Source organism: Nomascus leucogenys, chromosome 15, assembly GCF_006542625.1.
Source record: "Nomascus leucogenys isolate Asia chromosome 15, Asia_NLE_v1, whole genome shotgun sequence".
In the NCBI taxonomy this organism is placed as follows: Eukaryota; Metazoa; Chordata; class Mammalia; order Primates; family Hylobatidae; genus Nomascus; species Nomascus leucogenys.
The window spans coordinates 20210301-20342892 of NC_044395.1; the positions used below are offsets into that span (position 1 = coordinate 20210301).

The window sequence follows — 132592 nt, forward strand, 5'->3', positions numbered from 1 at the left end:
CACCATTTTTGCACTCCATAAGCAATGTGCCAAAGTTGACCTTCTAATAGGTGTGTAGTAGTGTCTCACTGTGATTTTATTTTTATTTCCCTAATGACAGATTATGCTGAGCATCTTTCTATATGCTCATTTACCATCTCTATATCTTTTCTGGATGAAATGTTTAAATTTTGGCCATTTTTTACTTGGGTTGTTTATTATTATTGAGTTTGGCAATAGATAGGTAGGTAGATTAGATAGATAGATAGATAGATAGATAGATAGATAGATAGATAGATAGGATAGATAGAGATAGATAGGAGATGGTGAAGGGGCCTGGTGACCTTACAGCTCCCAGTTTACAGCCCTACTGAGGGGTGGGACACTCATGCACTTGGCTTCCATAAGACACCACTATGTCCTTCTAAGGTAACCCCCATTTTATTTTACATAAACCCACACCTGTTTTTTGTTACTTGCAACCATCGAGTCCTAACTCATGAACAGGAAGAGGGCCCACCAATCCAGAGATTGGCAGGCTACAAGAGCAGCCTAGGCAGAACATTGAGGCTACAATGGATATTAATGGTTCTATTGTACTGCAGCTGAGTTGGCACTGAAACCACAAGACACAGTCCTCCCCTCTTTTCTCTTCCCCCTTCCAAAGTGAGAGGCACTTCAACCTGTGGCCACCGTCACAGGCCCACAGGGAGTACTGCCAGACTACCACCAATGTTCCCTTAAGGCCCAAGGGCTCTTCAGTCAGCCTTTGGTGAATGATGCCTGGCCTGATACTAACCCTTCAGGGCAATGGGCTCCTGTCTGGTGCAGAGCAGGTCCAGAAATGCCATATAAGAGACAAGTGCTGGAATCAGGGACCTCAAGAGGCTGCTTGTTGCTCTCCTTCATTGTGGCTGAGCTGGTACTTACAGACAGCAAGTCTCATAGGCTCACCCAAGGCCCTCAATATAGTACCTGGATATTGCTGCTTGTTATTCAAGGCCCAAGCACTCTGCAGATAGCAGGTGATAACTGCTGCCAGGACCGGGTCCTTTCCTTCGAGGCAACAGGTTCCCTTCTGACCCAAGATGCATCTAGAAATGTCATTTGGGAGCTAGGGCCTGGAACGGCAGCCTCACAACTCTGACCCATACCCTATCCTGCTGTGCCTGAGCTGGTATCCTAAATGGAAAACAAAGTCCTCACCACTCTTCCCTCTCCTCCCCTCAAGCAAAGGAAGGGGTTTCTTTTGGAGCTGTGAGCTGTGCAGCCTGGAATTAGGGGAGGGGTGATGCCAACACTCCCTTAGCCACCCCAGCTGGTGTCTCAGAAAGTTGTGTGCTCCCCAGTCCACTGACTCTGGGCCAAGTTCAGCACTAGTAGCAGCTCATTTAAAAGTTGCAGTCCTTGTGGCCTAGACTGTCTTTCAAGTTTAGTTAGAGTCCCAGAGCACTTTAGCCTACAGCGGTGAGCCTTGTGGGAACTCAAGTTCCAACAACCCGGATGGGTAATTCCCCTCTGGCTAGGACTGGTTTAAATGCTCTCTCTGTGGGTGGGCATCAGCTGAGTTTGGTCCAGTTTTGCTTTCTGCTATAACAGGGCAGCACTGAGTTCAATGCCTCACAGTTGCTGTGCACTCTCTCTCCCCAGTGCACAGAAACATTCTCCACACTATGTTACCACTGCCGGCGGTTGAGGGTGGGGTTGTGTTGGCAATTCAAGATTGCTTTTTCCTACCTCTTCAGTGCCTCTTTCAGTGATATGGAGTTAAAATGAGGTACTGATTTGGGTTCTTATAAAAGTGGTTTTTTGTGTGTCGATAGTTGTTAAATTGGTGTCCTTGCCGGGGGTGAGTGGAGAGGGTGGTGATTGGTGGAGCCTTCTATTCTGCCACCTACCCCACCTCCCACAGGTCCTTTTACCAGGATAATTTCTTGAAAAGACAAAATTTCCTCATTGAATTGCCTTTGCACCTTCATCAAAAACCCATTGACCATATACATGTGGGTATATACAGAGAATCTTAATTTTTTTCTGTCAACCTCTGTGTCTATCTTTTCACTGACACCATACTGTCTTAATTACTATAGCTTCCTAGCAAGTCTTGAATTGAACTACTATGTGTTTGTAAGAGGACAAGTCACCAGTGGCCTTGGCCAATGCAGTTCTTCTCCCTATTGCTTGCATTTCTTGGGAAGAAGGTACCGATAATGCAAAATCCTGAGATAAAGAGGAAATGTCTGTAACAATCAAGGTTTTGTCCTTGTTCTACCCAGAATGGGATGTTCTACAATGCTTGTATTCAGCAACCCAAGTGGTACCCAGGATATAAAACTCAGAGGAGAGTACTTTTGAAGTCCATCAGTTGCAATATGATGACAGTGCAGACAAAAGAGGCAGCGTTCCTGAACCTTAGGGGCTGGCTCACCATGGATCCTAGGCTTCTGTTTACCTTAGTTGCCTATCTGAGTAATAAAGTTGCTTTGCCTGACTTGTGGTATAAGTGTTCTGTCTCACTGGACCAGAACCAGGAACCTTTGCAGAGTCCTCCAACAGTGCTCTTCTTTTTCAAAACTGATTGATTATTCTATTTCCCTTACCTTTCAACATAAATGTTAAAATCAAGTTGTTGATTTATATAAAAAGTACCCTACTAGATTTTGATTTGAATTTTATTGAATCTATAGATCAATTTTGGGAGAACTAATATCCTAATCATATTGAACCTGCCCATCCACAAACAGCCCATTTACTTATGTCTTCTTTGATTTCTTTCATCATGGTTTATGGTTTGCAGTATATAGATCTTGTGTATTTCCTTAGATTTACACGTAAGTATTTCATGTTTTCGGTGCCATTCTTAATCATGCTATGTTTTTAATTTCAATTTTAAACTGATGATTGATAGAATAACAATAAAACTTTATATTAGGGGGCAGGCCTAAAAAAAACTTTATATTAACCTTGAACTTTATAATCTTGCTGACACTAAATAGTTCTGGTAGATTTTATGTAGATTCTTTGGAATTTTCTATTTAGATAATCATATTGGCTGTGAAAATACGTAGTTGTATTTCCCTTTATCCAAATGGTATGCCTTTTATTTTATTTCTTTCTAACACCTCCAGTATAATGTTGAATAAGAAGAGCAGGAGTGAACATTATTGATTTTTTTCCTTATCTTGGGGCAAAGCATTCAGTCTTTCACCATTGAACATGATATCAATACAGATTTTCCTAAATGCCTTTATTAAGTTAAGAAAACTCCTTTCCATTTTTAGTTTACCATAACTTTTCATTATGAGGAATGCTGAATTATGTTAAATAATTTTCCTGTTTATACTGAGATTATCATAGGTTTCTCTTCTTTAGCCTAATGATATGGTGATTACTTTGATTGATTGATCTTCAAATGATGAACAAGGCTTTTATTACCAAGATAAGCCTCACTTTGTCAGGATATATTACCCATCTTATAAATTGCTAAATTTAATTTGCTAATACTTTGTTGAGGATGTTTGCCTCTATGTTAATTCTAGTTTTGAAATTAGGGTTTTAGAATCTCTTTTTCTCATAAAATGAATTGCAAAGTGTTCTATTTTCTGAAAAAAATCAGTAGAATTGTTAGTATTGATTCCTTATATTTGGTCAAATTTGCAAATAAAACCATTTAGGCCTGATTTTTCATTAGGAATTATGAAAAATCTTGATGCATATTTTTCATTAGGAATGTAGTTTCTCCCAAAGCTATAGAATTTTCAGGTTATCTATTTTTCTTAAGTGAATGTTGGTAGTTTGTGTCTTTCAAGGAGTTTTCTCATTTCCTTTGAGTTGTCGAATTTATAGATATAAGATTCTTTAGTATTCCCTTATCAGTCTAATATCTGTTATATCTGTAATAATATTCCCTCTGTCATTTCTAACGTTGACACTTTGTGCCTTCTCTCTTTTTAGTCATCCTGAGCATTAACATTGATCTTTACAAAGAATTAGCTTTGTTTCATTGATTTACTTTATTTTGTTTCAGTTTTTAATTTCATTGATTACTTGCTTTTATCTACATTATTGTTTTCCTCTGCTTTGGGTTTAATTCGTTTTTTTTCCAGTTTCTTAAGATGAAAGATGAGTTTATTGATTTTAGACCTTTGTTCTTTTCTAATACATGTATTTAATGTTACAACTTATCCTTCAAACACTGCTTTACCTGCATCCCCATATTTTGATATATTGTTTTCATATTCATTTCATTAAAAATATTTTCTAGTATTCTTGTGACTTCTTATTTGGCCCTTGAGTTATGTAGAAGTATGTTGTTTCATTTAAAAATATTTGGGGGTTTTCCAAACTTTTTTTGTTAGACCATTTGATATTATTTCACATCTCTAGGGTAATCTATACTGTTTTTTTTTCTTCACTCTTTTTTTTTCTCTTTTTTTGTTTAGTAGAATAATTTTCATTGACCTATCTTCACATTCACTGATTCTTTCCTCATGCTTGTCAACTCTACTGATAAGGCCATCAAAAGCATACTTCATCTTGATGACTGTCTCTTTGTCTGATAATACCAACATTTGGTCATCTCTGAGTCTATTGATTGCCTTGCTCTTTACTATGGATTATTTTTCTTCCTTTTCTGTACATCTCATACTTTATTTATTATTGAAACGCATAATGTTTAAAACAATATAGACTAACATAAACAGTATTCATGCAAAGAAATGGGTACACATCTTCTCCTGAGCCATGAGGTAGGGAGGAGCATTGACTCAATCTAGTCAGTCCAGCTGTGTTTGAGGTTTTTGTTGCAAATTTTTCTGGTTACTTGGTGCTTAAGGTGAGTACTGTTTTGACAAAGCGTTTTTCTCAGTGTTCCTATTAACCCTTAGCTTTGTCCTTCCTTGTGTGTCAATGTCCCAGAAAGAGCCTCTCTTCATGCCCTTGTCCCTTCTTCCATGGTAGATTGCTGTTGCTTTCTACCTGGTGCTGCCTAGCCTACTGGGGGAATGAGTGAGATTCTCTTTTGTTGGGGATCAGCCTCAATCCTAGGTAGGTCTTGTGTTCATGTTATTTTGTAGGGTTAGGGAAAGGTCTTCTCAGTGATCCTGTCCTCTTCTCCATAGCATTAGAAAATCTCTAATGGTCTGGGCCCAGGACAGTTTTCTGTCTCTCCCCAGGATGGTTTTCTGCCCTTCCTGAACAAGTTCACAGTTTATTATTTTCCCATTTCCCCAGGGATCTTCACATGTGTCTTGAAGTCACACAGTTTGCTGCCTTTCTGCCAGTAGCATAACACTTTAGTGTTCTTAGGGGAAGGGCATGAGGGAGCTTTATGTCTTTCCCTTTGAGGCAGCTACCCTCCTCCTCCAGGCCTGCATTAGTGAGGTCTGGTCTCCTGCCCTGACCCATCTTTCTCATGAGTGCCCAATGGAGGTCCAAAACAAAGAGGTACTAGGTAGGAACAAATTCTCTTTATGTGCAAAGTCTCTTTACGTCTGTGCTCCCAGAAGTTCTATACTCTCATACTAGCCCACATTCAGCCTTTAGAAATTCATTTTTAAAATTTAGCTAAATTCTTCTTACCTGTTTATATGGCAGTTCATCCTCTTCCCTTGCTCTCTTTTCAAAAGTGACGCAGTATTTGTGTTCTTTCTGCTCTGTCTTTCATTAGATTTTAAGCTAGATGGTTGGCCTGTGACCTCAATTTCTAATAAGTTAAATGAAAGTATTTTGCAGATTATCTGGATTTTTCTTTTTTATGACGGGAGTGATGATGTCTCTTGCAGCTAAGTCCTCCAGGGTTTATTTTAAAGGGAACAAAATTATGTTAGGAAGACAAGGTCCTTAGACCAGGAAATATAATTCTAACTTAAAGAAAGCCATAAGTTAGTTTGTTCAATAAGCTAACTGATTTGGCATTAATAGTCTATGACTAATGCTAAATAACTGTATTCTATTCCTCTTTTGATTGAGAAGATGATGGTGTTAAATGAAACTATGAGAGATTTTGCTCAGTCTGTAAAATTGGGGCTGGAAGCTGATTTGTAAGTGAAAAGAGTATATTTAACTAAATTAATGAAAAATATAATGGTAAGTGCTAAATCAGGGGTTCTTATATCTTTTTTTTCTTTGTACAAGGAAGCCTTTTATGATCTATGGACTATTTCTCAAACCAGTGTTTTTAAATGCATGAATTTAAATATAAAAGATTATAAAGAAAACCAATCATATTAAATTACAGTTTTCTAAGCATTTTTATTATGATATATAAATATACATCCTTCCTATTATAAGACATTAAATAGCAATATCTAGTGCGGGCCTAATTGCTATAATTTCAAAGTAGTGTTAAGAGTAAGTGGCACTTTGTGATACCTGCAACAATTGTAGCATGATATGAAATATTGTGATTTCCATTGGTAAAAATCTTGGATATCACTAATACTGCTGAGCTTTATTGCCTACATTCAAATTAGAGAAAATGCTGAACTTCAGTTAGATGTTACTGAAAAATAAAGATGTAATCTTTTTCCCACCTAAGTTCACAGACTCCTCTAAATTCTATATCGAGATCTCCCAAGGGGACCCTTGGCTAAGAACCTCTGTGCTAAAAACATAAAACCATCAACTGCAATCAGAGATAGAGGTAGGAAAGACAGAGAAGGCATCAGGGAAATTCCAAGTGGAGGCCCCAGCATCTGAAAAATTGTGTAACTGAGGATGAGTATAGTACAATACGGAACTAAAAGTAATTTGGTGTTTGTGTGTTTGTTTGTTTTTGAGACGGAGTCTCACTCTGTCGCCCAGGCTGGAGTGCAGTGGCGCAATCTCGGCTCACTACAAGCTCCGCCTCCCAGGTTCATGCCATTCTCCTGCCTCAGCCTCCCGAGTAGCTGGCACTACAGGTGTCCAGCACCACGCCCGGCTAATGTTTTTTGTATTTTTAGTAGAGACGGGGTTTCACCATGTTAGCAAGGATGGTCTCGATCTCCTGACCTCGTGATCTGCCCATCTCGGCCTCCCAAAGTGCTGGGATTACAGGCAGTAATTTGATATTTTTAAACACTACTACTACTAGTTACTATTTTAAAGGTATTTTATAATAAATATCAAGTACTGTATTAAGTATATTACAAACATTTTTCATATAATTAATTTCATGATTTGGCTCTCTGCTTGCCTATTTTTGGTGTAAAGGAGTGCTTGTGATTTTTGCACATTGATTTTGGGTCTTGAGACTTTGCTGAAGTTGATTATCAGTACTGTATTAAGTATATTATAAATATTTTTCATGCAATTAACTTATCACAACATCTCTTTGAGGCAACATATTTGATCCCCATTTTAGAGATGAAAAACTTGGGATCTAGGGAGCATGATGCCTCCAGCTTTGTTCTTTTTGCTTAGAATTGTCTTGGCTATAGAGGGTCTTCTTTGATTCCATATGAAATTTAAAATAGTTTTTTCTAATTCTGTGAAGAATGTCAATGGTAGTTTGATGGGAATAGCACTGAATCTATAAATTACTTTGGGCAGTATGGTCATTTTGACGATATTGATTCTTCCTATCCATGAGAATTGAATGCTTTTCCATTTGTTTGTATCCTCCCTTATTTCCTTGAGTAGTGGTTTTTAGTTCTCCTTGAAGAGGTCCTTTGCATACCTTGTTAACTGTATTCCTAGGTATTTTATTCTCTTTGTAGTAATTGTGAATGGGAGTTCATTCATGATTTGGCTCTCTGCTTGCCTTTTGTTGGTGAAAAGGAATACTTATGATTTTTTTACATTGATTTTTGTATCCTGAGACTTTGCTGAAGCTGCTTATCAGTTCAAGAAGTTTTGGGGCTGAGATAACGGGGTTTTCTAAATATAAAATTATGTCATCTGCAAAGAGAGACAATTTGACTTCCTCTCTTCCTATGTGAATACGCTTTATTTCTTTCTCTTGCCTGATTGCCCTAGCCAGAACTTCCAAAACTATGTAGAATAGAAGTGGTGAGAGAGGGCATCCTTGTCTTATACTGGTTTTCAAAGGGAATGCTTACAGCTTTTGCCCATTCAGTATTGGCTGTGGGTTTGTCATAAATCACTCTTACGATTTTGAGATGTGTTCCATCAATACCTAGTTTGTTGAGAGGTTTTTCTTAACATGAAGGGATGTTGAATTTTACAAGGCTATAGTAACCAAAACAGCATGGTACTGCTACCAAAACAGATATATAGACCAATGGAGCAGAACAGAGGCCTCAGAAATAATACCACACATCTACAACCGTCTGATCTTCCTCAAACCTGACAAAAACAAGCAATGGGGAAAGGATCTCCTATTCAGTAAATGGTGCTGGGAAAATTGGCTAGCCATATGCAGAAAACTGAAACTGGACCCTTTCCTTACACCTTATACAAAAATTAACTCAAGATGGATTAAAGACTTAAATGTAAAACCTCAAACCATAAATACCCTAGAAGAAAACCTAGGCAATACCCTCCAAGACATAGGCATGGTCCAAGACTTCATGACTAAAACACCAAAAGCAATGGCAAAAAAAGCCAAAATTGACAAATGGGATCTAATTAAACTAAAAAGCTTTTGCACAGCAAAAGAAACTATCATCAGAGTGAACAAGCAACCTACAGAATGGGAAACAATTTTTGCAATCTACCCATCTGACAAAGGTTTAATATCCAGCATTTACAAGGAATTTAACATATTTACAAGAAAAAACAAACAATCCTATCAAAAAGTAGCCAAAGGATATGAACAGACACTTCTCAAAAGAAGATATTTAAGTGTCAAACAAACATATGAAAAAAAAGCTCTAATGCTAAATGACAAGTTAATGGGTGCAGCAAAACAACATGGCACATGGATACATATGTAACAAACCTGCACATTGTGCACATGTACCCTAAAACCTAAAGTATAATAATAATAAAATAAATTAATTAATTAAAAAAAGAAAAAGAAAAGCTCATTATCACTGGTCATTAGAGAAATGCAAATCAAAACCACAATGAGATACCATCTCATACCAGTCAGAATGGTGATTATTAAAAAGTCAGGAAACAATAGGTACTGGCAAGGCTGTGGAGAAATAGGAATGCTTTTACACTGTTGGTGGGAATGTAAATTAGTTCAGTCATTGTGGAAGACAGTATAGCGATTCCTCAAGGATCTAGAACCAGAAATACCATTTGACCCAGCAATCCCATTACTGGGTATATACCCAAAGAAATATAAATCATTCTACTATAAAGACACATGCACACATATGTTTATTGCAGCATTATTTACAATAGCAAAGACACGGAACCAAGTCAAATGTCCATCAATGATAGATTGGATAAAGAAAATGTGGTACATATACACCATGGAATACTATGCAGCCATAAAAAGGAATGAGATCATGTCTTTTTCAGGGACATGGATGAAGCTGGAAGCCATCATCCTCAGCAAACTAACACAGGAACAGAGGGCCAAACACCGCATGTTCTCACTCATAAGTGGGAGTTGAACACTGAGAACACATGGACATGGAGAGGGGAACAACACACACCAGGGCCTGTTGGGGGTTGGGACGGTGAGGGGAGGGCACATAGAAGATGGGTCAATAGGTGCAGCAAACCACCATGGCACACATACACCTATGTAACAAACCTGCACATTCTGCATGTGTATCTCATTTTTTTTTAGAATAAAAAAAAATAGTTGGGATCCAAAGATTTTAAACAACTTTCCTAAGATCCGGTAGCTTGTATGTGGCAGAGCATGCATTTAACACAGCTCTGTTTCATTCAAAGCTCCTGAGGGGCTTTGGATGTGTTTTTCTCTGGGTGGAAGGCAGGCATCTCACTCTGGAAATGCTCAGTGATAAAGAGACTTGAATGCCAGGCTGAGGGTTGTAGATTGGATCCTGAAAGCCAATGTGGGGTCTACTTTCCAACTTCATCTCCTGCATCTTTGTACACACCTTCACCACTTTGTATCATTGTCATTACCAAACATAACTTGATTTTCCTATGTTCATGCTTTGCATGTTTTTCCCTCTGCCAGGTATGCCTTCCTTCCAGGTATGCCTCCTTCTCCTGGCTAACTGGAACTCATGTTTCAAGACATCATGGGACTTCCTCTCTAGTTCACAAATGTAGATTGCTGTTCCTTGCTTAGGAAAGCTGGAATCTTGAGCTTTCTAGAGGTAGGTAGAAAGGAAAGCAGGACAGGCTGGGCGCAGTGGCTCACGCCTGTAATCCCAGCACTTTGTGAGGCCGAGATGGGCAGATCACGAGGTCAGGAGATCGAGACCATCCTGGCTAACACAGTGAAACCCCGTCTCTACTAAAAATATAAAAAAATTAGCCAGGCATAGTGGCGGGCACCTGTAGTCCCAGCTACTCGGGAGGCTGAGGCAGGAGAATGGCATGAACCCAGAAGGTGGAGCTTGCGTGAGCCAAGATCGCGCCACTTCCTTGGCAACAGAGCAAGACTCCGTCTAAAAAAAAAAAAAAAAAAAAATGGAAAGCAGGACAAGGGTAGTCCTAACAAGAAAAGGGAATGAAATACGGAGTACAAGCACCCAAGGGTTAAATATTTTCAAAGCTGCCTTCTGGAGGCAGAAAGAAATGTAGAATCACATGAGCAATGGAGAAGAAAAATAGATGGTTTATTGCCTATACAACAAAACCGTTGAGCTTATAGGGACAATAAAAGGACCAAGAACAGACTGAGATGGCTGCTGCTTTCTTGAACAATATTGTCTGGGGCTCAGCCCTTATAGAACATTTTTATAATGTTTGCTTACATTGCCTTTCGCACCTCCAGTCTTACACTGTTAAATCTAGAATAATAAATGTTTTGTTTTAAAATCCCTTTCTCCAGATACTTTTATAACTTTGAAACTTATAAAACCAGTCAGTTTTGGTATTTATGCTTCTTAGAAAACCCTTGTATTGAGAATTTATACATTCAATGAGTAAAAAGGCGCAAGGCTCTATGGAATATATAATGATGAGTTCTACATCAGCAGAACCCCCCAGATTTTACACAGAGGTTGCAAATTTGCATCTCACAGTCATCTTTTGTTTGCTCCAGATTTTTAAGAATACTAAAACTTCAGATTTTACATAATCATCTGGATTTCTGGCTTCACTTGAAAAAACGATTGGCACCACTGGGCTTGCAGTACCAAATGGAAAATGCTCTAGCTGAATGTGCTGCCTTTTATAAACTAGACACAGGCATTCCAGTGCGCCATAGATGCCACTATTCTGCCAACCCCAGAGTCTCAAAACACAGAGCCGTTCTTGGCTGTGCTCTATCACTCTTCATACTCATTCAGCAAGTCAGGTTCTCTACAATATTCTTTGCTTCAATTTCCTTCTCTTAATTCTAACTTCAAGAATGATTTCAAGACTTTATTACCTCCTGATGACAATTATAACAATAACAGTTAACATATGTTGAGCAACACTCACTGTATTAAGCATTTTACATGGACCATCTCTTTTAATCCTCACAACAGCCCTTAGAGATGAATTCCATCATAATCCTCATTATATAGTAGAGAATTGTGAGACCCTAAAAGCTTAACACATCTGCCCAAGATCTCAAATCCTGAAAGTGCTGGAATCTCACTCTGGACACTGAATTTCTGACCGTACAAATCGCAGTCTAGGGAGTTTCAAGCTTAGGCACAGGGAGCTTTGGCTCTGGTGCTTTGCAGCCTTTCCAAAGGGGTAGAAAGGAACAGGATGCTTTAAGGACATCATTTCTCCTTCCAGATGCTCAACGTCCATAAATACTTTTTCATGCACCCAATTTACCTGCTAACTCAACTGAGGTCTCAGAGCCCCTTTCAGTATGACCCTTCTCTCTCTGCTTATCTCTCACCCGTACTGAATCTTACTAGAATGCATTGGCCAGTGTATGAAACACTGTAGGCAGTACATTAAAAAAATTTTTAAGTACTGGTGTAAGTTTTAGAAAAAGTAAATAGCTTTATCAGTTGGGTAACAAATGCTTTGGAGTTTCAATTGAGTTTCAAGTTCCACTTCAACCTGGGATGCAGCAAGCTGGAGTGCCACTGTGAACCTAACAGCACCCTAATAATTTGGTTTGTTTCTTTGTTTTGTTTATGGTTTTTGTTTTGCTATTATTGAGAGGTGAAGCCAGCTGGGCTTCTGAGTCGGGTGGGGACTTGGAGAACTTTTCTGTCTAGCTAAAGGATTGTAAATACACCAGTCAGCGCTCTGGGTCTAGCTAAAGGTTTGTAAACACACCAATCAGCACTCTGTAAAAATGCACCAATCAGTGCTCTGTGTCTAGCTAAAGGTTTGTAAACACACCAATCAGCACTCTGTAAAAACAGACCAGTCAGCACTCTGCAAAATGGACCAATCAGCAGTCTGTAAAATGGACCAATCAGTGCTCTGTAAAATGGACCAATCAGTAGGATGTGGGCGGGGCAAAATAAGGGAATAAAGACTGGCCAGATGAGCCAGCACTGGCAATCCTTTTGGGTCTCCTTCCACCCTGTGGAAGGTTTGTTCTTTCGCTCTTTGCAGTAAATCTGCTGCTGCTCACTCTTTGGGTCCACACTACCTTTATGAGCTGTAACACCACGAATGCCTGCAGCTTCACTCCCGAAGCTAGCGAGACCCCGAGCCCACCAGGAGGAACAAACAACTCTGGACGTACCACCTTAAAGAGCTATAACACTCACTGTGAAGGTCTGCGGCTTTACTCCTGAAGTCAGCGAGACCACGAACCCACCGGAAGGAATAAACTCCAGACACATCTGAACATCTGAAGGAACAAACTCCGGACACACCATCTTTAAGAACTGTAACACTCACCACGAGGGTCCACAGCTTCATTCTTGAAGTCAGCGAGACCAAGAACCCACTGGAAGGAACCAAATCTGGACACATTATACTATATATATGTAATATTGTATATATATTATTATACATTATGCTAGCTATTATATTATTACCTTCAATGTACCACAGACTTCAAATTCTTAGTTGCCTTGTGCTTAGGGTAGGGGTTGAGTTGCAAGAGGGTTTTTCCTCAGTGTTCCTGCTTCCTGCTGTGCTGTCAGCCATCTCTGTTAGCCAGTATTACCAGGCTCCCCCTCCACCAGCTGTAGCCTGCCGTTTTTACCGTTGTTTCTTGGGGTAGGGCAGGAGAGAGACTCTGTTTTCCTGGTCCAGACTTTGTCCTTGGCAAGTACCTGGAACTTGGAGAGAGGCTTTCCAGAGTTCCTGCTCCTCCTTCCTGTGGCAACCACACTCTGCCTTGTATCCATGGTTGGTCTTGGGTGGGAGTTGCCTGCTCTACTTACGATGGTAGCAGATTTCTGCTTGATATCAGCATATATCCTGGGTTCAAGACAGCTTCCTGCCTGTTCCCTAGGGGTAGAGGTCTTATTCTTCCACCTCCTCCCTTTGCAGCAGTAGATTTTTTCTCACTTCCTGGGGAAGGAGAACAATACCTGCCCTTCCTCCATTGATGTAAGGCTCTTGCTTAAGGCCAGGGCTTTATGCCCATCCCCTAGCTGCTGCCAATTACTTCCTTCATGCCTGCACCAAATAGGAGTACCCTCTCAATCTTCTGGTCTTCTCTGAGTGTTTCTCATAAATACCAGTGGAGGATCATAGGGAAGAGCTCATGGGTGATTGTGACATCCTCTTTTCTGGTGACCCCAGCTATTCCGAATTAGCACACTAGCTCACATTTGGCCTTTAACAATTCATTTTTATTCTTGCAAGATTCTTCTTTCCTTTTTCTATTGCTCTCCTCTTTCTCCTGTGCTCTGCCAGATGAAATCGTTTGTGTATTTCATCTCTCCCTGAAGGGGCTTGTTCCTCTTTAGAATTCCGGCCATTTGGTCTTCTTGCTACTTGAGCTTTATGATGTATTTGGGAAAGTTACACTTTTGTATGTTATCTGGAATTTTTTTCTCATTGTTAGGGTGGAAGCAGTGTTTTTGAAGTTTACTACAGTTTATGTAGAAACAGAAATCTTTATTGACCTTTTAAAATATAACTCTACGGGACGCATATTTTACATATAATTCATCCATTTCAAATGTACAAGTGAAGCTTCTTACAAACTGCACGCATTCGCCAACCAGCCCTAGAGTCCCTGCCTTAGTAAAACATTGTAACTGAAAGGAGTGTCAGAACCCTCAAGTACACATTCGAACATGGGAAATGGTTGGTAAATATTAGCCCAAAAGCAGGAAGTCTATTCTGGAGGCTATTTTGTGAGTCAAAAAAGGCAATTGGATTCATCACCCTACCCAGCCTTGGACTCCTATGATCATTTCCTCCTACTACCTGTTTCCCCCACCTCCAGTCTTCTTCCAGCTCAACCTACTTTATATTTCATAGGGGTGTATTACCATCTTCATAAGTTAGAAAATTTTCATCATCTCAAGATGATTTTTATCTAGTTGCCCAGGCAACCACTGATGGGCTTTCTGTCTCTATAGCTTTGCCTTTTCTGGCAATTTCAATCAAGTAGAATCACAACATGTGGTCTCTTGTGTCTGGTTTCTTTCACTGAGTATAATAGTTGTGAGGTCCTTCCATAAGCTAACATGTACTAGTAGTTCATTCCTTTTCATTGCTGAATATTACCTCATTGTGTTCATATGCCACATTGTGTCTATCCATTCACCAGTTAAAATACATTAGATTTTCTCTAATTTTTTGCTATGAAGAATAATGCTTCTAAGAACATGTATGTGCAAGTCTTTGTGTGGTTCATTAGTATTACCATGCCCTATGATTAAGGTCCATGGAAAACTAAAATGACCCAAACAAGGCAGGATTAACGGTCCAGACTCTTCAAAAGTAAAGGTTTGGGTCACCCCACCAGTTAAAAAAAAAAAAAACATGACAAGCTGAGGTGCTTGCTGAAGGCAAAAGGAATATGGAATGGTAGTGGAGGATAAATATCAGTTATAACCATGTGACCAGTTACATAAACAAGAACTGTAATTGTCATGAGTATTTCCTTCTTGTTTTTGTATAAAAATATATTTGTATTGTGTGTATAAAAAAGCAAATATTTTTGTTTTCTTTCCTCTTATCCCCTTATCATATAACATAAGATGTATTGACTTCATATCATAGTATTTAAGTACTGTTCACTTTATATTATATCATTTTGACTATGGTATACGAGTTATAAGATATCAAGTATTTAAGTTATAGAATATCAAGAAGAGTAAACATCACTCAAGGACTTTATCTCCTTTTCTAGAGAAGAAGTTAGTAAGTTTTCAGTTGTATGCAGGATAGTTTTATCATATATTAGGTGGAATTACGACCTTGTCATTGTCTTCATTTGGAGATTAAGTATGACTTAAGGAGATGCATATGGCTGCTAACTTGACAAGGGTAGACTTATGATGATTAATTTTATGTATCAACTTGACTGGGTCATGAGGTATACATATTTGATAATCATTACTCTGGGTGTTTCTGTGAGAGTGTTTTTTGGTAGATTAACATTTAAATTAGTAGACTGAGTAAAGCAAATTGTCCTCCCCAATGTACGTGAGCCTCATCCAATTTGTGAAAGCCTGAATAGAACAAAAGTCTGACCCTCCGCTGAGTAAGAGAGAATTCTTCCTGCCTGAATGCCTTCACACTGAGATATGGGTTTTTGTCTTGTTTTCAGAGTAGAACCAAAACATTGGCTCTTCCTGGACCTTCAACCTACCAGCTTTTGAACTGAACCTACACCATTGGCTCTCCTGGTTCCTATGCCTTCACATTCAGACTGGTGATTAGCCCCTATCTTAAGGTAATCTCGGGGCCCCTCCCTGAATCACTTCACTAGCACAAACTCAGATGTGCTCAAAAAGGGCTCATTATAAATAGCCAAAGATACTCCTATCATTAGGAAATTCTAAGGTGTCAGGAACCAGGAGCAAAGACCCAATATATGTTTTATATACCACAGGGAATATTAACAAAACTAAAATCTAGTTCTTAAAAAACGTTAAGTCGGCCGGGCACAGTGGCTTATGCCTGTAATCCCAGAACTTTGGGAGGCCAAGGCAGGTGGATCACGAGGTCAGGAGTTTAAGATGAGACTGGGCAAGATGGTGAAACCTCATCTCTACTAAAATTACAAAAATTAGCCATGCACAGTGGCAGGCACCTGTAATCCTAGCTATTCGGAAGGCTGAGGCAGGAGAATCGCTTGAACCCGGGGGGAGACGTTGCAGTGAGCCCAGATCATGCCACTGCACTCCAGCCTGGGTGACAGAGTGAGATTCTGTCTCAAAAAAAAAAAAAATTAAGTCTCCCAAATACTGATTGAGAGAAAGAGACAAAATACAGAATGAGAATAAATAACCATATATAATCCAGAAGCTGAAAGAGAGAATATTAAGAAATTTATTAAACAGCAAATGTAAAACCTAGTAGCGATACATTTCCAAAAAATAGAGAATGCCAAAATTGTCTTAAGAAAAAACAGGAAACTTACATAGTTAGTGAGCATTAAGGAAATAAAACATGGTAAAGACTTTGTCCTCCTTTAAATAAGCACTAGATTTAGATGGTTTTACAAGTGACAGCTATCAAACTTTTATGGAAGAACTCATTCTATCTTATATAAGTTGTTCTAGAAAGTAAAGGGAACACCCAAAATTCATTTTATAAAACTTTATACCAAAGCTGATAAACACAGTACAATAAAAAAAAAAAATTACAGGCACATTTAACTTAGGAACATAAACTCAAAATCTTAAGTGAGACATTACTTACCCAAATCTATGAATGTAGAAGGTGAGTAATATAATAGTGATAAATACCCATTCAGGTAATGAGAATCAGTGTAATTAGTGGTTTTATTTAATATTACCGTTTCAACTTATGAGGCTCATGTTTGTTTACAAGGTTCATTCTGGATTTAGGGCACACTGCAAGCAGGTGTGCTTTAGGAGATGAGACCCAATCATGGGTCACCTTTGAAGGTGTGCCGTCAGTGTCTCTTCTCCTTTCAGGACACTTGTGCTGGTTTACAGCACTGATAATCTCCGACCTCATGCTTCTTATTTGTCAAACTTCTAGTGAGTATAATATCATTTGCCTTGCTTCTATCAAGTTCCTTTGCTCTGTTTTTTGTTTTTTGGATAAACATTGAGAATCACATATGGTCCTGCTTTGTAACCATAGTCTTAAGCCTAAAGTGTATACTAGCTTAAAAAGAAAACTCTTTAATGAGAAAAGACAAAACTTATTATATTGTGTAATTAATAAAGAGAAACTATCTTGGCAGGTTGTGTCCTCAAAATAATTTTTAATTATTGAGGTAACTGGGTCTATTTTAATGGTATTTGGTGGTGTTCTAGTAAAAATACTTGTTATTTTGATGTTGAGAATATGTAACATATTTTCCTATTGAAATGAATAGCAACTATATTTGACTTATGATAACTCACTTTTATAATTCAGGATTTTTTTAAAAATTACATTGCTTTAATAAAGTTAAGTGATCTTAACCTCATGATGAAATGAGATTCAACTCAAGAATACAAGAATGTTTTCATAACAGAAAAATTTATAAATGTAATTCACTGAAATACCACCTAGGGACTTAAGGATAAAAATTAACACTTATTTTAATAGATATAGAAAAGAACTTGTTAAGTTATTTATATTTATTTGTAATATAAATATAAATAATATTTATGAAAAATATTGTTGAAAAACTAGAAGTAGAATAGATCCCTTATATTTTTAAAAAGCTATCTGCTGAAATTCCATAGCAGTGATTGCGCTTAACAGAGAAACTTTAGACATAGTTAGTTTAAGATATAGAAATGACAAAGATACCACTATTACCTCAGATCAGCACTTAAAAATGAGAAAACATATTAAGAAATAAAAGAAGTTGAAGGGAAGTCACAAGTTGTCATTATTTGCAGACCATATCATATCTGCATTTAACCTAGTAAAATCAAGAGATTTTTCTCTGAAGTACTAACCAATAGATATAAATGCTGAGTCAAAGGCTGTATACATATTTAATTTTACTAGATGTTGCCAAAATGTTCTCCCAAAATGACTGTCATAGCAGAAGGATAGAAGAGCCCATTACACCAAGTACTTACCAATAAATTATAATTTTTATACTCTCAAATTTGGCCTATCTAATGAATATGACATCTGTCACTGTGATTTGAATTTTCACTTATTTTATAATTAGTAACATTGAACATTTTCACATATACGTATTAGTCATTCAAATATCACTTTATATGAGTTGTTTATTCATGTCTTTTCTTCATTTTTCTATTGGGTTTTCTTTCCCTTTACTTTGGAGGAGTTCTTTGCTAACTTTGGACACAAATATATTGTTCATTTTATTAATTGGACATAGCTTATGCCTTGCATTTTTACTTGTTTTAGGGTATCTTTTATTGCACTGAAATTCAAAAATTTAATATAGTTAAATTTATCAACATTTTCTTCTATCATTTATGTTTTTGTTTTTGGTTTTTGTCTTTCAGAAATCCTTTTATTCTCCAGAAAATACATCCTTTTTACATTTTCTCCTGAAATTTTAAAGTTCGCCTTTTCACATTCAGATTAATCTACCTGGAATTTGCAGAGGCATGCATGATGTGGTATAGGGAATCTTTTGGGGATTGGGTTTTTTTATTTGTATTTATTTATTTTTGAGATGGAGTCTCACTCTGTCACCCAGGCTGGAGTGCAGTGGCATGATCTCAGCTCATTGCAGCTTCTGCCTCTCGGGTTCAAGTGATTCTCCTGCCTCAGCCTCTGTGTAGCTGAGATTATAAGTGCACGCCATCACACCCAGCTAATTTTTGTATTTTTAGTAAAGATGGGTTTCACCATGTTGGCCAGGCTGGTTTTGAACTCCTGACCTCAAGGAATCTGCCTGCCTCAGCCTCCCAAAGTGCTGGGATGACAGGCATAAAACACTATGCCGACCCTGTGTTTTTTTAATAGTGTGAATAATCATTTATTAAGTGTTTATCCTTTTTCATCAACATGTCATAACAATTTCTGTTATTTATCAAGCTTTTTTAATAGATTGAGTTCGGCGCTTTAATTCTATCTTAGTGATCAATTTGTTTTTAGCTATGCAAATGCTACATTGTCTTAATTACAGTTTTTTTTTTAATTGATATCTGGCAGGGTGGGCTCCATTATTTTCATCCTCTGCAGATTTAGGTATGTATTTTTGGCCCTTTGCTCTTCCATATAACATTTAGAATCAGCTTATAGAGATTTGATAAAATTTGGGGGGGAATTACCATCTTTATGATATTAGAACTTCCAGTTCATAAACATGACATAATATTCCATTTATTCATGCCTTCTTTCATGTCCTTCAATATTGTAATGTCCATAAAAATATTTTATATCTTATTTTAATTTTAGGTGTTTTACATGCAGTAGCAAATAGGATATTTTTCTATTACATTTTTAGTAAGTTATTATTACTGCTTAGAAATGCAATTGATAAAATTCAACACTCTTTTATGCTAAAAATTCTCAATAAACTAGGTATTGATGGAATATATCTCAAAATAATAAGAGCAATTTATGACAAACCCACAGCCAATATCATACTGAATGGGCAAAAGCTGGAAACATTCCCTTTGAAAACCGGCACAAGAAAAGGATGCCCTCTCTTACCACTCCTATTCAACATAGTACTGGAAGTTCTGGCCAGGGGAATCAGGCAAGAGAAAGAAATAAAGGGTATTCGAACAGGAAGAGAGGAAGTCATATTGTCTCTGTTTGCAGATGCCATGATTGTATATTTAGAAAACCCCATCATCTCAGCCCAAAATCTCCTTAAGCTAATAAGCAACTTCAGCAAAGTCTCAGGATACAAAATCAATGTGCAAAAATCACAAGCATTCTTATACACCAATAATAGAGAGCCAAAACATTAGTGAACTCCCATTCACAATTCCCACAAAGAGAATAAAATGCCTAGCAATACAACTTACAAGGGATGTGAAGGACCTCTTCAAGGAGAACTACAAATCACTGCCCAAGGAAATAAGAGAGGACACAAAAAAATGGAAAAACACTCCATGCTCATGAATAGGAAGAATTAATGTCATGAAAACGGCCATTCTGCCCAAAGTAATTTATAGATTCACTGCTATCCCCATCAAGCCACCATAGACTTTCTTCACAGAATTATTTTTAAAAAAACTACTTTAAGTTTCATATGGTACCAAAAAAGAGCCCATATAGCCAAGACAATCCTAAGCAAAAAGAACAAAGCTGGAGGCATCATGCTACCTGACTTTAAACTATACTACAAGGCTACAGTAATGAAAATGGCATGGAACTGGTATCCAAAACAGATATATAGACCAATGGAACAGAACACAGGCTTCAGAAATAACGCCACACATCTACAACCATCTGATCTTTGACAAACCTGACAAAAACAAGCAATGGGGAAAGGATTCCCTATTTAATAAATGGTGTTGGGAAAACTGGCTAGCTATATACAGAAAACTGAAACTGGACCCCTTCCTTACACCTTATACAAAGAGTAACTCAAGATGGATTAAAGACTTAAACACAAGACCTAAAGCTATAAAAACACTAGAAGAAAACCTAGGCAATGCCATTCAGGACATAGGCATGGGCAAAGACTTCATGAATAAAACACCAAAAGCAGTGGCAACAAAAGCCAAAATTGACAAATGGGATCTAATTAAACTAAAGAGCTTCTGCACAGCAAAAGAAACTATCATCAGAGTGAACAGGCAACCTACAGAATGGGAGAAAATTTTTGCAATCTATCCATCTGACAAAGGGCTAATAACCAGAATCTACAAAGAACTTAAATTTACAAGAAAAAAATAAACAACCCCATCAAAAGGCGGGCAAAGGATATGAATGGACACTTCTCAAAAGAAGACATTTATGCAGCCAACAAACATATGAAAAAAATGCTCATCATCACTGGTCATTAGAGAAATGCAAATCAACACCACAATGAGAAACTATCTCATGCCAATTAGAATGGCGATCATTAAAATATCAGGAAACAACTGATGCTGGAGAGCATGTGGAGAAGTAGGAATGATTTTACACTGTTGGTGGGAGTGTAAATTAATTCAACCATTGTGGAAGACAGTGTGGCGATTCCTCAAGGGTCTAGAACTAGAAATGCCATTTGACCCAGCAAGCCCATTACTGGGTATATACCCAAAGGAATATAAATCATTCTACTATAAAGACACATGCACACGTATGTATATTGCAGTACTATTCACAAGAGCAAAGACTTGGAACCAACCCAAATGTCCACCAATAATAGACTGGATAAAGAAAATGTGGCACATATGCACCATGGAATACTATGCAGCCATAAAAAGGATGAGTTCATGTCCTTTGCAGGGACATAGATGAAGCTGGAAACCATAAGTCTCAGCAAGCTAACACAAACCAAATACTGCATGTTCTCACTCGTAAGTGGGAGTTGAACAATGAGAACACACGGACACAGTGAGGGGAACATCACACACCAGGGCCTGTCGGGGGCTGGGGGGAGTGCGGAGGGATAGCATTAAGAGAAATACCTACTGTAGATGACGGGATGATGGGTGCAGCAAACCACCAAGGTACATCTATATCTATGTAACAAACCTGCACGTTCTGCACATGTGGAGAACTACAAACCACTGCTCATGGTCAAGTATTTTATAAACAGTATCCCTCAATTGGGAATTATCTGGTGTTTTTCTCATTGTTAGACTGGGTTTTCTGGATTGGGGGAGAAGCACCACAGAAGTAAAATGCCATTTTCATCACATCATTTCAAGGGTACACATTACAATTTTCACTGCTAGTGTTGATCTTGATCATCTAGCTGAGGTAGTGTTTGCCAGGCTTTTCCACTTTGGAAGTTACTCTTTCTCCTTTTCCATACTGTATTCTTTGGAAAGAAATAACTATGCAGAGAATAATTACTTTTTTATTTGGGTTTTTTAAATTTCTCTTCTCATCAATTGTGTTGTTATATACCACGAAAATGTGTCCTCTGTGTCAAACTTTGCAAATGTGTTGGCATAAATTTATTCTAGTGTTCTTTCATGAGAACACCAATTCAGATGTGTATCCTGTTTTACTCCCCAAAGAATCTTTAAAAAATCTTCCTGGTATCGGATGTGATATTCCCTTTTTCACTTTGAAAATTAATTGTTTCTGTGTTTTCCCCTTGATCAAATTTACTGGAAAGTTGCCCACTTTCAGTGTGCTCTAAGAGTTAGCTTTTTATTCTGTTGATCATCTCTATTGTTTCTTTGTTTTACCTCCTATTAGTATCTTTTCTATTTGTGATTTCCTGACTTCTACTTTTTCCAGGTTTACTGTGCTAGTCTCTTCCTATTCTTGACTTGGACACTCAGCACATTTAGTCTTAATTTTCACTGCTATTTAATAGCTTCATGTACAGTTACATATTTCCCTCTCAATATAATTTGGTGGCATTCCCTAATGTTTGATATAAAGTACTTTCATTGTTATTCATTGTCAAATATTTTGCAATTTCATTGCAATTTACATTTAAATGATGAATTTGAAAGTTGCTGAGATTTCCTTTGTGACTCAGTATGTGGTCTATTTTTGGTTTTCACATGTACTTGAAAATAACGTATTTCTTCTCTACTTTTCATTGGATTTTTTACCCTACCTTTCTGGAATTTTTAAAATATAGATAGTGATATTATTATTTCTTTCCTCCATATTTTTAAACTTGTCTTTCATATTTTCCCAACTCTATATTCCTTCTTGATGATTTCTGGGAGAGTTCTTCAGCCTCACCTTCCAGCTCACTAATCTGATTTTTGTATACATTCTACTCATGCACCAGACTACTATTTATTTCAGTTATTATACTTTTCAGACCAAGAATCTTCAACTGGTTCTTCTTTCTGATGTTTTGTTTCTGTTTTGCATTTTACATATTTGTACCTTATCATTCTCCAGTGATGTTGATTACACTTAATTCTAATTCTTGTTCTATGTGTTCTACTGCCTTTTTCCTTTTGCACAGAAAAACAAATAACAGAGAAAACAGGAAACCTACAAAATGAGAGAAAATATTTGTAACCTACACATTTGACAAAGGACTAATATCCAGAATCTACACAGACCTCAAACAAATTAGGAAGAAAACATAAATAGTTCTATTATAAAGTGGGTAAATTACATGGACAGACATTTTTCAAAAGAAGACATACAAACACCAACAAACATATAAAAAATACTCAGTATCACTAATCATCAGGGAAATGGAAATTAAAAGCATAATGAGATACCACCTTACCCCAGTCAGAATGGCCATTATTAAAAGTAAAAAAACAATAGATGTTGGTGAGGATGTGGTGAAAAGGGAACACTTATACATTCTGGGTGGGAGTGTAAATTAGTACAACCTCTGTGTAAATAGTATGGAGGTTTCTTAAAGAACTAAAAGTAGATCTACCATTGAATCCAGCAATCACACTAATTGGTGTCTACCCAAAGAAAAAGAAGTCACATCAAAAGACATCTGCATATGAAACTGTATTTCAGCACAATTCACAACTGACCAACACATGAGAGGATAAACAAACAGTAGCATATATATGCTATATTTATATATAGATATAATATAAATATATAATATATGAATATATATAAATTTAAAATGGAAAAATAATGTATTATATATTATATGTTTCATATAATATATTACACAATTTATATATAAGTTATATTTTAAAATAAATAATTTAAAAATAAATTATATATAACATATAAATTATTATATAAACACAATATTAATATATAATATATGTTATATAACATACTATATATTATATGTTATATAATTATATATAATAAAATAATATATAATGACATTGTATTTATAATTATACTATGCTATATTATTATATTTTATATATAATATTTTAATTAAATTATAATTATATTTTATATAACAAATTATATTATTATATTATTACATTATAATATTATATAATATAATATCTTATATATAAAATATTTAATATATACTATTATATTATATTATATTTCATATAATATATAATTATATTGTTATATACTATAGAATATATTATAGAATACATATGTTACATATATAATATAAATTATATATAAATGTTATATACTATATTATATAGTACATCATATAAAATATAATATATAAAATAATATATTATATATAATACAATGCAATAATATCCAATAATAATATAATTACATAATATGTTATAATTATACAACATAATATATTACATAATATTATTATATATAATATATATTTTATATATAATATACCATATACTTATATATAATATACTATATATTTATATATAATCATATAAACTATATAAAATATAATATATAATATATAAAATAATATATAAAAACAAAATAACAATTACATAAAATATATAATATATAAAATAGGTAAAATATATATTATAAAAAATATATAAAATATAATAATATCATTATGTATTAAATTATATAACATAATATTCTATATTATATAATACAATAATATAATATATCATACACTATAATATATTATATTTAATAATATATAATTATATATTACATATTATATTTATATTTATATTATATAATTATTATATATTTATATTATATTTTATAAATTATATATTACATTATACATAATAAATATGATATATAATATATAATATATAATATGATAAATAATATATTATATCTCATATAATAAATAATATTTTATTTGTAATAAAATAATAAATTATAATATATATTTTATAATATATAATTTATACACAACATTTCGATATATAAATTATGTATTACAATATAATAATCTTATACATCATTACTATATATTCTATAACTATTATATATTATACATAAAGTATCATTATTATTTATCAAGTAATACTAGTTGTTACCTATGAGGCAATACCTATTATCCACCGGATAACAGTGGTCACCTATGGGGCAATACTTATTATCCACCGGGTAACAGTGGTCACACATGAGGCAATACTTACTATCCACCGAGTAACAGTGGTCACCTAGGAGGCAATACTTATTATCCACCGGGTAAGAGTGATTACCCACGAGACAATACTTATTATCCACTGGGTAAGAGTATTTACCCAAGAGGTAATACTTATTATCCAGCAGGTAACAGTGTTTACCCATGAGGCAATACTTATTATCCAGCGGATAACAGTGGTTACCCATGAGGCAATACTTATTATCCAGTGGGTAACAGTGGTTACCCACGAGACAATACTTATTAGCCAGTGGGTAACACTGGTTACCCATGATGCAATACTTATTATCCAGCGGGTAACAGTGGTTACCCATGAGACAAAACTGATTAAACAGTGCCTACATACGAGGCAATACTTATCATACAGCGGGTAACACTGCTTCCCCATGAGGCAATACTTATTACCCACTGGGAAACAGTGGTTACCCACGAGGCAATACTTATAATCCAGCAGGTAACAGTGGTTACACACGAGGCAATACTTATTTTCCAGTGGGTAACAGTGGTTACCAACGAGGGAACACTTATTATCCATGTGGTAACAGTGGTTACCCACGAGGGAATACTTATTATACAATGGGTAACAGTGGTTACCAATGAGGCAAAACTTATTATCCAGCAGGTAATGGTGGTTACCCACGAGGCAATACTTATTATCCACCGGGTAACAGTGGATACCTATGAGGCAATACTTATTATCCACCGGGTAACAGTTGTTACCCATGAGGCAATATTTATTATCCATCGGGTAGAAGTGGTTACCCATCAGGCAATACTTATTACCCACCAGGTAACAGTGATTACCCACGAGGCAATACTTATTACCCACCAGGTTACAGTGGTTACCCGCCAGGCAAGACTTATTACCCACCGGCTAACAGTGGTTACCCATTAGGAAATATTTATTATCCACCGGGTAACCGTGGTTACCCATGAGGCAATACTTTTTATCCAACGGGTACCAGTGGTTACCCATGAGACAATACTTATTATCCAATGGGTAGCAGTGGTTACCCATGAGGCAATGCTTGTTATCCACCAGGTAACAGTGGTTACCTACAAGACAATACTTATTATCCACCGGGTAACAGTGATTACCCACGAGTCAATATTTATTATCCATCACATAACATTGGTTACCCCCGAGACAATACTTATTATCCACCAGATAACAGTGGTTACCCATTTGGCAATACTTATTACCCACAGGGTAACAGTGGTTACCCACTAGGCTTTACTTATTACCCACTGGGTAACACTGGTTACCCACAGGGCAATACGTATTACTCTCTGCTAACAGTGGTTACCCACGAGACAATACTTATTATGCACTTTGTGACTGTGGTTTCCTTTGAGGCAATACTTATTACCCACCGGGTAACAGTCGTTACCCACAAGGCAATACTTATTACCCACAGGGTAACAGTGTTTACCCATGAGGCAATACTTGTACCCACTAGGCAACAGTGGTTACCCATTAGGCAATACTTATTATCCACCGGGTAACAGTGGTTACCCACTAGGCATTACTTATTACCCACTGGGTAACACTCATTACCCATGAGGCAATACTTATTACCCACCTGGTAACAGTTGTTACCCACGAGGCAACACTTACTATCCTCCGAGTAACAGTGGTTACCCAAGAGGCAATACTTATTACCCAGTGGGTAACAGCGGTTACCCACTAGGCATTTCTTATTACCAACTGGGTAACAGTGGTTACTCATGGGGCAATATGTTTTACCCTCCACTAACAGTGTTTACCCACGATGCAATACTTATTACATACCAGTTTACAGTAGTTTCCTATGAGGCAATACTTATTACCCACTGGCTAACAATTGTTACTCATGAGGCCATACTTATTACTCACCGGGTAACAGTGGTTATCAACGAGGAAATACTTATACCCACCAGGTAACACTGGTTACCCACAAGGCAATACTGATTATCCACTGGGTAATAGTGGTTACCCACAAGGCAATACTTGTTATCCAGGGGGTTACAGTGGTTACCCACGTGGCAATACTTATTATCCAGCCAGTAACTGTGGTTATCCATGAGGCAATACTTATTATCCAGTGGGTAACTGTGGTTACCCATGAGGAAATATTTATTATCCAGTGGGTAACACTGGTTACCCAGGAGGCAATAGTTATTATCCAGCATGTAACAGTGGTTATCCATGAGGCAATACCTATTATTCACCAGGTAACCATGGTTACCCACGAGGCAATACTTATTATCCAATGGGAAACAGTGGTTACACACAAGGCAATACTTATTATCCAGTGGGTAACAGTGGTTACCCACAAGGCAATACTTATTATCCAGTGGGTAACAGTGGTTACCCACGAGACAATACTTATCCAGCAGGTAACACTGGTTGCCCTGGAAGCAATACTTATTATGCAGCAGGTAACAGTGGTTATCCATGAGGCAATACTTATTATCCACTGGGAAGCAGTGGTTACCCACGTGGCAATACTTATTATCCACCGGGTAGTAGTGGTTACCCATGAGACAATTCTTATTATCCACCAGGTAACAGTGGTTTCCCACGAGGCAATACATATTATCCAGTGGGTAACAGTGCTAACCCATGAGGCAATAGTTATTATCCACCGTGTAACTGTGGTTACCCATGAGGCAATAGTTATTATCCACTGAGTAACTGTGGTTACCCATGAGGCAATACTTATTATCCAGTGGGTAGCAGTGGTTACTCATGAGGCAATACTTATTATCCACCAGGTAACAGCAGTTACCCAAGAGACAATACTTATTATCCACTGGGTAACAGTTGTTTCCCAGGAGGCAATACTTGTTACCCACTGGGTAACAGCAGTTACCCACGAGGCATTACTTATTACCCAATGGTTAACAGTGGTTACCAATGGGGCAATACGTGTTACCCTCCGGTAGCAGTGTTTACCCACGAGGCCATATTTATTACCACCTGGTAACAGTGGTTAACAACGAGTCAAAACTTATTACCCACCAGGTAACAGTCGTTACCCATGATGCAATACTTATTACCACCAGGTAACAGTGGTTACCCACGAGGCAATACTTGTACCCACCAGGTAACACTGGTTACTGACAGGGCAATGCTTATTATCCACGGGGTAACATTTTTTCCCAATGAGGCAATACTTATTATCCTCTGGGTAACAGTGGTTACCCATGAGGAAATACTTATTACCCAGTGGGTAACAGTGGTTACCCACGAGGCATTTCTTATTACCCATTAGGTAACCATGGTTACCCACGGGGCAATACGTATTACCCTCCACTAACAGTGGTTTCCCATGATGCAATACTTATTACCTACCGGTTTACAGTAGTTTCCTACGAGGCAATACTTATTACCCACCAGGTAACAGTTGTTACCTACGAGGCAATACTTATTACCCACTGGGTAACAGTGGTTACCCATGAGGCAATACTTATACCTACCGGGTAACACTGGTTACCAACGAGGCAATACTTATTTGCCACTGGGTAACAGTGGTTTCCCACGAGGCAATACTTATTACCCACTGGATAACGGTGGTTACCCACGAGGCAATAGTTATTATCCAGGGGGTTATAGTGGTTACCAATGAGGCAATACTTATTATCCAACAAGTAACTGTGGTTACCCATGAGGCAATACTTATCCAGCAAGTAACACTGGTTACCCAGGAGGCAACAGTTATTATCCTGCTGGTAACTGTGGTTATCCATGAGGCAATACCTATTATTCACCAGGTAACCATGGTTACCCATGAGGCAATACTTATCATCCACTGGGTAATAGTGGTTACCCACGAGGCAATACTCATTACACGCTGGATAACAGTGGTTACCCACAAGGCAATACTTGTACCCACCAGGTAACACTGGTTACCGATGGGGCAATGCTTATTATCCACCGGGTAACAGTTGTTACCCATGAGGCAATACTTATTATCCTCCGGGTAACAGTGGTTACCCATGAGGCAGTACTTATTACCCAGAGGGTAACAGTGATTACCCACTAGGCATTTCTTATTACCCCGTGGGTAACAGTGGTTACCCACGGGGCAATATGTATTAACCTCCGCTAACAGTGGTTACCCACGACGCAATACTTATTACGTACCAGTTTACAGTGGTTTCCTATGAGGCAATACTTATTACCCACCGGGTAACAGTCGTTACCCACGAGGCAATACTTATATCCACCGGGTAACACTGGTTACCAATGAGGCAATACTTATTATTCACCAGGTAACAGTGGTTAACCACGAGGCAATACTTATTATCAACTGGGTAACAGTGGTTACCCACGAGGCAATAGTTATTATCCAGGGGATTACAGTGGTTACCTATGAGTCAATACTTATTATCCAGCAAGTAACTGTGGTTACTTATGAGTCAATACTTATTATCCAGCTGGTAACACTGGTTACCCAGGAGGCAATAGTTATTATCCAGTGGGTAACTGTGGTTATTCATGAGGCAATACCTATTATTCACCAAGTAACCGTGGTTACCCATGAGGCAATACTTATTATCCAATGGGTAACAGTGCTTACCCACAAGGCAATACTTATCCACTGGGTAACAGTGGTTACCCATGAAGCAATACTTATTATCCAGGGGTAACACTGGTTACCCAGGAGGCAATACTTATTATCCAGTGGGTAGCAGTGGTTATCCATGAGGCAATACTGATTGTCCACTGGGTAACAGTGGTCACCCACGAGTCAAAAAAAAAAAAAAAAAAAAAAAAAAAAAAAAAAAAAAAAAAAAAAAAAAAAAAAAAAAAAAAAAAAAAAATAACCAGAGTCAATAACATTATTATCCACCAGGTAATCGTTATACAGCATACTGTTCCACCAGGTAACATTGTTACTATGAGGAATACTATTACAAAAAAAAAAAAAAAAAAAAAAAAAAAAAAAAAAAAAAAAATAACAGTTGTTATGTATGAGGCAATACTGATTATCCACCAGGTAAGAGTAGTTACCTAGGAGATGAGGCAATACTTATTATCCACCAGGTAATAGGAGTTACCTATGAGACGAGGCAATAATTATTATCCACTAGATAATAATAGTTACCTATGAGATCAGACAATAATTATTATCCACTAGGTAACAGTAGTTACCTATGAATCAATAATTATTATATATGATTTTGTATTTTATATGAGAGAATTATTATATATGATTCTGTAATGATATTTGAGATAATTATATATGATTCTGTTATCATATATGAGATAATTATTACATATGATTCTGTAATTATATATAATTATTATATATGATTCTGTAATTACATGAGATAATTATTATATATGATTCTGTAATTATATATCAGATGATTATTATATGATTCTGTAATTATATATGATTCTGTAATTATAGTGAGATAATTATGTTTCTGTAATTATATGATATAATTATTATATATGATTCTGTAATTATATATGAGATATTTATATGATTCTTTAATTATATAAGAGATAATTATTATATATGATCCTGTAATTATGAGATAATTATTATATATGATTCTGTAATTATTATGTATGAGATTATATGATTCTGTAATTATTATATATGAGATTATTATATACATATCTATAATTTATATATGAGATTATTATATATGAATCTATAATTTATATATGAGATAATTATATATGATATAATCTATAATTTGTATATAATTATTATATGTGGTATAATCTATAATTTATATATGGGTTAATATACAATATATAATATATAATTTATATATTATATTATATATAATATATATTATATATTACAATTACAGATATTCATATATGTTTAATAATAAATATATATTATATGTAATATAATATTACATTATATATAATGTATAATATAATATATAATGTAATATATTACATATATTATTGTATGTTATAATAAATTATTTAATATGTCTAATTATATTATATATAATTATAATATATAATTTATAATTTAAATATTATATATAATAAATATTTAATTATTTATATAAATTGTATATTATATATCATATAAATATATATATAAATTTAAAAAGAACAAAATAACATCTTTTGCAGCAATATGGATGGAACTGGAGGGTATTATCCTAAGTGACATAACTCAGGAATGAAAACCAAATACCACATATTCTCACTTATAAGTGGGATTCAAGCTATGAATACACAAAAACATACAGAGTAGTATAATGGACTTTGAAGTCTCAGAAACAGGGAGCGTGGGAAGGGAAATGGGATGAAAAATTACTTATTGGGTAAAATGTATGCTATTTGAGTCACAGGTAGACCAAAACTCCAGACTTCACCATTATACAATTCATCCACCTAACCAAAAATCACTTGTGCCCCTAAAGTTATTTAAATAAAAATAAGTAAATAGCAAAACAAAAAACAACAGTGTGACATTGATAGAATAAAACATGTACAGATGGCAACTTGAAATGTTCAAGTGGCAACATCAATCTTTTCGAAATGATGGACTATTTGGCAAATTATTTGGTATATGATATGTGGAGACTGAATCATTTCATGGAGAACTATACTATATTTTCCCATTTGAGAAGGTTTTTAATTCTTTTTACTTTTAATACATTTTTGAATTATAGAAAAGTTTCAAAATAGTATAGAGGATTCTCATATATCCTTCAGCCAACATCAGTAAATAACATCTTGCATAATAATCATCAAATGTTCAGAATTAAGAAATTAACATTAGTACACTAGTCACTATCAATGAAATTACAGACTTTTTTTGGATTTTACTAGTTTTTCCATTAATGTCCTTCTTCTATTTCAGGACCCAATCCAGGATCTCAAATTCCATTTAGTCATCATGTCTCCTTAGCTGGAGACAGTTGCTTAGTCTTACATGGTTTTTCATGATTGTGACACTTCAGAAAAATATTAGTTATTTTGTAGAATGTCACTCAATTTTTTTCTATCCAAAATTTTCTCATAATTAGATTGAAGTTATACACTGTTGTCAAGAATACCGTAGATGTGATATGCCCTTCTCAGTACAGCATTTGTGTCTTATTATTAGAAATGATTAACTATTTGGCAGATTATTTGGTAAATGAAGGAATGAGGAAACTGGGTCATTTCATATATAACTATTTTTGTTTCAATTTGAGAAGACTTTTAATTGTTTTGACTTTTAAATGAGTTTTTGAATTATAGAAAAGGCTGGCAGATTATTGCCAACCAAGATATGTCTTATTACTGGTTATGTCAACCCTTCATCACTTGGGTAAGCAGATATTCATTGATTTTCTCCACTCTAATGTTACTATTTTTAACTTTGAAATTATAAATATATTGGTAGAAATAAACTCTTGTTTTTCTTCAAACTTTTCCTCACTGATTTTAGTATTCATTAGCAGATATTGAGTACAGCAATTATTACTGAAGAGTTCTAATGCTCACTTTGTATTTCCTTCACTTTTGTCATATTTGTTAGTTGGAATTCTTCTGTGAGGAACAGCTGTTTATTCTACCCCATTTATTTATGCTATTATTTACTTTTATAGATATGAACTCATAGATTTTTTTTAATTCTATGGGTTATATTCTGATATGGTTTGGATCTGTGTCCCTGCCCAAATTTCATGATGAATTGTCATCCCCAGTGTTGGAACTGGGGCCTGGTAGGAGGTAATTGGATCACGGGGGCAGAGTTCTTATAAATGGTTTAGCACCATCCCCCACTGGTACTGTATAGTGAGTGAGTTCTCACAAGACCTTGTTGTTTAAAAGTGTGTAGCCCCCCCCCCGCAAACTCATGCTCCTGCTCTGGCCATGTAAGACACCTACTCCCACTTTGCCTTCTGCCACGAGTAAAAGCTCCCTGAGACCTTCCCAGAAGCAGAAGCTATCATGCTCCCTGTACAGCCTGTGGAACCATAAGCCAATTAAATCTCTTTTCTTTTTAAATTACCCAGTCTCAAATATTTTTATAGCAGTGTGAGAACAGACTAATACAGAAAATTAGTACTGGGGAGTGGAGCACTGCCATAAATATACCTGAAAATGTCAAAGCAACTTTAACTGGGTAACAGGCAGAGGGTGGAGGGCCCAGAAGAAGACAAGAATATAAGAGAAACTTTGGAACTTCCTAGAGACTTGTTAAATTGTTGCCACCAAAATACTGGTAGTGATATGGACAATGAAGTCCAGTCTGAGGAAGTCTCATGGAGATAAGGAACTTATTGGGATTGGAGTAAAGGTCAGTTTTGCTATGCTTTAGTGAAGAACTTGGAGGCACTGTACCCCTGTCCGAGGGATCTGTAGGACTTTGACCTTGAAAGTGATGATTTAGGGTATCTGGGGGAAGAAATTTCTAAGCAGCAAAGTGTTCAAGAAGCAGCCTGGCTGCTTTAACAACCTATGCTCATATGCATGAGCAAAAAAAAAGATGTAAAACTGGAACTTATACTAAAAAGGAAGCAAAGTATAAAGGTTTGGAAAATTTGCAGCCTGGCCATATGGTAGAAAGAAATGGCCATTTTCAGGGGAAGAATTCAGGAAGGCTGCAGAAATTTGCATAAGTAAAAAGGAGCCAAATGCAAAAAGAGTGCAAGCCATAAGCCTTGGTGCTTGCACAGGGTGTTAAGCCTGCAGGTGGAGACAATGGGGAGAAGGCCTCAAAGGCATTTGAGAGAACTTTGTGGAAGCCTCTCCCATCACAGACCTGCAGGCCTAGAAGGGAAGATTGGTTTTGTGAGCCAGGCCCAGGGCCCTGTCACCCTGCACAGCCTCAAGACACTGGTCCCTGCATCCCAGCTGCTCCAGCTCCAGCCATGGCTCACAGAGGCCCAGGTACAGCTCAAGCCATTGCTTTAGAGAGTGCAAGCCATAAGCCTTGGTGGCTTCCACAGGGCGTTAAGCCTGCAGGTGCACAGAGTGCAAGAGTTGAGGCTTGAGAGACTCTACTTAGATTTCAGAGGATGTATGGAAAAGCCTGGATGTCCAGGCAGAAGTCTGCTGCAGGAGTGGAACCCTCTAGATAACCTCTATCAGGGCAGTGTGGAGGGGAAATGTGGGGCTGGAGCCCACACACAGAGTCCCCACTGGGGCACTGCCTAGTGAAGCTGTGAGAAAAGGGCCACCATCCTCCAGACCCCAGAATGGTAGATACACTCGCAGCTTTCACTCTTCACCTGGAAAAACCAAAAGCACTCAACATCAGCCCTTGACAGCAGCTGCAGGGACTGAACCCTGCAAAGCCACAGGGGCAGAGCTTCCCAGGTCCTTGGGAGACTACTCCTTGCATTAGTGTGCCCTGGATGTGAGACATGGGGTCAAAGGAGATTATTTTGGAGCTCTGAAGTTTAGTGACTGCTCTTCTGGGTTTTGAACTTGCATGAAGCCTGTAGCTGCTTTCTTTCTGCCAATTTTTCCCTTTCAGAATGTAAATATTTACCCAATGCCTATAGTCCCATTGTATCTTGGAAGTAACTAACTTGATTTTGATTTTACAGGCTCATAGGTGGAAGGGACTTACCTTGTCTCAAATGAGACTTTGGACTTTGGACTTTTGAGTTAATGCTGAAATTCACTAAGACTTTGAGGGACTGTTGAGAAGGCATGATTGTATTTTGAAATGTGAAAACAATGATTGTATTTTGAAATGTGAGTGTAGATTAATATATATTCCAAAACAATTGTTATTTATTTTGTGGCTCAAATTGTTGCAACTTTGGTCATCAGGAGCTCTTTCAGGTTAGCTTCTGGGCCATTTTGACATGTTCCTCCATTTTTTAAAAGGCATTTCCTAGCACCCCAAGATGCTCCAGGCTCATCTCATATCCCCTGACAAAGTGATGGAATCAACCAGCCACTTCTCCAGGAAATTCTGGCTCCCTTTACTGGAGAATTAAGAAACCAAGGTCTAGGCACTAGGTGTCATTGCTTCTAGGGCTTCTCCATGGATAGAGCTTGAAAATATACGTCTGTGTGCATGAACCCATGTATACATAAAAATGCATATTTACCCATCAAAAAACTCTGAGTGCATACTCATAATTCTAATTCCAATTGAATATCACAAGGTTAATTTTAATATACCCATTACATGTTCTTGTTTATAGTTTCTTTCTCCAAAAATATTTTCTATCCGATTCTTTATAGAAAAAGTTTGTCCACCCCTGGTTAATATCATTCAGATTTCAGATCACTGTTCATATATTTGAATTTAAGAATATATTGACAGAAGTTTTCTATGTTCCACTTCTTTTTCTCCTTCTTTTCCTTCTGTTGGGCTAATCAAACATTTTTTATTATTTCATTTAATCTTCATTGTTGATTTATTATGTATACCACTTTTTAAAATAAATATTTAGTTTAATTAGATCCCATTTGTCAATTTTGGCTTTTGTTGCCATTGCTTTTGGTGTTTTAGACGTGAAGTCCTTGCCCACGCCTATCTTCTGAATGGTATTGCCTAGGTTTTCTTCTAGGGTTTTTATGGTTTTAGGACTAACATGTAAGTCTTAAATCCATCTTGACCAAACACCGCATGTTCTCACTCATAGGTGGGAATTGAACAATGAGAACTCATGGACACAGGAAGGGGAACATCACACTCTGGGGACTGTTGTGGGGTGGGGGGAGGGGGGAGGGACAGCATTAGGAGATATACCTAATGCTAAATGACAAGTTAATGGGTGCAGCAAACCAACATGGCACATGTAACAAACCTGCACATTGTGCACATGTACCCTAAAACCTAAAGTATAATAATTTAAGAAAAAGAAAACCAAGAAAAAAAATATTTAGTGGTTATCATAGGGTTACAATATTTTTCTTAATTAATCAGAGTCTACCTTCAAGTAATATTATCCCAATTCACACATGGTATAAAGACTTCAAGATAGTTTTTCCAACTTCCTACTTTTCATTCTTTGTGCTTATGCTGTTATACATATACACTATAAACACACAGTATTAGAGATCAAAATGACAGGAATCTTAGATTCAGCCCTGTTTCAAAGCTCATCAGATGACTTGCACAAATCATTCAAACTTTCCTCTGTGCTCTTGGTTCTTTAAGTCAAGCATATCTATTATGGCTACCTCATAAAAAGATTCCAGGTTAACATTAGATTTCAAAATCTATGTGACCAAACCAAATTAAAATCTATAAATCTATATGTCTCAGAGTAGACTGTGAACTTGGGTGGTTGCTGGCATCAGTCCTCTAAGAAGCAGCCAAAACAAACCCACTGCAAATACTTTTTTCTTATTACAGGCTCCTCAGTGAAAAATTTAACAATCCTAGACCCAGTTTTATAAGGTTATAACAGCTTTTCCAAAGGTCATCATGAAAAGACATAAAGAAGTACTGTTAAGGAGAATTTGGTAGAACAGGATCAAAGATGTTGGAAAATTTTCAAGATCTGAAACAAGAAGACCAGTTGTGAAACTGGTCTTGATTCCATCTTTTTAAAAACATAAGACTGGAAAGATTGATGGGCATGCTTAAATATATTTACCCTCCTGTGTAGGGCAGCAGTAACGAACCCATGAAGGGAGCCACAGGGCCAGCAGCTACTGCTTCCTGTGGGCACTGGTGCAGCTGTCTGGGTGCCTGCTCTTTCCAGCACTGTTTTCATCAGATCAAGAATACAAATCCCAGATGGATTCAAACCCATGACTATAAGCTGTCACTCTGTTAGTCTCAGATGCAATTAATACTATTGTCTTCCCTATGTTATATTTGAGGTTCTTTTAGTTCAATTCAGCAAACTGTATTGAAACCTACTATGTATGAGATAATATGCACTTGAATCCTGCCAACTGGGTCTTGATGATAACGCTCAGATGGAAACTAGAAAGTTTGACTTTCCATTGATGATTACTCTCAATCATTCAAATTTCTGGCTCTTTTTCTCATCAGTTATTTATTGTAACTATAATATTTATCAAATTGTATTAACTAAATACAATTATTTATCAAACACTCTTTTTCTCGTCAGTTATTTATTGTAACTAGAATTAGACTCATAAAACTTCAGGAATTTGAAATCATATAACCTACTATGCAGAGCACTTCATTTCTCCTTCCTACCTCTGCTTGAGCTAATAACTACAGTTTGTGATCCAGGCCCCTCCTTAAGGTGGAGCTGACGTGGCTGACACTTCTGTCTTAGCTGAAACAAGCAGAATCCATGCTAAAGGTAAACAAACTGCAACTTATATCTGCAATTTATTTTGGTATAGAGGAGAGGTATGCCAGTAGCACAGTGGTGGCTTCAGAAGAAATCCTCAACACCTAGCTCACCAGAGAGTCTACGTATGGGATTGAACAATCTGTAAACTAAAGGTAAGAAAATATTTGTAAAATTGGGAAGGTGAGGGAAAGGTGTAACATTTATTTTGGGTGCAGAAACGTCTAATGCCCATGTATAAACTGGGGATCTGGGGTGAAAGGTGTGTCTAGGGGAGGGTAAATTTTGAGGGATGGAAAGTTTTAGAAAGGCAGCATTCAAGCAATCTGATGTTAAAGTTCCAAGTTAAAAGAGAACTTGGAATTCCGGTGCAAAGAGAAATGTTAAGATGAATCATAGAAAAATATTGATAAAGCCTGAAATTTTTTAAGTAAGAAATGTTTTAAAATAATTCTTTTCAAGCTTGAGGGGTGCTAGAAAGCCTGCTAAAACAGAAAAGGAGGACATATTAACAGATTGGCATTAATGAAACAGAAAAACCAATTTACATTCAACAGGCTCTGTGATGATGTGGTTCTCAGGGTCAATATTTGCTGGAGTATTTTGTGTCTGCCCTTGAGTTTGAGGGGATAGAACAGGGAACCTGATAGTTAGGTGACAAATAGTCTGGAGACTTCATCTAGACATGAGCAAGCTTGCATCCTTCAGGCCCTTAGCTGCCCAATTTCTTAAAGTTCACAGTGGGCTCCATGAAATATCTGTTCTGTAGAATGTACAAGTACAAGCAGATAGCTAAAAGAGAGCACCTGGGAGATAATAAGTACAGCTGCGGGGGTGAAGGTTTACTTCTAGGAGTTATTTATCTGAGGCTAAAAAGTAATCATGAGCCAAAAAAATTTCAAATGTTTCCCATATTTGTTTGCTTTTCTGTTTTGTTGTATGTTTTCGTGCTTGTTTTTGTATTGTCTCTTGTAGGATGAAAAATTGTATGAAAATAAGTATGATAAATTATAAGTCGCTATTGGCACTGTTGTTTATATTAGCCTCCTGGATCACTTTTACAGTTTTCCAGAACTCCACAAAGGTAGGAAACGCTTTATTTATGTGGTTTACAGAAGCTTATTTTTGCTTATTACCTCATCTGTTCTAGGAAAGGCTAAACTACAAGACTTGTAGATTATAGGAGGGGAGTTTCAATAGCTAGATACCAAACAACATGCCTGATAATCATTAAGCAATATGTGAGAGGATAAATACTGTGTGTGTGTGTTCACACACACACATTCTTCCTTTGTCACATATAAATGCATTGCACCTATCTTCTTCAATGCTTAGCTCATCTTTTTACTTTCTTTAAGGGAACATCTGAAGAACAGGATATCTATATTTTTGGTTTTCATTTGTTTTTAATTTTTAATTTTTGTGGGTACAAAGTAGGTGTATGTATTTATGGGGTAGATGAGCTATTTTGATACAAGCATACAATACATAGTAATCACATCAGGGTAAATGGGGTATTCATTGCCTCAAGAATTTATCCTTTCTCGTGATACAAAACAATACAATTATATTCTTTTAGCTATTTTTTAAATGTAAAATAAATTATTGGTGATTGTAGTTACCCTGTTATACTGTCAAATACTAGATCTTATTCATTCTGTCTAATCATATTTTTGTACTCATTAACTAACCCGACTTCTCCTCCATGCCCCCACCACCGTTCGCAGCCTCTGGTAGCCAGCATCCTACTCTCTATCTCCATGAGTTCAATTGTTTTAATTATTAACTTCCACAAATAAAAAAGAACATGCAAAGTTTGTCTTCTGTGCCTAGTTATTTCACTTAACATAATGACCTCCAGTTTCATCCATGTTGTAGCAAATGACAGAATCTTGTTCTTTTTATAACTGAATACTACTACGTTGTGTATATGTACCATATTTTCTTTATGTATTTGTCTGTTGATGGACACTTAGGTTGCTTACAAATCTTGGCTATTGTAATCAGTGCTGCAATAAACATGGGAGTGCAGATAGCTCTTGGATATACTGATTTCCTTTCTTTTGGGTATATACCTAGCAGTGGGATTGCTGGATCATATGGTAGCCTATTTTTAGTTTTCTGAGAAACCTCCAAACTGTTCTCTATAGTAGTTGTACTAATTACATTCCCACCAACAGTGTACAAGGGTTCCCTTTTCTCCACATCCTCACTAGTATATGTTACTACCTGTCTTTTGGATAAAAGCCATTTTAACAAAAGTGAGATTATATTACATTGTAGTTTTGATTTGTGTGTCTCTGATGATCAGTGATGTTGAGCACCTTTTCATATACTTGTTTGCCATTTGTATATCTTCCGGTAAGTGTCTATTCAGGTCTTTTGCCCATTTTTTAATTAGATTATTAAATATTTTTGCTATAGAGTTGGTTGAGTTCCTTGTATACTCTGGATAGTAATCCCTTGTCAGATAGATAGTTTGCAAATATTTTCTCCCATTCTGTAGGTTAACTCTTCACTCACTTGATTGCTTCCTTTGCCGTGAAGAAGTTTTTAGTTTTATATAATCCCATTTGTCTATCTTTGCTTTTGCTCTCTGTGCGTTTGAGGTCTTATCCAAAAATCCTCTGGCTAAATCAGTGTCCTGAACAGTATTCCCTATGTTTTTTTCTAGTATTTTCATACTTTGGGTCATGCATGTCAGTCTCTAATTCATTTTGTAACTGAGTTTTGTATATGGTGAGAGAAAATGGTCTAATTTCATTCTTTTGCATATGGATATTCAGTTTCTCCAGCACCATCTATTTTAAATACTTTTGTTCCCCCACTGTATGTTCTTGATGACTTTGTCAAAAATCCAGATGGCTGTAAATGTGAATTCATTTCTGTGTTCTCTATTCTGTTCCATTGGTGTATGTGACTATTTTTATGCCAGTATAACGCTGTTTACTATAACTTTGTAGTATATTTTGAAGTCAGGTAATATAATGCCTTCAGCTTTGTTCTTTTTGCTCAGAATTTCTTTGGCTATTCTGGATCTTCTTAGTTTCCATACAGATTTTAGAATTGTTTTTCAATTTTGATGAAGAATATTATTGGTATTTTGATAGGGTTTGCCTTGAATTTGTAGATTGCTTTTAGTAGTCTGAACATTTTAACATTTATTCTTCTAACCCATTAACATGAAATATCTATTTTGTGTGTGTGTGTGTGTGTGTATGTGTGTGTTCTCCAATTTCTTGCATCAATGTTTTATAGTTTTCATTGTAGAGATCTTTCACCTCTTTAGATCAATTTATTCCGAGGGTTTTTTGTAGCTACTGTAAATGAAATTGCTTTCTTGATTTTTTTTCAGGTTGTTTCATATTGGTGTTTAGAAATGTTACTGATCTTTATATGTTGATTTTGTATCCTGCAACTTTATTAAGCTTTTAAAATCAGTTCTGACAGTTTTTCATTGAAGTTTATGCAGTTTTCTAAATATAAGTTTATGTGGTCTGCAAACAGGGACAATTTAATTTCCTTCTTTCCAATTTGTATGCCCTTTATTTATTTCTCTGACTTAATTGCACTGGCTAGGAATTCCAATACTATGTTGAATAAAACTGGTAAAAGTGGCCAACACTATCTTGTTCCAGATCTCAGAAGGCTTTCAACTTTTCCACATTGAATGTGATGTTAGCTGTGGATTTGTTATACATGGTTTTTATTGTTTTGAGGTACATTTCTTCCATACCTAATTTGTTGAGATATTTTTATCTGAAGCAAAGTTGAATGTTATCAAATGCCTTTTCTATTGAGATGATTATATGATTTTTGTAAAATGAGAAGGGTCCACCTGACAAATGGACTTTCAAAAAATTAGAGACATAATATACCCTGGTCAATATCTCAGATAATCCTTGCATCAAGGGCTGTCAGTCCAGACCTCTCCCATTCACCCACAGATTTGTAGGCCACTACTTTTAGCAAACATCATACAGCAGTCTGGAATTCCATGAGGGGGCATGGAATTTATTGTTTTGAGGTACATTTGGTGAAGGATATTAAGGACTTTCCATTGGCTGGAAGCTGGAAAGTGGAGCTTGCCATATTCTGACTGTAGTCATCCTGAGGGCTGGAAAGTATACCCTCGAGAAATGGCCCATTCTATTTCTGCAGGGGAGTACTGAGGCTTAATTTCTTTTATGAAGCATTCCCAGGTTAGAGGGGCTTCAAGTTGATGCTATGAGGCTTTCTTGCTGCTGACTTGGCTGCCTGATCTGCTAACTTGTTTCCTTCAGCTATTTCATTTGTTCCCTTCTGATGTCCCTTACAATGCATTACGGCTACCTCTCATGGAAGGAAAACTGAGGATAATAACCTGTTAATTTCCTGGTGGTAATTTATAGTAGATTCATTAGTGATAAGAAAGTGTCTTTCCTTCCAAATGGTAGCATGAGCATGGAGAACTAAGAAAGCATACTTGGAGTCAATGTAAATGTTAGCTACCTTTCCCTTGCTTAATTCAAGTGCTCTTGTAAGAGCTATCAGTTCAGCTAGTTGAGCACTTGTGCCTGGATAGAGAGGTGCACTTTCAATAACATCATCCAGAGTGACTACTGGATATTCTGCCTTATGGACTTCTTGCTCTACAAAGGAACTGCCATCTGTGAAGATGGTCCAGTCTGGATTTTCTAGAGGAGTTTCCCTGAGATCCTCCCTGGCTTCATAGATCTGTACCACAGCTTGCTCACAGTCATGTTCAGGTTCCCCAGTTTTCTTGGGGAGTAAAGTGGCTGGGTTTTGGCAAGAACAAATTTTTAACTGAACTGCTGACCTCTCTAACAGCAGAGCCTGATATTTAAGGAGCCAACTGACTGTTAGCCAAAGGTTCCCCATAAAAGACAGCAATCCTGCTACATTGTGTGGGGCATAAACAGTTAAGCCATTTCCCAGAGTTAATTTGGTGACCTCCAGTACCAGTAGGGCCAACATGGAAATTGCTCAGAGGCATGCTGGCCATCCTTTACCCACAAATGAAGTTTCTTACTCAGGTAGCCCACTAGTTGTTGAGCTGGTCCTCAGGCCTGAACTAAAATTCCCATGCTCATTCCTTTCCTTTCTGATACATAAAGATTGAAGGCCCTCCCCACAGGAGGGCTGAGAGCTGGTACCTTAAGTAAGGCTTGCTTTAGCTGGCTAAAGGCCTTTTGAGCTTTAGGTTTCCAGGTTAGGAGATGAGTTTTATCCACTTGAGTTTCTTTTATGAAGTGATATAGAGGATGATCTATCTCACCATACCCAGGTATCCATAGCCTGCAAAATCCTGTAATGCCCCCAAATCCTGCCAGTTGCTTGAGGATTTTAGGGAGGGGGAAGGAGGAAATGGGCTTAATTATTTCTTCCCCTAATGCTCTGGTCCTTTCAGAAGCACTAAACCAAGGTACTTTACAAAGGTTTTGCAAAGCTGGGCCTTAGATTTTGAAATCTTATATGCTCTGTCAGCTAAGAAATTAAGAAGAGTTTCAGTGCCTTCCCAAGAGGTTTCCTCAGTTGGGGCACAGATCAGTATATCATCCACATATTGCAAGACCTTGACCTGAGGATGGGAAAACTCAGAGAGGTCCTTTGACAATGCCTGTCCAAACAAATGAGGGATTATCTCAAAATCTCTGAGGCAGCACCATCCATTTTAACTGGGCAGTTTGGCCAGAAGGATTCTCCAAAGGCAAACAGGTATTGAGAGTCAGGATGTAACAGTATGCAGAAAAAGGCATCCTTTAAATCTAGGACTGTAAACCATTTAGTTCCCTCAGGTATTTGGATTAGCAAGGTATAGGGATTAGGTACTACCAGATGGATTGAGACTATGGCCTCATTAATGACTCTCCATTCTGCATTGGGTTTTTGTGCTCCTAATATTGGGGTGTTGTAGGGACTGTTACAGGGTTTAAGGAGGCCCTCCATCTTCAGGTTATTAATAATGGCTTCTAGCCCTTTCTTAACCTCTGGCTTTAGGGGATATTGTCTCCGATTAGGAAAAAAGTGGGATCATTAGGATAGATCCAGACTGGCATAGTGGTTACAACTCAACCTATTCTTCCTTGAGTTGCCCAGACTTCTGGATTGATATTAGCTTCCACTAGAGGAGAAAAAGAGTTTTTCCTGGGGCAATAAGTATGCTGGCCCACATGCAAGCTAGAATGTCTCTACCTAATAAAGGAGTAGGACTTTCAGGCATGATTTAAAAGGCACATGTAAATAATATGCCCCCTCAACTGCAACTAAGGGGTTGAGAAAAACATATCAGATTAGAGTTTTTATGAGACACCTCTCACCCCTCATGCTATGGGAAAAGGGGAGGCCTCGATTACAGAGGAGAAAAGAGAGGCTGGCTTTGGTGTCCAGAAGGAGGTCTACCTTCCTTCCTTCAGTTTCCAGAATTACCTGGGCCTCCTGTGCTGTAATGGCAATTTGAGCCACTGTAGCCAGGGCTTGAGCACCAGGACCCAACAGTCCTGCTGGACCATCTTTGAGACTGGTTCTGAACCTGTTGACCTCCATCTCTGGAGGCAGTCTGATCACCAGTGGTCCCTGCCACAGGCTAGAGAGGGTCAAGGTGGCTTCTTCTTGCTTCCTGGGCATCCTTTTTAAAGTGCTCTGACTTCCTACATTGATAGCAACTCGCAGATGCCCCTCAGGGATCCCAGACTTTGCAAGCCTGCAAAGCAGCTACCAGAGCCTCAGTCCTTCTCTTGTGTTTCCTCTCTTTTTCCTGGGTCTCCTCCTGGTCCCTACTATAAAAGACTAATGTGGCCACCCTCAGGAGGTTCTCCAAAATACTATCTGGCCCTATAGCCTACTTCTGTAGTTTCCTTCTAACATTGGGAGCTGCCTGTGTAATAAACTTGTCATTTAGGATGAGCTGTCCCTCACGTGAATCAGGGAACAAGAAGGTGTGTTTTATTAGACCTTCTTTCAGCCTTCCCATAAAGGCTGTGGGATTCTTATCTGGATTTTGGTCTACCATGGACAGTTTAGAGTAGTTAAGAGGTTTGGCCCTAGTTCTTCATACGCGCCCCCCCCCCCCACCTTACGCACATTAAAAAGTGTTTCCTTTTCTATTCATCTGTGATGTTATTGGGGTTGCAAAAAAGGTTGTCAAGAGGTAGTGCCTCTGTTTCTATTGGGAATGACGGTTCCCCTATTTCTTCATTTTCCCTATTTTCTTTTTTCCCTTTTGGCCTACTGTAGGAGACATATTGCTCATCTTTGAATTTCTCTCCTGCCTGCAGAGCTGGCTGTTTTTCAGCTGCAATTAGGGCTTGGCTTAGGAGCAGCATAACATCCCTCCATGAAAAGTTAAACACCTGAGTTAAATTTTGGAAAGCTTTTATATACTTATCAGGGTCATCAGAAAATTGGCCTAAGTCTCCCTTTATTTGCCTAAGATCCTGCAATAAATAGGGAACCCTAGTGATATCACCTCCACTGAGCATTTCCTGTAAGGGTAAGAGTGAAGCTGGGGGAGTGGGGAGTATTGGAGACGGTGGAGCTGAAGGACCTGATGGCACAGCTGGGGGCCCCAGAGAGGGAGGACAAGAACGGCCTGGACACTCAATAGCTGCCTCAGATACTTCCCTGGAGGTTGCTTCTCTAGTTTTGGGGAATCATTCCCTTTGGGCCCTCCTGATATGACTGCTGAAAGAGCTAAGCTTATTGTGCAATGCTTGCAAAGTTCTGGGTTGTCTCACAGGGCAAAGAAAGCCTGTACATGAGAGACCTCTGACCATTTGCCATCCCATCTACAGAAAACATCTAATTGTTGGATAGTATTAAAATCAAGGCTCCCCTCTGCAGGCCAGGCTGGTTCAAGGTGGTAAGAAGGCCACACCCTTGTGCAAAAGAAAATTAGCCACTTTTTCTTCAGTCTCAGGGTCAAAGGAATCCCAGTGTTTCAGAAAGCACTCCAGAGGAGTGCAGACCAAAGATAGTCTGTTATTCATCTTGAAGGAGAAGCAAGAAAAAAGATGTCCCTTTAGTCACCTTCGTTTCCTTTGGAAAGGCCTAGGGTGGAGGGGAAGACAGTGGGGGCATCCCCCCAACTGTTTTCCCTCCTTGGCTCCCTGAGCCCTGGCATCTTTTAAGGTGCCATCCATTGATGCAAGCATAACCCTCAGCAATGAAACCAGAGGAACCAATTGATTGGGATTAATCATGCTCACCCATGTGACTCTAGTCCTCTGCTGTGATTTCCCTTTGACTTTCTAGACTTGTGTGATCTGCATGACTCCCCAACAGATGGATCTTGAGAGAGACTTCGTTACAGTTACATTTGGGCAATGCCCTTTAATGGAGAGAGAATGCAGGTTTGAGCTGCATAATTTGCTATTACGGCCTGTACTAAAGTATTTATTCTTAGGCAGTGGCTCTGGTTAACTTCTGGAATTAAATTCCCCTTACTATTTAAGTACCATTTTAATTGGAGGCAGAATAGGTGCCTTAAAAGAACGTAGGAACCAAATGGTGGTTTTCCTGCTGATGGGACAATGTTCAGATTAAAATTTGGTTTTGGAGGACCTTTTTCTCCTCATTGTTGAAGGCAGAGTTTTCTTGTTCACAGAAGGAGCATAAAGCCTGGTCTCTTGTAGAAGGGCACAAAAAGTGAGAATTAGGAAGCTAAGAGTGTTTCGGCAAAGGGCCAACAACGTGCCTCACGGAATAGGGTTCCTATTCCACTAGGTGGTGCTGTTGACCTTGAAATACCATGTGCTCTCCAGACCAAGGGTAAAGAGAGAGATGTTTACAGGGGGTGTGGGGAGGAAAGGAAGCCCTCTGTGCCTAGAAAATCACAAAAACAGCAATCCCATGAGCTATATTCCCAGGTATTATGGCATTTCCTGATCTTGCCTAACAGAATTACTTCACTGAACTGTAAAAATTTTCAAAGCATTGCATACAGACAGTGGATACTAGACATGGAAGTTGTGGATAGGAAAGGAGAAAATTTGCAATAGAAAAAGCTTGGAGATCCTGTTGCCATCATCCATCAGGCTGTTGGAGGCTGGAATTAGTCCAGAAGCCTTCAGGTAACACCAGGGTGTCTCCCTGGCCAGGAACCTTCAGTGCCTCTCAACCTCTTCCAGCCCCACATGACAGCGAGGCTTTCTGTAAAAGTAAACCAATTAGAAAGAAAGCCAACATTCCCAGCTCCCTGAGGACATGCAGGGGGGCGGGGGCAGGGGTGGATTAGCTAAGTTCTCTCTGGCAAGCCTGTCCCCTGAGTCTTGTAAGGCTGGTAGCCACGCTAACTTTTTAAAGGGCTGATTGGGGGCCCAGTATTTGGTTTGATTTTTAAATGGAGAGCAGAAGGCCTTGAAATAAAAAGAAGGAGTTGGGGTGTACTCCTATACTCACCCTTCTGAGGAATCTTCCTCAGATCCCAGGTGGGCCCCCATAATGAAACGGCATTTTTCATCTGGGATAATACCCAAGGTTCATTGTCTCTCTCCAAGGAAATCAAGGACATGGACATACAAGGAGTGAGTTTAAGAGCATAAGTTTAATAGGCAAAAGAAAGAGAAAAGCTCTCTTCTGTAGAGAGAGGGGTCTTAAGTGAGTTTTTTGGTCCACAGTGAAGTGCAGGAGATTTTATAGATGAGCTTGAGGAGGTAGTGTCTGATTTACATAGGGCAAGAAAGAGTGGTCAGACCAGGTGTAACATTTGCACAGCACACAAAGAACTGGTTAGGACTCGGTGTGCCATTTGCATAGCACGCGAAGAAGCTGGGTGTCCCACTCTAATCTTTCATTATGCAGATGGGTTCTCTACCTGGCCAGTGCCATGTTGGCTGCTTTTTCACTGTACACATGGTGACAAAGAAAAGGGAAGATGGAGCCTCCATGTTGAACATGCCTGGCCCTCAGGTAGCCCTTTTCTATTGACACAGCTGCCAGCATTCACCCATGCAAGCTTTCAGCTTGCTTGTCTATGTTTGCAGCTTGATTTTTCAGGCTGCTCTTTGCTAGGAAATAAATTATTTGGGGGCTCCTTTTTGTTAAAAAGGGAAGCCTTGCCAAGGATTTATTTACCCTCACTGTCTATCTAAATAATTTCTTTCTAGCTCCTGTTTCATTTCCTTTATATATTTAGGTGTTCTAAATGTTGAATGTATATATATATTTATATGTGTGTGTGTGTGTGTGTGTATATATATATATATACACACACACATACCTACATACACACACACATATATATATTTATTTTCTCGTGATAAATTGATCCCTTTATTATTACATAATGACCTTGTTTTGCTCTTTCTATAGTTTTTGACTTAAATCCAATTTATCTGATATAAGTATAGTGACTCCCGCTCTCTTTTGGTTTTCATTTGCATGGAATATCTTTTTCCATTACTTCACTTTCAGTCTATGTGTATCCTTAAAGCTGAAGTGAATCTCTTGCAGAAGGATAGAGTTGGGTCTTGTTTTTTTATAATCTATTCAACCATTCTGTCTTTGGGATAGGGAGTATTGAAATATACCATTTTATTACAGAGTCTCACAAAAATAAAAATAGTACCTCAAAACTCCCCCAATTCTGCAGGTGGAGGATGGCAGGAGACTAGACTGCCATCCTCCACCTGCAGAACTGGGGGAAGACAGATGGCAGGTAGTGTGAGTTTTTTGGCTCACTTGAGGCCAGTGAGAAGGTATGAGAATGGAACCAATCTAAAAATGGCTGATGTTACTTTAGGAGCTGAAAAGAACAGGGCATCTTTGAAGACCCAGACACCCCTTTTAGAAGGGGCAATAAAGGCACCTTTCCAAAGCTACTAAGCAGGCACTTGGCATTTCAGGATTTTGTCTTCTGTTTGCACGAAAGTATTCCTTTCACCCACACCTGGCACCTTTTATGCTTCAGAGTTAAGACCTGCAGAGTGATGGGTGGCAAGGCATTTCCTAGAAGAGATCACCCAGCACAGCTGCCCTGGGCTCAGAGTCTTGATTTCTGTCTAGTCCCTGGAACTATTTATATTTAATAAATTTTATATGAATACCTGGAGAAATAGAAGACATAAAATCTGAGGGTTTGGGAGAGAAAGATTGGGGACTAGGCAGGAAGCCAAAGTTGGGGAGGTTACCTCAGGCCAGCTTGACCTGCTCCTTTACCTCTTTGGCTCCTGGCTTCTCCTCCTTCATTTTTCTCCCTTCTGTGACTTCTTTCTTCATCTCTGAGTCTCTCTTTTTCATCCTGTTTTAACCCTCTTGGCTTTTTTGAAGGTGGGAGAGATCTTGCAGCTGCCCTCTCCCTCCTCATCAGAGCCAAAGAACTCTTCCTCATAGGTAATTCATCTGTCAGAGATACTGATGGAGATGAGCTTGTCAGGGTCTTCTTCATCTCATCACCACCCTCTTGAGGGACAGCATCCTCAGGAATCACCTGCATTTGGACTGCAGGTGGATGGGGCTGCATTACTAGGTTCTCAAACAGCCATTGTTTAATCTTCTCCAGGTACTCATTAGTGTTCTGGTTAGTCATATTGGAAGGACTGATGTAGGGTTTGAAATATGGTCCAAAGTATTCAAAGTAATCATTGTATGAAGGCTCATTAGGGATCTCCATATCCAGAGCCACAGCTATTTCTTATTTTCAGGGCACTAAGCAACATTATAAATGGTGTAACCACCTTCTGCCATCAATAACATAGGCAGGTTGATGCTCTTGACAGATTCCACACACTTGGCATGCCCTTTGATGATCAGAATAAAACAATCTAAGTGACCCCTAGACAAGGCATCTGAGCCATGCTGTAAGATCACCACACTAGACAGGAACATCTCTATTACTCTGGACATGGCCAGTTTGAAAATGGCCTCATAGGACTCATCATCAATCCCATCTAGGAGCAGATAGTTAATAGCATAATATTTGCCTTTGCCAGCCCCAATAACCCATAAGTCCCCATTTCCTGGGAAGTACTCTCCATATTTATGAAAGGACACAGTCCTGACCTAGCCTGTAATATAGAAGACCTCTTCCATGCCATCATCATGGTGAAGATCAACGTCAACATACGACACCCTCTGGTGATACTTTAGCAGTTCCAAGGTGGCCCAGATTGTATCATTAACATAACAGAAGCCAGATGCCTTGAACTTCTTTGCATGGTGCAGGCCTCCAGCCCAATTCACAGCAATGTCCATCTGCTGCTCATTAAGCTTCACAGCACTTGCCACAGAGCCACCAGTAGACAACTGACAGACGTCAAACAGGCCATCAAATGCTAGACAGTCCTCACTAACACTGAATCTCTGCATCTGCTTGCTGGGCTCAGACATGTAATCTCAACAGATGGAGCACAATAATTTAATGTAGTCATTACTGTGGTACTTGGTCAACTCCTCAGCATTGGCTGTGTGAGGGTGATGGGTTTCCATTTTTCACTAGAAACCATAGTTGAGCAGCAAATTATGAGTCATGCAGATTCAGTGAGGCTTCCGTGGGTGGGCTTGTCCATAATAGTAATTTCCAACATCCCTATCGTAGTAGTAACAGACTTTCCTCCTGGTGCCCTGCCTTTGCGCCATCTTGCTCACTTCCTGTCCCTCTGTCCCTCCTGTCAGTCTCCATTCTATGCCTTTTTATTGGAGAATTTAAATAATATTGATAATAGTATGTAAATCAATATTCAAAATCATAATAAGTAAAAATGACTAGGAACAGGTTAATTTCATAGCATGTTACACTTCCTGTCATTTCAGCTCAGGTATGCTCTAAATTTATCCATCTCATGTCACATTTGCTGTCATTTCAGCTTTGGTCTGCTTTAAACTTATCCATCTCCCTCCATTACTGGAACAACTCCACAAAGTCCTTATTCCCTAAAACACCACTGATATCATTAAAGCCACTAACAGAGACTGAACTCAGAATAAAGGAAATCATAGAGAAACTAGACCAGCAGATCCCACCCAGACCTTTCACCCATGTGAACACCACCACCAGCGCCACACACAGCACAGTCACCATCCTCAACCCTCGAGATATGTACTGCAGGGGAGACCAGCTGCACATCCTGCTGGAGGTGAGGGACCACTTGGGACGCAGGAAGCAATATGGCGGGGATTTCCTGAGGGCCAGGATGTCCTCCCCAGCATTGATGGCAGGTGCTTCAGGAAAGGTGACTGACTTCAACAACGGCACCTACCTGGTCAGCTTCACTCTGTTCTGGGAGGGCCAGGTCTCTCTGTCTGTGCTGCTCATCCACCCCAGTGAAGGGGTATCAGCTCTCTGGAGTGCAAGGAACCAAGGCTATGACAGGGTGATCTTCATTGGCCAGTTTGTCAATGGCACTTCCCAAGTCTACTCTGAATGTGGCCTGATCCTAAACACAAATGCTGAATTGTGCCAGTACCTGGACAACAGAGACCAAGAAGCCTTCTACTGTGTGAGGCCTCAACATATGCCCTGTGCTGCACTCACTCACATGTATTCTAAGAACAAGAAAGTTTCTTATCTTAGCAAACAAGAAAAGAGCCTCTTTGAAAGGTAAAAATAATTACTTCTTGAGACTACCTGTGCAAATACTGTGATTTGGCCTACATACTGATCCAAAGAAAAGTCCTGTGAGTGTATCAAGTTTGGGTGTCTTTAGTAAGAGCCTTTGGGGAAAGGACCTGTGAATTCATTTAGAGACAGTGCCCATTCTCTAGTAATCCACAAACTTTTTGAATATTTAATTCTTATCACTGAGATAAAAATATATACAGAATAAAAACTAAAAGAAAATGAGAAATGCACATGTGTGTATGTGTGTGTGCTCTAATACATTATTTCTGCATCTCAATAAATTCTCTTGCATACCTTCTGTGTAACTGTATCCCATAGCCTAATAGGCAAATAAATGGAAATTTACTAAATGGCCTGAAAGTGTAGGCATAATAATTGACTTATCTCAAAGAAATAACTGAGGCACTGGATAATCTAGTTTCTGTATGTTTCCTGATTTGAAGCCACCTACAGATTAATTTCTGTATTTGTGTCTTTAAGGTCAAATGTGGGTGTAGAGATTATGGAAAAATTCAATACAATTAGTGTCTCCAAATGCAACAGTAAGTACTCCTGTGTTTGGTGGGTGGTGCCTAGTTCTAGACCCATTTAAAGGGTTTCTTCTTTCTACTGGATTTGTTCACTGTTTCAGTCCTATCAGCACTCTGTCATCTGGCTTATCTAAGGTTGGCCAAGACACCAGTTACCTAGGTGAGTGAATAATTCAATCACTGGGATATCATAAGCCTATTTTAGTAACTGTAACTCTCATCATCAGTCTATTTGTCAGTCAGTGAATTCCCTGCCCATTTTATACAACAACCTTTAAACATTAACTCTTTCCCAATTCTATACGCAGTTCTTTACCTCACCACAACACCCCTCTTCATACCACTCCCATCACCTCTTCCCATATCACAATTAGCCCATCACCATCTAGAGGATTCCAACCTGCCATCTGGGTGTCAATTTATTATAACCCCTCCCTCTTTATCTTTGCCATCTTTCAAACAATTGTTAGCATACAAAATAGAACTTCCACACTTATATTTACTAATTTCTCTCCAATTTCTTTGAATCAAAATAGCCTAGGAAATTCCTATCTAAAACGATTCAAGGCAAGAGCTTTTACGTCTCTGCAAGTTCAGCATTAAAACCTTGCTAATCACAAAAAAAAAGAAAAAAAGCCTTGCTAATCACTAATAAACCTATCTACACTGAAGTGTAAATATGTACCTAGATGTAGAAATGTTATTTTTCACCACAAATACATGAGTACACTCATCCCAGTTATTAAAATATTAAACTACTTCTCTCAGTTGATTAATAAGCAAACCTGCCACAGGCTCCTCACCATTGTGGCTACCTCAACCCATGGATTCCCAGACTCTTCCAAACCAGTGACTGAGGGGTTAATCCCTGGCCCATCTTGGACCTCCAAGACACTCTCCAGCCTATAGCCATATTCATTTGGATGGGCCAGTTCCCAAGCCAAACTAGTTGTTAATATTTTTTATATCACCTTTATTTAACGCAAAGGATTTATATTTTGATGGTGGCATTTAAGACACAGTGTGACAAACTTAGGGGTAAAGTGAGCTAAAATGATAGGACAATTGAGCTTCCATTCCTATGCAAGAATTGATTACTTTCACAGAAAAGCTGGAAAATACTTAAATTTTCCTACAGAAAGCCATTTTTTCTGGGAAGAAACATACACTCTTATAACGAACATTAATGAACATTATTTAGGAAATTCACATCAGAGAAAAATTTTTATTAAAAAAACAGCTGTTCCATTAAGAGAATACTTCAATAATACATTTCCCACCATTACCACCACTTTACCCCCTTTTAGGATACTTAGAGGATAGAAGGCTCTTAATACATTCTGATGGGTAATTTGATGTTTTGGAAGATCCTATCTCATTTGATTCTTTGGCAGAAGAAACAGTTGCAATGAAAGAGAAATGCAAGCTTGGAATGACATCCACAATCCCCAGTGGGCATGTCTGGAGAAACACATGGAATCCTGTCTCCTGTAGTTTGGCTACAGTCAAAATGAAGGAATGCCTGAGAGGAAAACTCATATATCTAATGGGAGATTCCACGATTCGCCAGTGGATGGAATACTTCAAAGCCAGTATCGACAGTATGCCTCAGTCTAAGCTATAATTCTTACCCATTTCAGAAACTTCTTTTCCATTTCAAAGGGGAGAAGGGAATATGGGAAATTCCTCTTTTTTTCATATTCTTCAATCATGATGTCAAACTTAGAAGGAAAGTTGATCCAATAAAAGTGGGAAAATTGGTAGGGCCTTAGTTCTACGAAAAATTCTCAACAGAAGGGAGAGCTTTAAATTGTGATCTCTGCTAAATGACTAAACTCCTAGGGAAACCTCAATTACCTCATCTACAAAATTCAGGATCTAGTAACAGCCTTTAGCATCACATTCTATAACAGTGATTCTCTTGGGTCATATAAAGGACTGAGTTATGGAGTTACCTACCCTCTCCAACTCATCTTTTAATTTGTCATAGAAAAACAACTGTTGTACATTGTGTTAAAAGTTAAATTATATGGCCAGAGTGTGATTTGGAAAAGAAAACTGAAGTAAGTTGGAAGCAGAGTGAAGAAAATAGCTCTGCCATTTTCTTCCAACTCACCCTACAGCATCTCTGTTTTCCAGCCTCACTGGGTTAAGTCTTCAAATGTAGCCCTTTGCTTCTAAGACAATCCCATGTTACAAAGCATCAATAATCCTCCTCTGAACATTTTCCTCAAAAGTTCTAACTACAAAGCAGTTAGCCCTGATGTTCTGATAAAAGCCTAATTCATATGATGAACATGGAAGAACTTCATTTTATTCTATTCATGTGTCAATTAAATATACATGAGAGGATCCTTGAAGTGAATGGATAGATCAGTCCAAATAAATGCTTTGTATATCGTAAGGGTTCCACAAATGACTAGTAATAATTATTATTATAGATATGGCACTTAATATTATCCCATGCATATGTGAAGGAAACACAGAAGCACAGAATATAATTTCAGTCTTCAGGGAATTTAAAGAGCGGCTGGGGAAATAGAGTTTACTCGTTTTTTATGTAAAGACCATCAATTAGTACCTTTCTCTATCCTCAAATGAGCTTAGTCTACAATCAACAAACAGTACAAAAATAATATCTACAAAACTGACCACATAATCCTCCAAGGAAGTTACCTCACTACCTTTCCATCCCTACTGCATTAGATTCCACATGATTCTATAAGGTGGCATGCACACAATCTTTCACATTTACACAACACTTTTCTTAATTTTTAAGTTTTTCATTTCAATAGGTTTTTGGGGAACCGGTGGTGTTTGGTTACATGGATAAGTTCTTTAGTGGTGATTTCTGAGATTTTGTTGTACCCCTCACCGAAGCAGTGTACACTGTGCCCAGTGTATCACCTTTTTTTTTTTTTCTATACTTTAGGTTTTAGGGTACAGGTGCACAATGTGCAGGTTTGTTACATATGTATCCATGTGCCATGTTGTTTTGCTGCACCCATTAACTCGTCATTTAGCATTAGGTATATCTCCTAATGCTGTCCCTTCCCCCTCCCCCCACCCCACAACAGTCCCTGGAGTGTGATGTTCCCCTTCCTGTGTCCATGAGTTCTCATTGTTCAATTCCCGCCTATGAGTGAGAACATGCGATGTTTGGCTTTTTGTCCTTGCAATAGTTTACTGAGAATCATGATTTCCAGTTTCATCCATGTCCCTACAAAGGACATGAACTCATCATTTTTTATGGCTGCATAGTATTCCATGGTGTATATGTGCCACATTTTCTTAATCCAGTCTATCGTTGTTGGACATTTGGGTTGGTTCCAAGTCTTTGCTATTGTGAATAGTGCCACAATAAACATACGTGTGCATGTGTCTTTATAGCAGCATGATTTATAGTCCTTTGAGTATATACCAAGTAATGGGATGGCTGGGTCAAATGGTATTTCTAGTTCTAGATCCCTGAGGTATCGCCACACTGACTTCCACAATGGTTGAACTACTTTACAGTCCCACCAACAGTGTAAAAGTGTTCCTATTTCTCCACGTCCTCTCCAGCACCTGTTGTTTCCTGACTTTTCAATGATGGCCATTCTAACTGGTGTGAGATGGTATCTCACTGTGGTTTTGATTTGCATTTCTCTGATGGCCAGTGATGATGAGCATTTTTTCATGTGTTTTTTGGCTGCATAAATGTCTTCTTTTGAGAAGTGTCTGTTCATATCCTCTGCCCACTTTTTGATGGGGTTGTTTTTTTCTTGTAAATTTGTTTGAGTTCATTGTAGATTCTGAATATTAGCCCTTTGTCAGATGAGTAGGTTGCAAAAATTTTCTCCCATTCCGTAGGTTGCCTGTTCACTCTGATGGTAGTTTCTTTTGCTGTGCAGAAGCTCTTTAGTTTAATTAGATCCCATTTGTCAATTTTGGCTTTTGTTGCCATTGCTTTTGGTGTTTTAGACATGAAGTCCTTTCCCACGCCTATGTCCTGAATGGTATTGCCTAGGTTTTCTTGTAGGATTTTAATGGTTTTAGGTCTAACATGTAAGTCTTTAATCCATCTTGAATTAATTTTTGTATAAGGTGTAAGGAAGGGATCCAGTTTCAGCTTTCTACATATGGCTAGCCAGTTTTCCCAGCACCATTTATTAAATAGGGAATCCTTTCCCCATTTCTTGTTTTTGTCAGGTTTGTCAAAGATCAGATAGTTGTAGATATGTGGCATCATTTCTGAGGGCTCTGTTCTGTTCCATTGATCTATGTCTCTGTTGTGGTACCAGTACCATGCTGTTTTGGTTACTGTAGCCTTGTAGTATAGTTTGAAGTCAGGTAGCCTGATGCCTCCAGCTTTGTTCTTTTGGCTTAGGATTGACTTGGCGATGCAGGCTCTTTTTTGGTTCCATATGAACTTTAAAGTAGTTTTTTCCAATTCTGTGAAGAAAGTCATTGGTAGCTTGATGGGGATGGCACTGAATCTGTAAATTACCTTGGGCAGTATGGCCATTTTCACGATATTGATTCTTCCAACCCATGAGCATGGAATGTTCTTCCATTTGTTTGTATCCTCTTTGATTTCATTGAGCAGTGGTTTGTAGTTCTCCTTGAAGAGGTCCTTCACATCCCTTGTAAGTTGGATTCCTAGGTATTTTATTCTCTTTGAAGCAATTCTGAATGGGAGTTCACTCATGATTTGGCTCTCTGTTTGTCTGTGATTGGTGTACAAGAAATGCTTGTGATTTTTGTACATTGATTTTGTATCCTGAGACTTTGCTGAAGTTGCTAATCAGCTTAAGGAGACTTTGAGCTGAGACAGTGGGGTTCTCTAGATATACAATCATGTCATCTGCAAGCAGGGACAATTTGACTTCCTCTTTTCCTAACTGAATACCCTTTATTTCCTTCCCCTGCCTGATTGCTCTGGCCAGAACTTCCAGCACTATGTTGAATAGGAGTGGTGAGAGAGGGCATCCCTGTCTTGTGCCAGTTTTCAGAGGGAATGCTTCCAGTTTTTGCCCATTCAGTATGATATTGGCTGTGGGTTTGTCATAGATAGCTCTTATTATTTTGAGATACGTCCCATCAATACCTAATTTATTCAGAGTTTTTAGCATGAAGCGTTGTTGAATTTTGTCAAAGGCCTTTTCTGCATCTATTGAGATAATCATGTGGTTTTTGTCTTTGGTTCTGTTTATATGCTGGATTACATTTATTGATTTGTGTATGTTGAACCAGCCTTGCATCCCAGGGATGAAGCCCACTTGATCATGGTGGATAAGCTTTTTGATGTGCTGCTGGATTCGGTTTGCAAGTATTTCATTGAGGATTTTTGCATCAATGTTCATCAAGGATATTGGTCTAAAATTCTCTTTTTTGGTTATGTCTCTGCCAGGCTTTGGTATCAGGACGATGCTGGCTTCATAAAATGTGTTAGGGAGGATTCCCTCTTTCTCTATCCATTGGAATAGTTTCAGAAGGAAGGGTACCAGTTCCTCCTTGTACCTCTGCTAGAATTCGGCTGTGAATCCATCAGGTCCTGGACTCTTTTTGGTTGGTAAGCTATTGATTATTGCCACAATTTCAGAGCCTGTTATTGGTCTATTCAGAGATTCAACTTCTTCCTGGTTTAGTCTTGGGAGGGTGTATTTGTCGAGGAATTTATCCATTTCTCCTAGATTTTCTAGTTTATTTGCATAGAGGTGTTTGTAGTATTCTCTGATGGTAGTTTGTATTTCTGTGGGATCAGTGGTAATATCCCCTTTTTCATTTTTATTTCATCTATTTGATTCTTCTCTTTTCTTCTTTATTAGTCTTGCTAGCCGTCTATCAATTTTGTTGATCTTTTCAAAAAACCAGCTCCTGGATTCATTGATTTTTTGAAGGGTTTTTTGTCTCTATTTCCTTCAGTTCTGCTCTGATTTTAGTTATTTCTAGCCTTCTGCTAGCTTTGGAATGTGTTTGCTCTTGCTTTTCTAGTTCTTTTAATTGTGATGTTAGGGTGTCAATTTTGGATCTTTCCTGCTTTCTCTTGTGGGCAATTTAGTGCTATAAATTTCCCTCTACACACTGCTTTGAATGTGTCCCAGAGATTCTGGTATGTTGTGTCTTTGTTCTCGTTGGTTTCAAAGAACATCTTTATTTCTGCCTTCATTTCATTATGTACCCAATAGTCATTCAGGAGCAGGTTGTTCAGTTTCCACGTAGTTGAGCAGTTTTGAGTGAGTTTCTTAATCCTGAGTTCTAGTTTGATTGCACTGTGGTCTGAGAGACAGTTTGTTATAATTTCTGTTCTTTTACATTTGCTGAGGAGAGCTTTACTTCCAAGTATGTGGTCAATTTTGGAGTAGGTGTGGTGTGGTGCTGAAAAAAATGTATATTCTGTTGATTTGAGGTGGAGAGTTCTGTAGATGTCTATTAGGTCCACTTTGTGCAGAGCTGAGTTCAATTCCTGGATATCCTTGTTAACTTTCTGTCTGGTTGATCTGTCTAATGTTGCCAGTGGGGTGTTAAAATCTCCCATTATTATTGTGTGGGAGTTTAAGTCCCTTTGTAGGTCACTCAGGACTTGCTTTATGAATCTGGGTGCTCCTGTGTTGGGTGCATATATATTTAGGATAGTTAGCTCTTCTTGTTAAATTGATCCCTTTACCATTATGTAATGGCCTTCTTTGTCTCTTTTCATCTTTGTTGGTTTAAAGTCTATTTTATCCGAGACTAGGATTGCAACCCCTGCCTTTTTTTGTTTTCCATTTGCTTGATAGATCTTCCTCCATCCCTTTATTTTGAGTCTATGTGTGTCTCTGCATGTGAGATGGGTTTCCTGAATACAGCACACTGATGGGTCCTGACTCCTTATCCAGTTTGCCAGTCTGTGTCTTTTAATTGGAGCATTTAGCCCATTTACATTTAAAGTTAATATTGTTATGTGTGAATCTGATCCTGTCATTATGATGTTAGTTGGTTATTTTGCTCATTAGTTGATGCAGTTTCTTCCTAGCCTCAATGGTCTTTACAATTTGGCATGTTTTTGCAGTGGCTGGTACCGGTTGTTCCTTTCCATGTTTAGTGCTTCCTTCAGGAGCTCTTTTAGGGCAGGCCTGGTGGTGACAAAATCACTCAGCGTTTGCTTGTCTGTAAAGTATTTTATTTCTCCTTCACTTATGAAGCTTAGTTTGGCCGGATATGAAATTCTGGGTTGAAAATTCTTTTCTTTAAGAATGTTGAATATCGGCCCCCACTCTCTTCTGGCTTGTAGAGTTTCTGCCAAGAGATCAGCTGTTAGTCTGATGGGCTTCCCTTTGTGGGTAACCCGACCTTTCTCTCTGGCTGCCCTTAACATTTTTTCCTTCATTTCAACTTTGGTGAATCTGACAATTATGTGTCTTGGTGTTGCTCTTCTTGAGGAGTATCTTTGTGGCATTCTCTGTATTTCCTGAATCTGAATGTTGGCCTGCCTTGCTAGATTGGGGAAGTTCTCCTGGATAATATCTTGCAGAGTGTTTCCCAACTTGGTTCCATTCTCCCCGTCATTTTCAGGTACACCAATCAGACATAGGTTTGGTCTTTTCACATAGTCCCAAATTTCTTGGAGGTTTTGTTCATTTCTTTTTATTCTTTGTTCTCTAAACTTCCCTTCTCACTTCATTTCATTCATTTCATCTTCCATCAGTGATACTCTTTCTTCCAGTTGATCGTATCGGCTACTGAGGCTTCTGCAATCTTCACGTAGTTCTCGATACTTGGCTTTCAGCTCCATCAGCTCCTTTAAGCCCTTCTCTCCATTGGTTATTCTAGTTATCCATTCGTCTAATTTTTTTTTAAAGTTTTTAACTTCTTTGCTACTGTTTTGAATTTCCTCCCGTAGCTCGGAGTAGTTTGATCATCTGAAGCCTTCTTCTGTCAATTCGTCAAAGTCATTCTCAGTCCAGCTTTGTTCCATTGCTGGTGAGGAACTGCATTCCTTTGGAGGAGGAGAGGTGCTCTGCTTTTTAGAGTTTCCAGTTTTTCTGCTCTGTTTTTTCCCCATCTTTGTGGTTTTATCTACTTTTGGTCTTTGATGATGGTGATGTACAGATGGGTTTTTGGTGCGGATGTCCTTTCTGTTTGTTAGTTTTCCTTCTTCCAGACAGGACCCTCAGCTGCAGGTCTGTTGGAGTTTGCTAGAGGTCCACTCCAGACCCTGTTTGGCTGGGTGTCAGCAGCGGTGGCTGCAGAACAGCAGATTCTCATGAGACCACAAATTCAGCTATCTGATAGTTCCTCTGGAAGTTTTGTCTCAGAGGAGTACCCGGCCAAATGAGGTGTCAGTCTGTCCCTACTGGGGGGTGCCTCCCAGTTAGGCTGCTCAGGGGTCAGGGACCCACTTTAGGAGGCAGTCTGTCCATTCTCACATCTCCAGCTGCGTGCTGGGAGAACCACTACTCTCTTTAAAGCTGTCAGTCAGACAAGGACATTTAAGTCTGCATAGGTTCCTGCTGAATTTTTGTTTGTCTGTGCCCTGCCCCCAGAGGTGGAGCCTACAGAGGCAGGCAGGCCTCCTTGAGCTGTGGTGGGCTCCACCCAGCTCGAGCTTCCTGGCTGCTTTGTTTACCTAAGCAAGCCTGGGCAATGGCGGGCGCCCCTCCCCCAGCCTCGCTGCCGCCTTGCAGCTTGATCTCAGACTGCTGTGCTAGCAATCAGCGAGACTCCGTGGGCATAGGACCCTCTGAGCCAGGTGCGGGAGACAATCTCCTGGTGTGCCGTTTTCCAGGCCCATTGGAAAAGTGCAGTATTAGGGTGGGACTGACCCGATATTCCAGGTGCCATCTGTTACCCCTTTCTTTGACTAGGAAAGGGAACTCCCTGACCCCTTGCACTTCCCGAGTGAGGCAATGCCTCGCCCTGCTTCAGCTCATGCACAGTGCACTGCACCAACTGTCCTGCACCCACTGTTAGGCACTCCCTAGTGAGATGAAACCGGTACCTCAAACAGAAATGCAGAAATCACCCGTCTTCTGTGTCGCTCATGCTGGGAGCTGTAGACCGGAGCTGTTCCTATTCGGCCATCTTGGCTCCACCCCCCAATGTATCGTCTTTTATCCCTCGCCAATGCTGACCCTTTCCTCAGGGTCCCCAAAGTCCACTGTGTCATTCTTAAGCCTTTGTGTCCTCATAGCTTAGTTCCCACATATGAGTGAGAACATACAAGGTTGGGTTTTCCATTCCTGAGTTACTTCACTTAGAATAATAGCCTCCCATTCCATCCAGGTTGCTGCAAATGCCATTCTTTCATTCCTTTTCATGGCTGAGTAGTATTCCATCGTGTGTGTGTATAACATTTTATATATGTGTGTGTGTGTATATATATATATAAAACACATATATATTTATATATAACATTTTATATATAACATTATATATATAACTTTTATATATATGTGTATATATACAAACATCTTCTTTATCAACTCATTGATTAATGGGCATTTGGGCTGGTTCCATATTTTTGCAATTGCAAATTGTGCTGCTAGAAACATGTGTGTACAAGTATTTTTTTCGTATAATGACTTTTCTTCCTCTGGGTAGATACCAAGAAGTGGGATTGCTGGATCAAATGGTAGATCTACTTTTAGTTATTTAAGGAATCTCCACATTATTTTTCTTAGTGGTTGCTCTAGTTTACATTCCCACCAACAGTGTAAAAGTGCTCCCTTTTTACTGCATCCACACCAACATTATTGATTTTTTTGAATATGGCCTTTCTTACAGGACTGAGGTGGTATCACACTGTGGTTTTGATTTGCATTTCCCTGATAGTGATATTGAGCATTTTTCCATATGTTTGTTCAGCATCTGTATATCTTCTTTTGAGAATTGTCTATTCATGTCTGTAGCCCACTTTTTGATGGGACTGTTTTTTTTCTTGGTGATTTCTTTGAGTTCTTTGTAGATTCTGGATATGAGTCCTTTGTTGACTGTATAAATTGTGAAGATTTTCTCCCACTCTGTGAGTTGTCTGTTAACTCTGCTGATTATATCTTTAGCTATGCAGAAGTTTTTAGTTTAATTAAGTCCCATCCATTTATCTTTGTTTTTGTTGCATTTGCTTTTGGGTTCTTGGTCATGACGTTTTTGCCTAAGCCAAAGTCTAGAAGAGTAATAAATATTGTGAAAATGACTGTGCTGTCAAAAGCAATCTACAAATTCAATGCAATTTTCTTCAAAATACCACCAGCATTCTTCACAGAACTAGAAAAAGCAATTCTAATATTCATAAGGAACCAAAAAAGAGCCTGCATAGCCAAAGTAAGACTAAGCAAAAAGAACAAATCTGGAGGCATCACATTCACCTGACTTCAAACTATACTATAAGGCCATAGTCACTGAAACAGCAGTGACTAATGTTTTCTAATGTTATCTTCTAGAATCTTTATGGCTTCAGGTCTTAGATTTAAGTCTTTGATCCATCTGGGGTTGATTTTTGTATAAGGTAAGAGATGAGGATCGACTTTCATTCTTCTATATATGGCTTGCCAATTATCCCAGCACCATTTGTTGAACAGGGTGTTCTTCCCCCACTTTATGTTTTTGTTTGCTTTGTCAAAGATCAGTTGGCTGTAAGTATTGGGCTTTGTTTCTGGGTTCTGTATTCTGTTCGATTGGTCTGTGTGCCTATTTTTACGCCAGTACCATGCTGTTTCAGTGACTATGGCCTTATAGTATAGTTTGAAGTCAGGTGAATGTGATGCCTCCAGATTCGTTCTTTTTGCTTAGTCTTACTTTGGCTATGTGGGCTCTTTTTTGGTTCCTTATGAATTTTAGAATTGTTTTTTCTAGTTCTGTGAAGAATGATGGTGGTATTTTGAAGAAAATTGCATTGAATTTGTAGATTGCTTTTGACAGAACAGTCATTTTCACAATATTTATTCTACCCATCCATGAGCATGTGATGTGTTTCCATTTATTTGTGTCATCTATAATTTCTTTGGATGGTGTTTTGTAGTTTTCCTTGTAGAGGTCTTTCGCATCCTTAGCTAGGTATTCCTAAGGTTTTTATTTTACTTTATTTTATTTTACAACTGTTGTGAAAGGAGTTGAGTTCTTGATTTGATTCTCAGCTTGATTGCTGTTGGTGTATAGCAGAGCTACTGATTTGTGTGTATTAATTTTGTATCCTAAAACTTTGCTAAATTCAATTACCAGTTCTGGGAGCTTTTTGGTTAAGTCTTTAGGGTTTTCTAGGTATACTATCATATCATGAGCAACAGCAACAGTTTGACTTCCTGTTTACCAATTTGGATGTCCTTTATTTCTTCATTTTGTCCGATTGCTCTAGCTAGGACTTCCAGTACTACGTTGAAGATAGGTGGTGACAATGGGCATTCTTGTCTTGTTCCAGTTCTCAGAGGGAATGCTTTCAACTTTTCCCCATTCAGTATTATGTTGGCTAGGGATTTGTTGTAGATGGCTTCTATTACCTTAAGGTATGTCCCTTCTATGTTGATTTTGCTGAGGGTTTTAATCCTAATGGATGATGGATTTTCTCAAATGCTTTTTCTGTGTCTACTGAGATGATCATGTGATTTTTGTTTTTAATTCTGTTTATATGGTGTATCACATTTATTGACTTACGTATGTTAAACCATCCCTGCATCCCTGGTATGAAACCCACTTGATCATGGTGGATTATCTTTTTGATATGCTGTTGGATTTGGTTAGCCAGTATTTTGATGAGGATTTTAGCATCTATGTTCTTCAGGGATGTTACTGGTCTGTAGTTTTCTTTTTTGTTGTGTCCTTCCCTGGCTGATGTATTAGGATGATACTGGCTTTATAGAATTATTTAGGGAGGATTCCCTCTTTCTCTGTCTTTTGGAATAGTGTGAATAGGATTTGTATCAATTTTTCTTTGAATGTCTGACAGAAATCAGCTGTGAATCTATCCTAAATTTTTTGTGTTGGCAGTTTTTTAATTATCATTTCAATCTCACTGTTTGTTACTGGTCTGTTCAGAGATTCTGTATCTTCCTGGTTTAATCTAATAGGGTTGTACATTTCCAGGAATTTATCCCCTCTAGGTTTTCTAGTTTATGTGCTTAAAGGTGTTCATAGTAGCCTTGAATAATCTTTCGTATTTCTGTGGTATCAGTTGTAATATCTCCCGTTTTTTTTCTAATTGAGCTTATTTGGATCTTCTCTCTTCTTAGTTAATCTTGGTAATGGTTTATCCATTTTATTTATCTTTTCAAAGAACCAGCTTTTTGTTTCATTTATTTTTGTATTACTTTTGTTTCAGTTTCATTTACTTCTGCTCTGATCTTCATTATTTCTTTTTTTCTGCCAGGTTTGGGTTTGGATTATTCTTGTTTCTCCAAGTTCCATAAGGTATGACATTAGTTTATCTATTTGTGCTCTCTCAGACTTTTTGATGTAGGCATTTAAGTCTATGAACTTTCCTCTTAACATCACTTTTGCTGTATCCCAGAGGTTTTGATAGTTTGTATCACTATTATGATTCAGTTCAAAGAATTTTTTAATTTCCATCTTGATTTTATTGTTGACTCAATGATCATTCAAGAGCAGGTTATTTAATTTCCATGTATTTGCATGGTTTTGAGGGTTCCTTTTGGAGCTGATTTCCAATTTTATTCCACTGTGGTCTGAGAGAGTACTTGATATAATTTTGATTTTCTTAAATTTACTGAGACTTGTTCTGTGGCCTATCATATGCTCTACCTTGGAGAATGTTCCATGTGCTGATGAATAGAATGTATATTCTTCACTTGTTGGGTAGAATGTTCTGTAAATATCTGTTAAGTTCATTTGTTGTAGGGTATAGTTTAAGTCCATTATTTCTTTGTTGACTTTCTGTCTTGATGACCAGTCTAGTGCTGTCAGTGGAGTGTTAAAGTTCCCCACTATTGCCGTATTGCCATCTCTCTCATTTTTTTGGTCTATTAGTAACTGTTTTGTAAATTTGGGAGCTCCAGTGTTAGATGCATATATATTTAGAATTGTGGTATTTTCCTGTTGAATTAGTTATTTTATCATTATATAATGTCCCCCTTTGTCTTTTTAAACTGCTGTTGCTTTAAGGTTTGTTTTGTCTGATATAAGAATTGCTACTCCTCCTTGCTTTTGGTGCCCATTTGCATGGAATATCTTTTTCCACCCCTTTACCTTAAGTTTATGTGAGTTCTTATATGTTATTAATAGGTGACTTTCCTGAAGACAGCAGAAACTTGGCTGGTGAATTCTTACCTATTCTTCCATTCTGTATGTTTTAAGTAGAGCATTCAGGTCATTTACATTCAATATTAGTATTGAGATATAAGATACTATTCTATTCATTGTGCTACTTGTTGCCTAAATACCTTGTTTTTCTTTTCATTGCATTATTTCATGTAGGTCCTTTGAGAATTATGCTTTAAGGAGGTTCTATTTTGGTGTGTTTTGATAACTTGCTTCAAGATTTAGAGCTCCTTTTAGTAGTTATTGTAATGCTTGCTGGTAGTGGCAAATTCTGTCAGCATTTGTCTGGAAAAGACTATCTTTTCTTCATTTATGAAGCTTAGTTTTGCTGGATACAAAATTCTTGACAGGTAATTTTTTTGTTTAAGGGGGCTAAAATAGAACCCCAATCCCTTCTAGCTTGTAGGGTTTCTGCTGAGAAATCAGCTGTTAATCTGATAAGTTTTCTTTTATAGGTTACCTGATATCTTTGCCTCACAGCTCTTAAGATTTTTTCCTTCATCTTGACTTTAGATAATCTGATTACTATGTGCCTAGGCAATGATCTTTCAGTGATGAATTTCCCAGGTGTTCTTTGAGCTTCTTAGATTTGGATGTCTAGATCTCTAGCAAGGCCAGGGAAATATTCCTCGATTAGTCCCTCAAATATGTTTTCCAGACTTTTAAATTTCTCTTCTTCCTTGGGAATACCAATTATTTTTAGGTTTGGGCATTTAGCATAGTCCCAAACTTCTTGGTGGCTTTGTTCATTTTTTAAAATCCTTTTTGTCTTTGATGGATTGGGTTAATTCTAAAGCCTTGTCTTCTAGCTCTGAGGTTCTTTTTTCTGCTTGTTCAATTCTATTGCTGAGACTTTCCAGTGCATTTTGCATTTCTCTAAGTGCATTCTTGATTTCCAGAAGTTGTGATTTTTATTTATACTAGCTATCTCACTGAAGAATTTTCCTTTCATATTCTGTATCATGTTTTTAATTTAAGTTGGACTTCACCTTTCTCTGGTACCTCCTTGATTAGCTTAATAATCAACCTTCTAAATTATTTTTCCTACAATTCATAGATTTATTCTTGGTTTAGATCCGTTGGTGGTGAACTGCTATGGTCTTTTGCGGGAGTTAAACAATCTTGTTTTGTCATATTACCCGAATTGGTTTTTGGGTTTCTTCTCATTTTGGTAGACATGTCAGAGGGAAGATCTGGGATTCAAGGGCTGCTATTCAGATTCTTTTGTCCCACAGGGTGCTCCCTTGATGTGGTTTAATCCCCCTTCCCCTAGGAATGGGGCTTCCTGAGAGCCAAACTGTAGTGATTGTTTTTGCTCTTCTGAGTCTCGCTACCCAGTGGAGCTACTGGGCTCTGGGCTGGTACTGGAGAGTGTCTGCAAAGAATCCTGTGATGTGACCCATCTTCAGGTCTTGCAGCCTTGAATACCAGCCCCTGCTCCAGTGGAGTTAGCAGGGGAGTGAAGTGGACTCTGTGAGGGTCTTTGGTTGTGTTTTTGTTTAGTGTGCTGGTTGGCCTCCAGCCAGCAGGTGGCACTTTCAAGAGCACATCAGCTGCTGTCCTATAGGCAGGATGCAAACTTGCCCTAGGGACACAGTTTTTCAGCATCTCAGAGAGCCTGCAGTGGTGATCATGTTCCTTCAAAGGGTCTATGGATTCTTCTGACTTTCCTGGTATGTTCCTGTGGCAGTTCTTGGAGCAGAAGTTCATGGTGTGAGTCTCCACACGCTGCTCTGTTTGTCCGAGTGAGAGCTGCAAGCTAGTCCTGCCTCCTATCCACCATCTTAATCTAAGAAGCTACATAACACTTTTGACGTTCAAATAATTTTCAAAAACATCCCCTCATCTAAACCTATAATAAATTAGACATGATTAGCTTATTTAATTATACCAATCAAATCTCTTCTATCTTTATATCTACTCAATCTTGGTAACTATATCCTCCTTTTATTTTGGGATTGCATATTTGTTATCAGCGCTGAAGTCAGTGGATCTGCATGAATCTGGAAAATTGCAACACCAGCTTGCTGTGGATTTGGATAGGAACATCAACATCCAGTGGCAAAAACATTGTTATCCCTTGATAGCATCAATGACCTATTCAGTCAAAGAGATGGAGTACCTCACCCGGGCCATTGACAGAACCGGAGGAGAAAAAAATACTGTCATTGTTATTTCCCTGGGCCAGCATTTCAGGCCCTTTCCCATTGATGTTTTTATCCGAAGGGCCCTCAATGTCCACAAAGCCATTCAGCATCTTCTTCTGAGAAGCCCAGACACTGTGGTTATCATCAAAACAGAAAACATTAGGGAGATGTACAATGATGCAGAAAGATTTAGTGACTTTCATGGTTACATTCAATATCTCATCATAAAGGACATTTTCCAGGATCTCCGTGTGAGTATCATTGATGCCTGGGATATAACAATTGCATATGGCACAAATAATGTACACCCACCTCAACATGTAGTCGGAAATCAGATTAATATATTGTTAAACTATATTTGTTAAATAACACAAAAGTCTGAAATTCATTCACTTAAGTAAAAAAATTTATTGACTGTCTACTAGCAGGCCAGATGCTATGTTTGGCTCTGAATTCCCAACTAGCAAGAGCAGAGAATCTACATTATGGCTGATCCATAAGCCACCAATTCAGCTAAATGAGATGTTTCTAATCTGGGCTTGCACTTAAAAATAAATCTAAAAATACTCATGAAAAGAGCCTACCCTTCATGATCAGAGCCATACCACTCTTCACCAATGGGAAGTCAAGATACCTATGGGTAAAAGTCTCTGATGCATGAAAATTCAGAGTGATAAAGTAATTTTAAAATAAATATTTGGAGAAAGCAGTCCTGTTTGTTTATTTCTACCACTAAAGACAAGCTCTAGATGAATTTCCAAGTCAGAAGAGAAGTCTTGTGAGGCAATTCTCCCATAGTCATAGAGAGAATTCTAAGCAAGGACATGTGGGTCCTGAAAACCTCTAAATTTTCTCTCTCTGTAGGAACTCCTGATACTAGCCTCTAATCTGATTCTATAGCATTTTTCATCCAGGTTTATAGGATAACACAGGTAAAAGCATAGGCCACTAGAATTCAGGAAGTTTGTCTTTAGTCTTGTTGCTGTTGATCATTTTAAGACTTTGGAGGGTTGGGTGCAGTGGCTCACACCTGTAATCCTAGCACTTTGTGTTGCGAGACAATCAAAGACTGGAGAGACCAGAAAAGGTTCAGGAGAGTTTACTAAATTAAGGTGATCACTGGCTCAGCTGGACATAGGTCCAGAAAGTCTGAGCCCCGAACAAAGGGCTTTTCCTACTTTTAAACATCTTAAGGCGGGAACCATGTGAGGCAGGAAGCGAGTCACAGAAGCAAGAAACAAATACAGCATTACAACATTTCTTACATCTTGAGAGAAACAGGTCTTGCAACCTAAACTTATCAGTCTTGTGACCCTGCAGCCCTGCAGGAAGGTAAGCAGGAACTCTCTGGGCCTGTAATAAACTTTGAGGAATGTGGAGTTGGGGAGTATAGATAAGGTCCACTGTCCACAGAGAGAAGACAGGCTGTTAATATTCCCTTTTAACTTGAGTGTGGGGGTGAGGGGTCACAATTTGCAGCAGCTTTAAGAGAATTTTAAAATATCTATTACTACTACTATTAGGTTATAGTTGATTTCATTAATTCCTTCTTCATTTGGAGGCTGATGTGGAAGGGTCACTTGAGTCCAGGGGTTTGACGCGGCAGTGACACACCATTACACTACAGCCAGAGTGACAGCGCAAGACCTAGCCTCAAACAACAACAACAACAAAAGACTGGATAAGTAACTTCAGCTCTCTGGGCCTCATGTGCTACTTTGGGCACTACCTTGAGGGGCAGGAGTCAGGAGAGGTGCCCCATGGGGCAGAGTACCGGTTCCGATACTACTGCTTCAGCCAGAATATCAGTCATTCTTACCCATATGTATATGGAATCCTGGGTGAGCTTCTTGTTTGAAAAAATTCCATGGCTTAAAACATGTTTGCGAGCCACTATTGTCTGAAAGCTATTAAGTAGATAATCAATAACAATGATTCCTATAATCTACACATGTAGGTTAACATTTTAATCACTCTCATTTGCATTTTAATAGGCCTTCCCAAGACTTGATCAAAAAAGAGTGTTGGATATGAGAATTTCAGTTGAATAGAGCAATGTGACTATTGTCAAGCAGTTTGGTACCATATTCTTCCTTCATTTTGTACCCTTCATCATGCCCCAGATACCACCAGGCCCCTGACCCAATAGTAAGAATGGCAAGACTACCTGCATCTGGAAAAAAAAATTACAATAGGGCACCTTAAATATATTTATCCAGTTTTTTGGGGGTGGCAGGAGATAATACATTTTCTATTTATTTGCCAATAATCACAGTTCATAGTTCAATGCCCCATATATACGCAGGTGGTCAACATTTTTTTTTAAATCCCTACCATGTGCCAGGAACTGTTCTAGTCTTTAGGTATACAGTCATCAAAAAGACAAATCATATTTCTGCCATCGAAGATTTTATATTCTAATAAAGGAAAAAGATAATAAACAAAAAAGACATAAAATGATTCCATAATTCATGATAAAGTCATATGAACAAAGCATATCACATCAGTGATAGGGTAATGGCATAGTGGTGATGGAGGTGACTAGGTATTTAGAAAAGCATCTCAGAAGAGAAGCACTGAAAGTGGGATAAAAAAGATAAAAAGGAGGCAGCCGTGAGACAAAATGGAGGAAGACAGAGGCTTGAGAAGTTAGAGAAACAAGCAGCAGCTAGATCTTATGTGGCCTTATTACGTGTGGCCTTATTATCTATGGCAAAGAGTTTAAATTTTATCCTAATTATAATGGGTGGGTAGTTGAGGGAGGAAGGAAGGGAGAGGGAAAATAAGAAAGAGGGAATGAAAGAGAGTAAGAGAGTGAAGGAGAGGGGGAAATAAAGGGTGGGGGGGGAGCAGTACCTTAACTCAAGCATCACCATGGACTACTATAGCTGCTAAGGTAAGAATGAACAAGGGTTGTGAGGCTCCAGGAATGGTAGAACAGCATCTGCTTTCTTCTATTAATAGAGTGACTTTCCACTACCCCTCTCTACTTGAAGTAAGGATGGATAAAAGGCATTGAAGATCTTGCCAAAGGGGCAGAATATTTAAAGGGAACACAGAGCACTATAATTTTAGCACAGAAACTAAAATTTGAATGTGACCCAGAGATTTTTTTTAAGAAAAGAAAAAGAAGATACATGTTTGTAATATGTGAACTCTAAGGGGGAATGTAAGCTCAGATAGAAAGACACATTCAGAATGATAATTCTCAGAAGTTAGCACTTCCTGGGGGCAATCCATGAAGGCTTAATGGTTCTTCTGAAAACCAAATCAATATACACACAGAGTTAGCTGTGGCAATGTCTGTGTGATGTTTCATATGTTTATTTCCTGTCTGAGATGATTGGCCAGTATGTATGTATATGTATATATTATATATATATATAGCAAGTATAAGTTGTTCTTCCAATAGAGGGAAAAAGTAAAAATGACTGACATATAGCCCTTGGAGCTGAATGGATTCTTAAACATTTTGGAAAAATACTCCACAAAGAAAAAAACTTGTAAAAATGTCCAAGGGAAACTAACAAGAGGCAAGCATATTAAAGAATATACTGAAAAGAAACTGACAAGGTGAGGTATTTAAAAAAAAATAAAAAGTATATTCTAAGTACCAGTTTGTGCTGAATCCTTGCAATTATAATCTTTCTCATCATTGTAACTAACAGTCTGGGTCCAATGAGGAGGTAGAAACCACCCAGTGGGCCAAACGGGGGAAGTTTGATATAAAGAATTACTAAACTATGATAAATGAGTGACTATAAGATAAAAGGAATCTCTATGTGGTATGCCTAAGGCTGAGGGATGGCATCCAAAAAAAACCTGGAAGAAGGTCCCTCCCCACGGCTGTGGTTCAGCCTTATTGGAAAATGCATAGTTCATTTCACTGGAAAGCAGAGATCATTGGTTTTCCCAGGCTAGAGCTGGTCTGCAGTTGCTGGACAAGCAGAAGGGAATCCTCTGTAGTCCAGGCAGGGTTCAGGCAACCAGGAACCAGGGGTGTGGACAAGTGGGTGAGGGCCCAGGACAAAGATGAGCTGTGCAGGGGGCCTGCATGGGGAATGGAGTGCCCATGCAAGCAGTAGGCCTTCACAGACAGGGAGTGCTGGGGTGCTGTAGCTAATGTGGAAGGCCAGGAAAGGTTATCACCAGGCCAGGATGAGGCTGCAAATTTGGCAAAAGATTGCTTGTTCTGGGAACATGGCTGGGGAAGAGCCCCACTGGATGTCCCCATACCAAAAACACTAGCCTACTGCACAGCCACCAGAAACAGCAGGAGAGTTCCTTCTTTCTGCAATGCCCCTCCAAAGCCCTCTGCTGAGAAAGCTTAGCAATGTGCTCACTATACAGGAGGGTGCTTAAGGCAATTCTGTCCATGATTGCAGAGAATGTATACAAGGGCAAATTTGGAGTCAAGAGGTAATAAATCAATAACTGCCACAGTCATCAACCCAATCCTTTCAACTGGGTCATTTCTTTAGGAAATAAATAGACTACTCTCTAATAGTTTGCATCTTAAAAAAGAAAACATAAATTTAAATACATATATATGTGTGTATACAGAATATAAATATTCTCCATATGTGTGCAAATATTCTATACATACAGAGAGAGAGAGAGAGAGAGATCCCTTAATATTATATGTTTCTCTTGAGGTATGGTCACATATCTTCTCCCCTTTTCATAAAACCTTCTTGAAAACATATATTTTTTTGTCCTTGCTACCTCCTATTCTGTTACAACACATTCCCAGTTGGTCTTATGTTCTAAATCGCTCCTGCCAAGGGTACTAATGGCCTTTGTGTTGTTAAATCCAATGGCTACTTCTTTGTCTTCATCCAACTCAGCCTCTCAGTAGTGTTTGACCCAATTGACTGTGCCTTCTTTATTCACTCACTCACTCATTTTCCTTCGTTTCTGTGCCACAAATTTCTCTGTGTTTTCCTGCTTCCTTGGTCACTCCTTCCCATTTTCCTTTGCCAATCCCCACTCAGCTGCTTGGCCTCTAAAGTTGGAGAACCCTGGGGTTCATTCCTATGCATCCACTTTGCTCTATCTATATGCTAATTTGGGGTGATACCCACTACCTGGCTTAAATACCACCGATGATTTCCATAACTTCCAGTTATTCGTCTCCAGCTCTGATTTCTCCACTGTGCTTAGGGCTTGCATATCTAATTGCCTACTTAATTTCCTATTTACCTGTCTAGGAGACATCTCAAACTCGATATGATCAAAGTAGAATTCTTGATTTATATTCCAAAATGCATTTGTTCCTAGTTTTCTCCAGTTCAGAAATGTTTCTAAGATTCACACAGGTAGCCATAAATTGTCCTTGATTCATCTACTTCTCTTATTCCTCTCAAAGTTCTGCCATTTTTTTTTTACAATATATGTGCAGAATCTTTCCCCTCTTCTCTATCTCCATTGCTACCATCTTAGTCTAAACAGTATCACCTCTTTCCTGGACTCAGGCAATGACTGATCTTTTGCTCATAATCTTGAAACTTCTACAACCCATTCTTTACCCAGTAGCCAGACTGAGCTTTTTAAACTGTAAATGAGATCCATTTGACATCCCTGGATAAAACCCTGTAATGGCTTCCAAACTCCTTTCCATGATCCATAATGATGAGTCTTTCCTGTCATTCCAATCTCAGATAAGTTTTCCTGACCACACAATGTAAAACTAGATCACTCCAACTTCCTATTACTCTTAATTACTTCCCTGTTTCCTTTTCATAAGTGTATGTATCACTATCCAAAATAATCTCATTAATTTAGTTGTATATATTATTTTTACCTGTTCTACTCACAGTAAACTCTAGGTTCTCTAACAGTAAGGACCATGTATTTGTTCACTAGGTGCCTTGTTCACAGCACCAGGAACTATGTCTAGCATATGTTAAAGATTCAGTCTATACCTGTTAAATAAAATACAATGATTCATTTTACATTTGCCAGGGAGTAAGTGGAATGTAACAGCAACCTATTAAAACAGATGGTTTTGTGTAAAAAGGGCATGGCCTACAATAAAGACATATTCTCTGTTAGGAGAATATATCCAAAATATGACAGAGAGGCCCCAAAATTCATCAAGCCTGCAAAAGCCCATGTGAAGTATATCACAAATATTTTTGATGTTCTGACTCAAAAATGAAGAATTTAAGGACAAATTATGTTTTTCAATATTTTCCACTGATGGCTCAAGCTTTAAAATAGGAGAATCCTGACATCTGTTATTTGCTGTACTGTTTCTGTTGCCAGGAAAGACTTGCTCTTCTGGAATGTAGACAATGATATCAATATAAATGGTTCCTGGAAAAGGCTTAGTGTGCTTGGAAAAATAAAGACCAATAAGATTTTTTCGTGCCTGGAAAGTACTCATTATCCAACTAGGGAGATAATCTTTTATAGAGTATAGAAATAACTTATAAGTAAAACAAGAGGTCTTCTGGAATAGCTCAAACTCCTATATCCCACAATAAATTAGGCTCTAAAAGTGGCCCTTTAATGGATTTCCCATTTCCAGAATTAGGTAAAGATCATATGAAACATATTCTTGCATTCAACTCATTGTCCTGGCTGTTCCTTTTTTATGGAAAGACTATCCCTCTTGGCTTTCTCCAACCAATGAGATTTCAGTCACCCTTCAAGTCGCAGATCCCAGGTGGGATCTGGGTCAGTCAAGTCCCAGGTGGTGTAGGCATACTCGAACACCCCCTCTCTGTGCACTCCTGCACTATTTTCATATGGTTATTCTGTATTGTGCTAGAAATAGTTATTCATGTGTCTGCATTTAGACACATATAACACTACAATTAAATCATACATTTCATGAGGGCAGGGAATACATCTTACTCCTATATAAATAATCCCCAAACTTTATTTTTTTAGGATGATTATTTTTGATTAATGGTGATTTATGAGATTTTGGTGCATTGATCACCTGAGCAGTGTACACTGTACCCAATGTGTAATCTTTTATCCCTCACCTCGCTACCAACCTTTCCCCCAAGTCCCCAAAGTTCACTGGATCATTTTTTATGTCTTTATGTCCTCATAGCTTAGCTCCCACTTATGAGTGAGAACATATGATATGTTTGGTTTTCCATTCCTGAGTTACTTCATTTAGAATAATAGGCTTTGACTCTATCCAGGTTGCTGTGAATGCCATTATTTCCTTCCTTTTTATGGCTGAGTAGTATTCCATGGTATATATATATATATACCACATTTTCTTTATCCACTCATTGATTGATGGGCATTTGGGCTGGTTCCGTACTTTTGCAATTGCTAATTGTGCTTCCATAAACGTGTATACCAGTGTCTTTTTTCATATAATGACTTCTTTTCCTCTGGGTAGATACCCGGTAGTGGTAGATCTATTTTTTCTTCTTTAAGGAATCTCCATACTGTTTTCCACAATGATTGTACTAGTTTACATTCCCACCAGCAGTGTAAAAGTGTTCCCTTTTCACTACATCCACACCAACATCTATTATTTTTTTATTTTTTAAATTATGGCCATTCTTTCAGGGGTAAGGTGGTTTGCACTGTGGTTTCGATTTGTATTTCCCTGATAATTAGTGATGTTGAGCATTTTTCAATATGTTTGTTGGCCATTTCTAAATCTTCTTTTGAGAATTGTCTATTCATGTCCTTAGCCCACTTTTTGATAAGACTGTTTGTTTTTTTCTTGCTGATTTGTTTGAGTTCCTTGTAGATTCTGGATATTAGTCCTTTGCCGGATGCATAGTTAGTGAAAATCTTCTCCCACTCTGTGGGTTGTCTGTTAACTCTGCTGATTATTTCCTTTGCTGTGCAGAAGCTTTTTAGTAGTTAATTAAAATAATCCCAAACTTTAGAGATAAGCATCCACACGTGGGATCCCAGTTATTTTCAAGTTTGCAACTGCAGGCATGTAATAAATGACTGGAAGTAAATAAGAAAATGAATGAGTCAATAAGTAAGTTCCCTATATGATCCATAAGAGGAGAAAGTAAAATTTCAGAAAAGCTTCCTGAGAGATAAAAAAAGAGATGAGGGATTAGTGACAGAAAATATGACTCACCCTCTTATTTGCCCTCATCTTTATTGCCTCTTGTACTGAAAATCTCTTGTTTAATTGTGACTAATATTCCTACTTCCAGAAAGAAAGCCCCTCTTTTCCTGGAGAACTGTACCTTCTCCACTTTTTTGCATGCTACTGAGACTCTCAATCATGCGATTTTTGCCTATTTTTGGTGCCTACTGGTTCATCACAACACTCTTCCCCCAAATCCTTCATAAGTGATTGGTACTAGCACAGTTGATTAGAGTTGTTGGGGTTTTTCTGTGACTTAATATAAATTCTGAAAAGAAATGGGTCTCTCTCATTCTGAGATCTTGAACACCAACGACCATGTATGGCTTAAGCATGTTAGGACTATCTTGCTGCATTATCTTGAGAGCAAGCATCTCTAAGAAAATAGGACAGGAGAGCCTACAGGCTTAGAGAGAAGTTTGATTACATTGTTTGAACCACAGATCGAGTCTTATCTGAAGCTAGATTAATTCCTAAGACTTCCCACTCATATGAGTCATTAAGTATACTTTTTCCTTTAGCTTGTGTGATTGGATACAACAACTGAAAGAGATAATTTACTTCTGTAAAGTCAGCTTGACTCTGGATAGTAATAAATAAGAGAGATTACAGATGCAGTTGTGAAAGTTGTTACAGAGTCTAGGAAAATGGCATAATCAAATAGTCCCAGGATTTATGTTGGATATCAAACAGAACTTGTTGGATATCCTGATGAGAAATATGTAAAATAATAGTATTTCTATCTTTTCCTGTGATTCCTACTGAAATCAGTAAAGTGGACACAGAGTTTGACAGAGACAGCCATGAGGTATGACCTCTCCACATATCATATGGAAGCACTGAGAATGTGTGCAAGGGTTGGGAAGACAGACCAGTGCTGTGCATAATCCCCAAGGGGGAAGAAGAGAGCATGGACTCTCAGAAGACTGGATATTGGCACTCAGCACCAGGAAATATTTCTAACCACTCTCCCAGAAGAAAATGCAATAAATAAACCCAACATTTACAGGGAGGCTAGCAGAAAATTTCAAATGCAAAGATGAACACATAACCAAAAATTACCAATCATTTGAAAGAGACTAATACTTGAAAGAGAGGCAAAAAGCACAATAATCAGAAGAAAATGACATGCCAAGAAAACAAAGTTAAAAGGACAGTTGATACAAGAATTTAGAATAAGTGTGTTTAATTACCAGAGTGATGTGACAGGATATTGCAGCCATACTTAGAGTTAACTAGATATTTGTTAAATTTAAAATATGACACATGAAATAAAGAAAAAATTGAAGGACACACTAAAGACCAAAATGAAAACAATAAACTGGAGAGATAAAATGTTAACTCAAGAATTCTTGCAGAATACAGAATAAAAGGAAAGTGTGATCAAAATTATGAAAGAAAAGTTAACAGATATTAGATCTCAGGTCTAATGGGCCATTAAAAGTGCCAAACATGATGAAGATAAACAGATCTGTATAAAATTTCATAATACCAAGGATGAAGAGAAAAACGCTACAAAGATCCACAATTATACTAACTTTGACATCAGACATTTCATAAATGACATTGGATGCATGAAGAGAATGAAACAGTATCCTCAAGGCTAAGAAGAAAAATATTTTTCACCTAATTCTATAGCAAGTAAATTTATCATCTAGGAAGAAAAAATATATACTCAGTCTAATATTGGTCCCCTCTGAAAGAGCTACCAAAGACTTTACAAGATAAGAAACAAATTGAGTAGTGAGGAGTAGGTTTTAGAAACAATATTGGTTAAAGAAACCAAGGTAACAAACAATATTGCCTAATCGTGAGTGAGGCAATATGTCGATATGAACTGTTGACACATACAATAACTTGGATGGACATCATGGACGTTACGCTGAGTGGGAGAAAAAAGCCAATCTCAAAATTTACTCCCATGCATAAATAGTAGTAGTTGGGGTGGTGATAGTAGTCGTTGCTAATTATTTAGTGCTTAAACTAAGTGCCAGAAACTGTTTTTAAATGTTGTACATGTATTAATTCATTTGATCTTATGAGTACTTAGCACGGTACTAATAATACTTGTGATCTTCAAAACTGAATCTTACAAATTGGCACAGGGTCTGGGCATCCAGGCTTAGAAAGAGAGATGAAGTTAGATTTATGTTTCAGAGCTGAAGTAACAGTCACATGACAAATATGAAGGTTCCAGAGGGAAGGGCATGAGGCATGAGAGAAAGGTCTCCAATATGTAGTCAGTAAAATATTATTCAGCACTAAAGAAATAAGCTAACAAGCCACAAAAAGACAGAGAAACTTAAATCCATATCACTAAGAGAAAAGCCAATCTGGGACAGCTACACACTGTGTGATTTCAACTATATGACATTCTTTCAAGTCAAAACCATGGAGACAGTAAGAAAACCAGTGGTGACCAGGGGTTAGAGGGGAAAGAAGGATTAATAGGCCTAATTATTCATATACACCCATATATTCCCTTTCATGTTACAGGCATTTGGCACAGCAGAAGTTACAGCAACATTTACTGTATTGGTGAATTAAATAATGTTTATGATAATGAAGAGTTAATGAACTATATCCCCTTTCCCTAACTCAGAGCAAATAATCCTTCCCCATTTATTAGATATCCTTTTCAAACTGATAAAAGATCCAGCTGGGAAAAGTGGCTCATGCCTGTAATCCCAGCACTTTGGGTGGCTGAGGAAGACAGATCACTTGAGCCCAGGAGTTCAAGACCAGCCTGGGCAACATGGTAAGACCCCATCTCTACAAAATACAAATTAAAAATATTAGCCAGGTGTGGCAGCATGCACCTGTAGCCCCTAGGCCCAAGGCAGAAGGATGGCTTGGGCCCAGGAGCTCGAGGTTGCAGTGAGCTTTGATCACGCCACTGCACTCCAGCCTGAGCAACAGAGCAAAACCTTGTCCAAAAAAAAATAATAATAATTCTCAATCACCCACCAGTTCTCTGCATGGTGTCCGCTGACAATTTGTTCTCTTGTTTGGAGTTGTTGTGAGACTTCAGATTTTCTGAGGAAAGCCTATCCATAGAGTCACTTGAGGTATTTTTACAGTATGACTTCAAGGACCACAGCTGTTTCAGAACTAAGAGGTTTTCCATTCCCAAGGGTCACCAGTAACAGAGAGAGAAGGAATCTCAAAGAATACCGGAGAAACACCCAGTTAAAAGAGGCTGTGGAATTATCTAATTGTCATTTAATTGTACTACTCTTTATTGCCTCTTCAAATCTACACCCCAAGATAAGCCAATTTACAAGGAAAACAGACTGATGAAAATAAGTGTGTTCACAGACAAGAAACAAAAAAGTTTTACACAGCCACAAGAGCCAGTTAAGAACTCACAGGTACTTTTCCAACCACCCAGATAGAAGAGATCATTAAAACAGGTGAGTAAGCAAAACTATGGAGACTGCCTTTCTCTATCTCTAATCTTGCCAGTGGTCAGTGAAGGGCAGGGAAGAACAAAGCAAAAGAAATTAGAAAGACTGTGTCTGCTGAGGGGTTCTCTCAAGTCAGAGAAAGAGAAGAAAAGGGAGAAAGCTCAGAAGAAAGGGCGGGAAACAAAAAAAACTGATAGTGAGAGCCTCTCTTACTGACAAGGATAGGCTGGTTTTGATGGTGAGACAGCATCAAGATAAAATATTTCTCTAATAACCAACCAGCAAAAGTCCCCAGTGCTTTGTGGGAAGCAAGCATGGATATAGTCACTCAACCTAACATCTAGTTGGAGAGAGGAAGAAGGACATCAAAAATACCTGTTTACAGCTGATATTTTTTTGCCTTGTTTTATGTATGACATTGTTTGGGTGGAAAATGTATGAATATGTCACAGGAATTCAAAATATGGGGGAGATCATTGTGGTCTAGAGTTATGCTGGGAAGTTTCCTGTAGAGATTGCCCCTGAGCTGGGGATTCACTGACTACATATAGAGTCTAGATTGGTGCAGGGGCAGGCCATCCCAGGTGGGCAGCAGGATGAGTCATAAACAAAGCCAGAAAAGCAGCAAGAATTCTTTTTTAATTTTTTCTTTGAATATGTGTGTATCCATGTATTGTGCTTTGTATGTATATTTTTAATTTACATAAAAATGTGATAAAGATTTATAATGTTTATTTCTTTCTTCACTTAGAGCTGTTTTTAAGAGCTCTTCATGTTACAGGTAAATCTAGTGAGTTGCATCTAGCTGTTGGATAGTGTCCCACAATACACATCCACTACATGTTTCTTAACCATTTGATAGTAATACATATTAAAGTCTATTTAATTCCCTACAACTACACCTATACATATAATCAACTGAAAACAAACTTTGTATGTGATTCTTTATGGACCTGACTGACAAGTCCTCTGTGATGTATCCAGATTGAATTGCTTGGACATAAGGCATAGATAAACACAAACTAACAAAAATATTGCCATTCTGCTTTCAAAACGATCATGTTAATTTGTACTCTTACACAGCACAACAGAGTTATGTATAAAGATCCAATCTATATTGTGACCTAGTTCACCTTAAGTCCGTAACAGGAGGATTGTTTAGCTTTAGAAAATATACTAATGTAATATATCACATTTAAACATAAAAGTTTAAAAATTCATATAATTACCTCAATGAATCAGAAAAGACCTTTGTCAATAACTCAACTTCCGTTAGTAATAGAAACACTTCACAAACTCGTTCTTAAAAGAGAACTTCCTCAATCTATTAGAAGGCATTAAGAGAAGCAAATATCATAAATCCAACATCATATATTTAATCACACATAGTAAAATGTTGAAACTAACAACGAAAACAAGGCAAAGGTATCCAGTATGGCCACTTCTAATCATCTTTGTTCTCTATGTGTGCCTATATAAAAGCACTATTAAAATAAAGCACTTGAATTTCTACATATCAGCCACAGACATTTGCTTGGAAAATGAAATAAAAATAAAAACATACGGAATGTGCATATATATGGATATATAGATATACACACACATAAACACATATACATAGATGTGTGTATAGTTTATATTTATAATTATAAATACAATTTATGTTTCCCAAAATAGTAGACTTGCTTATAGTCTCCTTTTGAGAACAGCTGGAAAAGCTGGAGAATGTTATATTTGATCTGTTAAGCATCAGAGAGCAACTGGGGCAGTGAGGGGTTGAGAGATCTAGATTCTAGAGAGAAAGCAAGAGAGGAACAAAGGGCAGTTAGGGAAATAGAAGGAAAATGAGGTAACATATTCAAAGTGCTGATGCTCTTAACCACCAAAAACAAAAATAAATAAATAACACTTGTCAATCTAGAATTGTACAGCCAGCAAAAGTAACCCTCAAAATGAAAGCAAAATAAGATTTTTTAAAATGTAACCTTGAGAATTTGTCACTAGAAGATGTCTTACAGAATATTAAAGATAGTTCTTAAAGCAGAAGATAAATTCTCCCAAATGACAGTAGAGAACGGCAAAGAAGAATGAAAAAGAAGGAAACTAAATGTACAAATCTAAATGAACAAGGATTTTATATATATATATTATATATATATTATTATATATACATATATTGTGGTGTTTTAAATATTCCTAGAGTTAAACCAGTCAGTGGTGAGTGCCTATAGTCCCAGCTACATGGGAAGCTAAGGTAGGAGGATCACTTGAGCCCAGGAGTTCCAGTCCAACCTAGGCAGCATATTTCTCTTCCATCTCTAAAAAAAATAAAATAAATATTTCTAGAACTAAAATGCCTGACTATAGCAAGAAAATGTGAAAGAGTTAAATGTAAATGGAGTATAGTTTTCTAAGGTCCCTCATTTCCTAATAATTAGTAAAAGTACCAATTTATATTAGACTTCATTAAGTCAAAGATGCATATTGAAATTTCCAAAATAGAGTAGAAATTATTAAAGTAGTTTGTATAACAAGCTAAATGAGAATGGAAATAGAGTAATTTTAGAATTTTTGATTAATACACAAGAAGTCAAAAAGGGGGCTGGGCACGGTAGCTCACGCCTGTAATCCCAGAATTTTGGGAGGCCGAGGCACGCAGATTACTTGAGGTCAGGAGTTCGAGACCAGCCTGGCCAACATGGTGAAACCCCGTCTCTACTAAAACTACAAAAAATTGGCCAGGTGTGGTAGCTCACGCCTGTAATCCCAGCTACTCAGGAGGCTGAGGCACTATAATCGCTTGAACCCGGGAGACAGAGGTTGCAGTGGGCCAAGATACTGCCACCACACTCCAACTTGGGCAACAGAGTGAGACTCTGACTCAAAAAAAAAAAAAAAGTCAAAAACGGAGAAAATGGCATAGAAATACAGAAGGTGGGACAAATAAAAACCAAATAGTAAGATAAAATTACATAGACATATCAATGATAATATGAAATATAAATGGACTAGGAAATTCCAGCTGCAAAAAATGGCAGAGTGGCTTAGATGAGACTAATATTTCTCATAGAACAGTATTAAACATTGGAAAAAAATATATTTTAAAAAATGATATGAAAGCACTAGAAAAAGACCAAAAACTGGCAGAAACTGGAGGAAATTTGACACTTAAAAGCAGGGAATCATGCTGTGTGGGAGCCAGCTTTAAGGGCTCTTATCCTGACAATATACCTCAGTGTGTATTGTGCAAAGCAACTTGAATTCAAGCAGAAAACTGCAGACTTGCAGCCTGGAGATGTCATCGGATGGAGTTCAAGGCAATTGACCAGGGAAATTCCAGGAGAAAGGGCTTAGAAGAAAAAGCCCCAAAATCTACTCTCAAATCTTTGACTGATCCCTGAGCTCTGTGTACCCAAGGGAGACTCCACAAACTGTAGCACAGAACAACAGCTGGATGAGTAGAGATTTAATCTGTTGCTCACTGAAGGAGGAAACAAAGTTTGTAGGTTTTGGGTTCCAGGAAAAGGGAAGAGCATGGTATAAAAAGCCCAGCTTTTCAAGACCCACCTTAAAGTAAATAAAACCAACTCTCCATAAATTCAAACTGTTCAAGCTGAGAGGTAAAAACTGTTTTCACGAATTGGAAAACTCAATATTGTTACTACAGCAATTCTCCCCAAATTTACCTACAGATTAAGAGCAATAAATTCCAGTAGGCTTTTTGTAGATTTGTCAAAAGTTAAACATTTACTTAACCATATGGCCCTGTTATTCCACCCTTGGGTATTTACCAAAAAGAAATTAAAACATTTGTCCATATAGAGAACCATACATTAATATTCAGAGCAGCTCTATTCACAATAGCCCCAATCTTGAAACTACCCAAATATTTATCAAATGAGGAATAGATAAGATATTATGAGATATTGCTCAATAATGAAAAGGAACAAACTACTGATAAATGCAACATCGATGAATCTTCAAAAACATAATCCTAAGTCCCAGAAGACAGACACCAAAGAATACGTTCTACATTATTCTATTTATGTGAAACTCTAGAAAAACAAATCTCATCTGTAGTGCCAAAAACTAAATCTGTGATTATCCGGGGCCAGAAACAAGTTAGGCATGGGCAGTGGGGCATTCACAGGAGGAGGACAAAATTGACAAGGAAATGGAACTTTGGGGTGGTGGTAATATTCTACTTATTGATTGTGGTGGGTACACAGGTGTCTACATTTGCCAACATTCATAAAACAGTGCACTTAAAATGCATGTATTCTTGGCAGGGCGTGGTGGCTTATGCCTGTAATCCCAACACTTTGGGAGGCCAAGGCGGATGGATCACAAGGTCAGGAAATCGAGACAATCCTGGCCAACATGGTGAGACTCCGTCTCTACTAAAATATAAAAAATTAGCCGGACATGGTGGCACATACCTGTTGTAGTCCCAGCTACTCAGGAGGCTGAGGCAGGGGAATCGCTTGAACCCAGGAGGTGGAGGTTGCAGTGAGCCATGATCTTACCACTGTACTCCAGCCTGGGCAACAGAGCAAGACTCCATCTCAAAAAAAAAAAAAAATTCATGTATTCTTATTGAATGTAAATTATACCTCAGTAATGGTGTAAAAACAAAGCTGAAACAATTCCCAGTTAATGCCCCAGCAATACCTATACCAGACAGCAACAGTAATGACAAAAAAAAAGAACCACAAATTGAAGAGATACTTAATAGGTAGATGTAGACAGGCTGGACTGCCATGAAAAAAAAAAAGACTCCCAAAATGCAATGACTTAAACAAAAAAACAAGATAGGATTTTTATGTTTCGTGTAACTATCTAGTTAGGGTGTATACCTTGAGGTCATCCAGGAAGGCAGACATCAAGTCCCGTCAGTGGTCTTATTCTAGGGTTGGCAGGTCCACAAATGGGCCCATGCACAGAATTTAGGAGGCCTGTGAACCTGAATAGGAAAAAAATTACATCTTTATTTTCACTAGCTTCTAAATAAAGTTTAGCAATCTCTTCAATTATGAATTATGACAACAAATGACGGTAGTATTAGCAATGCCTGTGGCTTAGCAACTTGAAGTCACAGATAATTTTCATATCACAGTACTGTTAAAAAAAATCTTGAAATATCACTCATAATTATTATTGCTTTGAAATTACTGTAAATATAAGACCTGGCTGCTAAATTTTGTTATTTAGTGTGTTAATTTAAAAAATGCTATATGACTATATAACAAATTAGGTTATTTAAAATGTTGATAACTGTACCTCAGTATAATTGGCTTTTGTTATAATTCTATACATTTTATTTTATGTATTTGAAAAAGAGGTCATAGGACTGACTATCAAAGGGCCCATGTCACAAAGAATGTTTAAGAACCTCTTGTTCTGGGATATTGTCATCACTTCTGTGGTCTAAGCTAGGCTGCTGCCCCTTCTTGTTTACACAAGTAGGAAGAGGAAAGAGAACCTGGAGGAGGTATGGCACACATGGCCTCTGCTTACATATCAGAGAACTCAGTGTCCTGGCCAGAGTCAAATACAATAGAGGCCAGGAAAGGTTGTGTATCTTGGCTAACATATGTCCAGCTACAAGTTTCTATTACAGCTGATGAAAGAGACAACTAGCGGACTCCGTACATTGATTCAATCCTGTCTGAGGATGACCATACAAAAGCATGAGGAGAGGAGACAAGTGAGTCAGACAGTGGCCAAGTTTCTGATTTGGGATACCATTCACAAAGATGGGAAGAAGAAAAAGTAGAAGACACTTGGAAGAAGAAAAAACATTGCAGTTGGACAAGTTGACTTTGAGATTCCTATGAGCAGGGGTATACTGACAAACCTGCTCTCCCAGAAAACAAAAACAAAAATCCTGTTTACAGCCTTTGATGATTTCCACAATCCAAATGTACTCATCATGGCCTATTTCAAGCTACCAAGATGCTGTCACTGAATGAGCAGTTGGAAAGAAATGTGCATGAATAGGCTTTCATAAGCCAGCAAAGGCTGGGTTCAGCTCACCTCTACCAGTGAGGATTTCCGAGGGGAGACATCTTAAAGACACTGGGATATGCAGAGCTCAAGCTAAGGAGTAGAATCTAGGTGAGACATTGATTTCGGAATAAATGAGATTATCTGGCCATAGGATTCTAAGAAGAAGTCTGATTTGCAGTTACTTATGGCTTAGACAAATGTGATCTTGATTAAGAGTTCCAAGTAGAAAATAGATGCAAAAATAAGCATGGTATAGAGGACGGGGTTAATAAATTTCCAAAACTCTGCCATCAGCAAAATGCCTTCTGACAAAGAAGCTCTCTGGCCACTCTCAAAGGAGCCAACTCTAACCAAAGTTGGTAGTGCATCAGTGGAAACGTCAGACCAGGGATATGAACCACAGAACTGCTTCGTTGTCAGGACTGGGATCTTGTGACATATCAGCAATGCAAGATAGGTAGATTCAGCCTGAGGTGATTCTCCTCTCGAATGAGGGACTCTCCAAGGGAATCTCCTCTAGAATGTCCATCAGTCTAATGAAGGCACATTCACATAAGGAGATACAACAGTATAGCACATATTATTACAAAGGTACGCATACGAGACTATAAGAGCACAAAGGAATAAATTATCAATGAAAACGATTGAGGAAAGAACAGTTGGCATTAAAGCTCAAACCCAAACAATGAATAGGAATTTTCCAAGTTTACCAGGAAGCATGGTGGAGATTGAGCAGTGTTGGTGCAGTGAGGGAGGAGGTAATAAGAATTTCAGGCAGCACAGCTTGGGCAAAGACTCAGGAGCTTAGAATAACAAGGTTTCTTCAGAGATCAACAAGAATTTGGTATTTCTACTACTGTATTCTAATCCAACATAAATGTTTATTTCATTCATTTTGCTGCTTCTCCTTATTTTCAGTGCATTCTGTGCTACCTGACACCTATTGGGTAAGCACCCAGTATTTTACAGAATAAGTTTAAAGATCTATGAAAAGGAGATTGAGAATCTAAGATTTATAAAAGTGCAATAGCAATCATACTTTTCTTTCAGGGCTGCTGAAACATATCCATACGCACTACTTTCTAGGCAAGGAAAAATGAATCAGATGAGACATTATAACTCATACTTTACAAAATTCACTTAAAAGTCAGAAAACCTGGATCAGTCTTGGGGGCAGGAGGGGTCAGAGTAGCCCCTTGACTGATTTTTTTTTCTTTGCCCTATTGGACATGCTTTTTGTACATTCTGAGAAAATATGAAATTTCAGTGGATAGAAGTTGAAGTTGGTCTAAAAATCGGGATTCTGTTTTGAAATTATTTATTCAACAAATATTGTGCTTGTCAGGCACCATGCTAGGCACTGGACATACAATGCTGCGATAGACATTATTCCAATTCTTCAGAAATTGACAGTCTTTTGGAAATTAAAAAGTAAACAATCTATTGCAATATAGTGTGTGACACAAATTAGAGCTGCCCCTTGTCTTCTCTTCTGCATTCATTCATTTGGTCTCAACACTCAACACCTCTCTACAAGTTCTCCCACACCACGCTTCAGTAATTGGGAAGTCATAGATCAATCAGAAGGTGGTGATTCAATATGAGTTGCAACTGTGTGCTACATCTTGTTTAAAATAATTACATCTTGGACTTCCCAAAGGTTAACCAGCTCTAAACTGATCCTTTGTTCTCTCGCTTCCATTTTGCCTGTGAAGTATCTAATTTTGCTCTGCGCATCCAGATTCAAAACATAGAACTTTTTGGATTCCACAAAATGAATCCACTCGCACAAAAGCTTTCACACAACTGAGACTTCACTGAGGATTTGGTAAGAGACAAAGAGGCAAGGCTTTACATTTTTGTTTCCTAAAATAAGCTACTTAAATCATATAATTTTATTTCTGTTCTCCATGACAGTGCTAACATGGGCATGGTATGGAGGAGCTTCTTTCTCTCTCTCTCCATCTCTCTCCCTCATCGTCTCTTTCTATCTCCTTTTTCCCCTTCCTCACGCAGTGCCCAGCCTTATTGGATCATCTCTCCTTTATTGTGCAGAGTAATTCATTCCTGAAGGAGTTTCTATTTCCAAATTTCAGACTTGGCATTCAACAAAACAAAAACTACCCATCCCACTTCCCTGCCCAGTTAACAGGACTGGCTTTCTTTAAAGGCATTTTACAGATTATGTTTTGTAATACGAGCATATTCCGGTGGTTCCATCCACTATCCCTAGTCTTCCCCCAAAAGACATGCTGATGAATTAATTTTTCTGCTTTTCATCGTAATTGCTATGTCTCATAACTAAGAAAATACACAGTGAAACCCCGTCTCTACTAAAAATACAAAAAAAAAAATTTGCCAGGTATGGTGGCGGGCACCTGTAGTCCCAGCTACTCGGAGAGGCTGAGGCAGGAGAATGGCGTGAACCCAGGAGGCGGAGCTTGCAGTGAGCCGAGATTGCGCCACTGCACTCCAGCCTGGGCGACAGAGCAAGACTCCGTCTCAAAAAAAAAAAAAGAAAGAAAGAAAGGAAAGAAAATACAGAAGGCATTAAGAGAACCTTTAAAGTAACTTTGACTTCCATTTCAGGGTCCTGGAAGGAGGAAGCAACAATCCTAAGTGAAACCTGGACAAGAAGTATCCAATAGGTAGATAAAGGGATTGGGGGTATGAGTTGTTAGTTAGGAGAGGGAAAGAAGAGAGTGACTCACAAAAGGAGAACAAAATTTTGGAGGCAAATTACAAGTTATAAATAAAATAATGAGTGAGTACAGAGAGATTCACTTCTCACGACTCCTCTCTTGTGTCATCTCTCCTAGGACATTCGCCATGTCCTCAAATACGATGCTTCAAAAAATGCTGCTGATCTTGATCTCTTTTTTAGTAGTAACCTGGATGATTTTTATAATTTCTCAAAACTTCACAAAGGTAGGAGCAAATCACCTTTGACACAGATCACACAGTAAGCCCTCACCTGTGCGACCTGCCTCAAGTCAGTTCCACTCCATTAGTCCTGCCCCTCCTCCCCCACTTCAACTCTGCCCTATCTTCTCCCCTCTACCTAACTTCTTAGAGGCATTGTGGACACCAACAACCTCTATTTCCTCATTTCCCATTCATCCTCAGTCCATTCTAATCAGGATTTGACCTTGCACATGCTCCCAAGATGGCCCTTGTTAAAGCTACCAACTTCCTCATCAGTAAGTAACTTATTTAAACACTCAATCTGGCCATGTAAATCCAGCTTGTCATTTTATCTTTTTATTGTGTCTATGATTTCCTTTTCCATGCAAAAGTTATTTTTTTAGCAGTACTGTTTCCCTTATAACATGTTTCTGGGTGTTAAGTCATAGTTAGAAAGTTTTTCCCACTCAAAGATTATACAGGTATTCATCCATGTTTTATTTTTTTACTTGTATAGTTACATTGTCTATAAATCTCTGATCCACTTGGAATTTATGCTGTTGAAAGGTATAAGATATCAATCTCATTTAACTTTTTCCATATGACTCTCCAATTATCCTAATCCTCTTATTAAAAATTCCATTCTATATCCTCACTGATTTTGAGTGCGGCCTCCGTAGCATACTAAATTTGTATATATAATGAGGTCTATTTCTGATTTTCAGTTCTGTTACATTGTCTTTTTATTCATGCATCAATACCGTCCTACTTTAATTATAAAGATTTTTACAAGTAAGTTTTAATATCTAGTAGAGCTAATCCTACCCACACCCAACACTTTTGGCTTTTCCGTTCCCCATATGTTTTGTAACTATTCTCTCTCATTTATCCTTTCAAGTGAACTTTCTAAGTGGCCTGTCTGGCCCAGAAGATATTTAGGACATTGTTATTGTGATTTTATTAAATATCTAAGTTAACCTTGGAAGACTAAACAACATCCTTATGATGTTAAGTTTTTCTGTCCAAGGACATGGTTCCCTTTACATTTGTTCAATTTTGTTTTCTTCAGTAGTGTTTTGTGAGTTTTCCTCATATAAATCTTGGACACTTTTGCTAAATGTACACTTAAGTATTTTATTATCATTTTGCTGCCATATATTGGATTGTCCCTTCCATTTTAGCTTCTCTCTTTTTGTCTATATACACAAGTTATTTTTATATATTAATTTTATTTCCTACTATTTTACTAAATTCTTTTATTATTTGTAGTCATTTCTCCATTGACACTTTGGGGTTTTTCAGATAAATAACAATTGCATCTGAAAATAAAGATTATTTTTATTTCCTTTTCAATTCCAATGTCTCGAATTGCTTTCTCTTCTCTAACTGCATTAGCTAACACCTCCATCCCAATGTTGAATGTAATGAGATAGTAGGCATCCTTGTCTTGTTCCTGATTTTGGTGACAAAGCCTTTAGTGTTTCCCTTAAGTAAAATGCAAGCTTTTGAGTTAAAGTATATATGTTATGTGTGGAGGAAATCCATTAACTTCCTTTTGTTGTGTTTTTCAACATGAATCAGTACTAATTTTGTCAAAGTCCTTTTGTGCATTTATGAAGATAATCATGTAATTCTTCACAATAGCTGTATTAATGTGATGAATTACATTAAAAACGGAACAAAATGTGTATTCTTGGAATAAAACTCTGAATTATGATGTATTATTTTTGTCTAATGTTCGTTTGGATTGCTTGCCAATATTTTATTTAAGATGTATATCTCAATATTCATAAATCTAAAGTTCTTGGTACAATATCAGGTTTTGTAAAATACATTACACTTATTTCATAAGAATCGATTTGGAAGCTTTTTGTTTTTATTTGTTTCTAGTGCTCTGAACTTATTTAAGTAATATTGGTATTGACTGATCTTCAAAGTTTGGTAGAATTCCACCAGCCTGGCTTGGTGCATTCAGTAGCAGTGCTCTGCTACTTTTTTCACTATTCTCTATTTTTTTAATGTCACTCAGGTCAATTTTGATAGGTTGTATTTTCTGAGTTATCCATTTTATCTAGATTCTCATATGTATTTGCTTAAAATTGTGAAAATCATCTTGTGACTTTTAAACTTTTCCTCCTTTTCAGATTTTCCCCCAAAGATGTCTAATTTTGCATGTTTGTGTTTTCTTCCTTTTGAATTGATTAGATTCACTAGTGGCTTGTCTATTTATTTTTTATTTTTTCAAAATAAAACCCAGGTTTTTGTTTCTTCTACTATTTTTCTGTATTTTAATGCATTACTTTTGCTTTTACCTTCCTATCAGTTCCTACCTTTTGCTTTCTTTTGATTTACTCTGTTTTCCTTTTTCTAACTTTTTAACTGGGTGTTTAATTCATTTAGTTTTATCTCCTCAATTACATACGTACTTAATGCTATAAACTTGACTGATAATTCTTTTAGCTGTATCTCATAGATTCTAACATAATATGCATTAATCATAGTTACTTTCACAATACCCAACTGATTTTATTTGATATTTTTCTTTGAGTCACGAGTTGTTTAGAAACATTTTTAACTTCAGAGTGGAATGGTATTTGGGGTTTTTATTTTATAAATTTCTGTTAAATACCTGCATTATAAGAATGCTGCCTTTACTATTATTTCTACCAATTAGCATTTATTGAGGTTTTCTTCATGACGTAAGATATAGAGAATATTTGTAAAGGTTTCAGATGTTCCTCTAAAGTTATATTCTCTATTATTAGAATTCAGAGTTCAATATATATCTACATGATCTGTCTTTACTGTTATTAGTTCTTTTATAGCCTTACTAACTTTGTTCACTTGGTATGCCATAAATAAGTCACATATTAGATGTGGCTATCCTTAAAGTGAATTTCTCTAGATATTCTTGAATCTCTTACATTTTCTGCTTTAAGCATGTATCTCTGTACTCAGTGCATAAATATTCATTGCTTGTGTTTTAATTATCCTTTTGCATATATGGTGTCCTGCTTCATCTCTTAATACTTTTTTGGTGATGAATGTTACTTTATCAGATACCAAGATTTCCTTTCCCTTTTTTTTTAACGTGGTATTTAATTGTTCAATCTCTGATTTTCTTAAGATTTAATAAACTTTTTACTTTGGGATAGCTTTGGGTGTACAGAAAAATTGTAAGAATATTACAGGAAGTTCTTCTATACCTTGTACCCAATATCCTCCATTTCAACATTATTGTAGCATAATTTGCCACAACCAATAAAACCATACTGATACTTATAATTTGAAGTCCATACGTTATTCAGATTTCCTTAATTTCTACCTAATATGCTTTTTCTCCTCCACAATCCCATCCAGGGTGCCACATTAAATCATTTCTTTTCCTTTTCGAGACAGTCTTGCTCTGACACCCAGGCTGGAGTGCCGTAGCGCCATCTAGGCTCACTGCAACCTCTGCCTCCCAGGTTCAAGTGATCCTCCTGCCTCAGCCTCCCAAGTAGCTAGGATTACAGACATGCACCAGCACACCCAGCTAATTTTTATATTTTTGGGGAGAGATGGGGTTTCACCATGTTGGCCAGGCTGGTCTCAAACTCCTAACCTCAAGTGATCCACCTGCCTCAGCCTCCCAAAGTGCTGGGATTACAGGCATGAGCCACCACACCCAGCCAACATTACATTTCATTGTCACTTCTCTTTAGACTTTCCTTGTTTTTCATGACATTGACAGTTTTAAGGAACAGTGGTCTGGTATTTTGTAGACTGTCCCTCCATGTTAGTTTGTCTGTTATTTTTCTCATGGTTAAACAGAATTCATGGGTTTAGAGAAGGAAGATCACAGAGCTAAGTGGTATTCCACTCATCACATCACATCAAGGATGCATGCTGTCAATATGACATCACTGATGATGTTAATCTTGATCACCTGGCTGAGCTGATATTCATCAGGTTTCTCCACAGTACGATTACTCTTCCTTCTGCCCCACCCTGCTCTTTACTGTACTCTTTCGAAAGAGGTCACTAGGTCAATTCCACACTTAAGGATTGGGCAGTTCTGTTCTAGCTCCTTGAGTGGGGAGAATCTGCATACATTATCTGGAATTCTTCTGTACAAGAGATTTGTCTATTATCCCTCACATATTTGTTTATTCAATCATTCATTTACATCAGTGTGAATTCATAGATATTTATTTCATATTTTGGGACATAATCCAACAGTACATTATTTTGTTACTCAAATTGTTCTACTTTGGCCATTGAGAGCTCTTTCCACTGGTTCCTGTGTTCCTTTGTTTGTTTGCTTCTTTTGAGCATTTCTTGCTTTCCTACACTACAAGATGCTTTAGGCTCATCTTGTATATTCCCTCCCCCAGCCCTAGAATCAGCCATTTATCCAAGGAGCCCTGATTCCTTTTATTGGAGAATGGTATTGGAAACAAAGATCTAGACACTGGCTCTGTTTGTTACTATTGGGGTGTCTTTGCTTCTAGGCCCTCTCAGAAGACAGCGCTCAGAAATATTGGCCAGGCATGGTGCCCCATGCCTGTAATCCTAGCATTGGGAGGGTGAGATGGGAGGATCATTTGAGGCCAGGAATTCGAGACCAGTCTGGTCAACATAGCAAGACCCCATCTCTAAAAAAAAAAAAAGAAAAAGAAAAAAATATATATGTATGATACTAGCCAGTAATACATGCATATCTATAATTATACGTAAAATCTCCGTTTCAATCTATATTAAGCTAAACATGGGCTCATACTGATATTTCTCTCATCTATCACTACATGGTTCACACACTAGCCTTCACCTACCACTTCAATCATGAGGAATCTGGCTCCCACCATCTGTCATCTATTTATTTACTTATTTGTTCACCTCCCAGCATACACATACAATGGTTTCAGAATTGTTAACTGAGAGCACAGGGCTTATATGCAGTTCTTTTTGTCTTTTTTTTTTTTTATTTTATTATTATACTTTAGGTTTTAGGGTACATGTGCACAATGTGCAGGTTTGTTACATATGTATCCATGTGCCGTGTTGGTTTGCTGCACCCATTAACTTGTCATTTAGCATTAGGTATATCTCCTAATGCTGTTCCTCCCTCCTCCCCCCACCCCACAACAGCCCCCGGAGTGTGATGTTGGTTCCCCTTCCTGTGTCCATGAGTTCTCATTGTTCAATTCCCACCTATGAGTGAGAACATGTGGTGTTCGGTTTTTTGTCCTTGCGACAGTTTACTGAGAATGATGTTTTCCAGTTTCATCCATGTCCCTACAAAGGACATGAACTCATCATTTTTTATGGCTGCATAGTATTCCATGGTGTATATGTGCCACATTTTCTTAATCCAGTCTATCATTGTTGGACATTTGGGTTGGTTCCAAGTCTTTGCTATTATGAATAGTGCCACAATAAACATACGTGTGCATGTGTCTTTATAGCAGCATGATTTATAGTCCTTTGGGTATATACCCAGTAATGGGATGGCTGGGTCAAATGGTATTTCTAGTTCTAGATCCCTGAGGAATCGCCACACTGACTTCCACAATGGTTGAACTACTTTACAGTCCCACCAACAGTGTAAAAGTGTTCCTATTTCTCCACATCCTCTCCAGCACCTGTTGTTTCCTGACTTTTTAATGATGGCCATTCTAACTGGGGTGAGATGGTATCTCATTGTGGTTTTGATTTGCATTTCTCTGATGGCCAGTGATGATGAGCATTTTTTCATGTGTTTTTTGGCTGCATAAATGTCTTCTTTTGAGAAGTGTCTGTTCATGTCCTTCGCCCACTTTTTGATGGGGTTGTTTTTTCTTGTAAATTTGTTTGAGTTCATTGTAGATTCTGGATATTAGCCCTTTGTCAGATGAGTAAGTTGCAAAAATTTTCTCCCATTCTGTAGGTTGCCTGTTCACTCTGATGGTAGTTTCTTTTGCTGTGCAGAAGCTCTTTAGTTTAATGAGATCCCATTTGTCAATTTTGGCTTTTGTTGCCATTGCTTTTGGTGTTTTAGACATGAAGTCCTTGCCCATGCCTATGTCCTGAATGGTATTGTCTAGGTTTTCTTCTAGGGTTTTTATGGTTTTAGGTCTAACATGTAAGTCTTTAATCCATCTTGAATTAATTTTTGTATAAGGTGTAAGGAAGGGATCCAGTTTCAGCTTTCTACATATGGCTAGCCAGTTTTCCCAGCACCATTTATTAAATAGGGAATCCTTTCCCCATTGCTTGTTTTTGTCAGGTTTGTCAAAGATCAGATAGTTGTAGATATGCGGCATTATTTCTGAGGGCTCTGTTCTGTTCCATTGATCTATGTCTCTGTTGTGGTACCAGTACCATGCTGTTTTTTTTTTTTATTATTATTATACTTTAGGTTTTAGGGTACATGTGCACAATGTGCAGGTTTGTTACATATGTATCCATGTGCCATGTTGATTTCCTGCACCCATTAACTCGTCATTTAGCATTAGGTAGCCTTGTAGTATAGTTTGAAGTCAGGTAGCGTGATGCCTCCAGCTTTGTTCTTTTGGCTTAGGATTGACTTGGCGATGCGGGCTCTTTTTTGGTTCCATATGAACTTTAAAGTAGTTTTTTCCAAATCTGTGAAGAAAGTCATTGGTAGCTTGATGGGGATGGCATTGAATCTATAAATTACCTTGGGCAGTATGGCCATTTTCACGATATTGATTCTTCCTACCCATGAGCATGGAATGTTCTTCCATTTGTTTGTATCCTCTTTTATTTCATTGAGCAGTGGTTTGTAGTTCTCCTTGAAGAGGTCCTTCACATCCCTTGTAAGTTGGATTCCTAGGTATTTTATTCTCTTTGAAGCAATTGTGAATGGGAGTTCACTCATGATTTGGCTCTCTGTTTGTCTGTGATTGGTGTACAAGAATGCTTGTGATTTTTGTACATTGATTTTGTATCCTGAGACTTTGCTGAAGTTGCTAATCAGCTTAAGGAGATTTTGGGCTGAGACAATGGGGTTTTCTAGATATACAATCATGTCATCTGCAAACAGGGACAATCTGACTTCCTCTTTTCCTAATTGAATACCCTTTATTTTCTTCTCCTGCCTGATTGTCCTGGCCAGAGCTTCCAGCACTATATTGAATAGGAGTGGTGAGAGAGGGCATCCCTGTCTTGTGCCAGTTTTCAAAGGGAATGCTTCCAGTGTTTGCCCATTCAGTATGATATTGGCTGTGGGTTTGTCATAGATAGCTCTTATTATTTTGAGATACGTCCCATCAATACCTAATTTTGAGAGTTTTTAGCATGAAGGGTTGTTGAATTTTGTCAAAGGCCTTTTCTGCATCTATTGAGATAATCATGTGGTTTTTGTCTTTGGTTCTGTTTATATGCTGGATTACATTTATTGATTTGCATATGTTGAACCAGCCTTGCATCCCAGGGATGAAGCCCACTTGATCATGGTGGATAAGCTTTTTGATGTGCTGCTGGATTCGGTTTGCCAGTATTTTATTGAGGATTTTTGCATCAATGTTCATCAAGGATATTGGTCTGAAATTCTCTTTTTTGGTTATGTCTCTGCCAGGCTTTGGTATCAGGACGATGCTGGCCTCATAAAATGTGTTAGTGAGGATTCCCTTTTCCTATCGATTGGAATAGTTTTAGAAGGAATGGTACCAGTTCCTCCTTGTACCTCTGGTAGAATTCGGCTGTGAATCCATCAGGTCCTGGACTCTTTCTGGTTGGTAAGCTATTGATTATTGCCACAATTTCAGAGCCTGTTATTGGTCTATTCAGAGATTCAACTTCTTCCTGGTTTAGTCTTGGGAGGGTGTATTTGTCGAGGAATTTATCCATTTCTTCTAGATTTTCTAGTTTATTTGCATAGAGGTGTTTGTAGTATTCTCTGATGGTAGATTGTATTTCTGTGGGATCGGTGGTGATATCCCCTTTTTCATTTTTTATTGCATCTATTTGATTCTTCTCTCTTTTCTTCTTTATTAGTCTTGCTAGGGGTCTATCAATTTTGTTGATCTTTTCAAAAAACCAGCTCCTTGATTCATTAATTTTTTGAAGGGTTTTTTGTGTCTCTATTTCCTTCAGTTCTGCTCTGATTTTAGTTATTTCTAGCCTTCTGCTAGCTTTTGAATGTGTTTGCTCTTGCTTTCTAGTTCTTTTAATTGTGACCTTACAGACTGTATTAATTTCCAAAGCAGCTTAGGTCAGCACTTTTCTCCAGCAAGGTTATGTCATACATTTGTAATACAGTTAAATTTGTAATACAGTTAAAACACTGTGTTCTACCCTTTAGTCCCTCAATATCCTAATTGATTTTTTTATTTTGCATACATTAAGATTCACTCAGCCAGGCGCAGTGGCTCATGCCTGTAATCCCAGCACTTTGTGAGGCCGAGGCGGGTGGATCACAAAGTCAAGCTATCGAGACCATCCTGGCCAACATGGTGAAATTCCATCTCTATTAAAAAAATGCAAAAATTAGCTGGGCGTGGTGGTGTGCCCCTGTAGTCCCAGCTACTTGGGAGGCTGAGGCAGGAAAATCGCTTGAATCCAGAAGGCAGAGGTTACAGTGAGCCGAGATCATGCCACTGCACCTCCAGCCTGGTGACAGAGCAAGGCTCTGTCTCAAAAAAAAAAAAAAAAAAAAAAAAAAAGATTCACTCTTTGTGCTATAAGATTCAATGAGCTTTTGCAGTTTCATGTATACACAACAGTATCATGCACAGTAATTTCACTGACCTAAAAAGTCCCCCTCTGCTTCACCTATTCAACTCTTTCCCCTCCCCAAATCTCTGGCAACCATTGATTGGTTTTTGATCTGTATAGAACCATCTTTTTCCAGAATGTCATAGTAACGCAATCATACAGTGCATAGCCTTTTCAGATGGGCTTCTTTCTCTTAGCATTAGGCATTTAAGATTCACCTATGTTGTTGCATAGATTGATAGCTCATTTTTCTTATTGCTAAATATTGTCCCACTGTATCAATGTACTACAATTTGTTTATCTATATTCACCTACTGAAGATCTCTTGGTTACTTCCAGTTTTGGGCAACTATGATCAAAGCTGCTATAAACATTCATGTGCAGGTATTTGTGTGGACATAAGCATTCAAATCAACTGGATATGTATACAGGAGAAAAACTGCTATATTGAATGGTAAGACTATGTTTAGCTTTATAAGATATTATCAAAGTGTCTTTCAAAGTAGCTGTGCCATTTTGGATTCCCACCAGCAATGAGTGAGAATCCTACTGCTCTACATTCTCACCAGCAACTGGTATTGTCAGGGTTTTTTTTTTTTTTTAATTTTAGCCATTCTAATTGATATGTATTAGTATTTCATTGCTGTTTTGTTTCCCTGACAAATAAAATTGAGTGTCCTTTTTACATATTTAGTTGTAACGTGTGTATCTTCTTTGATGAGGTGTCCATTCAGATCTTTTGCACATTTTAAAATTGTTTTCTCTTATTATTGAGTTTTAAGAGTTCTTTGTATATTCTAGATGAAGTCCTTTACCAGAGAAGTGTTTTGAAAATATATTCTCATACTCTATGGCTTATCTCTGCATCCTCTTAACAGTGTCTTTCACAGGGCAGAAGCTTTAATTTTTAATAAAATCTAACATCAGTTTTTCTTTCATGGATTGTGCTTTTTATATTATTTCTAAAACTTCATCAATAGCTCAAGTTCACACAGATTTTCCTGTGTGTTTTCTTCCAGAAATTTTAGATTTTATATTTAGGTCTGTGATCCATTTAGAGTTAACTTTTCTGTCAATTGTGAGGTCTGTGTCTAGGCTCATTTTTTTATGTATGAATGTCTAATTGTTCCAGCACTATGTGTTGAAAAGACTCATTTTTCCATCAAACTGCCTTTGTGCCTATGTCAAAAATCAGTTGATATATTTATTTATTGGCTCTCTATTATGTTCCCTTGATTAATGTGTTCATTCCTTCACCAATACTGCATTGTCTTGATAACAGCAGCTTTGTTGTAAGCCTTGAAGTGGGACAATGAGATTCTTCCAATTTTTTTCTTCTTTCTCAGAATTGGGTTAGTTATTTTGGTTCCTTTAACTTTCCACATAAAATTTCAGTCAGTTTGTTGATTGCTACAAAAAAACTGCTGGGATTTTTATTGAAATGGTATTGAATCAATAAATCAAGTTGGGAAGAACTGACATCTTAACAATATTTAGTCTGTCCAATCCATGAACACGGAATATCTCTCCATTTATTTAGATTTTTAAAAATTTCTTCCATTAATGTTTCATAGCTTTCTATATACAGATCCTGTGTATATTCCGTTAGATTTATACTTAAGTACTTCACTTTTTTGGTGCTATTGTAAATGGTTTTCTTTTTTGTAATTTCAAATTCCAATTGTTCACTGCTAGTATATAGGAAAACAATTAAATTTTGTATATTGACCTTGTTTCCTGAAACCTTGTTATATTTACTTAGTAGTTCCAAGAATTTTCTACAGATTCTTTGGATAGATTCTACATAGAGAGTCATGTAATTTGTTAATAAAAACAGCTTTACTTTTTCCTTTCCAATATGTATGTCTCTTATTTTTCCTTCTTGTTTTATTGCACTAGCTAGGACTTCCACTACATTGTTGAATAGGAGTGGTGAAAGAGGACATTCTTGACTGGTCCCAATCTTGGGGAAGTGTTTAATCTCTCACTGTTAAGTACCATTCTTCTTTTTTAAAAAATCTTTCTGAATCTGTGTTGTAAGTATGTCTCTTATGTAAGCCACAGTGTTGGATTTGGCTTTGTTAACCAATCTGAGAAGATTTTTTTTTTTTGAAACCGGGTCTCACTCTGTACCCTAGGCTGGAGTGCAGTGGCACAAACATGGCTCCCTGGGCTCAAGTCATCTTCCTGCCTCAGCCTCCTGAGTGGCTGGGGCTACAGACACACACCACCACATCTGGCTAATATATAATATACACAATTATATATAATTAGAGTCTTGCTCTGTTGCCCGGGCTGGAGTGCATGGAATGCAATGGCGCAATCCTGGCTCACTGCAACCTCTGCCTCCCAGGTTCAAGCAATTCTCCTGCCTCAGCCTCCCGAGTAGCTGGGATTACAGCTGCCTGCCACCATGCCCAACTAATTTTTGTATTTTTAGTAAAGACAGAGTTTCACCATGTTGGCCAGGCTGGTCTCAAACTCCTGACCTCAAGTGATCCGCCTGCCTCAGCCTCCCAAAGTGAGTTCTTTATGTATTTTGTAGAGACAGGGTCTTGCCATATTGCCCAGGCTGGTCTCAAACTCCTGGCCTCAAGTGATCTTCCTGCCTCAACCTCCCAAAGTGCTGGGATTATAGGCATAAGCCACTGTACCTGACCTGAAAATATACTTTAATTGGTGAGATGAGCTAATTTATATTTATTGATGTGGTAAATATGTTTGGTGTCAGTATGACATATTGTTTTATGTTATAATCATGTATATTCATATCTTTATAGGGTCTAGTTTATTTGCTTGATTTTTTACTGTTATTTAGTGAAGTTTATATTTTTGTTCTAATGATTATGTTTATTTTAATCCATTTATATAACCCTTCTTTACTTTTTGTTAATGACTATTGCTTCCCTCTAATGAGCAATACTGAAAGTAAGCATAAACCTCTTTTGCCCCAACTCTCCCTTTTCCTCAACATCTGATTTGAAGTAATGTCCTTTTACTTCAGTTAATAACTATAAGGCAAACGACAAGCTAATTCTACTTTTCATAGCTCTCCCCACTCCCCCACCAATTTTTTATAGTTGTACTGTATCTACATTGTTAGAGCACACAGCCATTGCATACTATTCTCTATTCCTTGTAAGCATAATTTAGACTTATTTCTGTAAATAAATATATGATTCATCCTTACCATAAATCCTCATATCAAATTTTCCAATTATGTTGGTTGTTTAATGTTCATGCTGTTTAGTAGATTCCTTAGGAACGATCTGGGCAAAATAGTTCCTGAATTCTAATGTTTTCATTAGAATTTGCCTGTGACTCTTATAATTAAAGGTCAGTTTGTCTTCTTATAAAATTTCTGGCTCATATTTTCTTTCCTTGATTTTCTTAAATATTTTACTCTACTAAATTTTGACAAAATATTGATGTTAAAAAGTGAAGAAAATAGAATTTAAGAAAAGACATAAATAAGGATAAAGTGAGATGCTACATAAGGAACAATTTACAAAGAAGATATAATAATCATAAATGTGAATGGCCCTAGCAAAAAATCTCAACATATAAAAGTGAGAACAGTCAGAATTACAAGCTAAAATAGATATAGCCACAGCCATAGTGGGAATTTTTATTATGCCTCTTTCAGAAACTTATAAATCAAAAAGACCTTAACTTAGTAAATGGAGATAAGGTCTAAACACAATTGATAAACATAAACTTGATCTAACAGACAAACATTGAGAAGCAGGGAGGCAGTTTAGCATAGTGAATTAAGAGATATATTTTTATCTCAGATATTGTTTGGTTCTTTTGTAAAATTCGTTTGGTTCTGAGGACTAAGGTCTGATTTTTTATCTTGCTCAAATTCTTCTGTTAATCTCAGGTGTTTATACAAACTCAACCAATTGTCAACCAGAAAATGATTAAATTTACCTATAGCCTGGAAGCACCATCCCCCCCACTTCAAATTGTCCTGCCTTTATGGAACAAACCAATGCATTTTTCAAATGTATTCGATTGATGTCTCATGCCTCCCCAAAATGTATATAACCAAGCTGAACCCCAACCAACTTGGGCACATGTTCTCAGGACCTCTTGACGGCTGTGTCATGTGCCATGGTCGCTCATATTTGGCTCAAAATAAATCTCTTCAAATATTTTACAGAGTTTGACTCTTTTCATCGACATTTCTAAATATTTCTCTATCCTTGCTGAGATTTCTTATCTTTCCATTCATTGCAACATATTTTCTTTTACCTCATTGAGCATAGTTATAATAGCTGTTTCAAAGTCCTTGTCTGATCAGGCCAACATCTATGTTATCTCAGGGTTGGCCTCCATTAATTGTCTTATCTTTTGCAAAGGACTGCCTTTTTCTGGTTCCTCCTATGCTGAGTAATTTTGAATTGTGACTGTTATGTTGCGGAAACCACGGATTCCGTTTTACTCCTCAGAATAGTGTCAATGTTTTTGCTGTGGCAGGCAATCGATTAACTTGGTTCAACTCAAACTGCAAACTGACCCAGTCTGTGGTTATAAGTAACTCACATCTCAGTTGAGTTCTGACTAGCTGCAGATTGCTTTGTGTCTGCCCCATAGGTGTGCCTCAGACGTCAGCTAGAGATCTAAGCAAAGTTCATACTCAGAAATTGGGGCATGACCTTCTCTGTCTCTGTTCTGGGATTTCCCCCTCCTTCCAGTGACTGTGTTGCTGCAGACTCTGTTCTCAGGTTGTTCCAGCCAAAAAAATATAAAAAAAAAAAAATGATGGCTTTCTATTGTGTTTTAGCTACTCTGTTAGTGGACTGTCCTCAGGCTAACACATCAAAAACAGGAAACTTACCTCCTCTTCATGGCACCTTCTTCCAAGTTTCATCTTCCCACCAAAACTTGCCTGCTTTTGTTTACTGTCTTTAGCCTTCAGGTACTTGTTTTTGGCATTTCGTTCAGAGTTGAACATTGCTATCTGAAAGAGAGTCACAAGTTACTTGGTCATATTGAAACAGAACTCTTGTTACATGTAAAAGAAATTATTTCCCACCCATACTCTCCTTCCTCTTTTCCCATACGCACCCATTCCATACTAGTTATTTCTCAGAGTGTTTCAATTCTTATTCAATACATGTATTTATGTAAATATGTGGACTAGGAAGATACATAGTTATAAGTTAGTGTTTGTATTTATTTTAATTTACATACTTTCTTAATTTTTTCACTCAAAATTGCTTTTTGAAATCTAATCATGTTGCTATATGTAAATGTAGTTCATGATGTCTGAGAACTGCATGTATTTCAATCTATGAATATACAAAGTTTAACTTATCCAGTCTCCTAAACAAATTGGATTTATCGGCCGGGCATGGTGGCTCACACCTGTAATCCTAGCACTTTGGGAGGCCGAGGCAGGCAGATCACTTGAGGTCAGGAGTTTGAAGCCAGCCTGGCCAACATGGTGAAACCCCATCTCTACTAAAAATACAAAAAATCAGTCGGGCATGATAGCAGGCATCTGTAATCCCAGCTATTGAGGAGGCTGAGGCAGGAGAATCACTTTGGAGATCTTATTTAAGAAATACTTCCTGATGTGAGGTCATATGGAAATTACAAATTTCTTTACATTGAACTTTTAGTTACAATATTCGTAATTAGGTCTTTAATTCATTTGGACCTTTAGTATATAGTGTGTGACAGGAATCTCTGGGTTTTTTTCAATATAGTGAAACCATTTTCTTGATACAATTTACTAAATATAATTTTCTGATTTCTGATGTTACCATTAATCTATAATAAACTTCAAGCCTGCTTCTAAGGTATCTACTTCTTTTGATTGGTTTATTTGATTGATATTGCACTTTACAATTCTATTTTATTTCAATAATTTACACTAGGGCTAGTATTTTTTAAATAGTTCCTATTTATAGATGATTATATTCCCTAAAATTTTAGAATTAGTTAATCAGATTCTATCTCCCACCTTAAGAATTTAATTAGAAATACAGAAAATTTTTAAATTTTTTTGAGAGAGAATTAACAACTTTATCATATTAAGCCTTACTACATTTCAAAGTGCTACATCTTTCCATTCGTTCAGACCTTTAAAAAATATCATTAAAAGAGTTTTCAAAATACCTCCATTAAGGACAGAGCTTCTTCAATTGTATTTTCTTTTTTTTAGTATTACTATTATACTTTAAGTTTTATGGTACATGTACACAACCTGCAGGTTTGTTACATATGAATACATGTGCCATGTTGGTGTGCTTCACCCATTAACTGGTCATTTAGCATTAGGTATATCTCCTAATACTATCCCTCCCTCCTACCCCCACCCCACAACAGTCCTGGTGTGTGATGTTCCCCTTCCTGTGTCCATGTGTTCTCATTGTTCAATTCCCACCTATGAGTGAGAACATGCGGTGTTTGGTTTTTTGTTCTTGCGATAGTTTGCTGAGAATGATGGTTTCCAGCTTCATCCATGTCCCTATAAAGTACATGAACTCATCATTTTTTATGGATGCATAGTATTCCATGGTGTATATGTGCCACATTGTCTTAATCCAGTCTATTACTGTTGGACATTTGGGTAAGTTCCAAGTCTTTGCTATTGTGAATAGTGCCGCAATAAACATACGTGTACATGTGTCTTTATAGCAGCATGATTTATAATCCTTTGGGTATATACCCAGTAATGGGATGGCTGGGTCAAATGGTATTTCTAGTTCTAGATCCCTGAGGAATTGCCACACCGACTTCCACAATGGTTGAACTAGTTTACAGTCCCACCAACAGTGTAAAAATGTTCCTATTTCTCCACATCCTCTCCAGCACCTGTTGTTTCTTGACTTTTTAATGATCGCCATTCTAACTGATGTGAGATGGTATCTCATTGTGGTTTTGATTTGCATTTCTCTGATGGCCAGTGATGATGAGCATTTTTCATGTGTTTTTTGACTGCATAAATGTCTTCTTTTGAGAAGACAATGACTTTTGACTTGGTGATGAGGGCTCTTTTTTGGTTCCATATGAACTTTAAAGTAGTTTTTTCCAAATCTGTGAAGAAAGTCATCGGTAGCTTCATGGGATGGCAATGAATCTATAAATTACCTTGGGCAGTATGGCCATTTTCACGATATTGATTCTTCCTACCCATGAGCATGGAATGTTCTTCCATTTGATTGTGTCCTCTTTTATTTCATTGAGCAGTGGTTTGTAGTTCTCCTTGAAGAGGTCCTTCACGTCCCTTGTAAGTTGGATTCCTAGGTATTTTATTCTCTTTGAAGCAATTGTGAATGGGTGTTCACTCATGATTTGGCTCTCTGTCTGTTATTGTTGTATAAGAATGCTTGTGATTTTTGCACATTGATTTTGTATCCTGAGACTTTGCTGAAGTTGCTTATCAGCTTAAGGAGATTTTGGGCTGAGACAATGGGGTTTTCTAGATATACAATCATGTCATCTGCAAACAGGGACAATTTGACTTCCTCTTTTCCTAATTGAATGCCCTTTATTCCCTTCTCCTGCCTGATTGCCCTGGCCAGAAATTCCAACACTATGTTGAATAGGAGTGGTGAGAGAGGGCATCCCTGTTCTGTGCCAGTTTTCAAAGGGAATGCTTCCAGTTTTTGCCCATTCGGTATGATATTGGCTGTGGGTTTGTCATAGATAGCTCTTATTATTTTGAGATACATCCCATCAATACCTAATTTATTGAGAGTTTTTAGCATGAAGGGTTGTTGAATTTTGTCAAAGGCTTTTTCTGCATCTATTGAGATAATCATGTGGTTTCTGTCTTTGGTTCTGTTTATATGCTGGATTAATTTATTGATTTTCATATGTTGAACCAGCCTTGCATCCCAGGGATGAAGCCCACTTGATCATGGTGGATAAGCTTTTTGATGTGTTGCTGGATTCGGTTTGCCAGTATTTTATTGAGGATTTTTGCATCAATGTTCATCAAGCATATTGGTCTAAAATTCTTTTTTTGTTGTGTCTCTGCCAGGCTTTGGTATTAGGATGATGCTGGCCTCATAAAATGAGTTAGGGAGGATTCCCTTTTTCTACTGATTGGAATAGTTTCAGAAGGAATGGTACCAGTTCCTCCTTGTACCTCCGGTAGAATTCGGCTGTGAATCCATCTGGTCCTGGACTTTTTTGGGTTGGTAATCTATTAATTATTGCCTCAATTTCAGAGCCTGTTATTGGTCTATTCAGAGATTCAGCTTCTTCCTGGTTTAGTCTTGGGAGAGTGTATGTGTCAAGGACTTTATCCATTTCTTCTAGATTTTCTAGTTTATTTGCATAGAGGTGTTTATGGTATTCTCTGATGGTAGTTTGTATTTCTGTGGGATCGGTGGTGATATCCCCTTTTTCATATTTTATTGCATCTATTTGATTCTTCTCTCTTTTCTTCTTTATTAATCTTGCTAGTGGTCTATCAATTTTGTTGATCTTTTCAAAAAACCAGCTCCTGGATTCATTGATTTTTTGAAGGGATTTTTGTGTCTCTATTTCCTTCAGTTCTGCTTTGATCTTAGTTATTTCTTGCCTTCTGCTAGCTTTTGAATGTGTTTGCTCTTGCTTTTCTAGTTCTTTTAATTCTGATGTTAGGGTGTCAATTTTAGATCTTTCTTGGTTTCTCTTGTGGGCATTTAGTGCTATAAATTTCCCTCTACACACTGCTATGAATGTGTCCCAGAGATTCTGGTACGTTGTGTCTTTGTTCTCGTTGGTTTCAAAGAACATCTTTATTTCTGCCTTCATTTCGTTATGTACCCAGTAGTCATTCAGGAGCAGGTTGTTCAGTTTCCATGTAGTTGAGCGGTTTTGAGTGAGTTTCTTAATCCTGAGTTCTAGTTTGATTGCACTGTGGTCTGAGAGACAGTTTGTTATAATTTCTGTTCTTTTACATTTGCTGAGGAGTGCTTTACTTCCAACTATGTGGTCAGTTTTGGAATAGGTGTGGTGTGGTGCTGAAAAGAATGTATATTCTGCTGATTTGGGGTGGAGAATTCCGTAGATGTCTATTAGGTCTGCTTGGTGCAGAGCTGAGTTCAATTCCTGGATATCCTTATTAACTTTCTGTCTTGTTGATCTGTCTAATGTTGACAGTGGGGTGTTAAAGTCTCCCATTATTATTGTGTGGGAGTCTAAGTCTCTTTGTAGGTCACTAAGGACTTGCTTTATGAATCTGGGTGCTCCTGTATTGGGTGCATATATATTTAGGATAGTTAGCTCTTCTTGTTGAATTGATCCCTTTACCATTATGTAATGGCCTTCTTTGTCTCTTTTCATCTTTGTTGATTTAAAGTTTGTTTTATCCGAGACTACGACTGCAACTGCTGCCTTTTTTTGTTTTCCATTTGCTTGGTGATCTTCCTCCATCCCTTTATTTTGAGCCTATGTGTGTCTCTGCACGTGAGATGGGTTTCCTGAATACAGCACACTGATGGGTCTTGACTCTTTTTCCAGTTTGCCAGTCTGTGCCTTTTAATTGGAGCATTTAGCCCATTTACATTTAAGGTTAGTATTGTTATGTGTGAATTTGATCCTGTCATTATGATGTTAGCTGGTTATTTTGCTCGTTAGTTGATGCAGTTTCTTCCTAGCCTCGATGGTCTTTACGATTTGGCATGTTTTTGCAGGGGCTGGTACCGGTTGTTCCTTTCCATGTTTAGTGTTTCCTTCAGGAGCTCTTTTAGGGCAGGCCTGGTAGTGACAAAATCTCTCAGCATTTGCTTGTCTGTAAAGTATTTTATTTCTCCTTCACTTATGAAGCTGAGTTTGGCTGGATATGAAATTCTGGGTTGAAAATTCTTTTCTTTAAGAATGTTGAATATTGGCCCCCACTCTCTTCTGGCTTGTAGAGTTTCTGCTGAGACATCTGCTGTTAGTTTGATGGGCTTCCCTTTGTGGGTAACCCGGCCTTTCTCTCTGGCTGCCGTTAACATTTTTTCCTTCATTTCAACTTTGGTGAATCTGATAATTATGTGTCTTGGAGTTGCTCTTCTCGAGGCTTATCTTTGTGGCATTCTCTGTATTTCCTGAATTTGAATGTTGGCCTGCCTTGCTAGATTGGGGAAGTTCTCCTGGATAATATTTTGCAGAGTGTTTTCCAACTTGGTTCCATTCTCCCCATCACTTTCAGGTACAACAATTAGACGTAGATTTGGTCTTTTCACATAGTCCCATATTTCTCGGAGGTTTTGTTCGTTTCTTTTTATTCTTTTTTCTCTAAACTTCTCTTCATGCTTCATTTCATTTGTTTCATCTTCCATCGCTGATACCCTTTCTTCCAGTTGATCGCATTGGTTACTGAGGCTTGTACATTCGTCACACAGCTCTCGTGCTGTGGTTTTCAGCTCCATCAGGTCCTTTAAGGACTTCTCTGCATTGATTATTCTAGTTATCCATTCGTCTAATTTTTTTTCAGTTTTTAACTTCTTTGCCATTGGTTCGAACTTCCTCCTTTAGCTCAGAGTAGTTTGAACTTCTCAAGCCTTCCTCTCTCAACTCGTCAAAGTCATTCTCCATCTAGCTTTGTTCCATTGCTGGTGAGGAGCCGCGTTCCTTTGGAGGAGGAGAGGTGCTCTGATTTTTAGAGTTTCCGGTTTTTCTGCTCTGTTTTTTCCCCATCTTTGTGGTTTTATCTACCTTTGGTCTTCGATGATGGTGATGTACAGATAGGTTTTGGGTATGGATGTCCTTTCTGTTTGTTAGTTTTCCTTCTAACAGTCAGGACCCTCAGCTGCAGGTCTGTTGGAGTTTACTGGAGGTCAACTCCAGACGCTGTTTGCCTGGGTATCAGCAGCAGTGGCTGCAGAACGGCGGATATTGGTGAACCGCAAAGCTGCTGCCTGATCGTTCCTCTGGAAGTTTTGTCTCAGAGGAGTACCCGGCCCTGTGAGGTGTCAGTCCGCCTCTACTGGGGGCTGCCTCCCAGTTAGGCTACTTGGGGGTCAGGGACCCACTTGAGGAGGCAGTCTGCCCATTCTCAGATCTCAAGCTGCATGCTGGGAGAACCACTACTGTCTTCAAAGCTGTCAGACAGGGACATTTAAGTCTGCAGAGGTTATTGCTGTCTTTTGTTTGTCTGTGCCCTGCCCCCAGAGGTGGAGCCTAGAGAGGCAGGCAGGCCTGCTTGAGCTGTGGTGGGCTCCACCCAGTTCGAGCTTCCCAGCCGCTTTGTTTACCTACTCAAGCCTGAGCAATGGCAGGCACCCCTCCCCCAGCCTCGCTGCTGCCTTGCAGTTTGATCTCAGACTGCTGTGCTAGCAATGAGTGACGGTCCGTGGGCATAGGATCCTCCGAGCCAGGTGCCGGATATAATCTCCTGGTGTGCTGTTTGTGAAGCCCGTTGGAAAAGTGCAGTATTAGGGTGTGAGTGACCTGATTTTCCAGATGCCGTCTGACACCGCTTTCTCTGACTAGGAAAGGAAATTCCCTCACCCCTTGCACTTCCTGGGTGAGGCGATGCCTTGCTCTGCTTTGGCTCACGCATGGTGCGCTGCACCCACTGTCCTGCACCCACTGTCCGGCACTCCCCTGTGAGACGAACACAGTACCTCAGTTGTAAATGCAGAAATCACCCGTCTTCTGCGTCACTCACACTGGGAACTATAGACTGGAGCTGTTCCTATTTGGCCATCTTGGCTCCACCGGTCTCAATTGTATTTTCTATAATTTAAATGCTTTTGAGTTTGTGAGTTTGTTTTGTATTTGGTTCCTTGCTATCTTAATACTAATAATTTGCTAACTCTGGTTTCTTTGTAGACAGTCACAACACCTATAAAAAATAAAGAAAAGAAGGGGAAAAAATGTCTGTTTCTCCCCCATCATTCTCATACCTTGGGTTTTTGTTTGTTTGTTTTATTTTATTGTTCAGGACTACTAACATTATGTTGAACATTAATTCAGTTAATGGTGGCTAACATCCTTGTCCCCTTGACTTTTGAAATGTTTAAGGTTTCCTATTACTGAATTGTAATGCTAAGTAAATGTTGAAATACATGAAATCCTTTTATTGCAACTGCAATCCAATCAGATAAGTCTGAGAGCAGTGAAAATCATGAGATTTTGTCTTTAACCCATTAATATATAAATTATACTACAAGATTTTTCACTCTAGAACCATTTTTACAACCCTGAATTCACCCATAATCAACCATGACAAATGCACACACACCTGTATATATTTATCTAATCTACCTATATACTTTTACATGTATATGCATATATGCACATACACACAGAGAGAAAGAATTTAAAAGTCATCTCCATGAATAAAATGGGCCTGTACTTTTCTTGTATCATACTTACCTAGTTTTAGTATAAAATATATACCCTTCTCATAAAATTAATTGGTTTTTCCTTGTTATATAAGTTAGGGATGTCTGTACTCACCAATAAAAGCATCTCAGCCTGTGACTTGTGGAGGTGGGAAAAATAGAAAAAGGTTTATCATCATGATGATTATATTCTTATTCTTACTGTTATATATTACATGATTATTTTCTATTCTATTTTTATATTGTATTTTTATCCATTTTATAATGTAAGTTTTTTATATTTTCCAGATATATATTTTCCAGAGAACCAAAAGGTTCTTTTGGGGGAATTTCATTTATTTGCCTCTCTATTTCTTGGTTGTCATTGCCAATGATTTGTCTCTTGGCTTTGCTAAGGTTTTTTCAAAACTTCAACTTGGGTTCTGTTCATCTTTTTTAAATGATATCTCATTGTCTTGTTTCTCCTCTCCTTTGGCTTACTCTGCCACTTTGTTACCAATCACAAGGGTTTTATTGCCTGATGCTGGGGTGCAGTGCAGCCAGGCCTGAATTTTTTTCAAAACTTTATATGTGTTCTAAAGTGTGAGAGGGGTTGACAACTACTGGTCTATAATCATTCTTCTCAAATCTATCTGATCCTAAGATTGCTTTTGAGGCTTTTGGCAAACATACTCCTGGACAACATAATGTAGTGATTATGACTCAGTTGATCTAGACTGAAGCCTAAGAGTGCATATTTTTAAAAAAACTTGTCAGGTGTATCTGACTACCAGCAAGATTGGAAAATCACTGAATTTGAGTGCTTATAAAACACCGTATAGTGCCAAAAGCGTAAGTGACCTCTGAGGTTGTAGTGATTTCTAAGGTAGAAGTTAAGAGAGGTTTAGGTGGTTTGGGGGAATTTGGGGGATACTCAGCAATCCAGGAAGTGGAGAAAGTATTAGTAAAGAGCAAGAGCTGAAAGACAGGAAGGTCAGCTCCTAAAAATAAAAGAAGTCTTATCAAGACATCAAAAGCAAGGAAGAGAGTAGCAAGAACTAGAGTTAAAAATAGGCCACAGAAAAAGCCATATTACAAATGGACTTTTACCCAAGAATTTCAAGAAGCCATTGAAGGGGGTTAAGTAGGGAGATGACACAAATAGAGTTTTGCTTTAAAAACGACTGGTTTAGCTACAGAAGAGGAAATTAAATGGAGAGAAAGCAGGACTGTCTTCCTTGAAGCCTGAAGACTGTCATCATCCTTGAGGTGGCCACTATAATCCAGGAGATAAATGATGGTGGCTTGAACTATGATACAGTTGGAGAGAAAAAGACTACTAAGCATGACTAAAAGGTACAGATGTTACTGGATGTAAGGCATATATGAAAAGAAAGAGTAAACTTATCATCACCAGTTTATTGCTCATAATTATTCTCTAAGCTATATATTTTGGATTGAATATATCTACAACTGTTCAGACATTCTCTAAAATATTGAGGTAAAAGTGTAAATGTTTACATTTTATACAAAATTGTCACAATTTAAATAATATTGATAATAATATATAATAATATTACATCATCATCATATCTCATTTCCTTATTTCTCTTCTCTTTTGGTTTATTCTGCCACTTTGTTACCAAATATTCAATTTGGTAATAAATTTAATTCAATTATACAAATATTCACTGTAAACAAATATTCAAACGCATAATAAGTAAAAATGACTAGACAGGTTAATTTCATAGTATATCACAATCCTTGTCATTTCAGCTTTGGTCTGCTCTAAACTTATCCATCTCCGTCCATTACTGGAACAACTCCACAAAGTCCTTATTCCCTAAAACATCACTGATACCATTAAAGCCACTAACAGAGACTGAACTCAGAATAAAGGAAATCATAGAGAAACTAGATCAGCAGATCCCACCCAGGCCTTTCACCCACGTGAACACCACCACCAGCGCCACACACAGCACAGCCACCATCCTCAACCCTCGAGATATGTACTGCAGGGGAGACCAGCTGGACATCCTGCTGCAGGTGAGGGACCACTTGGGACGCAGGAAGCAATATGGCGGGGATTTCCTGAGGGCCAGGATGTCCTCCCCAGCGCTGATGGCAGGTGCTTCAGGAAAGGTGACTGACTTCAACAACGGCACCTACCTGGTCAGCTTCACTCTGTTCTGGGAGGGCCAGATCTCCCTGTCTCTGCTGCTCATCCACCCCAGTGAAGGGGCGTCGGCTCTCTGGAGGGCAAGGAACCAAGGCTATAATAAAATTATTTTCAAAGGCAAATTTGTTAATGGTACCTCTCATGTCTTCACTGAATGTGGCCTGACCCTAAACTCAAGTGCTGAACTCTGTGAATATCTGGATGACAGAGACCAAGAAGCCTTCTATTGTATGAAGCCTCAACACATGCCCTGTGAGGCTCTGACCTACATGACCACCCGGAATAGAGAGGTATCTTATCTTACAGACAAGGAAAACAGCCTTTTCCACAGGTGAGTATACTTTTCACGTAAACTGAGAAGTGTCCCCTGAGAAGTGCGCCAGTCAGAGCTACATTGCCCATTGCAACAATGAGCATGACTCAGAGGCCTCCTCTACTCAAGGTAAAACATGTGGTGTCTTCATGGGGCCTCTACTTACCACTCTAGGCCAAAGTTTGCATTTTCACTATATTGTCCCATTCAGTCATGTGTTTTGCTATAACTGTTCTTCTAGGTGTTCATAGATGTTCCACTGAAAAAAGGATTCCTTGATAAGTGTATGATAACGTCTATGCTCCTTCACCTCCCATATCGCATTTTGTTGACTTTGCCCCTTAAATATCTTGGCATTGATCCATTTCTCCCCATGCACAGTGCTGCTATTCAAGTTCAGACCATCATCATCTCATCTAGATTACCCGTACCAGCTTCCCAACTGGTCTCTCTCCCGGCAGTCATACCCTCTCTAATCCATTCTCTACACTGAGTGATATTTCTAAAAAGCCAATTCCTACTGGTTTTCTCCAGTTGATCCCATGATCAGATATTCCTCAGTATATACCTCTCAGGGTGGAGGAGTCCTTCTTACTCCTCATGTTGTGACCTAGTGATTCCTGCAAACCCCTAGTTCAACACGCCTCCACAAACCAGGGTGGAAGCATGTTTCCTCTATCAATCATGGCTGTGGCAATGCCATGCTTTTCTCCTCCAACTCACAGAGGCTCACTTCCTGGTTTCCCTGTTATCCACTAACCTGAAAACCACTTTGTTGATTAGAATAAACCATCAGGGTCACTTCATGGGCCACTTTGAGGATTTGCAAAGGGTAACTATCTGTTATCACAAATCCCAGAACTGTGAGCCAAGGCCTAAGACATCTATCAGTTCCAGAGACTTTTGCTCATTTGCTAACTTTCCATAAGTCTCAGAGGGTGAGTCCATTTCCTTTTCTCTTTCAATTCTGCCAGTACCCTTTTATTTCCCCCATGAAGATTTATTTTTCCTCAGCTTGGCGATAGAGTAGAATGCTAGGTTCACAGCAATCCCTTTCTAGCAGTTTTCAAAGTCAAGTTTAGAGTCTTTTTTCCATAAGCTTTCAAAAAAAATATGCTAAGAGTAGGCACCAAACATAACAAAATAACATGTATTCCAGAATCTTACCTCATTATCCAAGTTTTGGCTCCTGATCTATAGTCCCTGGCTCCCTTCTGAAAAGTAAAAGCACAGTTAAGTTTCTGTTCCCTCCCTTTTATCTCTGATGGTACATCTCATCAAATCTCTTCCTACCCATCAACCATCCTTATGCCTAAATCCTAGTAAGGATGAAAACATGCTGATCCTTTCTCTTCTCAGGATGGCACCTGGAGAGGCATCCATAGCAGGGAATCACGTACCACTTATATCTGTTATATTTGGCACCTGGTTCCCCATTCTCCCCTTAATCCCTTTCTTCCTTTCTCCACTTACATGGCCATATAGAGAGGTTTGAAACAAAGTGTGAGTAAGAGCTTTCAAGCAGGAAGAGTCATCTTTCATCAGTTGGAAGAAAGAAATGTAAGGTACATTTATTACACATCAGATTCAACACTACTTTCTGCCAGTCACTTTGATAGATATTAAGGATACAGCAGTGGACCAGACACACACATTACCTTCCTTCATAAAGCTTATGATCTTCAGAAAGCAAGTTTGTCAGAAAAGTCAAAGGTAATCATAGCAGGAAATGTGGATTAAAATAAAGCAGAGGCCCTCTGATAAAAGGTCTACCTGCCATCCAAAAAGGCTGGATTCCTTGGGTACATGATGGGGAGACAATAAAGGGATGTAAGCAGTAGTGCAGTTGGATTTGCAATGAGAAAGGGTGCTCTGGCAGTAGGATTGAAAAATTTTGGTGGGATAAAACTGAGACTTGCAAGACCAATTAGAGGCTCACAGTAATCCAAGGAAACTATTCTGCAAACTTGAATAGGAGATGTGGAAGCAGAAAGAGAGAACTTGTAAATTTGATAAATATTTTGAATCTAAAATTCCAGGACACACTGATTACATGTGGTAGATCGGTAGAGCTGCTTTGGACTTCAGGTGTTCTCAGCAGGGTAGAAAGTCTTCGAAAATCCTCACTCATTTACAATACCCAATATATCTAAAATTTACGACAATAATAATAGCTTCCAGTTATAGAAAATTAAAAATTTTCCTTCACTCACAAGCAGATGATTCACCTGTGTTATGTGGGCAGAGAGCAGGCTAATTTATTGTTCTATTTTTTTTTTGAAGGTCCAAAGTGGGAGTTGAAATGATGAAGGATCATAAACAGATTGATGTCACTAATTGTAACAGTAAGTTGGCTCCGTCCTGAGTTAGGTGATGCTCAGAGGAAACTTTATCAGCATTAACCTAAGTAATTGTAGTTCTCCTGGAGCACAATTCCTAGCAGATGTCTATGATGTCAATCATGCTGGACTTTCAAGGGAGAAATTAACTCAAGGAAATGATTTCAAAATTTTTATAGGAGATTACATCTTGACATATCCAAAAGGAGAAAGTATTAGTATCCTACATTCGTGTTTAAACCTGAGAGTTCATCTCCTAGAGTCTAAGGCACTGTGCACATGTCTTTGAAGGATGGATATCTACAGCTTCAGAGTAGGAACACTTTCGGTTTTGGTTTCCTAACCCTCTGTTGGCATAACCCCCTAACATTTGGTTGATGCAATTACCAATTTTATATGGAGCTTTCATCTGATTATGTTTTAAAGACAAACACAAAGCCATGTTACTTGTGAAAGAATACTTATACTACCTTAGCTTTAAAACAACTTTTTATAAAGTCTATCTTAGTTTACCGATAACATCCATCATGATACTTACTTCAACTCATAATAATTTATTGCCGCCATTTATTAATTTATTCTGCAAATGTTTACTTATTTTTCCTCACATCATACGAGTAATGTGCTGATGTCATAACAAGGTTTAAAGGAGGCACATCTCACACATGAGCATGAAAACCCAATCATCATGCTTCTGTACTACAAAAGGATCAGCAAACATTTACTGAGCACTGAATAGATATCAGGCATTATGGACAAATGGAGAAAAATAAATGCTCAGCTTGCAATGTGAAAGACATTCAACCTACAAACTCTATGTAGACAGTAAAGAGGCAAAAGAGCTTATGTTAAAGTTGGTATTTGACTGAGTCCTGAAGGATATGTGTAGTCACAGAATGAAGAAGAGAAACCTCATAAAGATCATGGGTAGTGTTGCTGGATTTAAGCAAATAATAATACAGGGAATCAAATGAATATGAGTAATTTCTAATTGCCTGTCATATATACATTGAGAAAAGGGGAAAATATTGCATGGGCCATACTTACACTAAAAAATTATTCCTTGTTAGAAGTAATACAAATTTAATATGGTGTCCTGTATTTTTTATCTAACTCTTTTTATCTGATAATTCCAGTCATGAGCAAAGTCATCATGGACTTGTTCAATAGGCCAATGGGGTGAGCATATTGTGGAATGTAGCAGAGGATAAGCCTAGAAAGAGAGGAAGAACCTAATCATGAAGGTTCTCAAGTGCCATGCTGAGGATTTCAGTGATTATTCAGTAGACTTGAAAGCCACAGAAACCAACTGAGGAAGACAGTGGTATGATCCACTTTGTGCTTTAAAATGCAAATTCACAATTTAACAAAATGCATGATCTGCAGAAAGGCAATTTAAAATGTCACTAAGGAATATAAAATAAAATTCATATAAATAGAAGGAAAAAACACTGTCTCTAGATGGGATGACTTTATATTTAAAAGAATGTCAGTTGTCTATGTATCATTTTCTTATTGCTGCTATAATAAAGTGGCTTTAAAAAACAAAAATATATCATCTTATAGTCTGTAGTCCAGATGTCCAATGCTGGTCTCATTGAGCTAATCCCAAGGTAGAGCAGGAGCATGTTCCTTCCTGGAGGCTCTAGGGGAGAATCTGTTCCTTTGCTTATTCCAGGTTTTTAAGGCTGCCCACATTCCTTGTAGCCCTTTTCCTCTATCTTCAAAGCCACAGCCAAGGGTCAAGTTTTCCTGTCACATCTTTGACCCACTCTTCTGCCTCCCTCTTCCACTTTTGAGGACCAGTGACATTAGATTGGGCCTACTCATGTAATCCAGGACAGTCTCTCCATCTCAAAGGCCATACCCTAGTCATATCTGGAAAAGGCAACATTGTTGTGGGAATTAAGGGACAGGAGAGACCAATGGATGGAACATGAGGATTTTATTTAGGTAGCTACCTGCCCAGCGGATTAACTTCCAAAGGCTGAGCCCCAAACAAAGACAGGGCTTGACTCTTATACATGTACCTGAAAGGGTATTGGCTAGTTTGAATATACACTTCACTAAACGGTGCAAAATCTACAGGGTGGGCAAGCAAGCTTACAGAAGCAGAAGAAAGGCAGTTTATCAAACAGTGACAGGTTTTATAACTCAAGCCAGGTGTGGCAACTCGGGCATATGTTGTGACCTTTGCTGTGCTGCACAGAAGGGAAAAACAGGAACTTACAAAACTTGCAAAGATAATTCTGAGAATAGTAAGGAGGGAAGGGGGAAGCTGAATGAGAAAAACTTGTTTTTCCCAACCTTGCTTCAGGAGGGGAGGGAGAGACTCTGGAGCCCATCCCTTCTGGGACCCAGCTCTGCAGACAATGCTACCAAAGCCTTGACAGAGCCCTGTCCTTCCCTGGGTCTTAGAGTGGGGTCAGCCTAGTACAGGAAAACTTGTTTTTCTTTTCCTATCTTCTGCTTCAACATATTCACAGGTTTTAAGAATTAGGATGTGGATATCTTTGGGGGACTACTAGTCTCCCTATCTAATCAAAAATATAATGGAATCTATTTCTCAGTGGGCAGGTCTATGCAAACCTACTCCCAAAGTTTGAGGAAGCTGAGAGGCCAGAGAAGAATCTGACACATACACATCCAGTTTCTCAGAAAGAAATATTTAGTGGAGACTTACAAGCAGAAGCCATGTTCATGTCTCCATTGTTGAGACAAGATGGTGGATCTCCACACCATTACCCCCAGACCCAGGGCTTACAGAGCATAAGGGAAGGGTGGTTCAGATGGGATGTACAGGACAATTGAAATACAATACCACCAAGGCTGATTGACCTAAGGGCAAGATTTACCATAAGTATCTGCTGTTATACAAGAAACAATAGATAAACTGGGGTTAATCAGGAGCCAACATAGCAGATTAGCATCTAAAATGGAATTGCTTTTCCCTGATATACAGAATCCTGATATTATTACCCACATACTGTTCAAAATGCTCAAGCCTATTCTAAAATTATTAAGTAAAATAAACATGTAGGAGTAATCATAAGCAAATTTGTTATGTTTGAGACGTGGCAAAATGAATACCTGACACACAAAGATTACACAACATAGGGTTTACAACAATACACTTACAGGCCATGTTCTCAGCAAAGTGTGCCAGTACATTATTAGGATACAGAATACTTAATAACTATGAATCTCAAGTTTCCAGGGTCATGGTATTCAATCATCTAGGGTGCAATGCTATCAAGCCTCATAGAAACCCATCAATATCACACTGTAATTCCAACATAATTATAGGATTATACAAACTCCCTTTAGTAAGCCACATCACCAGGACTTAAGAGCTATTCCAGGTGCACTTTCCAATTCTGCCACCAGCACCGTTTTGCCACTTTGTCCATAGGTTACAAATACAATACAACCATGTAATGATGCACTATTCTGTGGACATAGGCAGCCAGAGACTGCAAGGTCTCTGAGGAACTAAGCAAGGAGGGTAAAACAGAAACTGCTGATGGTTCCCCAATATTCACTGCCTCCTCCTTCTTTAGTAATAGAAACTAGTTTGTGGCTAGACCCATGGCCATCCTTTCTTATATCTAGTTGTGGCCATGACTAAGTTTTTTCCAGGAGTGTGAGTGGGAAACTTCTAGGTCATGCTTTAAAAGCAAAACAACTGGCCCTCCCTATCCATTTCTTCCCTTACTACTAGCCAAACTTTAGATATAATGTGAGAACGGCAAGGGGCAAGTTAGACCATGAGATTAAAGCCACATGGTAAGAATGTCATAGCCACAACATAGAAGGAACAAGAGTCCCTGACACCATGCAATGGCATGTTAGCCGTGGCTTTCTCACTCCAGGCCTGTTATGTGAGACAGAAATAATCTTTTATTTTTAAGTCATTATTATCTTGGCCTTTCTTACAGCATTGAAACTGGTTTCCTATCTCATACAGAACATAGTATCAGTACAGAAGTCCTGATATAACAAATCCTAAAATACAAGGTATTGGCTCAGTGATGGGATGGCAGCATAGAGAGTGGCAAGGAAACGTGACAGGAGAAATTGGATGCCCTTTTTTATGCCATAACAAGACATTTGTTGCACTGCTACCTACCTGTAATAGAAGGCAGACCATGTGCAAACAGAGCCTGAAACTCTAGTGAAACTTCCTGGAATATCTCAGAATATTGGTTTGTATTGGATGTTGCATGCTGCTTTTAGCAAAGTCGGTTTTAAAAAAAATTGTCAAGCTAGGTGACTATTATACTATTTGAGGTTTTTATTTTTAATGTACATATTTCAAGCCATTTTTTGAACATGGAAAAATTAAGATTATTCATTCCTTCATTAATGAAACAAAGGTAAATAATTTTATACAACAGCACCAACTGGCAGACCACTAACATCATTTCGGTAAGAGACAAAGACAGAAGTCAACACAGAATCAGGAAAAAAGGATAGAACGTCGAGATTTAGCTAATGACCAAATTTAGGAGAAAAGGAATTAGACAGGAGGCAAGATGACTGAAAATCTCTTAAAGGAATAAGCAGAAGTGCCTGAAGCAAAGCTAACGATCAAAGAATAGGACTAGAAAGGGGAAATAGGCATTACAGGAAGGGGGAAAGACAGCAAGAAAATGAAGCACCAGGAAAGAAGGCTAGATGTCTAACTTATGCCAATAAAATCATTTACAAGTGTCTTTGTTACCAGAGAGTGAAAAAATAGAAGAGAAATGCCAAGTTGGAATGAAGCCTCCTGTCCCTGGCGGTTATACTTTACAACGAAAATGGATAACAACATTTTGCAACCAGGTTCAGTTAGACACAATTAAGATAAATGGCTGTTTGAAAGGCAAACTCATTTACCTCCTGGGAGACTCTACGCTACGTCAGTGGATCTACTATTTACCCAAAGTCGTAAAAAGTAGGTACTTACTTTATATTCTCTTAGAAATTCAGGCTGGTTTTAAAGTACTTTTAATGAGGTCTCTATTCTCTCATTTGAGCTATTTTGTTTTTTACTTCATTTAGCTTTCTGGATTTGAACCTTTAAATTTAAAATGTATTTTATTCCTTCTTTCATAAGAAATGTTGGTCCTCTTTTAAAATTCCAGTGAAAACTTTACATTTTTGATTGACATTTTACATGTATGAACTGGGGGTACTGTACCCTAGAGAGTAGAAAGGCTCCAGTGAGCAATTATCTAGATGAGGTGGGTATTTTAAATGATAGGACATTCTTTTTCATGAATATTAACCATTATCTTCTATTTAAAACATCTATTTATTTTTTTATCAGCACTAAAGTTTTTTGATCTTCATGAAACTGGAATTTTTAAGAAACATTTGCTTCTGGATGCAGAAAGACACACTCAGATTCAATGGAAAAAACATAGCTATCCCTTCGTCACTTTCCAGCTCTACTCTCTGATAGATCATGATTATATCCCTCGGGAAATTGACCGGCTATCAGGTGACAAAAACACAGCCATCGTCATCACCTTTGGCCAGCACTTTAGACCATTTCCCATTGACATTTTTATTCGCAGGGCCATCGGTGTCCGAAAGGCTATTGAAAGACTGTTCCTAAGAAGCCCAACCACTAAAGTGATTATTAAGACGGAAAATATCAGGGAGATGCACATAGAGACAGAGAGGTTTGGAGACTTCCATGGTTATATTCATTATCTTATCATGAAAGATATTTTCAAAGACCTCAACGTGGGCATTATTGATGCCTGGGACATGACCATTGCATATGGCACTGATACTATCCACCCACCTGATCACGTGATTGGAAATCAGATTAACATGTTCTTAAACTACATTTGCTAAGGGATAAATACTATACAAAATCACTAGGAACCAATCTCTGCACATAATCGCACGTGTATTGTAAAGTAAGTTTTATTCATTTTAGGAACTAATGAAAATAAATTTAAAAGAATCTGTTTGGGGAGGAAGGCTATGTAGGGACAATGACAACTGATATGGGATGCAAAACCAAGAGAATCAGACATGAAGAATGACTATACCATGCCTGGTTCTGATGCTTGTTTAAAATATTAAAGAAGTTTTTTAAAAACCATGTTATTAAGCTGATTTGAAAATATCTGTACAAATTCATGATGCTTTCTATTTCCAATAGAGATATTTCCTAGCTCTGTCTATTTAAAAGGCCTAGAAGCAATGATAACCCATTAGCAATAATCACTCCTAGCACCCTGACTGTGATCTCTAAGAACTCTTCCTCAATAAAAGAAAAGAGGCAGCCTTGAAGGGAAGGCTGATTCCAGGACTGGAACAGAAAATATATATACCATGAGCCTGGACATCTTGTTATGCCAGAAAGCAAATAATCAAAGACAAATAGAATCATATCATGGAACAGAGGAGGTAACCCAAAGGAGTCTCTTCATTGGTCATAGATAGATTAGTTTTAGCATCAAAAAGACTAATGACTGCAGTTAATTGAAATACATAATATATAAAATCCATAAGGTCATAACAATACAAAAAGAGACATGCAAGAATAAAAGCAAAACCTCTCGTGTCGTAAGTGGAGTTGGGTAAACCCTTATTTTGAAAATTGGCAACAAAAGGGAAATATATGAACATTTATCCTCTTTCTTGTTAAAGAGAAAATCAATAACCCTAATAGATAAGGGAAATTTCTTCTTTTTGGAAGAATTACAGCTAATAGTACAGAAAGAATGACAGAATTTGGAAAGCACCATTTAAAAACTTCTACTCAAATAAGTAAGTAAGGCAGAGATCATCAGTGAATGAACTTTTTTAAAAGGTTTGATTGGAACTTTACAACGGATATAGCAGGCTGTCACTTCTGAATCCACTGCTCAAACTTAGCTTTATTAACTTTAAAGCTTTATTAACAGCAGGACAACTGGTCATTATGTCCTACATGATTGGATGCAATGTAAAGTATACAACACCACCTATGAAGGAGCGAGGTCTGTAAGAAAGATACTCAATTTGGAAGTCATCAGTATATATAGGTGCCTGCTAAAAATGAGGAGATGGTAATATTTTCTCACACAAAAAGGGAATTCTCACACACTCTTGGTGGAAATTTAAGTTGGTACAGCCATTATGGAAAACAGTATGGCAGTTCCTCTAAAAACAGAACTACCATATGACCCAGCAATCTCTCTGCTGAGTATCCCAAAGGAAATGAAATCAGCACTTCATAGAGATATCTGCATTCTCATGCTCATTGCAGCATTATTCACAATAGCCAAGACAGAGAAACAACCTAAGTGCCCATCAATAGATGAACAGATAAATAATTTGCAGTATATATGTACAATGGAATATCATTCAGCCTTACAAAAGGAGATGCTGCTGTGTTTGCAACAACATGGGTGAACCTGGAGGACGTTATGTTAAGTAAAATAACAATATTGAAGGAAAGAAATAATACTGAAAGAAAAATATTGCTTGATCTCACTTATATATGGAACTTAAGAACTACACATAGAAACAGGGTAGAATGATAGTTATCCAGGCTGGGAGAAAGAGAAAACGGGGAGATGTAGGTCAAAGGGTACAAACTTGCAGTTCTATTGGATGAATGTCTAGAGAGCTAATGTACAGCATGAGAACTATACTTAATATTGTATATGGAAAATTTGCTGAGAGACTAGATTTTAGGTATTCTACCTCAATTAAAAAGGTAATTGTGGCCAGGAGTGGTGGCTCACGCCTGTAATGCCAGCACCTTGGGAGGCCAAAGCGGGCAGATCACGAGGTCAGGAGATTGAAACCACAGTGAAACCCCGTCTCTACTAAAAATACAAAAAAAATTAGCCAGGCATGGTGGCAGGCACCTGTAGTCCCAGCTACTTGGGAGGCTGAGACAGGAGAATAGCATGAACCCGGGAAGCGGAGCTTGCAGTGAGCCGAGATCACGCCACTGCACACCAGCCTAGGCTACAGAGTGAGACTCTGCCTCAAAAAACAAACAAACAAACAAACAAAAGGTAATTGTGCAGTGATGAATATGTTAATATATTGACTATAGTAATCATTTCACTATGCATATGTATATCAAAACATCACACTGTATACCTTAAATGTATGCAATAAAAAATAAGATACATATATAAAATTTTTTAAATGTCCTACACACAAGACAAATATGTGTTCAAATACATCAGTCTCTGAAGCCTCTGCACCACTCTACATACACGCTGCTCCTTCTAACTAGAATGCCCTCCTGCCCCTCCTTCCACCTGTCAAACTCCCAATCACCCTTTAAAACCAGTTTGAATCATTTTCTTCTGTGAAGCTTTCCCTGACACCCCGAGAAAGAATAATGTTTCCACAGTGTTTTGTCATTTACTCCATAAAAGAAACAAAAACATGTATTTTTAAAAGTATCTGTTATCTCTAATAGCTTGTAAACATCTTGAGGAAAGAGACTAAGTTTTGCTTCTTTTCCCCCAAAGAGAACTTTATTAAAACATTTACCATCTCTTTAGAAAGAGGTTTTACCAACTGTTTAGAAAGCTCCAGAATCTACAACCAGGAATAAGTGTTAATGGGATAAGAACCAATGAGAGGACAGCATATGATGCTGAAATGTAACTTTATTATTAATACGAATTCAATGGGCTCACAGAATGAACCCTTTTGCCAAACTGGGGGGAAAGCATTTTCTGTAAAGTATCTTTAGAAAAATATGTATAATTTGAAAAATGGTTATCCAAATTTAACATTTGTCATATAAAAGTCTCATAAAATGTGTGTGGCTGTGTTTCTCAAGATTGTGGGGTCAATTCTGTCACACTATCGGCAACCTTGGTCACATTATGCCTGGACATTCTGGTTTTGTTCTTGGGGTTAATAATGGTTGTGGTCTTATAAGAAAAGGAAATCTGGAAATCTTGTCCCTGTTATTAATACGCATGTCATTACTAATAAAAGTGGTTTGTTGATATGCTAAACAGGTTGAAAAAGCTGTCACTTTGCATGAAATTAACTAGGGAAATACTTCTTTACAGCATGAATATGTAAATGTTCAAAATTTCACAGTAAACTCAAGAAATTAATTTCTAGTTCTCTCACCTTGCATCCAATATAAGTGCAAATTAACTTACATTTAACCTTCCTGGGCTGAGGTAAGTAAATTTGCAAACACAGAGTTAAAAGCTTCCTTTTTATTCCCCAAAAACATTTCTGTTGATTCACAGCCCTTCCCTGGATGAGTCAAGATTTTTGACACTCTGAGGGGTCACCACGGAGCAAAGGACACCTCAGAGCAAAGTGATGGTCCCCCCAATTCTCAATTCCCCCTTCTATCTATTCAATTTCCAACAATTAAGATTTCAATTTCCAAATATATCCAAAAGATCTTCAGACATCCGGACAAGAACCCCATTCACAAAAACAAGGTGCTCTTACATACAGTAAAAACATTCCCTTTTTGTCAAGGTTTATTTTTCCAGTCTTCACCTAAGGCGGGTAGCTGGCAGCATCTTCTTTAAAGATAGGATTTTCCTTCATTGAAATATTCCATGTGGCCCTTTGGCTATCTAGGCATGTTTTACAGCCTAAAGGTATAACACTTAGAGCACAGTGTAATGGCTGTGGGGCTGAATGTGCTGAGCTAATCCTAAAGTTTTCTGTACCTCTCAGCAGATCTCGGAGATGCAAGGCAGATGTTGCTGAGCACAGTGATTCCCGCCACTGCTTCTGGTCTCAAAGCCTGAATTGTGTTAATTGCAGCTCTTGGTAAGGAAAAAGGAGTGCTGGTGTGAAGATAAGCACCAAATAGCAGTGGGCCACATTCAACCCAAAATTTATACCCAGAGTGTGGGAACACTTGGGTTCCATCATCGCATACTACAGAGCCTGCTCCAACCTCACAGGAAGCCAAGCCATCCAGGCACCTATGCACCTCGTGAACTTGTTCCCAGCATTCCTAAGGGTCACGTTGTAATCCATGGCATGTGCCTCTCCCTGGTACTTTTGTGGCTATAACAAAGAGGACTAGCAGATGCAAAGCTGTGGGAGCAGAGCCACCAGGGGTGCAGCTGGGGCCTCCGTCAGGGCATGGTTTACGAAGGCCCCTAAGTGGTCTGTGTGCCACTTTGATGTCAGTTTCCCAGCAAGCCTCCTTCTCCCCTTACTTCCTGACCCCCAACCTGTGGTTTCTCTATTCTCCTCCATCTCACCAGAGTGGAGGAAGCATCTTCCATGGAGATGCACAGCTGTGATACCAGCTCCATGCTGGGAACCATTTTATTCATCTTTAGTCCTTAGAACTGGGCCCAGCACGTAGTAGCAAGCAATAAATATTTGTCAAATAAGTGATGCTGTATCTCTGTGTATCTAGAACATGACATAAAACAGAAGATAAATGGTAGTGTACATAAAAAAGGGACACAGCACATTTCAGAAATTAATCAAAAATAAATTTTCTGTGAACTGAGAGAAGAAAGAATCAAAATAAAACAGAGTAGCACCATGATCATCTACGAACAAGAGACCAAAATGCTGTGTTTATAGTGAGAATAATCATGGCAACTTCTTTCCACCTCCTGATTTCTGGGTAAGGGAGGAGGGATATGGAGCTGACATTATTGTGTAGGGAAGGGACAAATAATGTAAGAAGCAGGAAACCTGGGTCTTCCAAAACATTTACATACAGCCACTAATTGCCTTGTCTTCAAGTTCCCTCCTTTTTGATTATGCTAATGATATATACTGAGAACCTGAAAGATCCCAACGGAGAAGACATTGAAGCAGCTGTAAGGAAGAACAAGGTTCTGGTCTGAGAATCATTTATTCAATAAACATGGATTTACTCATCAACTATTACACGGTAGGCCTCGAGATGAGGACACAGTGCTGAACAGGACAGGTGTGGTCCCTGTCCTCATTAACGATGATATAGAGAGAATACCAGTAAGTATCAGGCTATTGCAATACTGCATGATGCCCACTATGGAAGGGGCCCAGGGTGAACACATGGGTCACCCACCCCAGGGATGGGGGCTTGGGGAAAGCGTCCCAGATGAAGTGATATCTAAGCCAAGACTAGAAGAAGAAGTAGGGCTCAGAGAGGCAGAAGAGAAGGGACAGAGAAAGTAACCCAGAGAGAAAGGTGGGAAAGCATTCCAGAAGGAACGGCATGTACAAAAGGGACAATCTTTTCATGTGGCTTTGTGTCCAGTTCCTCTCCTTGTGTGTGTTCTTATTTTCAGATAAGATGATTTGTAAAATAATGTGGCACTTCTGTTAAGGCTCATTATATAGATCATTTTTACAACTGTCAGAATTCCAAAAAAGTTTTTCAATAATAATAATAATAATAAGGCTTACTTTCTCCACTTATGGAATAAAATCTATCTCAGAATTCAATCTATCCCAGGTCAGACCAAGAGCATAACATTAAATTGTCTGGTGATGAATTATGGACATGTAGGTTTTTATTAATTGGGAAAGATTTGATACTCCGTCACTGTATCTATAATTTTGTAACCTGAGAGACCAAGGTAAGCAAGATGGATAGAGTTAAATCTGTTTTCTCTTAACTTGTGACTCCTACTAAATTTTGAATTGCTCTTGAGTAGGCTCTTGAGTGTCCTACCCTTGCCTGAATGTCCCTACGACACCTAGTTGAAGACAGAGCCCAGGAGCTTTTGTGTGCTCCTCAGTCTCTCCACCAACCCTAGGATTGCATTCAAGTAAAATTAACAGCAACAGCGCACCCCCACCCCAAACACAACTGGGAGCAGAAACGTTAGATCACAGGCTTAGCAACAGACTGCTGGATTTGAATTTTGAGTCTGGTAGTTATTAACTGTGTGGCTATAGGCAAACTACTTAACATCTTCTTGCTTAATTATCTAATCTGTAAAAGCAACATAAGATAGGACTGACCTCACAGCATCTACTGTTTGCCTCATATTCACTGAATGATCAGGTATCTGGCTAAATCTTCATCTTTTCCCAAAACCTTTCCATTTGGCCCCCTCTAAATCAATTCAAAATTGAAGCTTTATGGTGATTTTTCCTTTGAAATACCAGTACCTGCAAATCTAATGTGTTTTGACAACCCACTTTGAGAGCCACACCTTGAACCTTGTTATCACCTGAATTGCTCTACTTCAGAAAGACTGCCCTTTCATACTTACTTTCTAACCACAGCCTCGCACTCTTCTTTATTTCCTATAAGCTCATTCTCATTGCACCTCCCAGAAACTCTGAATTCAGTCACAGATTCAGTAAACAAAAATAGATCAAATGCCAGGCACTGTTTCCTTGTTTCTTCCCTTTTCTTTGATCTTATCAGATCCCTTCTGGTTCCAATTTCCTTTTCTTCCCAACCAGGGCCCTACAGTTAATTATTTGAACTATTTTCTCTGCTATACCCTCAAATTCTCTGAACACATGTTTTTCTGTTTGAAGTCTCAGTTTTCTTTCTGTTTCCTCAAAGGAAAGCATATATTAATTCTTAATTTGTCTCTGGGATAGTTTCATCTTTCTGAAGGTTAAAGAAGTAATAAGCAAAATTGTTTCTCTAGATCTTGTACATTACTGGAGGTTACAAGTTAATTTGTATTCTCACCTCATACCACATATCAAATAGATCCCAGGTTATTTATAGATTCAACTTTTTAAAAAATCCAACTATTACAACAAACTCAGGGGATATAGTTCTCATATGCTCTTCTTTAAAAACATAAAAGACTAGCTTCAGCTAAACAAGAGACAAATGATAAAGACTCTTAAAAACAGAATAATGACAAGTACTGAATCCACTTAATTATAGTACTAACCAAAGAACAAAATAAAACAAAACTATGGATATTATAAAGGAAAAACAATGTAAATATTATATATTATGACAATACAGAAATGTTGCAAATAAAAAAAGTTGGTGAAGGACAGGTGGAGATACTTCCTTAACATTTTTAGCCTCATTTTAAAAGATATTACTTAATATATTAACGAGATACATATATAGATATAGTTTATTAAAACATGTTTTTAAGAAAATAGATGTGAACACAAAGATAAATAAGCAAAAAATATAGTCACAGAGAGGAAAAAGTTGGAGCAAGGAAGTATAAATAAATATTTTAGTCACTGTTTATGCTAGGGAGTCAACAAACACTGCTGAATAAAGAAAAGATTAAGTATTTTATGTAAAAAAAAAATATATATATATATATATATTTGTATGTTATGTAAAGAAAATCAGAGCTGGACATGGTGCTTCATGCCTCTAATCCCAATACTTTGGGAGGCTGAGGTGAAAGGATCACTTCAGCCCAGGAGTTTGAGACCAGCTTGGGCAACATAGTGAGACCTCATTCCTACAAAATATCAAAAAATTAGCTGGGTGTGGTGGTGCATGCTGATGGTCCCAGCTAACTGGGAGGCTAAGGCAGGAGGATCACTTGAGCCCAGGAGATGGAGGCTGCAGTGAGCCATGATTGTGTCACTGCACTCCAGCCTGGGCGATAGAGTGGCCCTGTCTCAAAAAAGAAAGAAAGAAAGATAATAAAGATAATCACCAGAACAAAAACACAAACCTTTCTATTTTTCAGAACAGGGCATGCTTTTAAACTTCAATATAGTAATTCCATTTCCAGGATGCAAATACAAGATTATACTTTCAATACTGTAATAGCAAAAGACTGAGAAAATCTAGACGTCCTGCAATGAGAGACTGCTTAAATAATCCATACAGTAGAATGCTGCACATCCATCTTAATGGATGACTGAGGGAGTTCAACATGTACTGAAATGAAAAGACATTCAAAATACATCGTTACATAAAAAAGCAAGGCACAGAACAATGCATTTTACTTAAAAAAGAAAATATATGTTATGTATGCATGTACACATACCTATGTACACATAGATTCTAGACAGGTATTTATAAGGAGGATAAGAGTGATTAATTTGGGGGGTAAAACTATGTGGCAAGAGACAAGAATGAAAGAGAAATTTATTTCCACACTTCATTCCTTTTTGTGTCTTTTGAGTTTTGTACCATGCTCACATGATACCCATTCAAAATTAAATGAATTTTTACAAGAAAGTCTTTGCATTTCACTGTTGAAAATGTTAATTTTTTCATTATAATTTTTCCTTTCATTCTATTAAGACTCAGAAGCACTGCAATATTTCTTAATAATTACTTCTTTCAATTTGCTATTGTAACCATTTTTTAATCAAATAATTTTTTCTTAGCCATATATTTTTAGGTTCAGTGGGTTTTTTAAATGGGTTTTTAACATCCTATGAATAAGTGGTTAAAGTACAAATGGAACAACTCACTCATGTGATTTACTCAAAACTTTCAGCATTTTAATTATGGCCAATTTCTAGATTGAACACTTCAGTAGTTATATATGAATAAAGATATAAATCCATTATTAAGGTTAATGAAATAAGGACAGGTTCAGCTTCATACACATAATAAGTCACATTCTTTGCCATTTCAGTTTTGGTGAGGACAAGAGATGCCTATCTTTCTTCATCACAGGGATACCTTCCTAATATTCTCTCCTACCATGAAGCACCACTGTTGTCCAGAAGTTTCAGCAGCAGAGACTAAGCTAAGAATAAAGGAAATCATGGAGAAACTAGACCAGCTGATCCCACCCAGACCTTTCACCCACATGAACACAACCAGCAGTGCTGCACACAGCACAGCCACCATCCTCAACCCTCGAGACACGCACTACAGGGGGGACCAGCTGGACATCCTGCTGGAGGTGAGAGACCACTTGGGACATAGGAAGCAATACGGCAGGGATTTCCTGAGGGCCAGGATGTCCTCCCCAGCCCTGATGGCAGGTGCTTCAGGAAAGGTGATCAACTTCAACAATGGCACCTAACTGATCAGATTTACTTTGTTCTGGGGGGCGTCAGATACCCCTGTGTCTGCTGCTCACCCACCCCAGTGAAGGAGCATTGACTCTCTGGAGGGCGAGACACCAAGACTGTGACAGGATCATCTTCACGGGCCAGTTTTCCAGTGGCGCCTCTCAGGTCAATACTGATTGCGCTCTGGTTTCAAACTCAAGTGCTGAATTGTGCCAGTACCTGCATACCCAAGAAGCCTTCTGCATGAGGCCTCAACGTGTTCCCTGAGAGGCTGTGGCCCATGTGACTACCTGTGTTGCCTTTCACACAAGATTAAACAATCCTTCCAACACAATGTTCAAGTAGGCAGGATGTTTTCCTATAACAACTGCCCCAATCACTTTAATTAACAGCGAACATGGCAATCTTTGTGTCCAAATACACATTGGGTACCAGCCTTGTTCTTCCAAAGGTCACAGTCCTATCAGGTGACGTTCCCCACACAGCTGCTCTCTTTAGTCCTTCAAGCCTGAGGTTGGATGGCTCCCGACTATCGCGAGCCCCAGAGTGCTGCATCACCTCTTGTTGTCCTTCAACTCCACCCTTTATTAAACTTCGATGGCTACCAAGTTTGACGCTAACATCCATTTCCTGCTGGGACCCTGACTGACCCAGAGGAAGCTTCATGTGACAGGTACTGAAAGTGTTCACAAAACTGACAGAAGACAACATGGCTGGGAATTAGATGGGGCGGGGGGGGAAGTGACAAAAGATGAGGCAGGAAGGTGTCCAGGGCCAGCCGGATCATGGAAAATCTATTAAAGGAGTTTGGAATTTATTTCAAGTAAAACAGGAAGTTATCCAAGCATCCCATTCAGAAACATTTTTCTTTTTTCTTATTAACTTGTATTTCATTGAACTTATACATACACATTATCCAAAACATCAAATTGAGCTAACTACAGCATCAACTATACCAAAAAAATCCCGGCACTTTCTCCCATGCTCTCCCCTCCCCCAGATGCAACCACTTTGAATTATATAACTGTTTTAAACTATGATACGAGTTTGTTTTGCATTGCTATAAAGGAATACCTGAGAGTGGGTAATTTATAAAGGAAAGAGGTTCATTTGGCTCATGGTCCCACAGGCTGTATAAACATGGCACCAGCATCTGCTTCTGACGAGGCCTCAGGAAACTTCCACTCATGGAAAGCAAAGGAGGACCCAGCATGTCACATGGCAGGAGAGAGAGCAGGAGAGACAGGAGGTGCCAGCCTCCCTTAAACAACCTGCTGTCACCTGAACTCAGTACCACTCAAAGCCACAGGGAGGGCACTAAGCCATTTGTGAGGGATCAGCCCCCATGAGCCAAACACCTTTCGCCAGGCCCCACCTCCAATATTGGGGATCACATTTCAACATGAGATTTGGAGGGGATAAATATCCAAACCATACCAACTATTTACCACCACACTTTCTAAATATCGTGCTTATGTATCTTCTTCAGCTACATGAATCTCAGTTTTCTGAACAAATGATGAGTTGATTTTTTTTTAGGTGAAAGAAGCCCAGAGGCAATCCAGGGCCGAGACAGCAGCTAGCTCCCCATTACGCCATCAAGGACCTCTCTGAGACCCCTCTTTCTGCTCAGCCTCCCTGACATGTGACTTTCTTTCTCATGCTTATGGCCTCGGAGTCTCAAGAGAGATGTGCTCCCTCTGGCTATGCAACTGTGTTCCAGGCAAGAAGAGGAAGGGAAAAGAGTGACAGACAAAGGCACGTTCCAGACACATCTGCCCACTTCTAACAAGGCTTCCTAGAAGCCCCACCCAGTGACTTCTGCTCATGCAGAACTGGCCAGAATGTGTAACACAACCACTCTTAGTGGCAATAAAAGCAGGAAAATTCGTATTTTTCCAGTAAGCATATTGCCACCCTACATTGTTAGTAGGAAGGATTCTGAGTAGGTCGCCAACAATGCTTACGACACTGTTATTTCTTGGTTTATCCATCTTGGTATTTTCTATTAATTTCCTCAGTTGGTAGTAGAAGACTTCATTCTCTTCACACAGTTCACTTTCCTTCACTACATTTTCTCATTATAATTATTTACAGTGTTTAAATCAAGTTAGTGTTTACATTACTAATTAAATTTTAATATCTGCTGAGCCAAGTAGTACACCTTCTCTTCTCTGCCCAAAAATTTGTAATTTTTTTTTTTTTTTGAGACAGAGTCTTGCTCTGTTGCCCAGGCTGGAGTGCAGTGGCGTGATCTAGGCTCACTGCAAGCTCCGCCTCCCGGGTTCACACCATTCTTCTGCCTCAGCCTTCCCAGTAGCTGGGACTACAGGTGCCCGCCACCACACCTGGTTAATTTTTTGTATTTTTAGTAGAGACGGGGTTTCACCGTGTTAGCCAAGATGGTCTCGATCTCGTGACCTCGTGATCCACCTGCCTCGGCCTCCCAAAGTGCTGGGATTACAGGCATGAGCCACTGTGCCCAGCAATTTTTTATTTTACTAAAATTAATAATTGTCTTTTTTATTTGCTTGGTTTTCTATGTATTTATCTCTAATTTGTCGACATCCTGTATCATATCTGCCAAATTTCTCCAAATTTTATTTTCCAAAATACCAGCACTATCAGATAATGTGCCAAGTCCCTCTTTATGCCTGCAGAAATCTTTCCCAGAGTCCTTTATTCATCTATTCCTGTTGGCAATGACTGCTTTCTAACCGTGGCTCAGCTATCAACATGGGACTCCTTCACCACTACTCTTGGAAACATCTATTGTTTTCTGAGTTCACTGTTCACTTGGCCCAAGCATATCTTCTAAAAACTTTCTAAGAAAGGGAAAAAAGGCTGGGTGTGGTGGCTCACACCTGTAATCCTAGCATTTGGAAGCCTAAGGCAGGAGGATCACTTTGAGACCAGCTTGGGCAACAAAGGGAGACCCATCACTACAAAAAATTAAAAATTAGCTGGGCATGGTGGTGTGCACCTGTAGTCCCAGCTACTTGGGAAGCTAAAGGGGGAGGATCACATAAGCCTAGGAGTTCGAGGCTGCAGTGAGCTATGACTATGATCACACCACTGCACTCCAGCCTGGGTGACAGAGCAAGACTCTGTCTCAAATAAATACATAAAATGGAAAAGAAAATTTTATTTTTACTTCTTGCATATCTAAAAATATCTTCATTCTACCTTTACATTTGTTGGATTATTTGGCTGGGTTTAGAATTTTAGATTTATAATAATTTTCCACCAGAACTTTAAAGTCTGTTACTTGCTGGCTCTTTGTAACTACAGAGTTCAGTGCCATTATAATTCATAATACATGCTATGTTATCTGTTTTTCTCTCTCGCTCCTTTTTTCTCTTAAAATCATCTCTTTATAATGGTGTTATAACATGACTTTGGGTAGGTAGGATTAGGGACTCTTACTCTTTTTTAACTTTTAAGTTCAGGGGTACATGTACAGGTTTGTTACATAGGTAAGCTTGTGTCATGGGAGTTTGTTGTACAGATTATTTAATCACCCAGGTATTAAGTCTAGTACCCAATAGTTGTTTTTCCTCATCCTCTTCCTCTCCTCCCACCCCCAACCCTCCAATAGGCCCCTGTGTGTGTTGTTCCCCTCTATGTGTCCATGTGTCTTTGTCATTTAGCTTCCACTTATAAGTGAGAACATGTGGTATCTGGTTTTCTGTTTCTGTGTTAGTTTGCTAAGGATAATGGCCTCCAGCTCTATCCAAGTCCCTGCAAAGGACATGATCTCATTCTTTTTATGGCTGCATAGTATTCCATGGTGTATAGGTACCACATTTTATTTAGCCAGTCTATCACTGATGGACATTTGGGTTGATTCCATGTCTTTGCTACCGTGAGTAGTGTCGCAACGAGCATATGCATGCATGTGTCTTTATAACAGAATGATTTATATTCCTTTGGGTATATACCCAGCAATGGGAGTGCTGGGTCGACTGGTATTTCTATGTTTAGGTCTATAAGGAACTGTCACACTGTCTTCCACAATGGCTGAACTAATTTACACTCCCACTAACAGTGTAAAAACATTCCTTTTTCTCCACAATCTTGCTGGCATCTGTTGTTGTTTTTTGTTTGTTTTGACTTTTTGTAATAGCCATATTGACTGGGGTGAGATGGTATCTCACTGTGGTTTTGATTTGCATTTCTCTAATAATCAGTGATATTGAGCTTTGTTTTCATGTTTGTTGACCATGTGTGTCTTCTTTTGAAAAGTGTCTCTTCATGTCCTTTGCCCACTTTTTAATGGGGTTGATTTTTTCTTGTAAATTTGTTTAAGTTCCTTATAAATGCTGGATATTAAGCCTTTGTCAGATGCATTATTTGCAAAAATTGCCTCTCATTCTGTAGGTTGTCTTCTTACTCTGTTGATAGGGTTTGTTTTTGTTTTTGTTTTTTGCTGTGCTATTTAGTTTAGTTAGATCCCATTTGTCAATTTTTGCTTTTGTTGCAATTGCTTTTGGAATCTTCATCATGAAATCTTTGCCTGTGCCTATGTTGTGAATGGTATTGCCTAGATTTTCTTCTAAAGTTTTTATAGTTTGGGGTTTTACATTTAAAGACGGTCTTTAATCCATCTTGAGACAATTTTTGTATAAGGTGTAAGGAAGGAATCCAGTTTCAATCTTCTGCATATGGCTAGCCAGCTATCCCAGCACCATTTATTGAATAGGGAATCCTTTCTCCATTACTTGTTTCTGTCAGACTTGTCAAAGGTCAGATGGTT

General features: G+C 38.1%; 2 protein-coding genes, 1 long non-coding RNA gene, 1 other non-coding gene and 2 pseudogenes across 6 annotated transcripts; 3 read left to right on the forward strand and 3 right to left on the reverse strand.

Annotated features, from left to right (window-relative positions):
* The first annotated feature begins 37257 nt into the window (after positions 1–37257).
* NXPE4 (neurexophilin and PC-esterase domain family member 4) lies at positions 37258–67462 on the forward strand. Of its 2 annotated transcripts, none has more exons than XM_003253173.3 (6): positions 37258–37443; positions 38264–38372; positions 50092–50825; positions 51327–51388; positions 52771–52977; positions 66583–67462. In XM_003253173.3, the coding sequence occupies exons 2-6, from the start codon at positions 38265–38267 to the stop codon at positions 67116–67118; spliced, it is 1647 nt and encodes a 548-aa protein (XP_003253221.1). In that variant the 5' UTR covers positions 37258–37443; position 38264; the 3' UTR covers positions 67119–67462. The 2 variants fall into 2 exon arrangements, with proteins under 2 accessions (XP_003253221.1, XP_003253222.1); XM_003253174.3 differs by having other exon boundaries at positions 50092–50361.
* LOC100595764 lies at positions 48419–49864 on the reverse strand (annotated as a pseudogene).
* A 10729-nt stretch (positions 67463–78191) lies between the features above and the next one.
* Positions 78192–119056, forward strand: NXPE1 (neurexophilin and PC-esterase domain family member 1). 2 transcript variants are annotated; one of them, XM_003253172.3, is made up of 6 exons: positions 78192–78252; positions 85174–85202; positions 109899–110632; positions 112898–112959; positions 117680–117892; positions 118268–119056. In XM_003253172.3, the coding sequence occupies exons 3-6, from the start codon at positions 110130–110132 to the stop codon at positions 118801–118803; spliced, it is 1314 nt and encodes a 437-aa protein (XP_003253220.2). In that variant the 5' UTR covers positions 78192–78252; positions 85174–85202; positions 109899–110129; the 3' UTR covers positions 118804–119056. The 2 variants fall into 2 exon arrangements, with proteins under 2 accessions (XP_003253220.2, XP_030684490.1); XM_030828630.1 differs by lacking the exons at positions 78192–78252; positions 85174–85202 and adding an exon at positions 87085–87183 and having other exon boundaries at positions 118268–118803.
* On the reverse strand, positions 110294–111832 carry LOC115838544. The gene is made up of 3 exons (XR_004033550.1): positions 111782–111832; positions 110781–110873; positions 110294–110374 (listed from the first exon to the last, which is right to left on the reverse strand). It is a non-coding gene; the product is annotated as an uncharacterized LOC115838544 (long non-coding RNA).
* LOC115830563 lies at positions 113561–113664 on the reverse strand. Its single transcript, XR_004026111.1, has one exon. It is a non-coding gene; the product is annotated as a small nucleolar RNA U13 (small nucleolar RNA).
* Positions 119057–127520: 8464 nt separating the features above from the next.
* LOC100599849 lies at positions 127521–128181 on the forward strand (annotated as a pseudogene).
* The last annotated feature ends 4411 nt before the right edge of the window (positions 128182–132592 follow it).

Bases quoted from the DNA above. Each gene is read 5' to 3' on its own strand.
- NXPE4 (XM_003253173.3), top strand. From the start codon at position 38,265: ATGAAAAATTGTATGAAAATAAGTATGATAAATTATAAGTCGCTATTG. The intron at 38,373-50,091 runs GTAGGAAACGCT...CTGTCATTTCAG, and splicing joins TTTTCCAGAACTCCACAAAG to CTTTGGTCTGCTTTAAACTT. The intron at 51,389-52,770 runs GTAAGTACTCCT...ATTCTTTGGCAG, and splicing joins TAGTGTCTCCAAATGCAACA to AAGAAACAGTTGCAATGAAA.
- NXPE1 (XM_030828630.1), top strand. From the start codon at position 87,085: ATGTCCTCAAATACGATGCTTCAAAAAATGCTGCTGATCTTGATCTCT. The intron at 110,633-112,897 runs GTGAGTATACTT...TTTTTTTTGAAG, and splicing joins GAAAACAGCCTTTTCCACAG to GTCCAAAGTGGGAGTTGAAA. The intron at 117,893-118,267 runs GTAGGTACTTAC...TTTTTTTATCAG, and splicing joins TTTACCCAAAGTCGTAAAAA to CACTAAAGTTTTTTGATCTT.